The sequence below is a fragment of the Centroberyx gerrardi genome, chromosome 14, assembly GCF_048128805.1.
Source record: "Centroberyx gerrardi isolate f3 chromosome 14, fCenGer3.hap1.cur.20231027, whole genome shotgun sequence".
NCBI lineage: Eukaryota > Metazoa > Chordata > Actinopteri > Beryciformes > Berycidae > Centroberyx > Centroberyx gerrardi.
The window spans coordinates 24,733,705-24,837,767 of record NC_136010.1 but is presented as its reverse complement, the minus strand read 5'-3'; the positions used below and the strand labels follow the sequence as shown (position 1 = coordinate 24,837,767).

Genomic DNA, 104,063 nt, shown 5'->3' with positions numbered 1-104,063 from the left:
ATGGATGCTGGCTCAACTTCTGTTAAATGATCATACAAACCATAAACATGCTTCTCCGTGACTCCATGTCACAGAGAAGGTGTAGGAAAGGAGGAAGGTGATGTAGGAAAGATACCAATCTCTGTCTACATCAAGAGAGTGTTTTTGAATGGCCAAACTAGGTAGCAAGGCAAAATACAAACTGCTAGTCAAAGAAATCTCTTTGGTTGGAGAGTCGATCACCCACGTTGTTCTTGCTATGAAGGACATGTGACACCAACATTGAAAGACCATCTCTTCAGCTGGAATTGTGTTTAGAGTGAACTTAGGAGGTCAATGTAGTTTAGTTCAATTCACTGAACTGAAAAGAGAACTTGGAAATGGAAACTTCCACCTGTGTTCAGAGTAACTATGAAATATTACAGTAAGCTTTTATTTTCTCACATTCCATAGCTTATTGCAAAACTAACATACTTATCTACGTCTATATTCAGCAATATGTTCAGACATGTTTTAGAGCTACATTATATAAATAAGTTATTTTTGACTAAAATGTCAGATGGAACCTTATTATTCCAAGGTCATGATGTGACTCCAGGATGAGGTAAAGCAGTTCCACTTCCATTTCTGAGTTTGACAACAGCATTTAAACTGCAAAACCACACAAACAATTGATACCATAAAAACATAAAAACAACTATAGATCCAACAGAAGCTTTTATATTTTCTCTGCAACATTGCTTCTGTCCAGCTGTCTTAAATTCTCTGCATACAATGTTGACTGTAGTGCCACTTACAATTCTCTACAGAATTAAAACCATACAGGCGGTGCATTATTTTAGATATCATTGATATCTTTTATTGAGGTAAAGGGGGAGTGGGTTGGAAATGGGTGAGGGTGTGTGTGTGTGTGTGTGGGAGAGAGTGAGGAGAGAGGAGATAGAGTGAGCACAGGTGTTAGCGTGCTCAGGTTCTTGGGTTGAAGCAACTCAAGCGGACTCCATCTTCTCCTTTTTCTTCTCCTTTTTTTTCTCCTTCCTCTTATTTGAGGTAAAGAGCTTAGCAAATCTTCTGAACATGGAAGGCTTCTTGGTCTTTTTGGGGAGTTCTTCCTCTCCAGAGCCTCCCACCTCTGCCTCTCTGTTGTTGGATTTGCGGGCCTCCTTTTCCACCTCTTCCACCTTCAGCTGGGTGGCGTGCTCCTCCATCTTTTGGCGTAGAGCCTCCTTCTCCTTCTCTGCCTTGCGCTCGATGGAAAGGTTCTTTGTGGTGAAGGCCTCCTCTGCACAAAGCTTTTTGAGCCCTTCAGTTTTCAGCTCCAAGGCTTTGAGCTTGATGGTCTGCTCATCGTAGCTCAAGTTCCTCTCTTTCTCGAGCATTTCGGTAAGCTCCTCCACTTTTCGCTGGAGGGCTTTCTTCTCCTGATGGAGTGCCTCCTTATCCTCGTTCTGTTCCTTGAGCTTGGCCGCAAGGTTCACAGTACTCGAGGCGATCTTTTTCTGGAGCGCTGTCAGCTCCTCCACTTCTTTGCGATGTGCCTCCTCCATCTCTCTGACCTTGTTCTTCATGGCCAGTCCTTCAGGGGCACTGTGGAGCTTCTCCGTGAAGTCCTTCACTTCCTTGCGGAAGTCGTCGTTCTGTTTGCGCAGGACCGTGTTCTCTGCCTTACGCTTTATGGCCAGGTCCTTCAATTTCTGCAGCATCTCCTTTTGCCCCTCCGCTTCTCGGTGGAGGTCTGCAGCATTCTCCCTCTGTCTCTCCATGCCTATGGTGAGCTTTCTGATGACAATTGTCTGCTCCTCCATTTGCTTGTCATGTGCCGCTTTCAGCTCACAGACCATGTTTTTCATGGCCAGCTCATGGGCACTCTGGAGCATTTCTTTGCACTCCATTTCTTCGTTCTCACGAAGCAGGACCTCCTCCTCACCTTTCTTGCTGGGGGACTTATTGTCCGTCTCACAGGCCTTGAGTTTCATGGCCTGCTCCTTCAGCTGTTTGCGGAGTTCCTCATTCTGTTTGCGCAGGACCCGCTTCTCCTCCTGCTCTGCCTTCAGCTGAGCGGCAAACTCCTCCCTGTCTGTCCTAACCGTATTGCCATGCTCGCGTCTGCAGAGGGCCCTCTCTCTCTTGAGTCCCTGCATTTCTCGGTTCAGGGCCTTATTCGCCATTTCACAGTCCTGGAGGTCGGCGTGCAGGTTCTCCAGGTCTAGGCGGAGGACCATGTTCTCATCCTCACAATCCCTCAGTCTACTGACCAGATTGTTGGGACTCATGGACCTCTCCTGGAGCCTTCGTTTGCGCTCCATGTCTTCAGGAGAGTCTCTCTCTCTTTGAGGAGGCTTCCTACAATAGTCTTCTCTTCTCCTCTGTATCTTTCTTTTGTTCTCTGCTATGAATCGTGTGCTGCTGTCTTCTCTCTCTCTCTCTCTCAAGGTGAACGGTCGTTGTTTTTACGCAAAAAGGGCCTCTCTCACTCATGCATGGTCTTATATGCTATCAGCAGGCATTGTGATGTCATTGAAAGCAGAACCAATCAGATGAGAGAAGTTGGGAAGGGACATTACGTCATAGACTGTGGGATAACCATAGCGATATAACACTAGAGGGGACATTACGTCATAGACTGTGGGATAACCGTCCGTCATCTTACCTGGGTACAGTTTACCAGCAACTACAACAGCTGTCTATGAGAAGCAACCACTGTTGTCCTGATCTGGACCAAACTGCTGCACTAAAAGGACCAAAGAGACCAGAGAAGCTGCATCAACTTCCACACGTCAGTAGAGTAGAAGATAGAGGCGGTTTTATATGCTAAATTTAACTGACACAACTTAAAACACAACATGTCTGGCTAGTAGTAGCCAACAGACTGGAGTTGTATTTGAAACAGTTTGTAACGGTATGTGTTAGCTAGTTAGCTGTTAGATGTAATCTTTACATTTCAGCTGTATGTTAGTTGGCTAGCTCTCTGCTGCCATACAAACACGTTGTTTCTGAGAACAATCAGCACACATCATTCAGCATTCAGTCCAACCAGTGTTTATATTCTACTGTGGCAGGTCGCGACTTGCTAAAAATACGTTCTATAGTGTTTTCTATAGTATTTGTATAGTACTCAGTAGCGGCACCGCTGCTGAAAATGCGCCGATTTTTTTTAAAAATTAATTGCAGGCTATTTCTGCCAAGACGCACCTTAATGATGGAAGTGACACATAGTGGCGCGTGGTGGCAGACAGAGAGGACATTCATTTGCATATCTGTATAGGCTACTGTGGATTTTACGTTGATTCAAGTGTAGAGATGTTTGTTTTTACTGTAGTAGCCTACTTGTTTACATGATGGCATCTATATAAATTATTTCTTTATGGATTGCAATCTTAATTGCAGGCTAAGATGTCAATAAAGTTAAAAAAAATGTGAGGGCCTATGTCCATTATTACCTGCTTAAACTGGCTTAGAGCTGTCACACTAACCACTTAATGGCATTACATTTGCCTTTTATTGTATATTTTATCTGGGTGTATTGTTAGGTGTGTTTCAGTTATGGTGATATTTAATTGCTGCCAACATCTGTCTGTTGCTACAACAACAGATCATTTGGGGGTTTTACATTAAAAATAAGCAGATTTTCATATATACTCTTAATACGACAGTACCAAAGAGTACCAAAGAAATCTGAGAATTATAAAGTCTTCTTGAAAATAGGATTCATACTTTCTGTAAAGTAATGCACCATTGAAATACTTCCAGAAGATAATCTTTATGATTTAAAACATAATTACTTAACATAGTTTAGCTATTTTTATCTACAGACTACAAAAAATGCTCATGTTTGGTACCATTTTAGACAGTCACAGTTGTCTTGCATACAGTGAGCTAAATAAAAAGTAGTAGTGATGTCTCAATTCAAAAATATTAGCATTATAATGGCAGCATAAGCCACTTTCACCATTGATTCCAATGACAGTCAGCTGAGAAGTGTACCCAGGTAAGATGGCTGCCATATGGTCCCATTCCAGAATAGGAATTCTCTATGACATGTCCCCTCCAGTGTTATATCTCTATGGTGAATACAATCAGAAAACCATGAAAAAACCACCTTATTCTCCGTCTCGCAGGCCTTGAGTTTCGTGGCCTGCTCCTTCAGCTGTTGGCGGAGTTCCTCATTCTGTTTAGAATGAGGAGTCAGCCAACAAGAGAAGAGTAATCTGGCTTTATTGTGTGTTTTCTTTTCCAATTAATTATTTTTTACTCTGAATACAACAGGTTTTACCTCTACTTGAGTCAAATTTCAGCAAAGTAACAGCTTCTACTTGAGTGGGATCTTGTAGTACTTCTTCCCTACATCCATGCTTTTTCCACCTTGGGTGTATTTACTTCTTCAGTCCACCAGTTGGAGGCAGAGTGTTGCCTTTACCAACACAAAATGGATCTCATTTTCAATTTCATTAAACTCACACAAATAACAAAGTCTCTCTTCCTCAACAGTACCCACCCAACGACCTGTTTCAATATGGAGAGGGAGTATACCTGACCTAATCTGGGCACACAGAGATCGTTCTTTTTTGACAGGTTTTACAGCACATAGTTCTCTGTACCAAATTCATGTTTAATTTTGCAAAATGTCATACTGATGTCAAGTTGTATGGTGTTGGTATACAAATCCTCACAGCCTAATCTCACACACAAACTATGTAGCTCCCTTGCCCATACCCCATTTGTTTGGATGTCCCAAAAAAAAACATTCTTTTAGTTAGTCTGTTATCCCTCATCTCCAGTAACCTATAGACCTTTTTCACAGCAGCCATTTTGACGTGCCATAGCAGGGTAAACACAGGTGTAACTAACATTAATGATGGTTCCATTCCATTTAGGTGTTCCAGTGCCATTCCACTGAGCCAGCATGCACATACCAGGGCCTTTAACAGAGCTTATATGGACCAGGCCACACAAGACCACACATTTCCTAGACAAAGTGTCTCCTAGACAAGGCAGCATAAAGATGACATCACTATTACAGGAATGAACAGCAGCATCTCAGGATCACACCACTGTCTCGGGAATGCACGGCACCTGTCCTAATTCTGAACATAATTACACGTAGACCCATGAAGTAAGAAAGCAGTTATTCTAGCCTAAAACAGAGACATACAGTGCAACTTTTTCCCCACAGTAGAGAAACCCATGTCTCTCAGCATCTTTGTTTTGCCACCAACGCCACCAAGAACTCTGCTAGCTGACTCAGAGAGAAGTGTAGTACCTTTTACAAAACTCATATGTTCATCCAAGTATAAGGTATTTGTAGTATTTTGTGTCATTCAACTTTTTCCCCCCAAAATAAAATTGAAACGTACTAATACTTTTGCATGGGTTTCTGGAATGCATTATTTCTGTTTTCTTTTCGTTTATACTCATTCTCCATTTACTGCACCACACCTCAGCACATAACAGGTAGGTAAATTGTAAAGGGAACAGATTGCATAGTAAAATTTTCTGCTAATACCTGTTTTGATAGCGTATAAGCAAGGAGGTCTCAAATCAAAAGCTTTCTGAAAATCAATGTAACATGCAAATGTAGGTTTATTCTCCTGTAATCTATTTCTGACTATTGCGCATACAGTGTAAATATGACCAATGCAGGCTCTAGCCTTACGAAAACCATTCTGTTCTTCAACCAAAATGTTTTCTTTCTCCGGAAATGCTAGTTAAATACTGTTAGTCTCTCATTAAGCAAAGTGGAATATCATTTGTAGACTGTGATTTTGGAATAGGACATATGATGGATTTAAGCCAGAGTGATGGTGATCTGCTGGACTCAAAGCAGTGTTTAAATAAACCAAAGAGAATTTGTAAAAGCTGAGGTGATTTCAGAACTTCGTTGGGAAGGTCTTCAGCACCCAGTTTAGCTCTGTTGATCACACTCAAAACCTCTGACATGGAAATCTCAGCATTAAGATCTTCATTGCCCTGAAGCCCATCCTCCCACATTTCTGCCTCTACCCTGCTTTTCAATCAACATACATTCTCAAAGAATCCGTCATCAAAACCTATATTGTCATTTAAGAACAGACCTGAAAAATCTTTTTCCCATTTATTAAGGACCTGCACAACATCATTTACCAGATTTCCATCTTCCCCCCACACCTCCATTGGAATTTTCTTAACATGCTTAGGCCCTAGTTTATTAATCTCATTCCAGAAACTCAGGAATCTCTACTAGATGTAATTGGCATGACAATGATTAAAATGATTACAGTTACAGCATATTGGCACAAAATATTGGCTATTGGCAACATCAATCCACAAATATTTATGTATATAAAAGGATTTAAAACATCTGGGCTATTTGGGTGTGCATTTACATTTTAAATTGTAGGCAGTAGAATACACTTCAATTCCAAGATCACCATTACAAGCAGCCAATAGTAAGGAGGTCAAAGGTCAAAGCTGCAGTGTGTATTGTGTTTATTCTGGGCTTTTTGAAAGCCCTTTCCACCCCACTGACTTCTATAGAGGTGCACTCTTATCAGTTATCAGAGAGGAGGAGGTAATTCACTTCATACATGTTACAAGCACCATACCAATACAAAACAGACAATCAACAAATTGGGAAAAACATCTACTTCTGCATTATAACAACCTAAGTTAAGTTTAGTTCAACAGCATGACCATGAGTCAAGTCCTATTTTTACTGCTAGTTTGAATTATACACCGGCAGTCTATGTGACAAGGCAGACTTCAAAAGGCCACTTTTCACAGAAAGCAATATATTTGTCACATACATTTGGTTTACACAGCTAACAGCCACTTTAACAATTTCAGATTGTTTCATTGCACCAAGCTGCTCAAGGTTCCCTCTTAAGTTTAACTTTATTATCCATTTAAGACATTAATTTGCTCCATGAGACACCAACATACAGTATATACACAGTAACAATAAAACATCAACAAGAAGCAAACAACAGCAGTTCTAAGAAAACATTTAACAGGTCTAAAGTAGTTATAGTCTAAAGTAAAAAAATGGGTTGGTAGACAAAGGACTGCTTGATCCTGGTTGTCTGCCTCTCCCATTTTAAACTTCTGGTGTAAGGGAAAAATATTCTCTGCTGCAATTCTTTTTTCATTTGGCTGCTGCACAGTCGGTGAATTTGAGCTTGTTATCAATCTCTACCCCGAGATATTTGTATGTTGAGACTCTTTCTACTAATTCACCACCAATTTGGGTGAGAGGAACAACAGACTTATGTTTAAAATCAATAACCACGTCGTTGGTTTTCTGACGATAATTGCCAGTGCACCATTGAATAAAGCAACAACAACAAAACACAACACAATTGGATCTGTGATCAGTTTCAGACCAGTGAACACATGAGCATTAGATATGCTGGAGTGAGCCAGTCATGCTGATCAGCATCCAGCATCCTTCTGAATCCATTTCAATAGGCAAATATATTTTAGTATGTACAAACTACTTCTAAGAAGTGATAGTAGGCAAAACACAATTATCTTTTAGAATGCCATATATCCATGTAGACTCAAACATTATTTTTTTTGACACCATCCTTTTCACGGCCCATCATGTTGAATTTGGCCATAAGCCTATTGGTGAAGAACCTGTGGAATAAATCCAACAACAATTATCCTTAACATACAGAGCATTATCTGTAATCAATAATTCAACTGACTGAGTTCAAATATGCAACGCAAGCAGTCAGTGTTTCCACTAGACTTTCTCTTGTCTGTGATGAATCTGTAAACTTGCCTTTACATGGGTATATTCTGTGTACAATTACTACTCTATTAGAAGGCATTTTACTTATCTCTGTTCAATCTCAGATGACCACACCTTCACTTGTATAATTCTTCCTTATAAATAATACCTCCTAGGAAGTTGCTTTACAATGTTGTATTAATGAATAGAGATGGGAATGGGATATTTATCTTCAGTATACAATAGTTGGCTGTCTTCAGGAATCAATTGCCCAACTAATAATATATTATTATTAAACCAGTGATTTATGCCTGTAAGGTTGAGATGATTAGCAGTTTTCCTTCTTCAGAATAACAACAGAACAGATGATGATCTGTAGGTACACGGACTGATTTTTATTTTTATTTTTTTTTCTGGTTTTGTTTTGCTCTCCCTCGCCCTATTCGTCACGTGACAGGAAGTTGCTTCTTATTCGTCTACTGGGAGCCAATGAACGGCGACCAAATGAAGAAGACGTTCGCCACTGGCTGGTTTAAAAAGGAGTGAATTTAAACAGTAACATTGCGTCTCGCGTTGTAACTCTACAGACGGTTTCACAGTTTGTGCGCTGGTTCGGAGAGGACTGTTTGGGTAACATTAAGCTTATTTACCAATCTAGTTATGTTTTATGTTGTTGTTTCATTCATTTTAGTTTTACTTTTAAACGGGATAGCCGCATAATAAGCGAGCTGTAATCGTGAATGGATCTTCTTGTTCAAACTCACGTTACGTTAATTAACGTTAGCTAGAGCTAACAGTTTGGTTTGTATGCTACATTACGCTACCTGATAGAGCATGCCTCAACAGTGTTTTCTAAATCGTTAGGATCTGTAAGTTACTTAATTTCGGTATATTTTCAATTAATCAAGAAGCACTTACTTTATTTCGATGAAATATACAGGGTAATGCTGGATAATTTACAAAACAATCCAACAGTGACTTGAAATAGCTAAAGTGTTGCTTGATGGATTTTCTAACGTTAGCTAGCCTGCTAATTTATATGCATATTTTACCATTGGAGTAGCTAGTCGTGTTCTACAAAGCATGTCCTTTTACTGAAAAGCAAACTGACATTACACGCTGAACTTTTGGATAGCGTTTGGCGTAATGTTACGGGACTCCGAATCGGGACTAGTCTAACAACAAGTTTATCGTGTTTTGATGAGCTGCATTGTAACATGTCTGTTGTGTTGTCTAATGCCTAGTTTCATGGTTTCGTGTTTAGGGAGTTGTAGCATTAACACTGTCTGCTATCATGGCACACATCGACCCAAACGATGACTCCAGCTGTTACGAGTTCGACGCCCCATCTCACGTAATTGATTTTAAAGCCTTGGATCATGGAGACAACGCCGACAATTGGTTTGGTAAGTTTGCATAAATTGGTTTTTGGTTAATTCTGTGCTCTGCCTGCAGTGCAGCTGTAACTGCTACACACCGCCGTGTGTTCAGTAAGGGTGGCTAATCTTTAGCCCAACGGGGAAAAAAAGATGTCTTGGATCCTGGATGAATTCGTCTTGATGTATATAACCTTACAACTTGGCTTTTATCATTTGATGTCGTGTTTATAAATTTTCCAGGGGCACTTCTTCCGCCCATATCTCCCATTTGGATTGTAAAATGGCTGATGGCCTAACTCTGGCCAAACGGCCACGGGATGGCGCTGTGGTTCATTAGTGTAACCGTGTCCAATCCCTTCCATCCTCGATAGTTTAAAAAAATGTTAGATTTTATTGTCCCCATCACCGTGGTATGTCTCAGAAACAGATGGTACGTGTCACAGTGCTGCATTGAGATTTAAGATGAATGTAACTGGATTAAAATATCTTCACATTGCTGCTATGCATTTTCTTGCATCAAAGACTGACAGTTTCGTCTGAGCACTGATGTGATTTAGAATCACTTCATTGTCGTCCAAGCTTACTAATCTCAGCGAAAAGCCTTTCATGGCAAAGCATTAAGGCCGTGTATTGGCGTGGTTCCTAAAACACATCAACATTATTGCGGCTCTATCCATTTCTAATAAAATGGCACCTTAATTTTAAGGCAAATGCAGGACTTAGACATGATATCTCTGAGACATTTAACAACAAAATCAAACTTAACTGTTTGTGTGTTTCTGGTTGTACAATAACTTTGTGAAATGCCCAGTAATCATTTGTTCATCACTGACTCTCGTGTGCAGAAAAACAGACCAGCGGCACCGATGGTCACCTAGCCACTCCATTCAGAAATGACATGCCTTTTGGGGGACCTGACAAGCACAACCTGCCCAGAGCCATCGTATCTCCGTGTATCAACACTGACTTGGAATCTGGTTAGTTTCATCTCAGATGTGTAGCTGGCCACTAAGGATGCACTGATGCATGTGGTGATGCAAGACTACAGTAGGGTGTTGACACTGGACAATTTCCACAGTACTAAAATCCATGTGTCCAGGGTTTTCCTCACTAAAAAAGAGGCTTGGTTGGTGGCAGTTGCTACTCTTGATTATTCTGTTAGTATTTCCCTGTACTGCCTAAATACACCCACAAGTGCTGCTGTAAGCTGAACTCTCCTAACATGCAGTTCTGTAATTCAGAGTCGGTAATCTTCCTGGCTTGGTGAACATGAGTTCATGTGAGATGTGTCAATATTGTAGGTTCCAGCAGGCCCTCGTCACCACCTTTAAACATCGTCACCTCCTGGGGTGATGGAGCTCCTTCTCAGATGGCCGGCCAGCCAAAGAGGAAGACCTCTGCTCAACCCCCTGCCGAACCATGCAGGTGAAAGCTTTGTGATGGCTAATATTGACAAATAACGTCCTTGGACCAAACCTTATACTATCCTGTGACAACTACATTGGCAAGCAGTGCGTAAGATGAGTTTTTCTAGCTGAATTTGACAGGCACAGTAAAGACAACTCGTTGACGGTAATCCTTTGTGTGGTTTCTGATCTGAAGGGTGTTGAAGCGCAAGGAGGCAACTGGCGCTCCGGCTGCACCACCAGTTAAGAAACACAGAAGGTGAGTGACTTGACTGTCTTGTCATTAGCCACAGGAATATTTGTATGGAATGGATGGCTGACAATGAAATCCTCCTGATCATGTCAGTCAAAGCTGCTGTCCTACCGTTTACAGCAGCCAGCCCAAAGCTGTTGCAAGACAGTTTCCTCCACGTGGAAGGTGATTCTCCGCTCTTTCTACCTTTGTGTTACTCTATTGTCTTGGCAAGTCTGAGTCACTGGGTGCATTTCTAAAAACCTACTTTGGTTGGTTACTCTCTGTCCGCACAGGGCTGAATGTAAATGCTGTAAACCGGACAGAAGGCAACACAATTTTGTTGTTGTATATCAGTTTGCATTGTCTGGTTTGAATTTTAGATTGGGCAACATTGGCCTGGAAAATGGAAGTAAATGTAATGTGTATTGGATCCTTCTAACGGTGTTACCATTTGACATAATAGTGATGTGTGGTCTATATGTTCAATGTAAGGCTATTAACTGAAGATGTGTAAACCTAGATGGTGGTTGTACGTAGTCAAACAATTCTCACTTATAATGAGTTTATACCCCACACGTACGCAACATGTTACTGCAACCTCACGGTTGAGATTAAACACAGGCTGTATTTTATTATTATTTTTTTTGGTAAAGGTGCTCATGTCTAACATGCCAGCTGTGCAGTATTCCTCCTATTACTATGATAACTGTTGCAGCCACAGCCATGGCACACAACTATAACCTGGCATGTCACTTATGGGAGTTGCTTTTCACAAACCACTGACGGATAACCTAAGAGCTTGTGTAGAGAATGGCTAACAATGGCTGTTTTTCTAGGAGTACTCCAAGCCGACCAGCCCGACTATCCAGTGGCAACCCCCGCAGGAAGGGGCAGCCGAACAGGACTGCCCCCAAGACCCGGGCTGCAGCCTCTCATGCCAGTGCACAGTGAGTCGGCCTGAACACTGGGACATGTTTGTTGTTAACATTTTTAGACCGTATGGATCAGCCACTTGGCAGATGGGTGAGATCTAACCTGCAAACGTACAACCGCCATGTCGGCATGTGGAGAGAATCTCTGCATTGGTTTCATTATTGGGTTTTTAGAATGAACTGAAGCATGCAGAAAGGTAGTCTAAGTAATAAGTATATGTAATATAATATGTTTTGGATGATAAATGTGTTTATGTCCACATAGGCCAAACAGCTCTGAGGCACAGGAGCTGGAGCACATTAGGAATCTCCAGAGGGAAGTGGCTGAGCATCGAAAGAAGAACGAGGCCAGCTACAAAGCTGCTCTGGCTGGCAGTGAGTGGCAATTATTGACTCAAATTAACCCCTTAGTTAACTTTTGTTCTAAATGGAAATTCAAGCAGCTTTTGTGGCCCAATGTTCCCTCTAATATTTTTAGTACCCTGAGCAAACTTATACCTCTACATCAGCAGGTCTGCAGTAGGGCTGAAACAATTCCTCGAGAAACTCGAGTAACTCGATTACTAAAAATCATCGTTTCGTCATCGAAGCTTCGTTTAATCCATATAACTATATACACACTCAGTGATTCGCACGGATGATTATTACTGTTGCACAACGTGCTGGAGAGAAAATGGCGAGGGGCGAAGAGAAGAGACAGGCCAGAGAAAACAACAGAAAGTGTCCAAAGTTTCGGATCCAGTGTTGCCAACTTGGCGACTTTGTCGCTAGACTTAGCGACTTTTCAGACCCCCCTGGCGACTTTATTTCTCAAAAGCGACTAGCGACAAATCTGCCGACTTTTTCTGACCATGGGAAGCAATGTTAATGTGTTGAATCCCAAAGCATTTGGCAATAAATTGGTTCGGCTGATGCCGGTTTTCTCTACTTGCTTGTCTAATCCAGAGAGGTCTGACGGTCACAGCGCTTCCCACACACAGCGTAGCTCCTTCCCTCCGCTGAGAGCAGAGACTGTAGGATAGGGTCCACTTGTAATTGCTACCGGCGTACGCCGAAACTGGCCGGGTGTCAGCAGGTGTAGGGCAACCCTTCAACATAGTAAATAAATGTACATTAGCCAGTCTTATGAACTTGTATGATATTTAGGCCTAGTAATAAATATCAATAATAATTATTATTTCACCTCGTTTTCAGTAAATCACAGTGTCGTATGGACAGCTTCGTGCGGACAGCTTTTCTCTTTTGTATATTTACTATTGCTCTTTAATAAAGCAAAAGTATTTCTTATCCGATTAATCGATGGGATAATCGGTAGAATACTCGATTACTAAAATAATCGATAGCTGCAGCCCTAGTCTGCAGCCATATCATGCTTTTCAAATGTTCCCAGCTCACCATGATCTGCTGCTTGTCATTTGTGTACAATATGTATGTGAGCATCAAGACATTCATGCATCAGGGCTCCGTGCTGCCCTCGAGGTAGCGTGGCTTTGAAGGAATCAAGGGCTGTGACAAGCTGACGGATTATAATTTTTTTTTTTTTCTCCATCTTGAGCAATCTGCGAGTTCTGATTTATAGTTTTAGTGTACCTCCTAAAATGACCTAATGTGTCACTTCATTCCTCAGATCAGCCACCAAAGAAGTTGGCCCTTGCCACGACTGTGCCGAAAGAATTCCATTTCAGCACAGATACCCGTGCCAAGGTGGCCACTGGATCCAACACCGCTGACAAGGAAGTGGACTTCATTGCCCAGCTCCGGAAACATCCTTCCTCTCCAGTAAGTTCTTGGCTAAATACTATACCTCTGTCGGCATGTTGTCAGTATCAGTTTGTCGGCTTTACCAGTCATAATAGGTGCTCATAGGAAATTGTCTTTTGCCTCCTAAAGAGTAACTGCATCTTGTCCAGAATTCATGAATATGAATCCTTGCTTTCACAATCTGACTTTTTTTTTCTTTCTTGCTTTTGTAGGCAAAGGCTCTCAAAGGCGCCACCGTGCCGAAGCCCTTCAATCTATCAACGGGCAACAAAAGAAAGGTGGAGGACTCTGCTGCATATGTGCCCATGGCGCAGCAGATAGAGCAGTTCCAGAGAAGAACCCCCGACCGCTACCATTTGCGCAGCCGCCAGAGTCAACAGAGAGGTGTGCAATGTTTCTCTATGCAGTACTTGACTGTTTTTGATAAAGGCCTCTAGAAGCAGTATGGATAACAGACATGACTTCCTACAAGTAATGCTTGATCTAGACAAAATGTTTTATGTGTCAGGGCCGTCCCCAGTGAAAGGCGACCACCTAAGGATCACTCGGCCCCAAACCCCCCAGCTGATGACCCGCCAGCGGAGCCGGCCCACCACTGTCAAGAGCAGTGCTGAGCTGGAGGCCGAGGAGGTTGACAAACTCCAAAAGTAAGTCTACACCTCGATGCTGCACACTCGCCACTGTGCTCAGTGTTGGATGAGTTAACCAGGCTGAAATTGACCTTTACTTCAGTCATTGGATTTAGCATATTATTTATACTAACATCACATTTTAATGACAGGTTTAAATTCAAGGCCCTGGAGCTGAACAGGAAGATTCTGGAGAGCACAATCAACCCAAAGAAGCCAGTGGTGAAAGAATCCACCAAACCTGAAGGCTTTGAGCTGCAGATTGAGAAGAGGCTCCAGGAGAGGCAGGCCACCAAGAAACCCCAGGAGGCCGAAGAGAAGCCAAACGCTTTCCACTCCCGGCCGCTGCCAGCAAAGATACTGGAGGGGGTGGTGGTGAGTTTGAATCCTACAGTTTACCCTGCGATACAAGGCTTCACATCAAGGCTGGTCTGATTTTTCTGGCTGATGGTGCTTTTTTTTTTTTTGTTACGAGTGAATCTTAACGTCGGCTACATTTCACATCGGAGCAGAGGCAACACTGGGTCTCTATCCACGATATTCCTAACCCCCATCATGCCTTATAAGAATTATGGGAGACATTTCCGTTGTAGCCCATTGCTCCCATTCAGCTCTTGTCTCTTCAAAATGGCATCCTGCATAATGTTCCTCCATACTATTTCCAGTTTTCACACAGCATGTTTAACACTAAACATAATTAATTTGCGGCAATTAATTAAACTTATATTGTTTATGCCGTTGAGCATAATTTGTATATAGCATAGTATATTTTGTTAGTTTTTTCACCCATCATCAGCATACTTGATACATTGCAAACATCTAGACGCACAAATCAGTCTAATGATAATAAAATGCTTGTTTCTTACTCTATGAACCCATGTCAAAATTTTGGAAATGTAGGACATCGCCGAGACAGGTTATATAAACACCACTGGATTTTCACAAGGGAGAAGTGGGATTCTGGAAAATGGGCTTAACGCACACCATGGCCGGTGTGTTGTCTGCAGCCTTTTATTTAGTTGTTGCATACTGCGTTACAGTTCAGTTGTAACATCAGTTTACATTTGTTAATCTTCTGAGGATTTTATCTACTTACTATGGTTTAGGCAGTAAACCAGTGTTTCATCTAGGTAATACCTATTGTAGTTTTCTTGTACACCAATGTTCAACACCACAACTTGTAATAAACTCAAAAGTTACGCATACAAATTGAGGTAAAATACTCAAAACGTATTTTGAATGGAATCGAAGTGTCAGAATGCCTGAAAACGCCAAAATAAAGCTTTTGATTAGGAGCAACCAAAGTCCAGTTTTCATCATGGTGTTTGAGTTTGACCATGTGAACGCTATAAGGTTGTTGCTTCAACAATAATTCCCATGTGGTGTGAGTACAGCATAATGATCATGATGTCCTACTGTCAACAGGGAGTGCCTGAGAAGAAAGTCCTGCATCCCACCGTCCCAGAGTCCCCGGCTTTTGCCCTCAAGAAGAGGGTTCGCATGGACCGCAAGGTTGAGGAGGTAAGGACACAACTGGTTTTTGATTGTATTGTTATTTTTAGAGCTGACAGAATGATTCTCTAAGGATCACACTAAATTAATATTCTTTAGCTAACTTGGTTCACCTCTTTATACCTTCACTAATGTATTATAATTTGGCTAAATCTGACATTTGGTTTTAAATGTGTAAAAATGCCAAGAATTGTGTTTTACCTTGTGAGATGCTGAATAAAAACATTTTATGAAAAGTTTGGTCAGGTGGCCCAGTGGGGTATATTTGGATTGTTGTATATGTTTTAAAGGTTTTGGGTTCTATGTTCTTGTCTGGTTTCAGGTAAAACCACCATCACCAATCAAGGCCAACCCAGTGCCTCATTTCGGCCTCCCCTTCCAGCCCCAGCTGCCAGAGAAGAACCAGGTGGAGGTCTGTCCGTTCTCTTTTGAAGAGAGGGAGCGAGAGAGGAGGGCGCTGAAGGAGAAGAGGCTAGAGGAGAAGCGAAACGAAGAGGTAGAGGCACACCTCCATATCCCTAAGGATAAAGCCATAGCCTTTAGCCAGTCATGAGCCACTTTGACATTTTGCCTTTGAACCCTTTAGGTGCCAAAGTTCAAGGCGCAGCCGCTGCCAGACTTTGACACAGTGGTCCTGCCTGAGAAGAAGGTGGTGGAGCCCACCAAGCCCGAGCCGTTCAGACTGCTTGTTGACCAGAGGGGGGCTGTGAAGACCGACCGCTGGGAGCAGACGGTATGATGGGCCTTGCCACAAAAAGGCACCTTTTTCCTGATGGCACACTTTGCCTCACTGTCTCAAACTTTACCATTGTGCTTCCCTCCCTCCCAGGTTAAAGAAGAGCAGAAACGGCAGGAAGAGGCAGCCAAGTTCAAAGCCAGACCCAACACAGTCACCCACAAAGAGCCTTTCCAGCCCAGGAAGGAGAGCCGCACTGCACTGGGTAAGACACTGTTCACATGCATCAATCTCTTTAACTATTTCTCTTTTTATTTTTTATTTAAAAAATTTTTTTTAATCCCGTTGCACTCTAGTTTGCTGCAGGATAGGACAAACAGTCGAGTCAGTTGGAAAAATTGACAGCTGTGTTAGTGGATGAACAACGGATTGTGTCATGACTGGTTAAACTTTTGAAACTGCGTTATAGCTCGAATGGCTTGGCCTGGAAGTTTGACATCTGAAGGATTTAAATGCGAAACGGTGAACTTTAACTTGCTGTTAATGGTGAGTCTCCTTGTTGTCAGCCATCCCCTTTATGTCTGTCTGGACTTGTATTTTGGTCCGAAATACAGAGCTACTGTGCATTTGTAGAGTGGGCAGAGTAGCTGAATGTACTAAGATGCGCATGGCAGGGCTGTTGCGTAGCTAGGGTGAATACCATGTAAGCCTACTTGTATCATTGTGGGTTTGTCTTTTCTGCCCTGCTCGCCATTCTCTTTGCTCATTTGATGTTTCAATAGACATTGAGCATTGGGTCAAGTCAGTGAGAAACTGTATCACCAGACGGCTTCAATATGATTATCACAATACACAGGCCGCTACTCGATATTGCTATTACGTTTCTGCAATATCTCTTTGTAGTTTATCACTGGTTTTCTTGGATACAGTGCCAAGCGGTTATTTTCTTTAACATTAATAAAGATGGCAATACTTGGTGTCAGTGTATTAAAACAAATTGCATTCAATATTTTCCTCCCCCTTAGTGGCTTGGTCTAGGTAATGCTGATCTACAGTGCCTTTGGAATGTGTTCTATCCCTTCATTTTTCTGCATTTGGCACCATGAATTCAAAATGGATTAAATTGAAGATTCTTTTTTTTTTTTTGGTGTAACTACACAAAATGCCCTGTGTGTAATGTGTAATTTTTGCAAAATTATTGAAAATAAATGCAGAAAGTGTTGGATATGTCTGGATCAGTGTGGTACATTGGGATTTTGGCATTCTCTCCCATTCTAACTTGGAGACTGTCTCAAGCCCAAGTTAGATGGGGAGTGCCTGAGCAGCTATCTTCAAGTCATTCCACAGATAAAAATACTTCAACGTTACAGATGAATGCAAGTTGATCTGTGACACAAAGAAAAATTCCACTTTAATCCACTTTGAATTTGTGCTGCAACATCACAAAATGAAAGAACAATGTCAGTGGTAGAATCCTTTCTGAAGGCACTGCATGCGGCGATGCCATGCTGCTGTTTGTCACCAAGCATGTTCTTTTGCCTTTCACTCCACCTCACCTCTGTTCCTCTTGGCTTTCACTACCCATCTGTCATGGCACTCTATAGAAGGCATTAATTCCTCCACAGTTGTAGAGGCCTTTGAGCTGTCGACAGAGCGGCGGGCCAGGGAGTGGCAGGAGTACGAGCGGGTGGCCAGCGAGAAGGAGGCTCTCCGGGCCTGCATAGAGGAGGAGCAGCGACGCGAGGAGGAGCAGCGCGAGAAGGACGAGGTCGCCAGGATGCGCCAAGAACAGGTGACTGCAAAATGTCATATAGCCATGACTACAGGCTGTAAATGTTCAGAGATTAATGGGATATTCACAGGTACTTGGATTTAGAGAACACTTTTTCCAGCCCTTAGTCTTGAGCATTAAGGTATCATTTTTAAAAGGTCTTAAATTCAGCTTTCTGAAACAGATGCCCTGTTGCATGCAGTTACAGTTTGGCGACGTGAGGGTTAGGAAGAGTTTTGCTCATTTTGTTTTTGCCTTCCTCTACAGGTCCATAAGGCTCAGCCAATCAGACGTTATAAGCCGGTGGCTCTGAAGAAGAGTGACATTGCTCTCACAGTGCCCCAGTCGCCCAACTTCTGTGACCGCTTCCGCCTGTGACCAACCTGCGTGTCCATATTTTGAAACTTCAACTTCTGTCACTGTTTTCTTTTTCCTTTTTTTTTTTTTTTTTTTTTTTTTTTTTTTTTTTTACTTTTACTATTTATACTCTCATTTTACTGCTTACAACTAACTCAATCTTGCCATCTAGTTATATAGGGCAAAGGAAGACTGAGCCCCAAACTGTAAATAGACCACTTGAGTTCTGTTTCTTTAAGCCATCAATACAAGGATTTTCTATGTAAAATGAGGTTTGTTCACATTTGTGAGTGGGGGAGTGTGTAACCTCAACTGAGGTTAACATTTGTTTTAAGTGTATTTGGGGAGATATTCATTTAACTTTATGTAGAAATTAGCTTTTAGAGAAAATGATTGTTGTTTTAAATGAACAAAGCATACACTCAACATGTTTGATTAGGTTCTCCAACCGTTTCTGTTACCATGTTGTTGACATGTTTTAGCCTCCTTGATTGATATTGTCCTTTGTGAAGATGGTTCTTCCTCTATTCTTTTTAATAAAGTGTATATAAAATTCAGCAATGATTATATGCGTTGTAATTTAAGTATCTCTTTAAATGAGGATGAGTACAGAATGAACGGACGGCCAATATGTAAGAAGTCTATGGGTTAAAGCTTGGTTTTTTTTTTTTTTTTTTTTTTTTTTTTGGGTGTGCTCTCCTGACCTGAGAGGGCCATTCAATATACCATTCAATATACCAGTCATGCATACAGTCTCTGGAATATGCAATGTCTGCTTGTTGTACTGTCCCAACATACAGTTTAACCAGCTATATACTATAGGACTGAAGGGCTTCAGCAGAGCAGAATCCAGCAGTTGGTTTGACCATATTAGAAACATTACATGAAAACAACACTGACAGGTACAACAAATGCCTTTATTTTTTGAGTTTCATAAAATCGATCACTAGCATTGCCATCATTACAACCGTTCATGTGGCCTTTCTCCTTCCTCTACCAACAGTAGGAGAAAGAATCCTAACTGAAGCAATGGCCAGAGGGTCATACCAGAGCATAACATACAAGCAAGCTGCCGGATGTGTATTAACTGTACTGCTATCCTACTTAACCGCTCTCAATTATCTTTTACAGCAAACAAAACATTGCAGTGTCAACCACAAACTAAAAATAAGTGAGCCCTGCCATTGCCTATTAGTGTGCTTGTTGTAGGTGAGCACACTATTGTTCCTCCACTTATTCTGCTCAGTTTGTCTGCCTACTTTAAACTAGAAACTCCAAACTTTGAACTGCAGAATTTGGGGATTTTGTTTTGGCCCCTTTTCTCAAAAACAGTTTGGTAACAGTCAAGACAAAGGGGTGTATCTCACTCAGTATTTGGAGTGCAAAGGTAACATTGGTATCACCAGAAAGCTTAAATTCTCTTTCCAACAGTGTTTTAAACTCAATGTTTCTGGGGGTCACTTGGTGTCAGGCTGCCCATGCCAACACTTCTGTGACTTGTTCATCATGCTGTGCCCTATCCTGCCCGTGTATGAGATTATCATCTGCATAACAGATCACCCCAATACTCCATCCAACAGCATTTCTATCTAGAAATGACCCCAGCTCCTCCTTCACTCTTCCCCTAAGAGTGTCCTTCAGTGACTTTGTGATACGGCATTTATTTCCTAACTAGTGCCTGTTTTTGCATCAGTGCCACTGTGCAGCATCACCTATTCCTGCTTTACTGTTTTACACTGCCTGACTTGATCTATGGATTTGGCTAATGTTAAAGCTGGGTCCAACTGTAACCTCCAAATGTCTCTAATTCCTGCAACAACCTAATCATGGATCAGTTCTTAGAGAACCAAACTGACAGTGTTTAGCAAGTTTATACTGTCAGCCATTTCCCATGGCTCTTTGGTGCACATAAAACCTTGATTTCTTGTGTTCCTGCAAAGTGTTGGTCAAAACAGTCCATAACATTCTAATAATCAACTTTCTCATCCTCTATCATTCCCTTGGGTTGGGATTGGTCTAGATAAAATACAATGTTTCCCAAGGCTTATACTAAAAATAGACTGAACATCTCCAAAATGTTACACTAAGTCTGATAAAAATGATTGCTGGAATGAAAATGAATATCACTATATAACAATATATTAATCTTCCAAAATGAATGTATTGTTTATGGATCAAATCATTGAATTGCTCTGATGTGTTTTCTGCATGAAATGGCTGTGGGTCTGTCCAGCCTGCTTGGCATACCTTGCTTATCTGGTGCTACTCTCTAGCCATCCCAGCCCCTGTTGTTTCCCCTTAACTCACGCCCGGCTATTTCTGGACCTGGGGCAAGAAAGGAAACAGATCGACCGGTGGACTGGACCCTCTCTGTTCTCTTGCAGCAGAACCAACCGTACTGGCTTTCCACCTTCCTATGGACTTTGCAGATTTCTCCTAGTCTACTTTCATGGACAGCTCCTGACTCAGCAGGTATGGAAACCAAGGAGCTGAAAATGTGTGACGCTGGTGTGTTTATGGTTTTGTGTCTCTAGTTTGTTGAGAGTTCATATGGCTGAATCTCTCATTGGCATTTCCAGTGTGCAGCTTCTGGAGGCTTCTTTAGCACTTTAGGACTTTAGGACAATATGGGTTCGGAGCGGGGCCAGGTGCCAACCCCCTCGACAGGCTCGGCTACGTTAGAGGCCAAGATAGACAGCCTGGCTTACAAACTGGAGTTGCTCCTGGGCACGGGACATGGTGGCTGTCCCGTGTGCCTGACCTGCAGCGTGCACCTTCACCAGCATGAGGCAACGCAGAGACAACTGGCAGCTCAGTCCAGGCTGCTGGACAAGCTGGAGAGGAAAATCGGGGAGATCCAGAAGAGCCTCGATGGGGTGGTGAAAGGTTGGTGCAGTGTCTTTTGAACTGGATCTTGAAACGTATGTAGTCTAGGAAAAGAATACCACAGGACACAGACTAAATTTAGGATCTTGATCCCTGAGGTTTAGTACTCACTATTGCTCCAAAGCCCCTTTACCCACTAGACATGGACCAGGTGTGGTCTGGATTGTTGGACTGGATTGCGATCAGATTCTGTAGACTTTCAGTAAAATTATCCATCTCCAAATCAAGGCTGAACGATCTGATAGCAGTGTGAGCAAACGCTGACTTTGTGCATCTTTACCTGATTTTTAATGTGTCCTGGCATGATGATTTGAATGACTGATTTGCATGCAACTGTATAGTACAAATGTCTTTTTCTCTAGGTACTGGGGCAGGGCAGAGAGATCGGGAAAGGGTTGTGACAGGCCCAAAGCCCACTGGAGGAGGGACTAAAGTGGATCAGCCTCAGCCTCAGCCAGTGGTAAAGTCAGCAGTCGAACCAAAAGCTGCCCCATCAGTACCTGTCAGTCAATACAGCAAGAGCACACTGGCTACTGAAAAGGTTTTCTATTTTCTGGCTTTTAATATGTCCCCTTGATGGAAAAAGTATGATCCATAGCCTGAAACATCCTACCTTTCTCTGCCTGTATGCAGAAATGTATGAAATGCTTTTTTTCAGAGCCACACTCACAGTGAAGCATTGGATCCCAAACAAGCCACTGTCCACACTAAATCCAAGAGACAGGAGGGAACAGCAAAAGGAGCTCATGTGATTAGTGGAAACCCCGAAAAGGTCAAAGGTCAACCCATGCAAGCGAAGCTGGAAGTATTCGAGAGAGCGGAGGCTGCCGCAGCCGTCCAATCGGCAGCCGTCGACCCAAAGAGCCAGAGCGTGATTGGACGTAAAGCAGCGGAACCTCAAAAGCCCTGCAGACTGGCTGTTCCCATGGTGACGATGGAGAGCCCCTCCCTCAGACACGTTTCCAGCTGTCCAGAGTCTCTTCAGAGGTCACTACACACACACACACACACACACACACACACACACACTCACAGTAAGTAATCTTTCCAAATGGTGAATATCTTATAACTGTTGATATGGACTGTGGTTGCAGGCTGCAGGGCTCGGGGCCGGCGGATCCAGGCTGCGCCGCTGTGAGGGGTTCAACCCTTGGTCCTGGTCCAGAATGCGGGATCCAGATCCGAGTGGTCTCCGCTACGTCCGACACAACCAGAAGCACCTCATTGCCACAAATCTGCCACAAAGTCATCGGTAAGAGGACATGGACAGAGAGAGAGCGTGTGTGTGTGTGTGTGTTCTACTTGTATCCTTGTGACAACCAGTTGAGAGTTTTAGACCTTCAGAATGAGGAGATTTTTGTAAATTTAGTTCATTTTGGACCTCACTTCTACAAGAGGCGAATTGAAAATACACATAAAAAAAAAATTGACCCCCTAGACTTCCAAATTACCCAAAACCAAACTATCCCTTTAAAAGTTAAGATCAAAATCACTTATATTTGTAAATAGTTTTGCCTCCACCCATATTCAGCATCAGTCAAGAAAATACTCAACTTTTTAGGCTGTTTTATACCTTTAATTAATACTGAATTATGCCCCCCCCCCCGCCAGATGATGTTCCTCCCCAGCCAGCTCCATTCCTCCATCGGAGTGTTTCTCTTTGTTACTCCTCGGCCTCCGACACCTTCATCATCCACCAGGACGTCCTGGGAGGGTGAGGCCCGTGATCCCAGTCCCCCCCCCCAATCCATTCATCCATCCATTCATTCATTTAGTGAATGCATGAGCAGGAGAGCAGCGGTGTGTGTGGATCAAGTGTTTTCTGTGTGTTTCCTCCAGTGGGCGCTTTGGGAAGGTGCATGGCTGCACAGAGAGATCATCTGGACTGAGGCTGGCGGCCAAGATCATCAACACTCGCAACGGCAAGGAAAAAGTGAGAGAGAGAGAGAGAGAGAGAGCACAAATTTACTGGGAATAAGAAAAAATTAAAATAAGCAGGAGATTTAAAGGCACTCTGTGTGTGTGTGTGTGTGTGTGTCAGGAGATGGCGTTGAATGAGGTGCAGGTGATGAACCAGCTGAGTCATGCTAACATCCTGCAGCTGTACGACGCCTTCGAGACCAGGACCCAAGTGGTGCTGATCCTGGAATAGTATGAACTCTACTCTGTTCTACTCTACTGTGTTTTACTAAACTCTACTGTTCTACTCTACTCTGTTTTACTAAACTCTACTCTGTTCTACTCTACTCTGTTTTACTAAACTCTACTCTTCTACTCTACTCTGTTTTACTAAACTCTACTGTTCTACTCTACTCTGTTTTACTAAACTCTACTCTGTTCTACTGTACTCTGTTTTACTAAACTCTACTGTTCTACTCTACTCTGTTTTACTAAACTCTACTCTGTTCTACTGTACTCTGTTTTACTAAACTCTACTGTTCTACTCTACTCTGTTTTACTAAACTCTACTCTTCTACTCTACTCTGTTTTACTAAACTCTACTGTTCTACTCTACTGTTTTACTAAACTCTACTCTTCTACTCTACTCTGTTTTACTAAACTCTACTGTTCTACTCTACTCTGTTTTACTAAACTCTACTCTTCTACTCTACTCTGTTTTACTAAACTCTACTCTTCTACTCTACTCTGTTTTACTAAACTCTACTCTTCTACTCTACTCTGTTTTACTAAACTCTACTGTTCTACTCTACTCTGTTTTACTAAACTCTACTCTTCTACTCTACTCTGTTTTACTAAACTCTACTGTTCTACTCTACTTTGTTTTACTAAACTCTACTCTTCTACTCTACTCTGTTTTACTAAACTCTACTGTTCTACTCTACTCTGTTTTACTAAACTCTACTCTGTTCTACTGTACTCTGTTTTACTAAACTCTACTGTTCTACTCTACTCTGTTTTACTAAACTCTACTCTTCTACTCTACTCTGTTTTACTAAACTCTACTGTTCTACTCTACTTTGTTTTACTAAACTCTACTCTTCTACTCTACTCTGTTTTACTAAACTCTACTCTTCTACTCTACTTTGTTTTACTAAACTCTACTCTTCTACTCTACTCTGTTTTACTAAACTCTACTCTTCTACTCTACTCTGTTTTACTAAACTCTACTCTGTTCTACTGTACTCTGTTTTACTAAACTCTACTCTGTTCTACTGTACTCTACTGTATTCTACTCCGTTCTGTTATCCTCTGATCTGTTCAACTGTATTTCATTCTACTCTACTCTGTTCTGCTGTACTCTAGTCTGATATACTCAACTCTACTCTGTTCTACTGTACTCTATTCTGTTCTTTTCTACTCCATTCTGCTCTGTTCTACTGTACTATGGTCTATTCTACTCTATTCTGTTTTGCTCTACTCTACTCTGTTCTACTCTAATCTGTTCCTTTCTACTCTGCTCTACTGTACTATTCTCTATTCTCTTCTACTGCACTGTTACACTGTACTGCACTGTACTCTACTCTGTTCTACTTTACTCTGCTCAGCTCTACTGCTCTATTGCTCTCTCTTCTACTTTGAATAGGATTTCACATAGACTGGATGTGACGCACATACAAGTAAATTTAAAATAGAGAGGAGTGAGGAGCGTTGACACATAGATTTGAATAAATACAACCACAGGAGATGCATAAAGCCTTCTCCTGGATGCCGTACAAGCGTGTGTGTGTGTGTGTGTGTGTGTGTGTGTGTGTGTGTCAGCGTGGAGGGAGGCGAGCTGTTCGACAGGATTGTGGATGAGAGCGCTCCGCTGACGGAGGTGGACGCCATGGTGTTTGTGAAGCAGATCTGCGAAGGCCTCCACTACATGCACCAGATGTACGTGCTGCACCTGGACCTGAAGGTCAGACAGCACCACACACACACACACGGTACGGAGCTACACTTCACTCTAAAGTACTGTAACTGTACTCAGACGTATTGTAACTGACAGAAAACAACCTGGTGTTTACATGAGCATACAACTTACACACACTTGTTGAGACGAAAATAAAAGGAATTCAAATCTGCCAATAATGTATGCAAACACTCACAGCCTGTTCTCTTTCATTTAAAATACATGTAAATACAGTTACGATCATTGTCTCTCAGTTACAATACTTCTGAGTATACTTAGAATACTTTAGAGTGAAATTTAGTTCCATAGAGATGCAGCCAACCCACTTTATCACTGACATACTGATTGCAACTACTAAACTCTCAGTATCGGTCAACAATCCATTGCAGTTGTTTAACATGTTGGACCATTAGTTTGGGAACATTAGACAAATATGAGTGAGATATAATCCTTGCATAATATCCTTGTATGTATGAAAAAAGCAGAAAACCACTTAATTATGGCTTTTGGTATTTGGTCTTGTTATTGCGGAATTTTGATTTTGTAAACCTTTCTATATACATATTCTCTCCCTCAGACTGTCTCTTACTTCGTCTCTCTCACACACTTCATGACAGTGATTTTCCTTATTAGAAATAGTGTACTACATTTTGGTCCGATACACAATATTAAGACTGTTTTCAATTTGGTTTGCATTCTTCCCTGATGTCTAGCCAGAGAATATCCTTTGTGTGAATCGCACCAGTCACCAGGTGAAGATTATTGATTTTGGACTGGCCAGAAGGTAAGATACTTCTCTATCATCTGTCATTCTAGACTCACAGGAATATTTGTTCCATGTATTGTTTGGGTGCAGTGACATCTGACCCTTCACCTCCTTACTACTGGTTGCTTGTAATGTTGGCAATTTAGCAACCGAAGCCTATTCTACTGTTGACCTCATCACAAGTTGCTCTAGATGAGATCTGGCTAGACGTCTAACATGTAAAATGTGTGAATCTCAGGTCATTTTGATGTTGTGTTGCTGAACAGATACAGACCGCGGGAGAAGCTGCAGGTGAACTTCGGGACTCCGGAGTTTCTGGCTCCTGAGGTGGTGAACTTTGACTCCGTCTCCTTCCCCACAGACATGTGGACTCTTGGTGTCGTCACTTACATGCTGTAAGTCCATAAGAAGTGACAGTCTTTCCCAAACTAAAGACGCAGGAGTTTAAAGGGTTTTACCGCATCATTTTCCGTGTTAGTTGATATTCACTACCATCCAAAGTAGCCATAAAGTAGAGGAAACCGGTTGTCACGCCTTAGAGAATGTTAAGGGTTAAAAAAATAAGCTTGAATGAGTGTGTGTGTGTGTTGGTACGGTGCAGCGTGAGCGGAATGTCGCCCTTCCTGGGTGACGACGACAGCCAGACGCTCAATAACGTGCTGGCCGTCAACTGGTACTTCGACGAGGAAGCCTTCGAGCATGTTTCAGCTGAAGCAAGAGACTTCATCGCCAACCTGCTGATCAGAGAGAGGGGGTAAGAGACAAGGAACTTTCATCCCCTATTTGAGAATGACCAGGATTCCAAAATAACCATACCTTTAGATGATACAGGCATAGGCAAGTGTGAGAATAGGAATCGTTCATTGCCTATTCCACTTTGTTTTTCTGTCTTTCATCCCCCCTCTCCCCGCTGTGTCCAGAGGCCGGCTGAGCGCTGCCCAGTGCCTCAGACACCCGTGGCTCAACAACATTTCAGAGAAGGCGAAGCATAACAACATAGTGCTCAAGTCCCAGGTGTTGCTGAAGAAATACATGGCCAAGAGGCTATGGAAGGTCAGTTTGCACCCTTTAAGCCTATTAAAATTCACTAGTACTAAGGGCTTTGAGTAACATGAGCTGAACAGCATGGTTGTTCAGTCTTGATGTGAGCATGGGGATAAAGCACTGTTTAGTTCCATCTTCTTTAAGCAGAGACTTGGAAGCTGCAGCCTAGAAAGATGTCTCATATTTGCCCATTGACCTTAAAGACGAGATGAAATGAAAAATGCCCTTTTAACCCTTTTAGATCACATCCCCGGTCATACTGTGCACCTATTTAACAATATATGCCAAAAAAAATACCAAAAATCAATTTCATTGTATTCTTATATCAAAATTCAATCATGTTTTCTTCCTGTAAAACAAAATATGCCGTGTGCTTACGTAAGCATGCCCGTAACTAATTTCAACCAATAATATCATGACATCCACCCATCAATCAATCTTCAACTTTTAGCGCACAGAGCTAAGAGGCTAAGATTCATTAGTTAGCTAGCTAGCAACAGCACGGCACTTCGGTGTGTCTTCGGGTGTTATGACACACCCACTTTTCAACGTTCAAATCAAATTCCTCCCAACGTTATGTCCCGCCTGTCTTTCCTGTTTCACTCGGAAATACGTCACGATACGGAAGTTAGATACTCTCGAAATGCCGTTTCATCTCGACTTTAAGCACTTGGTGTAACTGTATATTGTTCAGAAAAAGCAATGGATTTGAATCAGATTTGGTGGTCCGGCAGTGCATCACTAACAGATACACACAATTAACACAATTAACATCTCTATTGACATCCTGTACCAAGATAAATGTTAAATACTGTAAATACTTGAGATGTTAACATAGCTACATGCTGTGAGGATCTTATTTGGTTTGTTTGTTTTTGCCAGAAAAACTACATTGCAATAACAGCAGCCAACAGACTGAAGAAGATCGGCAGCTCTGGATCTTTGACCTCTCTGGGAGTCTGACTGCACAAAGCTGAGGTATAAACACTTCAAGAAAACCTAGTAACAAGTCTGTAAGCTGGATCTGAAGCCACAATGGTGTGAGGAGACTTAATGGACTTTAGCACATTGACCCATCTGAGACAGCTATAATGCACTATGGTATTAGATAATGTTTCAATGAAACTATTCACAGCTTACAGCAGTTTGAGGCTATACATGCTTTCATTATTTATACATGATGTCTTCATATGCCTCGTCATATCTGGTCATACTTGGACCTGTGCTCATGCATCTTCTCCCCTGAACAGTGCATTTCTTTATTCTGTTTGACCAGAGCACATTGCCTTTAAAGGGAAGGAAAAGAGGTGATTTGATTGGTCATGACTGAAGCTAGGCTAGGTTGTGCACCATTGATTCACGAAAATAGAGCAAAATTAAAATAGAGAAAAAATGACTGGATATATTTTGTTTAGGTTCACTGTTTTATTAACAACTGGGGAAAAGTACAACTATGTTATGTAACAGCAAGAAATTACAATTTGAGAATACTTGTACTTTGTTAAATTCAGTGGAACTTTAAAAGGTGAGCTCTGATTTCAACATGAAATCTTACAGAGGGAGTCTGATATTGCACGTTCATGAAAACAACATGGATCTTTGGGATTTATTCAAATAAAACATACAAATAAATAGGACAGACTGAACATTAATTAGGCTTTGTAGTTTTGGAGTGTCTGAATTCAAGAAGCTGTAACACTTGAGTTAGAAAATAATTGGTTGTAATACTGAAAAAAGGCACGTTGGTCTTTAAAAAACTGTTTTCTCGCTCATTTTCAAGCTAAAATTCCAAAATCTAAAAAACTGAAAGAAATTCTTAGAAACTGCCATTTTTTTATTCTTTAAAAAAAAGTCTAAGCTGAACTCCTGGAGTTTTCCTGAGAGAAGTCCAGCTCAAGGCACAATAGGAAACTGGATTTCTACTGGATTTCAACTACAGCTAGACTTTCCCCTCCACAAACAATGTTCACTCCCAGAACTGAAAAACACAGAGCTGATCCAGACTTTACCACATAGTCCAAGCCAAATCTACACGAATCCTTCAGACTTATGCAAAAATCTGCACCAAAATTGTTATATATGTACAGTTTGATGCCTAGAACCTGCCTAGAAGTGGAGCCACTGCAAAAATGGTAGTGATCAGCTGTGGCAGCCATTTGCTTTCCTCCATTACCAGCATATTTACCTTGCCAGTAAAAAGAACCTCAGGTAAAACTCGTCCTGGGAGCGTCCTGGTGGCTTAGTGGTTTAGGGCACAATGTCCTGGGTTTGAACCTGGACCAGGACCTTTGTCGCATGTCATCCGCCTCTCTCTCTCTCCCAGTCTTTCCCATCTCTCTTCACTTTCAACTATGTAATAAAGGCAAAAAAAAACTTGTCCTGTTCGAATTGACATCCCTGAGATTGTTGGTGAATATTGTGTGATTTTGTTTGGGAAAGGACTCTTACTGTATGATTGTGGACCATCTGCTCAAACTGCACTTCAAAAGTGGCATTCACCTCAAACTCAGATCAAACCTAAAGTCTCAACTCAAACTAATCCCATCCAAACAGGGCTTGTGACATCATGTCCTCCACGGCCGATCAGTGCCATTTTAGCGACGGCTCCAATTCTGAACATTTTCAGGGCATCAAATGTGTACATGTAGGTGCTTTTGCGCAAATCTGAAGGATCCGGCCTGCCTCGGTCCCATTTGGCCTGGACTAGCCGCTGCAGCGTGCTAGCGGCGGGAGTTCAGGGATCCACGAATGAAACTGCGATGTATCTGACGCCGGCGGTGGTGGGCAGGCCCTCGTGGTAGTGGGTGAGGCGGCCGGGGTGCATGAGGGCCCAGCCTTTACGAGGAGCCTCAACGGAGCAGTTGTAGCGAAGGAACCTGCATCCGCCGCCCTGCAGTCACAACACAACTGTCAGACGTCATGATGACACAAAATCAAGCTGAAATACCAGAGATCATGTTCGTTATAACCGTTTTCATTTTTTTTTTGTGCATCTGATATTCAAATACATCTGAATATTAGCTTTAATAGTCGGAAATCCTTGTAACACAATGTACTTTCTATATACGATAATGTATTACAGCTTTAGAAATTATAAATATTGGTAACAATGTTCAGCAGTTGTTCGCAGTTATCACAATTCAGATAATATAGACCAATACTGAGAAATAACAGCTATTCTTTTGTCCATGTATTGAGGATGCAGGGCAATGACATGGATGCAGCTACAAAAACAAGGCTCCTAGCATTAAGTTTCTAAAGCATGCAAAGAAGATAGAATCAGAAACATGGAAATGACTCCAATGCAAAGTTATGCTAACAAACATTCAAGATGTATTGAAAACACCAGGGATGTAGATGTGCATGCCAAGAATATGAAGGCATTCCACGCTGAAATAATGTGATTATGATTTCAATATCATGCCTTCTCAGACTGCTGTATATCTGAGGAATACTTATGTCAGTTTTGATCCCAAAAATACCTAAGGGGTGTGCTCAATTCGGTCTGCCTGGAACATTGTGTGGGTGGAGTCAACCTCCTATGACGTATTTATATCTTCATGTATTTTGCGGATGTATTTTTGAAAATATATTATGGCAAATGCATTTGAATAAGTGTCTTGTTATATTTAATGGACTATTGAATTATTAGTTTTGTAATATGACATTTGAAGTATATACTGCACTACTGAATTGTTAAAATGCTTTGCAAGAGTTATATTTAGATCTTATATTGCATTTTAACTTAAACATTGGACTAATTGACTAATAGCGTTTTCATTACCCATTGGTTTGCTACCCACTGGACACCGATTGATTGATTGGTTGATTATTCACAGGTATATGTATTCTGTGTCCTTACTCTGAACCTATTTAAATTAAGAGCTTGGGCCTGAAAATTCAAAGCTTGGTCTGATCTGAACCCTAAAATTTCTGTCCAAGCCTTAATCAACCCTGAGGGGTAAAAGTCTTCTCAGCCCAAACCCAAATTAAGCCCAACATTTTGTGAACAATGGTTTCCTTCAACTATATTAGGCCTGAATGACCCATCGGCTTCAGGCATTAACGTCAAGCTCTGGTGAAATTGGATTCCTATAGTGACTTAGGCTGCACTCCAGGGATGTCGGAAAGTCGGAAATACTGACTTCCTACTAGGACAAATGCAGTGGAAAGGCCCTTCAAGTTGGAATTAAACTATGGAAAGATTTCTCAACCCTGACATGCACTTATCTGATGTCACATCAACATGGTGACGTAGACTGGAAATGCTACACAGCATTACTTTTAACACACTTGAGTTCCATTCTCAACATCACATGACCTTAAATCTATCAAAACACCTGTGTGGTAAATGGTAAAACTTACAAATTTGAAATGTGAAGTTGCTCTTACAGTTGCTAATGTCCTATGCTAACTAGTGAGCTAACATTAGCTGTTGCTGGGCAACAGGATTTTACTTTGGGCTTAGGAAATCTGCATCCTTGTTTCTCCCCTGCTTTTTACAAGCTGGACCAGTGGAACGCAGGAGGTTGTAGTTATGAAATGCAACCTGGGAGTTTGTGACTTCCGACTTTGAATGGAACGCAGCATTAATACCAACTCTCAAACACACTCACCTGGTAATCAAGGCCGCCTTCATTGAGTGCAATGTTTATAGTGAATGTGGAGGCGTCATGGTGTGGCCTTAAAAAAGGCTGCTCATCAGGCTTATACCTAACTACAAAGGCCAATTCAAACTGAGCCTGCAAACAGACAGACAGAAATGAGTCATGCAAGCTTTCGCATAGAAACTGCCAGTCTGGCCAGAGAGAGAGAGAGAGAGAGTGTACACAGATGCCCCCTGGAACTCCTGCTCAATAAAGAAAAGCATTAGCTCTGCCTCCTGGTTCAGCATTCACTCCCACAGACGGAGCAGAGAAGCAGAGACAGAAGGACGGGTCACCTGCATCATGTCCCCCTAGCCTCTAGTACCTGCCAGGTCACCATCATTTACCTGGTAGTCAACGTCTTTGCTGTTGAGAGCTACGTTAATAGTGAATGTGGAGGCATCGTGGTGAGGGGCGAGCAGGGGCTGCTCGTCAGGCTTGTACCTTACCACGAAGTTCAGGGGAGAGGAACACTGATGAGAAAAGGCATGGGGGGTCAGCAGGGCACATGGGGAGAGGCAGAGGAGCCAAGGAAAGGTAGACGGACTTAAAGTAGTAATCCGTGACATTTATATAAGCAGCTGTCTGTTTTGCTTCTCTTTATCGCCAATTGATATTACACAATAGTGATTCAATCTATAGCCAGTTCATGAAAGCTTTCACATTTGCTCTTCTGAACACCTGGTGTCACAGCTGTTTCCAGGTGTTGTGTCAAAATTTGTTTCCACTAAAATATGTTTCCCCTTGTGGTGTGTCTTTGCCTCTTTCTTGCTAGGGAAGAAAATTACACGGATTACCACTTTAACATGATATTTCACTTGGGCAGAGGGCGGTCATTTTGTAGTGCACATTCATCTGTAGGAGTTTATGAATGATCAGTCTCCAACAAATCACAAACAGGGAAAACTAGATCCAAGTAATAAAATTTAATTCCGTGTCCTGGATCATACTTTTCAGGAGGAAAAATTTCCTTCTTATTCTACTAGTATTCAACCAAAGTGATATATTACATTAATCAACTTATTTGTTATTTAGATGTTAGTATGAGACATGGAAATCACAACGAGAATCATTTAAGTTTCATCTCATCTCATACTTGGGTCAAGAATGTGCCACAAATACTCAATGTTGTGCCATTCTCTCAAAATGGATATGAAGAAGCATTAAATTACAGTACAGATTTTACATTTTCAACAAAGACAGTTATTTTTTGTGATTAATGACATTCACATAGTATATTAAGCGACAAAAACAAATTGATGACAAACCGTATGTGTGTATTACTGTTCTGTAGTGATATGATTAGAGCCACTTCTTGATAAAAGCAAAAATATGCCAGAAAAATGCCCCTTACTAATATGTGACTACACAGTCCTGGAATACATATATTTTTCTCCACACTTCCATTTTCTTCCATATTTTTTGGTGCATCTGTGAGTCCCACTGTCAGAACAATCTACCAAGTTGAGAAACACTCAACACTGTGGAACAAGTGGAATCTCATGGATTCAGACTTTCACCACTTTCACCAGGGCAATAATTTTTAACTAGGCCATAACGAAACACACTTCCAAAGTTATATGGTGGTTTTGGCAGAGTTAACAGGCTGAAAACAAAACTCATCTGAACGTTAATGACAGGGTACCAGTTTTGCAGCCAATCTGTTCTCAGCAGTGAACATTATAATGGTACTAGTAGTAACTTGTACTTTAAACATATTCCTTTTCCCTGTATTACAGAAGGGATACGACACCTTGACACTATAAATCTATGTCAATGAAAAATGCAAGAAATCCCCCACTCGCCCAGAGAAGTCATAGATCTTACCTTAGTGTAGTAACCAGGATACATTTTCTCTGTTATTGGCGCTATGTAATCCAGTAAGAGTTTGTGCCATTCTTTCTCATAGCCGACTTGATTCATGTGGATGTCGATGGTGGGGACATTCTCATAGCCACCTTGGATTCTTTTGTCCTGAGAGAAACGATTCAAGATATCATATGATCAATATAATTAGATTGTTTACTGACAAAACTGACTCAAAAGCCATTTTTCACTTCATGGGGATCTTTATGGGAAACAAACACAAGCAAACACAGCAATCAGTTTTGCTGAAAGAGAATGAAAACGTACCACATTACCGCCACCGGACCACTTTCCAAAGTGTTCCATTTCTTCGACAATATGGTTACAAGCAACATCGCTGAAGATTGGGAACCAGTACACATCGGGACAAGGCTGGGAGACACAAAACACACACCAGGACTTTCACCATATGACAAAAAGGTATATCAAACATTCATTAGCATCCAATGTTATGCTTTAAAAATATATAATATTACAAATATATACCCTTTAACTACTTTTCAAGTCTGTCATATGATTTTTGTGAATGGGCTTTTCTTTCTAAAACATCAGTGTGATGCATCAACAAATGAGCAAGGAACCTGTCTGGCAAATCCAAACACCTAACTACATATGGACCCAGAGCACAGTAACAGTCGACTTCAAGTTTAGTGTTGCGACTCACAGTTTCCATCAGCTTGCCTTTCAATATGTGGGAGTAATTCTCATGGATGTAGCGCTCCTCCCAGTCCTGAAGGAAACAAACACCATGTAGTTACAGAGCATGTCTAAAAAGTATTCTGGGCAAACTTTTTAAACCAGTTACTGAATACAAGAGGTTTGTACTGTGATGAACAATACTACTGCTACTGCTACTACTTCTACTAATAATAATTTTAAAAGAGAGTTACAAAGTGCTTTACAAGATAAAATGCATGTTGGTTCTCACCACTGGGTTTTCAAAGATCTGCCAGAGGTCGTTATGAAGATGGCTGGTCTGGTAGTTTTCTGTTGACAGGATGCGACCAAAGGTGTGCATGTTGGTCACATACATGAAGACGCCCTGAGAGAGAGTTCACCACAGATAAAATATTAAAGCTGACATTTGCTGAAATTTTACATTCCCAGCTGTACATACTAAAGCTCCACTGATACACTAGTGGGCCAATATTTTAGCTATCAGCCTTTCACAGATTACTAAATGTCAGCATATGCATTGGTAAGTTATTGGCACATATAACAGAAAATCAGTATTTTTCTTCCCCATTTATCAGTATCACATTCAAAAGTCTGTGGTTGGGCCTTAGTATACATTGTAAATATGATTGTCGATCCATATTTCCTGAGCAATGACAATGTTGCTACTGTTTGAGAAGAATGGACACAGTGTAACCAAACAACAGTGACACTGGGAAACACAGAATAATTCCTGATAACAGATCTACAACAGCATGACCGACTGATCATTAGCTTGGTCATGTGATGTGCTGTTTGAATATACTGCAATCTGAACAGTCTGCTGGCAATAGCATACTGAATCATCACTTGAGTATGTAGCATGTAGCAGGTTAGTGTCCAACTTTCAACAAAGGCCTGGTTCTACTAATGGTTTATGCGAGCCAAAAGTCAGAACAGCTTGTATCCAAGGCCAGTGCACAGAACCTGGAGCCCTGAGCAATGGAAAAAAACTGGTCTGATGAGTTTTCTTTCAGCCTTTTTACTCCATCCAGATGGATTTAAAAATGCCCTCTAGCTACATGTTCTGTTGCCACCTGTTGCACATAGTGGTGGATCTGTAATGGCATGGCGCCATCTACTGGGAGTCATTCAGTCTGATGATTGCTCTGCATGCTTTTATAACGGACAAAGAATATAGCGCTCCCTGCAAACTGAAGTACGTAGCTCTATGAAGTAATTGATGAAATTTTGATCAGAACTGTTTGGCACAATGGCAAAAACTAGGAAAATAAGGCCCAGGTTTAGAATAACCAGAATCATCCTTTAAGTGTTTCACTTATTTTGTCCACCCCCTATATGTATGTATATGTACAATATGTCTACTGTATTGTACATCAAATGGGGTGTTTCAAACGTCGAATTGATGAAGTCCTTGACACAAAACCAATCTTTCCTTGTTCTTGATCAGTCACTGACCTTGTTGCGAACATTGTGGCAGAAAGCCATGTCAGGGTCCAGGATGTGTGAGTTGAAAAGCTCGTAGTCTAACAGCTCCGATCGAAGGAGGCTGGCCTTCACCAAGAACACACTGGACACATATGGGACGTTCCACACACCCCTGCAAACAAGACAGAGAGTCTTTGGTGGACACAGCCTCTTAGACGCTTCACATCCCAGTACCAACACTAGCATCAGATATCAGGCAGATACTGTGCTAAAATAGGGTATCGGTGTTAAAATTAATTGTCTACATCTATATTGTTTTGTAACAGTAACATCAACCTCCTAGTGGTCAGGTAAAAAGGTATTGGTGTATTCCTATTGCCTTTAATACACATGTAATGTGTATTAGTATTCTACATGGTGATATATTACCTCTTCACTAGACGTCTCTGTTGGGACTCTGCTCTAATTAGCTAGCTTACTTCTCTGTTGTTGCAATTCCTTGGTCACCGACACAGGCTGATAAAAGTCATAGATCACTTAATGCCCCTTTACAGTCTTGGAGAACAATGTTTTGTCAACTTACAGCCTGCGTCCTTGAACTATATCCACATAGTCCTCAGACCGGGCATAGTAGCCCTCTGCACTGAGGGCTCCCCAGAAGTTGCTCCATAGCCGGCCAGCCCGAGTTATCATAGGTGCAATGATAGGCCTGAGGGAGAGATTTAGGGAAGTGTTACTATTATTTATCTACATATGGCCAACTACTGTTTTATAACACCTTAACTTGTTTAAACAAAACATGTTATAGAGAAAATTAACAGATCCATCCAGTATGTGTGGTGTACTGCAGCAGCCCAAAGCAATGAACTAACAAAACATTATTAGTGATACTACTATACTTACAGATTTTGCTCAATGGCAATTTTGAGTGTGTCCTCATTCTTTAGGACCACTTGAATGTCCAAGCTGAAGAAATATTCACAATCCTTGTCCTGCCGACACATATCGCTGAAAAGAAGAAAAAGAAGCATTAAAAAAAATCAACATGTTTTATGAAATGAAAGAGCGATATTGAGATCATACATATCTTGCATATCAATGTCAACATTGATATCGTGCGCCTCGCCACTTGACGTGATGAGGTCTATTTATGTGTTCACACTGTCGACTGATGTTGTCATGATTGTTTCCTTTGTCAGTGGGGTAAAGTAGAACACAGCATAGCAATATTGCCATGCCATATACCAATACCATTGGAGCAACAGTTAGCAAGTCAGCTAGCTCAAACTGTCCAGTGGACGGTAGCTTGGTAATTTGGCCGCCAGTGGTCTGGACATGAAGTAAAGCTCCTGGTCAACTCACAGGCCGTGATTGCGTGAGGCAGCGCCGTCCATCTCCTCCTCAGGCCCGATGACTTTCACATCCTGATACAGACTTCCATGACCCTGCAGGAAAGAGCTGACGTGCTGCTCATGATGAGGCTCCTGAAGGAAGAGATGTAGTAGTAGTATTACTAGTAGTGTTAGTTTGCATTGCACCTTTCAAAACACAGTTACAAGAGCTTCAGAGACAATAAAATAGCAAGTGGGCCAGTGGTTTTTAGGTGCTCAGGAGGTCTGCATTAGAGTGGCATAGAGCAGCAGTAAATATACACATGCTCTCATGTCCAACAACAACACCATCTAGCGTCTCATTGGGGCTAATCCTGTGATACATCCTCATGGACACACCCACAGACTCCACCAGCACTGACCAACAAACAGAGCACAGCTCTTAATAAAAGGCAAAAAATTAACAATAAAAGTGTCAAACAAAGAATTAAAATGGGGTTAAGCAAAAATAAAACAGGCCATCGTGTATTTTGAGTGATTCATTTTAATTTAATTTTTATGGGGCTTAAAAGTTGGAGTGAAATGGGACTCTGTACAAATAGTGTTGATCACATCTGGTCATTTTTATCATAAGTGGTCATTTAGCTCGCTGCCACATTCTCTTTTGTAGCATGACACAATGCATGTTTTTACACGCTCCCTAACAGCTAGTCTATGGGCTCCTGGTCTCCTGCCAAGAGCTGTCACATTCCTGGTCATTTGTAACTAGAAACAGCGACAAGTAAGCACATGTGGAGGGAAAAATAGAGGGGAACCATTCTGGAGGTTAAAGATTGCACCAGCAACTTGTCTATTCACACATTACCATAAAGTATTTGGCCCACAATAGATCTCCAAGTGACAGTTCTTTGGCAAATCTAATTTCATAAATGGCAAAAAACTGCAAGTGTTACCACATCTCTGAATAAATAAAACCCAGTTTTTGTCTAGGTCCCATGCCATTCTTAGTGAACTGGTGACATACAATCAACCATTATATTACAATACAGAGAGTTACTGCAAATTGTTAGTGTTTCAGTTGCTGGACATATAAAAATAATGCCTGGCATACATTACAGGAGTTTTAGAAAACGTAAAGCCTAGTCTACACCAGAAGTCGTCCATCTCTCGGACCAGAGAAGCTTTTGTTTTAATGAATGCTGCTGTCTACACCGGCTCAGTAGAGGCACACACCTCGGCTGCTTTGTCTTTTTATGCTAGCTATCGCTAACAAGCTGACATTATCTAAACACAATCTATCAGATGTATCAATGGGGAAATTATCAATTCCCAGTCCAAAACAGCACAGAAATGAACAATGTCTATTCAATTCTGCTGAGACGGCCAAGTCGTACGTTTAGAAATGTAATCAAGTGTTCAGCCACTGTTTGCCCAAGAGCTGAAAGTCTATACTTATGCGTTTTCATGTTGCCATTTTAACAGTTTTCTGTGGTACTTCAACAGAGGGGTAACAATAAAGGTATTAAACATGCTCCTATTACCTGGTTGTAAATTAAGAGTTTGAGCCTATTCTTGGGGTACTGGAGTTTCAGCAGGCGATCGAAGAACACCGTGACAAAGGGGGTTGGCTGCTGAATGAAGATGCCAATCACCACCAGCGGATATTTGCTCTCCTGTAGGGGAAAAAAAACAGACAAATGCTCAAGTCCAGGAAGGAAGTGGTTATTGCTATTTGACAATTAGTAGTCCTGGGGTCTTTAACTAAGTCATAACACACCTAACCAGTTAATGTCCTATTTTAGCAGTTTCACATACTGTACATAATGATTTAGAAAATTGTGTGGTTGGGACCCATTCATATCAAAGGAGTAGGGAACACATGTTTTCCATTTCCCTAATCATTCCCTTGCACTTTTGTTTACAATAGATTGGCAGTGATGTTTGAATCAAGATAGGAGTGTTCACTCAACTTTCCAAAAATTGCCTACACTGAGTTGGAATTAAAATAAGACAATATAAAACTAATACCTAATCAAACACCACAAAAAAGTGCAAAAAGAGAATTCAAGAAGATGATAGAATATGGGATAAAAGACCGCTTGAATTGTTATAATAATCTTAAATTTGAATAATGTTTGGTTTTGGGGATTCTGTAACACCTCCCCCAGGGCAGCTTATCAAACTGATTATAAAGAAGATGTAGTGGATCACCCAGACAGATTGTGAACAGACCTTGAGAGCTGTGAGGGGCCGTAGATCCTCATGACACACCGTGCAGCCGGTTTCAAACGTCCACACTTTGGGGATATAGTTACCCAGATAGTTGATCTGGAGCTGGAAAACATACAGAGTGTTTTTATTTTCTAGTAGCTTATTACATTTAAATACTGTATATATTACATACAGAAATAGGGGAATATGTAAGCAGTATGAGTATGGCTTAGAATCAGCATTGAAATTGGCTAGTGTGACGTAAGCTTAAGTGAAATGTCAGGTTACAGGAATAGCACATGGAAATCCTTAAATTAAGGGGTATCTTCCTTTAATGTTTTCATAGACTGTTTGGTTTCATCAGGCAGCTGTTTAGCATTTGATTGGTCAGTGTGACAGGTTAACAGCTACCTTGGTTGGTCCATTCCCATGGATGATGACAGGAAGGGTATCATACAGCACATTTCTGGCTCGCACCCGCCCATTCTCAAACTTGAGCACCACCTCATCTGGAAACACACACACACACCATTAGAGCTGCAGATTAATCATATTTGTTATGACGTGATATGTGGTCAGTGTTGCATTTAAACCACTGTAAAAAGCAGTAAATAACTGATTTAACTTGAATATTTCAGGTGACATCACTTTAAGTCCATAGTTATATACAGAAAGCCCATTTGTGTGAGAAGTACTGATAGAGAGTTCAAAATAAGTGCAGTCAGAATTATATCTGTATCATGTATGACATTTGTACATGCTGAACTTTTTGACGTATTTACAAGAGGTTTTCTTCCACCATGCTTGGCATTTGCACTGCTTCCACACTGTCAAAACAAGACATACATCTAGCTGAGAAACCAGACGTCTGGTAACTGGTCTTCACAAATACTAACAGGGTGGAAAGGTCAGTACTCAAAGAGACCAGAGACTCCGTCTGTGCGGGCTTTTCATAGACGAAACTCCTGGCATTAAAGCTGCTCTAAGCAACTTTACACTTTGGTGGCTGCAAATGGGAGTGTGATTTCAATATCCAGAAATCCTGTAACGTGTCATCAGTAATTTAGGGTGCGTTCACACCAAGCATGCTTGGAGCGGTTTATTTGAAATCTGGAGCGTTTTCTCTTTTAGTTTGGTTCGTTTGGCCAGATGAGAACAATGCCATTAAAACTCGGGTGGCACCAAATTACCACACTGAGATGTATGAAAATGCGAGTCTCTGTCCTCTTCCAAGAGAACTGCGGTGCGGTTTGTTAGGAGTGAGAACAGAATCTGAATCATCTACAGGAAACGACCCCAAAACGCAAGGGTTATTAGGAGACAGATGCTGACCTCAAATAACCAGCAGTTACTCATGCTTGGAAAGCCTAGCATAACAAATGAAGTGAGGGCAAACCAGAGTGCAGACAAGTCCACCATTCTTTGCTAGAGTTACAGCGACTGGAATCTGATTTCTTTTGTCCAACCCTCTGCCACCAAACTCTTTAACGCACAAGGCCGGTGTTTTTTAATGCATTGCTTACTGTCAACAAATCCTATGAAAATAACAAAATCAACAATGCATTTGCTCTACTCCCGTTACTTTCTGACTTCCCACGTACCGTTTTTAGCCGTCAACCCAGAAGTCATTGGCTCCAATTGTAAGCTAAAAACCTTTAAATACAGCTCACAAAGACATAGTTTCAATTTTAAAAATCGCTAACTGTTACCACGAAAAGTCAGGCTGTTGTAGTTATTACCAAATCAAATTCAAATGGGAACAAATTCTTCATTACGCCGGGGACTATTTTCGGTGCTACGGAACTACTTTCCTGAGATTGCAAACGTGTTTACGGGCGGCTTGTTGAAGTTGTTTGAGGAAAAAGTCGGCTGGCCCGGTGCATCGTGATGATGAAATATGCTGCCCAGAGCAACGGCATGGCTCTTTGACGTGTTTTTAATTGTTTTTTTTAATACAATGGAGTTCTATGGCTGCTGGGACATGGCTTCATTGGGCACCGGCTACATGGACGAGATTTGCTGGCAAAACAAAATCATTGCTGATTTTATTATTTTCATAGGATTTGTTGACGGTAAGCAATGCATTAAAAAACACCGGCCTTATCCTTTAACCTGGCGGGATGACAGGTTACCAAAATTTTGTCCAATTAATGAGCTACTTGTGAGTCATTTGACTTTTGTTTACAAGTCCTGGTTTGCTTATAATTGGGCAGTGTGAACCTAAATGCACCAAGTACAAAAATGCAACCACGTCAACTTTTCCACTCTGGTTCAGACCAAAGAAAACCAACTGGAGGTGTGATCGCACCCTAAATGTCTTCTTAGTGTCTAGTGGGGGTGGAGCTGGTGGAGAGGTTCAGTCATTCTTGGTGAGCTTTCACGGAGCCTTTGCTCACTGCTGTTTGGGAGACGCTTTTGGATTCCACTCTAAAGTTCTGATTCATCACTTCCTGCGTGGGGAAGATCTCCCACCAAAGACCATACTGACACCAGACGTTCATTTGGGCAAATAGTCTGAATCTACAGCGTCTCCATTAGTGGGGATCAGACTCTCTTCTCTGTTGAAGCCCCACTTTGTGATTTAGGCTGATAAAAAGGCTGGATTTTTACATTAAAATATTGCCTTGTGCAGATTTAAACACCTGAACTCAAACTCTGGTTGTGTCATTTCTTTCAGAAAAGATCTCTAAGAAATCTACATACAGAGAGATTTTCGTGGCTGAACAGTAGATCCTACCCGAGGGAACACAGCTGTGTTTCACTTTAAACTGTCGTGTCCTCAGTGTTTGGGAAAAGCTTCCCTCCCTCCCTCCCTCCCTCCCTCCTCCCCGGCTGAGCTACGTGAGCTCAGACACATCCCTCTCACAGCTAACTCAGAAATTCCTTCCACAGCCAGAGGAAAGAAATGTTACAACAGACGGACAGAAACTGCTCGGAGTTTGGCTCAAACGTGCAGCAACTTTCAACGTTAATCCTTCACACCGCTGAAAACCTTTCTGTTTTCCTCAATTGGTAACACTTTACTAGAAGGTTACCAGCAGATTATAATCCCATTAGAAGCAGAGATAAATTTATATAATCAGACAAACATCAGTGCTTATGATACCTTATAATGCCTTATGAGCACCACTTCAAGTAAAGTGTTCCCTCTCTTACCATTAGCAGCCCTATAAACGAGTGAAAGCAGGGGGTGGTCTCTCCGCTTTCATCTTTACACTCAAGATGCAGACTCGACTGTAGCAAGCAGGAAGGCAATAAACTGAAACAACTTTGATTTTTCCAGATGCAAAAGGAGGTGGAGAAGAAGCTGATGTCAGCAAGCAGTAAAGCCCTAGTTGCCTTAGATGTTGCAAAATACACAACGCAACTTCAAATGGCTCAGTTACTGGGGAAGGAAACTTTCCTGCTGAGCGAGCAAACTTTATACCATTGAATGTAATATGTATACTTTAGTTGTTACAGTGTCTTTTCATTTAAATTGGCTGGGCCAAAAAAGCAGAATTCAAAGCACTCACCGAGTGCTCCGTGAAGATTCTGGAACAATCTGCATTTGTTGTCCAATGTGATATTTATGGATTTCTGAAAGGGGAAAATACACTGTTTTCACTGTACAAGTTGCAGTCATATCTAATACATATTAAGATACATTACTTAAATGCAAAACTGACATGAAATTAATAAAAAAAATACCAAATATGTGCATAATTGTGTGACAGAGAGCCATAAATTTAACACTGCAGTGATAGTATTCCTACTCTTTTTTCTGGGTTGATATAAGTCTTGGTGAAGAAGAGCTGATCACTGTCATTGTTTTCTCCTGTCCAGTCGGCAACCATCTCTTTGATGTTGGGGAGGTAGCCAATGAAACCTGAGGACAGAAATAAACCCAGAAAAAAAGGCAGGAAGTGAGAAAATGGCAGGAGGCTTATACAATAGGCCACTTCATGAAATTTCCATATTCATGTATGGCTGTCTGCACCGCTGTGTGCCACGCTCTGTCCACATTCAAACACTAACTGCATTGAGTAAGACTGAAAGCTTCACAATAAAACAACTGCTGACACTGCCAGGTGAAGTCATGCCCAGCTTTTATGGCTTCAGCCCAGCGCTGCCTGCCTTCACTAAAGGCCTGTTATTTCCCTGCTATAAGGAGACTCTGTGAAACTCCTTCCAACAAACATGAAGCATATCATTAAAAAACGCAAAGCTATGTTTCTGGCAGCATTTACACATACATACGTCGCTTCCATTCATGCAAATAAAACATAAAAATGTAGATATTTCGATATTTGGTTAGAATGTGTGTAAAAGCATGCACAATTCCAAAAAACGATGACGCTTTCTTTTCACTACTGCCATCTGGCTTGCAACAGCTGCCTGACTGACAGGCATGGTGCACCTACCCCCCGAGCCCAGGAACCTGTTGCCCTCCCTGACATGGGGGTGCTTGTCCTCCAGGTGCCTGTCAGGCCAGATCAGGCTCTCGGAGGAGAACACCACCTTGTGCCTGGCCTGCTGGAACTTCTTCAGCAGCTCTTTGGGGCCCGAGGCAAAAACCACATCATAGCTGCGTATAACAAGGAGAGAAAATAGAAAACTTTATTGAGCCGTGTTGCTCAGCAGTGTGAAGCCAGTTGCACGTTTGAAAGGAATGACGGGGTTTCCCTTATAGGATGCCTGTGTTCTTTGTGTGAGAAGTGAAGTTGCCTGTGGTGTGGTGTGTTTACTTGATTAAAAGAAACAGCTTGAATGCCAAATGCATTACACGCTCTCCTGCATGCATCCAGTATCTGTATATGTTTCAGTATGTTAACAACCAGGGTTCTGACCAATAAACATCATGTGTGACAGGTTTGACCCTCTCTCTTCAGGCTGCATGTAGATTAGCTGGTACTGAAGGGATGTGACCTGAGCTCTGTTAATTTGGGCCTTTAGAAAAGCTGTGTGGCAGCAGTAGACCATATGGGCATGTATGAAGGTGGGTGAGGGAGTGTATGGGTGTATGATGTGCAGCTTACATAAAAAGGCATGAACTGAAAACCCACAATTAAATAGCGTGGTGCCTCTACCTAATAAACTAAACCTCATTAAAGGGTTCTGAAGGGCTTATTAGGAAACTATAAAATATAAACTTGGACCATGGGAATATCTTTAACTCCAAATGGTGAATTTTTGAAAATTGTGGAATTGTGGAAAAGGGTTATAACATAAATGTTTCAATCCGTGTTCAATCAGAATATTTGATTCTGTGACGGAGGCACTCTACCTGTCGATGAAGAGGATGATCTTCTCCTCATCCTTCATCGCCTCCAGAGCCGCTTTGAGGAGCCGTACTTTCTGGCCTCCTCCTGGAGCCGTCATGTAGTCGCCTCCGCTCCATTTCTGCCCTCGACCGAGCACCTTCACACCGCACAACACACACAGCGCACACACTCTTTCACTTCAGAGCAACAATAGGTGTGTGCTTTCTGTCTGCTAGCACCAGACGCAGACAGAGAGGCTGTCATGGCTTCAGGAAAGGAACTTTGACCAAGATGTCGACCTTGTTGCCGTTTTTCCTACCTTGACAGTGTAGTTGAAGTGCTTCGCCGACCTCAAGAAACGCCTGAAGCCATCAGTCTCTTCAGTTGCAACAGTCACAACTAGAAGCTTTTCTGGAAGACACAACATTTGCAGAGGAATGCAGGGAGACAGTAGTGGTTTTGTTTTGTACCGTCTTGTACTTATCTTTAATCCACCTAAGGGATAGACGATTTCATCAGCCACATGCAAGGTAGTGAGAACTGTAGCAGTACAGTCATTTTGCAGGGAAACAGGCTAACACAGCTGCCACAACTGACACTTTCAGTGATATTTAGGATTCTGTAACAATAGGACATCAGTAGGATTCTTATCATACACTACTGTAACATTACCAAGCACAACTAAGATTAAAAAGCAGGGCTATCGACTGACCAAACCCTAAACTATGACAAAGTCCCTGCATCTAATGTCATTTACCACCAAGACTTAGAAACCTGCTGATATTTACTACATTTCTGACTGATGACAGACAAGTTATTATTTGGTCAATGTGATAAATGATCAATCGTAGGTCACCAAACTATCAGTTTAGAGGGAACATTGGTCCTGAATGCTCCCTGGTGGTATTTTTTTTAGATAGGTTTTCCAAATAGATTTGTGATGATTTTTTCTTCCCTTCTTTACTTTCCATTATAATGACAAAACTACAAGACTAAATTTGGACTCACCTAGGTTAAGTTATGGCCAGTACCACACCTTGTCAATTGATGGCCATGTGGAAAAACCTCATCTCAGTCCAACCATCAGTGTAAGTAGTACACCAATATCATAGTTACATTGCTTGTCTTGCTAAAATTAAGTATTCCTGAGGTCTATACAGCATGGTCTAAGCCTGCTGCTTGTAGTGTGCCATACATGACTCATAAAAGGTTAGGTTAGTCCATCCAAATTAAGTGCATGATGAATGTGGCAAATAGGTAACATAAAATTACAAACTTCATTGCAACAAAGCAAAAAAGGTCTACCTTGATAAATTAAATGTCATTTTGATTAAAGTGTATTTCAGGGATGCAAGGAAGTTTGCATCAGATGGCTATGGAGTGATACTTTCCCAACTTTGTGAAAAGTTGTGTTTCAGTAGACTTCATTCAACAGCATCTTGGTTACTTCTATTGCTGCATGTAATTATACCATTCTTTTAGGCTAAATATGTTAAAATTAATACAATATAGGTAAGGGCAGCGGTGAAAAGCCCACCAACTGCAGGGATACTAGTCACGTCCACGTCAGCGGCATGGAAGCCTTCAGCCCCGACGTGCCGTTCTCTCGTATGGAGAGACAGTTACACCAAACTCCATTCAATAGTCTGGAAATGTAATACTGCCTTGTTTATCGGCAAAGTTAAATACACGTTACAAGGTAACTTAAGATCTTTTATGAATTGTGAGGAACCACTTTTCAATTCGGCATACCTCCAATGCAGATAGCAGCACTTACTCAATGAAATTTCAGCCTTTACAACTGGTTGGCCTGTTATTCCCACACAAAATAACGTTACACAGTGGAGGGTGGGAGCGAGCAGTGTGAGCGACTAATAAAAACTGAGATTTTATTGGAATTTAGTGCTGCTTGGTGGATAATCTATATGCCGACTTTACCACTGAATCCTCTCGATTCAGAAAAGGTCTTTAGTCATGTTCTACCAGGTATTTACGTTTGTGGGAAAGCAAGGCCACATTAGAGTTTGGCGTGAAGTTATCCATACAAGAGAGAACAGCGCTATCGGAGCTAGGAAGCCTCTACAGCAGCCGATAACAAGTTTTGGGTTTCCTAAACTTCAGTGTGTGAGTTTATCCAACGCCATTACAGAACTACAAGGTGTGTGTCTGGGATGCAGACATGGTCTGTTCGGTCAGCATGCCTACCTTTGGGAGTTTGCTGCTCCTTAGAGCTTGTCAGAGGGAGAAGTACATGGAAGAAAATCCCAAAACACAGCAGCAGGGACGAAGCTCTCATTTTTGCCTGGTTGTAAAATCCCTCCACCAGTCTTCAATGCGTTTGGTCTGATGTAGACCGGTATGTGCACTTTTACAGCAGATTCCGATAGACAACTTTGCCCGACTTTGTTGATTCTTCCAGACCAGTACCATCTGCGTCTCTCTCTCTCTCTCCCCCTCTCTCTCGCCCCCTCTCCTGCTCTCTCTCTCCCCCCCCCCGCTCTCTCCCTCCCTCCCTCCCTCCCTCCCTCTCTCTGCCCCCCTCTCTCTGCCCCCCCCCAAAATGAGTTGCCAAAATGCAGTCTGTTCCAGGTAGACTACAGACTCGAATAATGATCTGTCTGTTCATATGTAATGGATTTGATTTTTTTCCATGCGGTATGAACTGTCTGTATGCAATTTACATAACGCCCCCTTCCAAGAAAGGAAAAGAAAAACTGGGTGTTACAGAATGATCTAGATCTATTATGGGTAGTTTACCTGACCACTGGCACGGACTATCTACATATCGTAATGCATTTTAAGAATACAACCACCAGCATAGAGAGGCTGTTATGATTCTATCCGTATGAATAAAGTACATTGATTAATATTAGATGTGTCTCACATCGTGTCGTGGCTATATCAAACTAAATATGTCATATTAACACATATCATATGCTTCAAACGAACTACTACGCAACGCAAAGTGTGATTTATGTTAGAAGACACACTATAATCATCTTTCTTATTTATAATCTGAAAATGAATCCAACGTTACATTTACTGGGTCGTAACAACTCAATTGTCATCACGACATTTCCGGTCACTGCATTTCCGCACTACTTTACGACAGTTGTGGCAAACCAGAAGTGTCAGCGGCTGCCGAGTTGTTTGGAAACAAGTGATTTTCCCACAAGGCAAAAACCTGAAAATACCTGAGATGTGACAGTCGATGGAAGCAAGCGAATGGTGACGGGCATGTACGTGCAATGAAAAGTGTGACAGCAGCCATGATGTGAGAAACAAGAGCAAATTTTCGAGCGATATCGTTCACGGCGCTAGCTAACGTTAGCTAACCTAATTTAGCCAGTAGCGAAGCCAGTTTGTCAGCTTTCATCCAACACAGCTTACTGGCGAACATGATTAGCAACTTTTCCATTATGTTGTTTTGATAGCGATGCGCCTGACTTGTTAAATTTTCAACTTAAAACATCTCAGTAAAGTCTTTGGATACCGATTCCAAGCTGAGCTTCCTTCATTTTAAATACAAAATGTGGCTGCAGCAAAGACTAAAGGGTCTACCAGGCTTGTTGTCAAGCAGTTGGGCGAGGAGACTCCTCATAGGACTGTTGCTTTTCCTCATCTTCTACTGGTACCTGGGTGCAGACCGCAGGCTGAGGTTTTTCAGCGGCTCGGTCATGTCTGGGGGAGTGGCTGGACAGTGTCTACAGGCTGAAATCTACAGGTGGAAGTCTCTGGTAGACAGAGGAGAGGGTGTCTACAGCACACCTCAGGAGAAGGTAGACACACCTTTTGTTTCAGGTAATGGCCATATCCTGGTTGACATTGACTCTAACAAACTGTGGGTAGCTTCATCTTCCCAGCCTGGCTCAGCTCCGGTCCACCAGACCGAATACTCCCCGATAGTGGGTGTCCATCTTCCAGGGAAGCGAGTGGAGGCTCAGGCCACCATGCTGTGGTTCCGCAAAGGGTCCGTGCTCTCGGTCCGCTGTGTTTTACCAGCCGCCTCGCAGTCGGCCCGGGACTGCGTCACCATCAGGGAGGAGTTCATCGCCCACCGCAGCCGGCCTAACGTCTACCTGCAGCGAATCCACATCAACAACCCGTCTGACAGAATTGCCATGCTGGAAGTTTCCTCTGAAACTCCCTCGTTCGGGAGTAAGTTCTCCGCCAGTGTGGAGAAAGTGGAGGACAGAGAGTTCGTGCTCTCCTCTGGCCGAGTGCTCGTGGAGAACAATCGTATTGTGTTGGTGGTGGTGGCCACCAAGAAACTGAACAGTAGGATCCAGGTCCTGGCCAAGTCGGATTACACGGACAACGTTCTGTCGGTGGTGTGGACCTCGGAGCCCATCGACCCCTCCAAGCTGGAGGAAACCTTCGCCACCCTGCGGGACGGAGCCAAGAAGGAGCTTGGGGAGTTGCTGAGGGCGAGCGTGGACGAACTGGTTCTGGATCACCAGAAGGCTTGGATGGATCTCTTTATTTCTGGTGAGTTGTCAAAGCTCAGATCACCTTCATTTGACAAGCGTTACGCTCTTCTTTGCAATAAAGCGATGTGTGATATTTAACTGGCAGGTGATGGTTATTCAGTAACTCTGCCCTCCAAATGAAAACATCAGCAACTACTTTTTGTTTGTTTTAAAGGTCAAAGGTCATAATTAAGGTTTAGATTTCATACCAACTAAAATTATACCCATAAATTATATTCTGCTTCTGTAACAGCAGTACATTTGTCAGGACAGGTGATTTACACTTTGAAGTCATTTTTTCACTATCACTACTCACACAGTTAGTGCTCTTTGTTTTTCTTTCAGAACAGACAGTAAATCTTTAGTGCTGTCTTAGTTGTTGCTTTAGCCTATCCTTGGTTAATATGAGCCGTGGCCTGTCCAGGGTCTCCCTGCCTCCCTGTGCATGCTGGGATAGGCTCCAGCCCCCTGCCACACTAAAAAGGATTAAGTGGGTAGAGAAAATGAGTGAAAGAATGGTTAATATGAGAAGCTGTTAATGAGAGCTGTTCTAGAGGCTCCTAGAAATCTGTTTTCACCATGGCTTTTCTCTTTATTCTTCTAGGTGTGGAGATGAGGAAGATCACCGACTCCCACACCCCATCAAGCTACACAGTGAACACCACCCTCTACTACATCCTCTCCTCCTCCACAGCTCCCCTGCTGGACCGGAGGCTGAGCAGTGAGGAGCACGCCCACCTGGAGTCCAGCCTCAACTATGCCGACCATTGCTTCAGCGGCCACGCCACCATGCACGCGGAGAACCTGTGGCCCGAGCGGGTCAGCAGCGCCGCGCAGATCCTCCAGCTCGTCACGCTGTGGACTCTGACTCTCCAGAAGAGAGGCTGCAAGGTCCTGGTGGCGGCCGGAGCCCACGGCGTCATGCAGGGCATGGTGCTGAGCTTCGGCGGCCTTCAGTTCACCGAGAATCACCTTCAGTTCCAGGCCGATCCGGACGTGCTGCACAACAGCTACGCGCTGAGAGGAATCCACTACAATCAGGACCTCATTAACTTGGCGGTGCTGCTGGATGTGGAGGGAAAGCCTTTCCTTCATGTGTCGGTGAAGCCGCAGGAGAAGCCGGTGCAGCTGTACGCCTGCGAGGCCGGCTGCCTCAACGAGCCGGTGGAGCTGACGTCCGAGGTCAAAGGGCACACCTTCCCCGTGATGGTGACACAACCCATCACGCCACTGCTTTACATCTCCACGGACCTGCGCCACCTGCAGGACCTGCGCCACACGCTGCACCTCAAGGCCATCCTGGCCCACGAGGAGCACATGGCGAACAGGTACCCGGGTCTGCCCTTCCTCTTCTGGTTCAGCGTGGCCTCGCTGATCACCCTGTTCCACCTTTTCCTCTTCAAGCTCATCTACAATGAGTACTGCGGCCCCGGTGCTAAACCCCTCTTCAGGAGCAAGGTATAAACTCACAAATAAAACGCTTTGAACTGGAAAGAAAAAACTGCAAAATGACCTTCTCTGCTCTGTTTTTGACTTTTGTGTGTGGTGGCAAAGATTTCCTCTTTCTCTACCAATCCTCTCTTTGTGGGTTGATTTCTCAGTTTTCACTTTGTCTGCTTTCCCTGTGAGTGGACTTCCCCCCCCCCCCCATTACATGTGGGTCATGTTCGGAGTGGGTTGGTATAATAGACGCACCTTGCCCTTTTCCCTCTTAAACAAGATGACTCTGCAGTTTTCTTCTATGTGTGTAAGGAATTGATAAGAACGGCAGTTTGATGAAAACAAATTCACAGTTAGCTATGTAAGTAAGGCACAAGCTTTTTAACTGCAATTGTTTTCTTCTATGGTACTTTGAAGAATAAAGAATTTGATTTCCATTGAAAACAGTAGAAGAGTAGCTCGTATTCATGATCGTAGACCATGAAATCTTTACTCCAATCGTCCTCTTAAAATTCACTGATGCAGCTATGATGTGTAGGGAGACATTTTAGCAAACCACCTGCTTTCACTGCACTTCATGTGTATTCTCGAATGTATAGCATTTGTTGATCTTGACTAAATAAGAATAGCTCAGATTTATTTCTTCAGTAAGCCTGTCCTGTAAAATAGGAAGGCTTTGTTCTGTTTTGTCAAATGTTAGTTGACACTCAATTCAGTATTTCCTGGTGCCTTCAAGTACGACACTCAGTTATAAGAGGTTTTTGTCCCGCAATATTTCTCTTGTTTGCCTACCTGGAAGTTAATGCCATCTTATAAAAGCATTTATTGGTCTGTTTTTTTTTAAACCATGGCTAGGCATTCTTCATACTGATATATCAGTGGGATGAAGAATTTGACGGATTGATACGCAGCAAAAATTTAATTCAACATTAAATGAGGAGCCTAAATTTGACATTAACCTACAGCAGTAAGGTGGCACTAACGAGTCCAGAATGTACAAAATGTCTTTGCGTCCTGTCTGTTGTCATGTAAAACGGCTACTTGTCTTCAGGTTTCCTTACAGTATGAGGTGATGGTGAGACGCTGGACACTTGGGAGAAGCATCTGCTGTAGGCTAAATGGTTGTTTCCGATCAGCTTGGACTGTGTGCTAACTTTGCCTGGAATCTTTTTCTGCTATTCCCTTGTTTGTGTTTTTGATGATGTTTTATATTGAATCACTCTTGATTAAATTAACAAGAACTCCTTGCCTCTTTACTGTTGACCTATCAAATCTTGCTGCGCCTCATTCACAAATATTCCATGCTTACAGTAGCGTAACTCTGTGACATTTTTCCTTTGCTTGTGGAAGCCGTTCTGGATGGGTTGGGGAGCGGTAGTCTGTATTCTAGCAGCTCTAACCTTCCCCTCTGACTTTACCAGGTCGCCAGCAAAAGTGAGGAAGGCTGCCATGACGCCAGGGACGCTGCATGAATATTACGTCTGTGCGATTCACACGCTCATTATTTGGTAGTGGTTCTCTTTGAGCTTTGACAGCACGGGACAGTTTAACATTAGCGCGTTGGTGCTGAACCCAAGTGACCCCCGCTTGTCTGCCCTCTGGCCAATGATCTGCCACTGCTCACGCTGATTCTATTCATTTTTTACAGGATGACTCTGCTCTTTGAAGGAATGTCATCCATTATGGATAGAGAGATACCTTTGCACTGCTAGAGTCAACATGGAAACACTTTCCAGGTTGAAGTATGGACATGAATGAAAGGAGTCATCTGCTTGCTAATTCAGTCGCTGGGCAATATGGACGTGCTTGATTTTTAAAATTTCCAACAGGTGAATTAAATGGCTGAATGACACATGTTTTAGTTGATTTTCCAAGTAATCATCATAACCACAGATTGAACCCATATATTTTGGGTACCACCCCACTGTTGGCCATTTAGTTCCATAACATCTCTATTAGTCCTGATTAAGACTAGTGAACATAATTACAGTGTACAACAAAGCAGATTTCAGTGATGTTTGGACACAGAAAGGCAGTGTTCCCTCCTTTTTAGCATGTTACCCTGTATTCCATGAGAAAGTCATCATGTTAGAGGAATGGTTGTCAAGGCAAATCGATTTTTTCACTTTAGCAGGGCCACCTTCCTCTAAAATGCTAAACTGAGCATGATTGGCCAAGAGAGGTCAGTATAGCTCACTGCATTGCTACACATCTTCCATCTAAACGCTGTCTGTGCTTAACCAAAATGCTTTTTAATAAGCTCTCTGACATGATTCAAGTTGCATGTATTTCATCTGCATATTGACTAACTCTGTCCACTATGAACAGTCATTTAAATTTAAATCTAAAGAAATTAGGCTAAGTCTACAGTATGGCCACATACTCTGTACAATCATTGGCCATTCCGCTCCTCTTGGCTCTGATATATATTTTTTTGATTCTATACATTTTTACTCCCACAGATGAAGTGAGTTTTTGATGTAACATTCTACTCAATAAGCTGCAAATAGTTTAAAAATCCATTTTCTGTCAGTGGAGCCTGATTATTGTTGATTTTCCAGGTCATGTAGATGTGTTTTGCAGCTCTTGTGTGAAGTGTGCTTTACATGTGCTTACTGATTCACCACTTTTGTATACAGTTCAGTTTTCATATTACGTTAAGGGCTTTATCAGATCAATTCCTTTGGTGTTTGTCAACTACTGAGTGTGCCTTAATTAAGAAGTTAATTTATTCTGATCATAACTACAGTCTGATTGGATTGTACTTGAATAGTTCATGATAATGTGAACTTGAAGCAAGGAATATCTTTTCAACTTGTCTTAAGTTGGGGACAATAAGTCACTGAATTGTTATGTCAAAATGTTTAAGTATGCTGTCTGACAATTTGTTCAATGTATTTTTGTGGGTTTGAAGCAGAAATATGAAAAAGAAAACTGAAACTGGAGTTGCAACAGGAACGTGTTTGATTTTATTTTGATTCTGTTGTTTCTGTTGTTATTCCTGGTCTGGGACAGTCCAACCAATATCTGGAAGCTGTGCCTTAATGAGCTTGAGGCTAATCTCATCTTCATCGTAGGCATTTTAGCTACTTTAAACATCTCTAGGTCCAGTCTGGTTCACTGTCCATTTACAATTGTCGTTGTACTACACACAATAGTAAGAATGACAGCTGTGGTTGTGAATAAATGAATAAGGACATCGGTCTAAAATAAATTCAAGACTCAGTGGTTGTTTCTCTGACAGATGTCCATACATTTACTGACCGTGCCAGACGATAATATTAGAGAAGGGAGTAAACTTTTTGCACATTGCCTGTCCATTCACTCCCAATCCAATCTTATTCAAATATTTACAACACTTACATTTACCTGTGATCTTACAGCACACATCCCAATGAAAATACACATGAATGCATAGAGTAGAGATAAGGGTTTCTAACACTTTCTAACACCTGAGGAGCTATAAGCTAAAAGAGGCGTACAACCAGTCTGAAGGATATTTATAGTGCAGTTAGTATTTCCACTATATGCAGGCTGCTCACACCTGTTCCCCATTCAGCAAGGTTCTCACTAACCACACCAATAAATCTTAAAACACAACACTTCAGCCATAATACTCTAGCCCAGTCAAAGCATTGCAGTCTACATCAGCAAATCTATGTAATGTGTGTAGTGTCTTCAGGCTAGAAGGCTGAAGGTAATGAGAAGTAATTTATTGGCTCACTTTTTCCTGAGAGAAAATGCAGGTCTTGGACATGCATTCCTGAAACGTTCTATTGTCATTTTGTAGCTAAGCTTCCTAACAAAGTTCATGTAGACCTGTATACTTAACCTAACACTGCCTTCAGCTCCATACATTACAATGTAAAACATTAAACAATAGACTCATATTGTACTTGCAATACTAACATACTAACAATTACAGAATGTAAAATAGAAAATATGATTCTTTTGTAGCTAGGCAATGAGGGTCTAGCTAGCAAGTAGGCTATATTTTTTAAGACTAAAACATGGTTCAGAGCATTTGTTGTAGCCTATACTAAAACTAAGTGCTTACTTTCATCACATTAAATTCACGAAATGTCTCCACTCACGATTTCAGATGACTCAGCCTGAAACTCTCCCTTCCATAACACCTAGTAGTGAACTTAGCCTGTTCAATAGTAATGTCTCCTTTTTCAAGAAATCTGTAGAAAACGCGGGAAAATTGCCATGTATGCTTTAAAATTGATAGACTCTATTAACATAGTATCTAACATAGTAGCCTAACAACTATGAAACATAAAATACCAAAGAATACACTTATTTCCTAACTCCTCATTTTGGGCCTAGCCATCTATCTAAGAATTCATATTTTTCAAAAGTAAAACATGATATGGAGCATGTTTCATGCTAAAGGTGAATAATCAGTTCACCGGTTTCCTTAATCAAATGAAGTTCACAAAATGTCCCTACTCCATTTCCAGATTATGGCAAAACAGTCAGAATTCGCATTGTAAACTCCATTCGGTTATACAATACAGGACCTCCACACAGTCAAACACATTGGGATTACACAGCTTTTTGAATACTCGATTCTGATTGGCCAATGAAGGCATTCTGAGGCCCGTTATCTCTGAACTACAGACCGCTGTTTCAGTCAACATGTCCGGTCCATTTTGTTGATTTCTAATCAAATCAACTAGCGACACCTGGTGCCGAAAAGACGTTACTGCTTGGTTACTGAAGACAGTCCTGCTTGAGGTTTGTAAATTGCTTTATCTTGTACTAAAATCAGTTTAAATTATTAGTTCGTATTAAATGATTATAATAACTAATAACTAAAACTGCTTTCAAATTAAAGTATTAATGGTTACTTAACACACATTAGCCTTAAAGGAAATTAAATTGCTACAGTATGGCCAGGAAAAATCTAACAAGAAGGGAAATATTATAGCCTAAAAATTGAAAACAGTCAAATCTCTGTGTGGGCTGCCTTTATGAAAATCATTTAAAATCCTTCAAAAAAGCCATAAAAGACAAACAACAAGCAATTGAAAGACCTATCCTTGACTAACCCTAACCATATTTTTTATGTTCAAGGGAGTTTTCAATTCTAGCTATGCACATGGGTTTTTAAGATGATAACTTGAAGATCTGACATTGTTTTATGCAGACCATGTGACTTGTGGCCAACACTTAAGACTTCTCACAAGTCCCACAAGTTAAACGCAATCGTCACACAATCAGATTTACGTCCACAGTGTCATAAATTGGCAAGACATTATTAGCCATGGACATCTGGGTGGAGCCAAGGTCGCAGGATGGGAGCAAACAGCATATCTGACTAACAGCCTGTACTGGCAGATTCTCTACCAGACACATGACCGCTTCCTTGCTTCTGTCTTAACTGTCTGCATGTGTGCTGTCCTCGGAGTTTCAGGTTTCACCGCGTGACTGCATTTGGAGGTGGGAGGGGTCGGAGGTGTCCTGAAGTCTGCTGCTGGACCGGGCCCGTCTCTTGGCACCAAAGGTTGTGAGATATTAATGCATGACTTGAGTTAGTGAAGCTGCCTTGACCTTAAAAACTCCACCTGTTAACACCAAATTGCTGTGGTAGAACAGTGTTGTTGGTACTAAGAGAATCACTAAACAAATAATTTCATTCAGAATTGAATGAATGCGTTGACTTGGCCACTACAGTTAGAAAATCACTGTATTCTAAACACAACTCTTCTGGTAATCAGTGAATTCTTCATCAAAATGTACAAACTCTCTTTCCTGGTAATGAAGTCACATCTTACAAGTAGCCTACACTGCTGAATTCCTTGTAACTAACACATTCCATCACACATTACAAAACACAAAATATTTAATACTGAAATTCTCTCTTTATTGAAAATATACGTTTTCTTAAAATGCATGACACTTTCATTTAGCCATCATTATCAGAGATAAAGAAATTTGCAGTCCAGCGAACCTCTGAGTGTCTCATGGAGGTTTCTTGAGTATATAAGTGACGGGACAAGTTGAGGACAGATCTGTTTGTGTGCAGAGTTCCAACCGTACAGGAGGTGGGGGCGTGTGATCGGGAATGACATCAGATGGTGTTGCAGCTAGGAGGAAGCGTTAAGATGCTGCTGTACGACCCGAATCCTTTATTCAACACCCTTCATGAACTCCAGGAACTCTGTCGGAGAGAAGGTACAAAGTGAGACACATTTCTCTGCCATGAAAGTCTGTGACGATATATATCGGAATTCAATACAAAAATGTGACAATATGTATCGCGGGGCAGAAAAATGAATCGCGATATTCGGTACATTTTCGTGAACCCCATATCGCGTATCAAATCGTATTGTGAGATAAGCAGATCATCCCATCCCTACTGTTTTATGCTTACTACTCCATATGTATGATTCTTAACCGATCAGGAGTGCTAACCTACATCGTACCACAGGATTTCGTGAACCGTCTGATTCCAAATGTTCAGCTGCCCTACTTGGGAATACTCTATATGTGGATTACTGAAGTGTGTCACTACTGGGCCCACTTCCGCACCGTCATAGTCGATTTTGCCATCGTTGTTTTTGTCTCCGTCCTTCATCAGCTCCTCGATGTCGTCTTCGGTGATCGCCTCTCCGGTGGACTCCAGCATGGCCTTAAGCTCTTCTAAGTCGATGTAGCCGTCTCCGTTCCTCAACACAACATGAAAAGAATCAGTCATACCTTAGCACATCTGGAACGTCTGCTTAGTTGAACCCTTTTCACACTGAACTGCCATTCTGAGCTGCGCTGTGCTGAACCAGAGCATTTCTTTCTGATGTGGGCCATTCTAGTGAAGTTCTGGGTAATGATCCAAGGTACTAAGACAGCTCAGTTTGGCTTCAGTGATATCAAAAGGACAGTCTGTCAGTCTACCGGCATTATTCAGTACTATTTTCTCTCATCATATGAAGTTAGTAGATGTCCCTTTGTGTTCTGAAGTGACTCTATGTAGCGTGATGGGGAAATTCAGTAAGAAAATTACTTGTCAAACATGCGGAAGAGTTCGGCTAACTCCTCCTCCGATTTTCCTTTGCTCTCCTCCTTCATGCAGCGGACCATCATAACTAGGAACTCATCGAAGTCTACCGTTCCGCTGCCTGCAAACACACACCATGAAATCTTAGAGGAACAATTCACTATTGTGGTTCGTACAGTATGTGACATCATTTAAAGCTGCACTAAGCACTATTTCTATGTAAAAATCCATCCGTCTTAGCCTAAAGTTGGGGCTGCAACATCCCCACTAATAGAGACGCTGTAGATTCATCCTATTTGCCCAAATTAAATTCTGGTGTCAGTGTGATCAATGGTGGGAAATTTTCAAATTCAAAGTGACACATCAAAATGAAACAGAGTGAAATCCAAAAGTGTCAACAAGCAACGAGTGAGCGCTCTGTCCAGAGAAAGCTGGACTCACCAACTTTAGATCTTGTCCTAACGTTGTCACTTTGGTATCATCACCTTACATGATTTCTGGGTTTTGAAGTTCACATTTTTCAAACAGTTACCTCTCGCTGCTATTTGGAGCCGCCAATGTGCGAAGTTGCCTAGTGCAGCTTTGATTCTAAAAGTCTCATATTGATGTCTTAGACGTGATCATGGCCAAAAGTAACTGCATAGTGATGGAAACAAATATATGATGAGTCACTCTGAGGCATGCAGTGCAGCGATGCGACAAGCTTACCATCCTCATCCACCTCATCTATCATCTCCTGTAACTCCTCTGGGGTGGGGTTCTGCCCCAGCATCCTCATCACCTTCCCCAACTCTTTGGTGCTGATGCAGCCGTCCTCTGCATCCTGGATGAAGATGTCAAATGCAGCCTTGAACTCTGAGGGGGGAACAACCATCGGCAAATATTAACTTCTGAGAGGGACATAAGTGTTGAAGTTCCTCATAACTAAATCCAAATTAAGACGTTCTTTCCAAAATTAGATATCCATGTCAAAAATGTAACGCCGACTCTCACAAAACGATTGCTGACATGATGGTAAAACTCATTATGGAATGCTATTCAAGCTACCAACTATCTCAAAACATTTATTTAAAAACAGTAACATTATTGAGGATTTATTATTATTATTATTATTGTTGAAGATTAGTATTTTTGAAATAGTAATGGAAAATAGAAATATGGCCGCTAGCAGGAACAGGTTACCACAGCGTGACAAGGAATACACTGAGTTTCCTGATTGCCTCACAAGGCATTGTGGGTATTAGAGTCTTTGTTAGTATCACAACACAACAGAAGTTCAAATAGCTGTATTTTCTTCATATCTCAACATATCAACAAGTGGCTTGGATCTCTATAAAATGATGTTTCTGACCAACCTGTAGAAATTCAAGTGGATTGATTACTACTATCATGATTTTACAGTCAGTTGCATTTGACTGGGAATGGACCGATCCCTTAGCTTTTCGCAAAAGAAGTAAAGGCCTAAATAGAAATAGTACCGAAATGCAGTAGAAGTAATAGTGGTAGTAAATAATAGTAAATGTAGTAATAGTAATAGCAGGAGTACTCATTATAGTAGTAGTAGTAGTAGTAGTAGTAGTAGTAGTTGTAGTAGTAGTAGTAGCATTACATGTCACCAGAGATCATATTGATTCCTGATTCTCACCATTTTTCTGCTCCTCTGTTAAGTTCTCAACCTGAAGGAAAGGGAGAAGAAATTAGGTAAAGCATTACTGTATTTTTTCAATCGCCCATTTATTTTTACCACATTATATTTGCACTTATATTTAATTCCAGCAAGTGTAATGATTGATTAAACTGGCTTATTTTTTTCAGTATCTTGCTTCATGATTGTGTTTTCTCACATCTCATAGTGTGTCTGTCTGTCAGTCAGTCATTTAGTCATTCAGTCAGTCAGTCAGTCAGATAGTCAGTCAGTCAGTCAGTCAGTCAGTCATTTAGTCATTCATTCAGTCAGCCAGTCAGTCATTCAGTCAGTCAGTCAGTCAGTCAGTCAGTCATTTAGTCATTCATTCAGTCAGCCAGTCAGTCAGTCAGTCAGTCACTCAGTCAGTCAGTCAGTCAGTCATTCATTCAGTCAGTCAGTCAGTCAGTCAGTCAGTCAGTCATTCAGTCAGTCAGTCAGTCAGTCAGTCAGTCAGTCATTCAGTCAGTCAGTCAGTCAGTCAGTCAGTCAGTCAGTCATTCAGTCAGTCAGTCAGTCAGTCAGGCCACATCCACACTAATACGTTTTCGTTTTAAAACGGCGTTTTAAAGCGAAAACGATCTCCGTCCACACGAGCGTTTCAGAAATAATCTCCGTCCATACTAACACGCCTGAAAACGCATATCACATGACCATTCACGTACACTAGGCATGCGCATGCCGGTGTAAACGGGAAGCAGATTGTCTACTCTGCGGTTGGTTGCTTAGTTGCAGAAAATACTACGGAGGAAGAACAGCAATGGCGAAAAGTACGACCAGAGATTCCTTTGCTTGGACCGACGACGAGGTGGAACTGTTACTGAAAGTAACACACGAGTATAAGGCAGTCAAGGCGGACGTCGTGACTGATAAGACCCATCAGGAAGCGAACGTAGGTGTCTGCGTCATCGTTTTCAAAAGTCTCTGTTTCCGCCCGTCCAGACTAAAACGCAATCCTGGAGTTTTCGAACTAAAACGGGGTCAGCAGCGTTTTCAAAAGTCTCCGTTTTAGGGGTCCGAAAATGCCGGAGTAGTGTGGATGCTAGGCGTAAACGTAGCAAAAGTTATGCGTTTTAAAACGAAAACGTATTAGTGTGGATGTGGCCTCAGTCAGTCATTTAGTCAGTCAGTCAGCCTTCCGTCAGTCAGTCAGCCAGTCAGCCAGTCAGCCAGTCAGTCAGTCAGTCAGTCAGTCAGTCAGTCAGTCAGTCAGTCAGCCAGCCAGCCAGCCAGTCAGTCAGTCAGCCAGTCAGCCAGTCAGTCAGTCAGTCAGTCAGTCAGTCAGTCAGTCAGTCAGTCAGTCAGTCAGCCAGCCAGCCAGCCAGTCAGTCAGTCAGTCAGTCAGCCAGCCAGTCAGTCAGTCAGTCAGTCAGTCAGTCAGCCAGTCAGTCAGTCAGTCAGTCAGTCAGTCAGTCAGTCAGTCAGTCAGCCAGTCAGTCAGTCAGTCAGTCAGTCAGTCAGTCAGTCAGTCAGTCAGTCAGTCAGCCAGTCAGTCAGTCAGTCAGTCAGTCAGCCAGTCAGTCAGTCAGTCAGTCAGTCAGTCAGTCAGCCAGTCAGTCAGTCAGTCAGTCAGTCAGTCAGTCAGTCTCTGTCCTTGAACTCCTCTGCCCAGAAGCTGTTGCATCCAGCACCTCAACCACTTCCAGCCCTTGCAGCCCTCGCCGCAGTATGACTAAAATGTCATGCTGCTTTCTTCACCTACTATTCTTGTCGTGTAGCAGAGTAGATTGGGAGGGTTGGGGTGGGGTGGGGTGGGTGGGGGGTGGGGGGGTATTTCTGACACCATTGCTGCTGTTGGCCATTTGTTTGAGCTGTCAGCTGTCCCTCCTCTTCTTCCTCCTTAACTGTCCAACTGTCCTTTGTTCTATTGTTGTCAGGCAGAGAGATGCCAGAAAGCTGAACTAACCTCAGCAGACGTCACTCTCCGCTGTTCAGAAACCCCCACTGTCACTATGTGCATTGTCTTGAGTTGTCAGAGGAATATCACATTAGTAGAGGGAACACGGAGAGACTGAACTTGCCTTTGAACTGTGCTGTTGTGTGTTGTGTGCAAATAATGATTTGAGAAGTAGGGCTAATTAAAAGCAGGGCAAACTGTGACCTCCAGTGATCATCAAAAGGCAAGACACCATCAATAGAAATAAAAATCAATTATATTTTCAGAAAAGCATAAACTTAATTTTCCCATTGAAGGACCCGATCTTCATATAACCTACAACAGTTTGATATTACACTATGAATTTACATCATAAAGATGTCAGCCTAAAAACATGGTAAATCTATTCTGTTATAGTTATAGTTATTTATAGTTTATAGTTATAGTTATAGTTATAGGTTATAGTTCTTAAACTTTCAAATTCTCTTTGCTTTTCTTGAATAATTACATTTGAAAATAATTCAGCCATTTTTAACAATGTTGTATTATACATTGTATATTATTTATTATAAACATTTATGAGCATGAATCACATCTCAAGCAAAAAAAAAAAAATAGTCTACTAAAGTACTATATTGTCTACTATGTACTGCAACAGCAAAGCTATTATCTTAGGGACTGCAAGGAACCATAGGAGAACTATAATCTCATTGGTGTTCAATGACACATGAACTCAGTGTAGGACCATGTTTAGTGGACTCTTCACACACTCAATGTTTTTTTGACCTGTCAAAGTTAAGTTGAGGTCATGTCCATGTGCATGGAAAAAAACCTTCCCTTTACAAGCTATATGGAGATGCTTTGTCATTTTTACAATGGCTACGTTCTTCCTGAAGCATCATCCTCACATCATCTATGACCGTCTACCTGTGGCCAGTATAAATGATTTTACTCTGGTTATCAGTGAACCTGTGCTGACCTCTGGCTTGTGCCCAACAAATGTACGGCCTGTCTGTATGATGGGCATTATAGGAGCAGTGTTAAAGTTAACACGTCTGTCCTGATGCCTTGTTATTTTCACATATTCCAGACTGTATCAGATACCTGTGTAGCCAACAGAAACCACCTATGTCATTTGGTTATATGCTGCTGTCTTCCTTATACAAGCCCAGGCCACATAGGTCATCAGTCCAAATACACCCACTTGTTCCCAGCCTCTCTGATCACTGCATGCAAGTTTATGCCGTCACTTCAAAGCCAATTATCACCTGGCAGAGAAATTAAAACAACACATCAAACTTGGGACTTTGGACAACGCCTTGTCTGTACTCACCGCTGCTTTATATACATCATCCATGGCTGCTGGTCCGTCTCAGAAACACACACACACACACACACTGCTGCTACTGCACTCAGATACAGGACAAAGACTTGAAGCAATACCTGCCTCTGTCTTTATTGCTGGAGGAGTGTGGCACTAAAAAAAACCCTTGACACACCCCGCATAATCCCACTGTGATGGAGGGGGGGGAGAGGGAGAGAGAAAGAGAGAGAGATATCTATAAATAGAGGAAGAACAGAGATCGTCCAACAATAGCGGAGCATTGACAGCAGCACCTAAATTGGCGACATTGTCTCTTTGCTCCAGCCTCTAGAGTGAATAGGAAACCCGGCAGGAGTCGAGTTGAAGCCGATCTCTCTGTTCAGCGAAGGAAGATATGACCGGATACCCCTTTTTCTGATAATACTCCTGTCATACTTTTTTTGAATGGAATTTAATTGTTCTCGGAAATTGGCCTATATTGCAAAAACAGGTCCTTTATCCTCAATAATGGTGTGATATTAGTTGTATTTGTCCTGCATCTTCATTTCTGCATTGTAATATGAAGATGTCAAGCAAACACTGATCTAACATGGTCTCTACAGCACAAAGTGAGGGATGTGTGTGTGTCAGTGGAAACCCTGTCAACAGTTCGGATGGCATCACAGGGAATGCTTGTTAGGTCACCGGTATCGATTTCACCATAAACACATAAGCTTTCCATATTGGACCAATTTGAAGGACAGACGCCATAGTGAGATCGCACTATAGGCTCTTGCATGTTTAGTTTCCTTATGTATGCATAATTTCCCCTTATTTAACGATTTAATGTGGCCCGGGTACGGAGTAAGAGCCAAATGTCTTTATGACAATACGTACACAGATAGGGCTATTTTGAATGCGTTGCGTCCTTGACTGGAAATAGTAGGCCTCTACCAACATGGTGGTGGGTGGGGGGGTAGAGGTGGGACGGGGTTGGGGGGGGGGGGGGGGGGGGGTATGGTGATAAATCTTTGTTCTAAAGCTAACACTAACACTATGTGGGACAGACAGACAGCACCTGCCATTGTGTGAGCAGCTGTAGTGCAGTTCAGAGGTCAAAGGTCAGACTTCTGATTTTGGACCCGGCCAGTACGGGCGAACAGTGAGAAATGTTGCTAATCTATCGGCAAAAGCGACAGCAAACTGCACCTCGACAAGCTCTCAGATGGCTTCAAGGCTGACTTGGAACCCTACAGGCAAATGGGAGTCTGTCAGCACGGATCTTTTCAAATAATGTCACTACTATCAATAATAGATAAATCAACTTACTTCTGCACAATGATTTAGGTAATCATCTGTCTCTAGAAATCCAGGATGGACATTGTTCTATTTTTTATGACTTCGGCAAAAAGTGATATGACAGTTGTGCGCATATTAAAACGTCATATTTCACTATGGCCATACCTCCATAAGCAGAAAAAAAGCTGTGAGGTTTGGATGGAAATGCTCTGAGCTGTATTTGGTTAATGTTGTTTTGAGGCACTGGATTAGGTGTGTGGGTAGGGATCTAGAGAAATACCTTTTAGGATTTTGAATGATTTCAAGTTTGGAATTTTTAGTTATCACACATTGTTCACTTTTTGCAATCCAAGACTCATTCATTCATTCGTTCATTCAATCATTTGTTTGTTCATTCATTCATTCATTCATTCATTCATTCATTCATTCATTCAGTTTCTTATTCTTATTCAGGGTCATGGGGTCTGGAGCCTATCCCAGCATGCACTGGGTGGAAAGCTGAACAGTTTAAACTGGTAAATCCAAAAGAGTAGCAGTGACCAGCGGTGAATTAGATAGGGTAAGTAACTATGTGGAAGCCCCAACATTTTGTTTAAATGCCAGGGGTCAATTGAGGTCAACCTCTTGCATAATCTACGGCATCTACAGGAACATAACATTGTAGTAGTTCACGTCAAAATGACCCGCAGACAGCTGGACCACAGCTGTCTGTCCAAAGCAGGAAGGCTGAAGGAGTTGTTAATATTTGCTCCTGAGCAGTTTATGTTCTTTTAGACCTCACAAACAGGATGCAGAGACCACAGTGGCAACGAGTGGGACGGTTTGTTGGTGGCATGGTTTGAAAGCGGTGTGTGAAAAATAAATTGTACAATTAGTATCCCGGACATGGCATATAAGGAAATTCGGAAACTGATATACTGTAGGTTCGATCAATATTGGCTTTTTGGAGGTGAATACCTGTACTCATATTTTTGGATTGAAGGAGCTCACCATTTTTATGCCAAACAATTCCAAAAAATACAAGTATTCAGTGTTTCTGAATACTACTCTGCATTGAAAGCCAGAATATGAAAAAGAAAAATAACAGCAATAATAATAAAACCACATTCATGCACACTTGTGTTGAATCTGATCAAGATTAGATCACATTAGAATCAGTGCAAGTTAAGGGCTTCCCATAGACAACCAGTGGAGTATTGATTAATTCTACACTAAATACGTAATCAATGGAACTGTATCATATCCATCATATCAGAGGTGGACAACACTGACTAGATTTGTAATTAAAGGCTAATTCTGTATATTTCTAAACCCATATACTGGTCTACTCCTCCATCCCACCTCCAGAATAAAACTTCATGTAAGGTAAACTTTCCTATAAGTGGGTGGACTACATGACCGGATACGAAAACATTAGCCACAAGTGTAGATGATGACACACACACATATATAGATGCGTGCTGTGTTAACACAGGAGAGGAAGGGTCAACAATGACAGTAAACAGGGAAAACGTATGCGGTCAAGCAGAGTCTCAAAACACTTGAAGAATTTCTCAGGAGTGTGGCTGCTGAGTCCCAATCATGAGGCTTGGCCACAAAGCGGCCTTTCATGCGAGCAGAGTTTCTATTGGAGCGCTCGGCCTCAGTTACAGTTACAGTTCACTACTGCTGGCAGATGAGCTGTCTGTCTGAGGCAGAAAGTGGGAGGGACAGAAGGAGGGGTCATATAGTGGTTTGACGTCACAGGGTTGGACACAGTACTAAAACATGCTGTTACTGTACTGAAATTTTACTTTAGAAGAAGTAAAATTACTGGTGTATTGATTGATTTTATTTGACAGATTTTAAAATATACATAAGGTTGATAGCCCTTACGCCACAACCACACACATATAGTAAAATTGTCGAGGAATTTAACACACAATGAAATCAAAAAGACTTATTTCCACTGTGGTCCTCATAGCTTATTCAAGCTTATTCAGCTTATTCGATATGTACTAAAAAACTAAAAGTTGGTGAGCTACTTTTTTTACGAAAGAGAACATTATTACTGTATGTTCTGATATTTTCCATGCAGTGCTAAAGGGATGAGAGGACAGACAAGCTAAATTCTTTTAATTACAAAGAAATCCCAAAATAAGTGCATAAACAAAGCAAAATCTACATGTCTATCTATACATGCCTATATATCCTATAGGAATGCTAGTTTTTGATGCAATGCTTGTGGAGAACCTACAGTATGTACTCTGTAATGTGTGTGAAGTACAATATTTAAGTGAAAACATACTTAAGTAAAAGTAATATTAGAGTCAAAAATCCTCAATACTTACAACAGCTACTCATTTTAGTAACAAGAGGAAATGTGAGTAATAGTTATTATTTAGCCTGCAATATGTATTTGAGGACTCAACCTCCTTTTTGGGGTCGGTTTGTTTGGACCCAGGGATGGTGGAGTAGAGTGTGGGATGTGTGTGTGTGTGTGTATGTGTGTGTATGTAGAGACCTTTACTGTTTCACAATATTCCACTAAATTTTGTCGTTGATCTCACTCAAAATCAAATATGTCATACCTCGATTAGTAGGGATTTTTGCATATGACCAATTTAAAAACTGACTGTGTGTGTGTGTGTGTGTGTAGGGGGTGTAGAGCTGTAGGTGGTTACCCTAAGATGCATGAATGAGGGCCTTTGTCCCCATTGCCTCAAAAAATGTTTTCCTTTTTCTTGGTTCCCCTCCTGCCAGCCTCCTCCCTGCTTCCTCTCTCAAGGCCTTCCTCCTCCTCCTCTCTCCTTCTTTTCACCTTTGGCTTTTTTTTTTCAGTCCAAGAGGCTTTGCGGCTATAAGAGAGCCCTTCACTGAGTCTGGATTCCTCACACTTGCCTGAAAGAAGCCTAGCTGACGATGAGCAGACTGGGGCTCGTGTGCCTGTGTATCAGCGCTGTGGCCTGGCTCGGCGACGGCAGGGCCAGCAGGAGAGGAGGGAAGGTTGCGGGACCTAAGGTGAAGCTCTCTGCAGGACCGTCCCAGCACAGTAACCCTCTGCTCCCTGGTGAGTTCACACCACGGATAGGGACACATCCGAATTCCCTGCTCACTTCATTCACATTCATACCTTTCATTCAAGCAGTTCCACTTAAAATCTATTTGACATGATGGGATTGTCAGTCCATTCATCTTCATATTGATTCATTTATATCCATTATTTATTTACAGGCCTTCTGTAGACGTGGTAATGCAAATGTGACACAAATTTTGCACATGTACATAGGCTGTAAATTCACATTCATATTCTCATATTTTTCTCATTTGTTATACAGTACATTGCATACATTTTGATATTTTTTTTTAAATAATTTTACAGAGAATTAGAATTACATCTTTTTTCATTAATTTCTTTGTCTCAGCTGTTGTTTTGCACACCGAGTATGTATGCTGTAATTGATATATTCCAGACTTTTCATTCTGGCATTTCTACCTAATGCGTATCATCATGTTATAATTGTAAGTGTCATCATGTTTAATGCATTTGTATTTATATTCTGTTTTTCTTTGCTGTGTTCTGCTATTATTTTGCTGCTGCTATGACCGAATTTCTCCACAGGAATCATTAAAGTTTTGTTTTATCTTGTCTTTATGTTATATAGATCCCCTCTGGGGTCTCTTTCTTTTAGCACAAGGCTGACCATCCTTGAGAGTCAAGTGCTGTTTTCTTCATTTTTTGGAGCCAGTTCTCAAAATCATTTCGTTTGCCTGTGTGTGTCTCCAGGTCAGTGCCAGGTGAATGGCATCTCTCTGTTTGACGGAGCGATGTGGTCTCCTCAGCCCTGCTCAGCCTGCCAGTGCTCCAGAGGAAATGTCAAATGTCAACCCATCCCCTGTGCTGGTAGGACACTTCTAATCCCCCCCCATCCCTCTAACCACAATGCTTATCCTTACATATTTACCACCTTGTGCAAACATACATCTTCCTTTACATGCTTATCCTCAGACAATTACCACTTTCAAAGCACTTATCCTCAAACACTTCCACACTGAAGCACTCATCCTCAGACACTCGATCCCTCCGGCTCACTCATCCTCAAAGTCATTTTCTCACGCACTTCCAACATGCTATATTCTAATCTTCATACGTCAACAACCTTCTACACTTAAGACCTTCGCCACAATTACTCTCACTTCTCACCTTCACACTTGTCCTTTGGAGGATTCGAACAAACCTTTATATACTGTAACTCTTGCACGTGCCTCTACGCATCTATCCTCATGTTTACCAGATTCTCCATATTCCCACTCGCATTACCTGATATTTATCTAGTCACTAATACATTCACACCAATGTCTCACTACCTCATCAAAGGCACAAACCTCAGTATTCAAATGATGATATATAAGGTTGCTTCTTATGTATAAGCTATTTATTTTTGAGCCGGTGGTATCTGTGATGATGCATAATCAACTCAATTCATGAGGAATGCATGCTTCTTATGGGATATTTACACCCAGAAATAACAAAATCTCTGTCTTGTTCCTCAAGAGTATAAATTAACAGAGTGGTTACCCTCACCTAACCCCAGATCCCTAACCATGCCATAAGACAGATGGCTATGGCCATGGCTACCAGCTGAATAATGTTGGCTTTATTCACACACTACTGTGTCTGTATTGACTACCCTACTTTGAACTAGAATTTTAGATGCTACCAAACATTCTCCATTCATTTTATGTACCTCTGATAAATCCTTTGCTAGTCATTACTTATTTCTTCCTCAGGTCCAAATAACCAACAGGCTGTGACCCCAAAAAGCAAGAGACTGGATGATAAAGACAGTAAAGACAGAGTCCCTGAGTGGAGGAATATTAACCAGATGAGAGGTGGAAGCAGAGGAGTGCCAGAAGTAAAAAAGAAGGAGGTGAAAACTGTAAGTGGATCAGATCTGGGTTAATTTCAATACAACTACTACTACCACTACCACTACTGTTATCACTACTACTACTTCTACTGCTACTACTAATCATAATCATGTTGCTGTCTTAATCGTATTTATCTATCTGACTGTCTACCCTATTAAATAGTTAATCGTGAAGAATGGCATGAAAAATGGAAGAGAGGGAGGGTATATAAAATGCAACAAAGGTCATCAGCCAGGTTTAAACTGACAATGCATCAAATATGTGATTTGTGCCGTGGCCCACTGAACCAGCAGGACACCCTGCTGTGTCAGTCTTCAACTGAAACATATCAGTTGCCTTTAGCATGTGCTGGATCCTGCCAAGAATGTGAGATGGGTGGAGTTTTTTTGTTTTGGAGCAATCCAATTGGTTCCACTGTGCCAGGCAAGATCAGTCAATCCAAAAAAAGGAACTGAATCCAATTCAAAACGTAATTATATCCAAGTCAGATGAGGACACACAAGAACACTGCTGTACTTTGACCCTGTAAAAAGAAATGGCATGCTCCTGACTATGAGCACAGTGTCATATAGCCACATTGTACTTACCTGCAAAAAAGACAACAGACAACTTTTTTAGCTTGTCTCTGTCTTTGTTGCTCAGCGCTCGTTACTGTGGTGTTCCTGCATTGCACTTCCCAGAGATCACCTGTCAATCAAACAGTGTGGGCGGAGCTTGGATTTTCTGTTGATGCAGTTTGAGTTTCTGTAGGTGGCGCTCTTCTCTTTGTCTGTTCAGCCATGGTGGCTATCACTGCTCATGCTAACTACCCAGTTCTTCTTCTTATGTTTATTCCAAGCAAACTAGAAATGTAAAACGCATCACTTCCTGTGAGCCAGAGGATTTTTCCCAGGAAAGAGCTACCAGACAGAGTGTTTAGAACAGCAGATGGAAAAGCTTTCATGAACTGGATATAGGCTGAATCACTGTTGTATATTATCAGTTGGAAATAGAGAGGAGCAATACAAACATTTACTTATATGAAAATGTTGCAGATTATTATTTCAAATGGAATGGAGAAACACAATTTATCCTTGTCCCAAATTGCACATGAAGTGATTGTTTCCTCTTGATCAATTGTGCTCTGTATGTTTCACAGCTGACACCTGCTGTCACAGTCAAACCTGTACCAGCCAAGAAAAAGAAACCGGAGGTACTGGTCCAGATTCCCACCAGGAGGGTTGAGGTGCATGTACCCATAGTGCCAGCGAGGCCACCCATACCCGCAGTGAAGTCACACAAAGACAGCTTTCACTCCGACGAGGACGACTATGACGATGATCCTGACAGCGATGACGACGATGACTTCGTGGGGCCGCCACTGGTGGAAGCCATCGCCCGGCCTGCTCCGAGAGCCACGCTGCGACCTGCGCTGGCCAGGAGGCCGGTGCCTGTACCCGCCGCCCCGGGCCGTCCAGTGGTCACCTTCCCCCAGAAGCCCAGCTTTATGGAATCGTTGCTGCCCGGGTGTCTTCTGTCAGACTCACTGATAGCCTGTGGCAGCACTGGCCTGGCGCACATGCCCATCATCACTGACCAGGGGGTGAAAACCCTCTACCTGGCAGGTGAGGACACAAACTGACAGAAAGACAAACTAACTGACAATCAGGTAACAAGGTAGGCAGACAGGGCAGATAGGAGGACATTTGGACCTTTCATTTCAGAGTTCCAGTGGGATGAGGCGATATGACTGACGTGACCTCCTCGCTTCTCCTCTCCTTGTCTTGTCAGACAACAAGATCAGTAAGATCCCTGCGAGGGCGCTGGCAGGCCTGCCCAACCTGGAGTGGCTGGACCTGAGCAAGAACAAGCTGGATGACTCCTCCATCAGCCCGCTGCTGTTTCAGGTCAGTCTGACTAACATCTGGCTTTACCACATGAAACCAATAGCTTTTTACGGTACTTTGACATGATTCCTGCCACAATATTCCAAAACCTTGAAGCACAGGTCTTATTTGATCATCTAAATCCCTCCCTAATCGTCACTACCAGCGACTGAGACGATCACCACCCATGTAGGACTGAAACCGCTCGGTACAGCTGTTGTTAAAATGTGGAACTGCTGAAGTAAAAGTGTGTGGTCTGTTGTGTTAACATCTTGTTTTGCTTGGCTGTGTCCAGCCGAAGCTGTCAGGTGCTGCCAAACCCACTCCTAAATATACAGTACACCTCCACATAGCAACTCCATGTTACAGCAGTTTATTGACCATTCTCACACACAACTTTTATTACTCTGTTATGATACTACACCATGTATCAGAATGAAGCAGAAAACACATAACAGACCTTCACTGAAGTAACAGACATTCATTGAGGTGTCTGCTGTCTGCTGTTGAATCAAGCCCACTGGTACAATGTGGCACCCTCACAATGAATTTCACTCAGCGTTGCAGTGCATGAGAGAAGATTGTTGCAGTAAACAGAAGAACCCATTACTAAAATGAGGACAATTGTTTTGACTACTGCCATCTCACCACTCCCACTGCCCTCCTACCTTTTCTCACCGGGGTGTAATGACGTCTCAAGCCAAGAATCTGCAGCAGCTCAGTGACACACTCATTCACTCACTCCCACTCACACAGACAGACACGACCAATATGAATGAACAGGCGCACACAGACTGGGAAAACAGGGCAAGGAAAACTAAATCAGCAGGAACCTGAGCTAGTGCTAGCTAAGTGGTCTAACCTTACTCTAAGAAGAGACTGAGGCTCTATGTTTGTTATGGTGCATGACAGATGACGGGGCTTTGTGCCAGCAAGTGGCATTTTTGTTGGGCACACAGGTTTTTTTCTTGCCTGCGCCCATTTAGTATTTTGGTGACTCGCCTTGACTGCGCCTAAGTGGGAGGAGAGGCGCGGTAGAGGGTGTGTCAGTAATGATCAAGCAGTGCAGTGCAATTTTGGTGTCCAGGATTATGGGGGTTTATGCTTCCGCCTGCTCAAACCACGTGAAAAGCGCGTGGCACAAGATTTTTGAAAGCAGCACTCTGGGAAATAACAGAATTATCAAGATTTAGAGTAGTGCTCTCAAACAGATACCTTTGTCTAGCTGGTCCAATAACCAACATCTCCTTTTTGTTGGCATTGAGGAGCAGGAAGTTTCATTCAAATGTATGATGTGGCAAAACGTTTGTGTTGGCATTGTATCTCAGAGGTCAAATATAGAAAAATGCTGACTTGAAAGAAAGAGAGAAAAAGAGAGTTGGAGAGAGAGAGACTTCTTACCTAAGAAGCAGGACTCTAATGTTCAAACTGTTGGACTCTTGGCTTGTTTGTTGCAGAATCTAACTAGACTGAGGAGGCTGATTTTGGACGGCAACAACCTCACCAAGGTCCCAACGTTTCTCCCGCCTTCTCTTGTGGAGCTGAAGATTAATGACAACAAGCTGAGCGGCCTTACACCCAGTAGTTTTAAAGGTCAGACACCTCCTTCATTTAACCAACGGGAGTCTCTTTGGGAACGTGCTTTACAAGAGAAGCTTTGTCCGAACATAAGGAATGTGTGTTTGAGGATTGAGAGATGGCGCATTCGAGTTCAGTTGAACTTTTGATTTAGCGTGGTTAATAATGTTTGTCTTTTCTTACAAGCTAATAGAACCTCCTTGTGCTAACCCACATTAAGGAGCCATGTTTTAGTAAGACATGCTGAGGCTACCATGTATGTATAAGAGACTTGGAACATGGGACAGTTCTTGATGTAGGAAACCAAATGTGTGCGTTTTACTTTACTGTTAGGTCTGTCAGGTCTCATGAAGGCTCCACTGGCAAATAATTATTTACTTGGTCATTCACAGTGTTTAATGACATGTAAGAGACTTTTTGAATTGCCTGTCCTCAGGTTTGTCCAAACTTCTGACCCTGGAACTGGAAGACAACTACTTTCACGATGGAAACGTGTCGCCACTGACGTTTCGTCCTCTGAGGAAGCTCATTTACCTTCGCCTGGAGGACAATAAGTTCCGTGCCATCCCATCTGGCCTGCCGACCTCCATTCAGGTACATGGTAGAAGGGAAATACACCATCATGGTTAAACGTTGCATTCATGTCATATGATGGGTACGAACTCTCTACTTCAAAATACCATTCACCTCAGCTTTCAGATGGTAAATACAACTAGAAAATACCATTCACCTTAGATTTCAACTGGTAAATACTACTTGAGAACTTGGAAACTGACACCCATGAAAACCTTTTGCTATCCCGGCGCCCTTGTCAATGATTTTATTTGCCTGACCATTTTAGACTCTAAACCTAAGTAGCACAGTTCTAGTGGAGTTGGCTCAGGACTGCTTATTTCTTCTTAGTATAGTGTAATTTATAGGTCTTGGTCTGCTTAGTATAGCTCCATCTTTTGGAGTCTGGAGTCTTTTTGCTGTGTGTTTGTAGGAACTCCACCTATCAGACAACAAAATCGAGGTGGTGCACGCTGGTATCCTCAACAAGACAGTCAACCTGAGGCTGCTGGACCTCAGCCACAACCGCATCCGAGAGGACCGCATCGCTCCACAAGCCTGGATACACCTGCTGTGAGTCTTTAACCTTTCTAGTTGTGCTTATCTCAGAGCCTTTTGTCTTATCTATTGTATTTATTTGTATTACCTTTATTTAAACAGGTAGTCTCATTGAGATTAAGAGCAAAATTCATTACATAAAAGCTCAGAAGACAATAGTCCAATAGCAGACTAGCAGTAACAGGAGTCAAGCTATATACATTTTGACTAGACAAAGCATAGGCAACTCTTAAAATACTTCCTAATCAGTTTATATAGTTTATACCGAGAAAGACCAGCTCTTGCAGTTTTAAATCATTTAGCAGTGAGTTCCATAAAGGAGTCATATTAACTTTTTTTTTGTTGGCCTAATTCAGTCCTGACCTTAGAGACAGAAAACAGAAAACAATGTATGAGGCCTTAAACAAGTAATTTCCACCAGGTTTTAGAGCTATAACAGTACAGATAATAAGGAAGCAGACCCAGAATGGCTTCATAGATCAAAATGTGAATGAATAAGTCACAGCAGGCCAGTCAGCCCAAGCATACAAGCTTCAATGATGAGTGAGTCTGTATATTTTACAGTCTGTTATAAACCTCAGCGCTCCATGAGACACAGTGTCCATGACAGAAAGATGTTGGGAGGAAGCATGTCAATATAAAATATTGCCATAATAAAGTACTGGCATAAAAGTAGAGGTGCCCAGTTTCTTTTTAGCCTCAAAAGTAAAACACAACTTGGGTCTTAAGTTTTAGCGTCAGTTTCTTAACAAGATGGCGTCTATCCTGAAGGAAAAACTGTCACCTATTATTATTAAGCACTCAACTGATTAAACTGTCTCAATCACTTTGTTTCAATGTAACAATAATTGATTTTGTTTCCTGTTTTGAGTTACAAACCTCATAAGTTTTGTTTTGTCAGCATTCAGAACATGTTTCAGCTGACACAAGGCAGACTGCACAGTGTTAAAAGCAGTTGTGAGGCTCAGAAGGGCTTTAACAAGATTAGTAGCACAAGGTTAGCAACAGAAAATGATCATATGATCTGCATAGAGACCAAGATTAACATTTGACGCACTTTGGCCCAGATGATTAAATAAGATGAGGCTAAATACACAGCAGTGGGGCGCTCCTTTACATTTGTGGATCAAATCATCCACATTGACTTGACTGACGAAACTGACACACTAACACTGACACTGACCATCACCCTAGTATTGCTCCAGTAATGATGAGATGATTAACTGTAGTTTGTTTGGATTACAGGCAATAAGAGCAATATGTGGCATCTAAATTTTACTATTAGTGGCTAAAATATTGCTTTCTTTCTAGGGAAATGAGACTGCAAATAAACCACCAGGAAGCAAAACTTGTGTACTATTTTCTGGGTAACAATTACAGCACTCTACTGCCACCCTGTGGGGATTTATGGAACAGCTTTTATTTCCATGCAGAAGAGTTTCACTTTTTCAGAGACACGTACACTATAAGGCAGAGTGCTTGCTTTAAAACATATATGGTCCCTTATGCTACTAGATTTTAGTTGATTTCTTCACAGAGTATTGCTGTCATTTCAGAATAACTTGAACTATCAAGACTACCATTTTTGTGCAGTGAATCACAGAAAAGCCATCACATGTCAATAATTGTCTCCCCTGCCAAAAAATCAACAGCTAACAGTTTGTCCATGAACATAACATTGTCCACACTGCCATGGGTTGTTTATGATTTATTTCACACAGCATTCAGCCCATCCAGCTGAACTCTGTTTGACCAGCACACCTGAAAACAAAGACTCAATAAATGCTGCCGCACATGGGAAATGGTCTATATCAGTAGTGCACAGTTACAACTGCATCCTAGATTAAACTAAAGAAAAGTTAGAGTGAGAATAGCTTGGTGTGGCGTGCTGATGTGGCTGCAGAGTGGATACAGGCCAACCTTCTGCAGGGCAGAGGAGAAAAAGAGAGACAGATTGACAGAGAGAAAGGAGGGCAACCCTAAAGGCCAGGGCCTCTGTGCTGAAACAAAACGAGCTGCTGCTAATGCTGTAAAATCTATTTAAATTTTTAGGCCAATATATTAGTTTGACCATATGGGCCTTTCAATAGAAATTGGATTTTAGCCAGTCAGTGTCGTCCCCTGCTGATAGTAAATCTAAAGTTAATCTTTATTTATGTAGCACTTTTCAAACAGAAGTTACAAAGTGCTTCACAGAACCATAATAAAATAAAATGTGCTACAAACATATACAGAATAAAATTTAAAACAGGGCAATATTAAAGTGTCCCGTGATGTTTAAATGCTGTTTAGACATCATGGGACACTTCTAGGGAAAATTCTAGGGGAAACACTGAATACTTGTAATTTTTTGGGGGAATTTATTGGTATGAAAATGGACAAATTCAAATATATCAACATGATATTGGCTCAAAATATATGCAGCTTCAATCTAAACATATTGGTATCCCATATAAAATCCATATCAGTCAAACCCATTCATTGAAACTTATAAAAATCACTTTTGAATTCCTCCTGGCATCTCCAGGAAGCTGGAGTCACTGGACCTGTCCCACAACAAGCTGGTGCACGTGCCGTCCTTCCTGCCGGTCGGCCTTCGCCAGCTCACCCTGCACCACAACCAGATCGAGCTCATCCCCGGCTACGTGTTCGGCCACATGCGGCCGGGCCTGGACTCCCTCCACCTATCCCACAACAGGCTGCGGGACGACGGCATCGACGGCGTGTCCTTCCTGGGCCTGTCCGCCTCCCTGTCCGAGCTGCTGCTGGACCACAACCTGCTGCAGTCCGTCCCGCCGGGCCTGCTCCAGCTCAAGAACCTGCAGCTGCTCCGCCTCAACCACAACCTCATTAGGTACCGCAGTACTGTCTCACTTTCTCTCCTCCTTCAAGCTTTAGTCAGAAGGTTGTGGGTTCGATTCCCGCTCCTTTCTGTGTGGAGTTTGCAGCTTCTCCCCCTGTTCTCCTGGTTTCCTCCACAGTCAGGTGGATTGGAGACTCTGAAGCCCCTTAGGTATGAATGTGAGTGTGTGTCTATCTGTGTTCACCCTGTGATGGACTCACCTCTCTCCCTGCCTTCCACTCAATGCATGCTGGGATATGCTCCAGCCCCCCCAACACCCTGAAAAGGAATAAGCAGGTTGAGAAAATGAATGAATACGTACACAAGTAAAAGCAAGTTCATACATGCATACGATATTTACAGATATACTTTACCAGAACAAAATGAGTCAGAATAAATCTACAACAGTCTGGTTTTCCTCACCTAATACAGTTTTCATCCTTTCTTTATCTGATGACATCTCTGACAGATAGATGCAGCACTTAGCAGTTCGTCCTCAGCCTCATTTTGGTAGCAGTGTGAACAGAGACACTGAAGTTTTATGACAAGCTTTTTTGGTTGCCAACTTGTGGTCTGTGATTCACCACTTTGTTCAGTATTTTAGTTGAAGTCTTTTACTGAGACAAGCTGTTCTGCGTTATTAGAATTTATTTCCTGAGGTTTGTAGTAGCAAAGCTCAAGGTTTATTTTGAGTTCTGTCTCTCTTTCTGTCTCTGTTTCTTTTACGGGAACATGTTTTTATTCATTTTCTGAAGTAGGAGAAACAAGACAGAACATATTTAAACAGAGTATTTATGGAGAAAATGACATCATGAACATCACATCATTTTGATATGGTCAGCATATACAAACTCACATACCTTTCAACTCACTCAGGATTACTTTGGTATCCCACTTCATGTACACAGCTGCTTCAACACATTACATATAAATGCTACGCATGATGAAGCATAAAGCATCTCTGCCTCTGTTTCTGTCACCCTTTTGCTTTTAATGAGCCCGCTTCAATTATTGTAAATGCATTTGAATATGTGTGCAAGCATGCATGTCAATGTGTGTGTCAGTATGTAAATATAAGTTCCCTTACAACAGAGAAGTGGGTGGCTGTGCATCTCAGAGAAAAATACAATACAAAACAGGACAACATTAAAACAACTTTATTGTCTGTCCATGGCCAGACAATTGTCTGTGGTCTCATCTCAAGTGCAATAACTCACATATAGCATCACATTCATACAATTACATAAAACAATCACACAGACAACAACTTCACGTAGTTTTGTTGAGGAGGCTGATTGCACTTGGGACAAAAGACAAACCTAAACTACTGAGAGGCAAAGCCTGTAGAGCTGGGCTCTGTGCTCTGTCAGGGAGATATTCATCTTCGATATAGCCTAACTAACAATCATGGGGCATCTAAATCTGAAATTGCTACCTCATCAAACATGTAATTATTGTTGCTCTCTCTATCGTTACCTCTGGGACTCAGGCACATGTGGGATGGGTAGAGTTTAACTGCACTTCTGAAAAAAGGCTGCTTTTTCATATGCTCAAACATCTTTTGCAAAAGAAATGTTTTCAGAGCATATTTAAAGGTGCCATAAGATTTGTACTGTCCCATATCACAAAAATGACTCAACCAATGACTCAATGATTACTTGACCAACTATGAAGGCTAAAAATCCTTGTTTTCAAACCAAAAAGCAAATAATAAAGCAGTATTATTACAGTATTCTGTATGGTGATATATTACCTCTTCACTAGACGTTTCTGTTGGATCTCTGTCCTAATTATCTAGCTTACTTCTCTCTATTGTGAAAATGTGACGTTATTATTTATTTCCATTACAGGCCACCATAAGCTGTGTCAGAGAAATATCCAAGTTGTTGTAATTCCTAGGTCACTGATAGAGGGCGATAACTGTCATAGATTACTTAATGCCCCTTTAAATTTGTTTAAAGGACTCTGCTTTATTTGATGGAGTAAAGGGGAGAGTGGGTGGAAATACAGGGGAAAGAGAGGGGATGAGATGCAGATGAAGTAGTTGTAGTTAGAAAATGGTGCATATCATGGTACTTTTCAATATTATTATGTTATCAAACATTAATCTGGGCTCTCTCTTATTCGGTTTGATGATTGATGTTAGGCTTGATAAGCTTTCACATTTTTATTTTGAAGGTTAAACATCCAAACCGGAAGTCTTAGCACCCCCTCAACACCCAGTGTCAATACTTAACTCATCTACACTATCTTGTATACACTTAGGTTTATACCTACCTCACATCATTACACACAATAATTCCTAATTCCGCTATTGATCTCAACAGTAGGATGTGCTGGCCCTTCTGGCTTGAAACAGCCTGCAGCTTTTGAGAAACTGAACTGTACCAACAGGTTAAAGGGAAGGCTCTCCCTTCTGGCTTGAAGTGGCCCACTCAGCAGTTCAGAAACTGAGCTCCAGATTCACTTCGATTGCATGCAACGGCAGTCTGCACATTTTTTTGTGCTTCAGTTAACTAAAGCTAAAAGAGTTTTCATCTTATTCATTAAGAAATGTATGCAAACAAGCTGTCAGAAAGAGCACTGTGCAAGCAAACAGCCAAGTGCAAATTGCATGTAACATCTATAACACAAGGTGGGCACTGTTGGGCTATTGGTATTTTAATTTTAATTGACAAAACTAAGCAACATAATACAAAAAAGTATAAAAAAAGATTAAATTAACAAAACAATATCTAAATCTCTGATCTAATCTGAGATTCTGGGATGAAAACGGTCTCTCTTTCTTTCTGACTTGCTGCTGATGTTGCTGTGTTTTGCAGCAGCAGCCATTCTGAATGGACAAACCCTTTGGGCAAAGTTTGTCCTCCACCTTTCAAAGGATCTTGTGTTTCAGTAATTTGGGGCAGCTGGTGTTGTGAAGTGTTAGTGAATTAGGCACAATCTCGATTTGCATGGCCTCACCTACAAATAACCATTATGTGGTCAAAATAATATAATTTCAGTATAATTTTCATATGCATGGGCATGACGGGCACACAGAGGCTTTATTTTTGACCAGCGCTAGGCAGCGTTCCACCCATTGTGTTATATATAGTTAAGCAGCGAATTGCGTGGCTTTCTGGTTTGGTCATTTTGGTGATATAGCACGCTTTTCCCTGCGCAAACCTTAAGTGAATCTGGCCCTGAAAGATGTTGTGCTCTTTTCATGAATGTGCTTTGCAAACTTCCATTAAAGTCCAGTCATCTTCTAAATGTGCAGCTAGAGCAGAGGCTCCACATGAGGAGATGCCTTTGTTCCACTGGTCATCAAGGCAAATAAATGTCTGGGTTATTACTGGCATTTTAACTGCTACTTTTCCTTTAAACAAAGTCTGTCCTTCCTTTCCACAGCTATGTCCCGATGAACGCCCTGTGCGACACGCGAGCCAGCGAGGACTCGCCTCTGATCTCCGTTCACCTGCAGTACAACCTGATCCAGCGGCGCCTCATCCCCCCCACCGCCTTCTCCTGCATCAGGCACTACCACAGTGTCCTGCTGCGACCCCAGAGGCAGGAGGACTACGAATAGTCTGCTCTCCTCCCATCTTCCTCCAGCTCCCCAGCGATCCTGTTGTTTCCGTGACAGTATTAATAACAGCATTGTAACGCTCAGTGGTGCCTCCCTCCCTGAAGCCGTGTCCCATTCACTGTCCATTCATCTCACTTTATCCCGTTGTGTGTATGAAAACGAGCAGCCAGCCGTGCAGCACTCAAGCTGCATGTGAGACTGTGAAGGTTTGAATTCAGCGGCTTGAAGACAGTTGAGATTTCTTTGTTGCCTGGAGCAGTTTGAAGTTACATGGCATGCTCAAAAGTCAGCTCAAATAAAAACTCCAATTACCAAATTACCCATTTATTTTTTTAAATTGTGGTTCTGCACACCATTATTGTATTTTACCATCCTATGATAGCCGTAGGAATAAACAGATGAGAGAGGATGAAATGGAAAGAAACAGTGAGGTGGGACTTTTTTCTTATGACTTATTTTGAGAATTGTATGAACATATGTGTTATTTGTTCTCAGTCAGGCTGCTTGTGCGGTCTGATGTGTCACAGAGTGTCTTTACATGTGCACAGTAATATGGATAAGTGCTCAAATCCCAGATAAGCTCTTTACATCTTCATATCCTAGATCAGTGGTTCTCAAACTTTTTCATATCAAGGCTCCTTCATTTATTACACATTAGGGCCTCGGACCTCCATTTGATGAGATTTTTTCTCTCTGACCCAAATCTGAGAATATTTTTATTGTTAGATATGATTTTGTCCAGAATTCTATGACTCTCTGTATTGTAGGTACAGAGATAACAGTGAAACTATGGTCAAAATAGTCCCTCTTCTACATTCTATAATTGTTCTTGTAAATGAAATAATGAAGTTTAACAATTGATCAATTTGTTGGGGACCCCCTGGAATGCCCCCAAGGACCCCTGGTGGTCCCCAGACCCCATGTTGAGAACCACTGTCCTAGATTCTAGACCTCAGACAGGCAGAACATTTTGTATATTATCATGGAAACTGAGCTTGCAAAGTCTGCAGAAACCAACTGTAAACAGGCTAAGGTGTATATTTGCCAATGGATTCTGATCAATATTGCTGTATCCCATGTCTCTCATAATTGACATTCCGTAAGAGCGCTTGGGTTAATGTCAATGGAATATGCTAATATCCCATTAATATATAAATATTTGTGTGGATATAAACTCACTTATTTCCTTGAATCTGGTGTTTGTTTGGGCCATGTCTGAATGAAAGGGAATTATTCCAGTCTATGTTTATTGTTGTGTACTTAAACTTAATCTTGCTCAGATTATTTTTTTTTGCAAGACATATTTCTGTATGTGTGTTTTCTTTGTCCCTATTCTATTGCAACATAATGATCCTAAACCTACACACACAAGCTTCTATTTTCCTATTGGTTGGTGAAGATTATGGAGTGATTCAATCCTGAAAATGACTCCTGTGATATGAAGACAAGCAATAAAAAAGTCAAGTAAAGTAGTTAGCACGGTGATATATACTCTCTCTCTCTCTCTCTCTCTCTCTCTCTCTCTCTGTAGCACAACCCATCAGAGACAAAGCGACTTGGCCAACTTTTGGTCACGATTTAAAATAGTTCTGCTCTCTCTCTCTCCCTCTCTCTCTCCCTCTCCCTCTCTCTCTCTCTCTCTCTCTCTCTCTCTCTCTCCCTCTCTCTCTCTCTCTCCCTCTCTCTCTCTCTCTCTCTCTCTCTCTCTCTCTCTCTCTCTGTGGGTCAGTCTTTGCAGCACATACTGTGCAGAGCTCTTCTCTCTCTCTGCTGGAAGACAGCGTTCACCTCAGCCAATAAGATGAAAAAGTAAAGCGGGTGTTTTCCAGTACAACCTGTCCATTAGTGAGTAATCTTTTGGATTTAGGAGGACTTGCCTCATTTGTCTAAAGCTGAATCGGTATGTATATTTCAAAGCCTTTTCACTTCCATGCTTAAACTACTATTTAGTTGTTTGCATTATTGATGAGTGATAGTTCAAAGAGACAAATTTGATCCAGTGATGTAGGTTTTTTAGGTCTTTGACATCGATACTTCAACCTATCATGACAAACAGCTATTTGGCACAACCAGCGTTTAAAACAAAACTTTATGTGTTTAATGATACTACATGCTGTTTGTCACCCTGCTTAAATTCCGGATTGAATGTGAAGTGAAAATTTAACACATTGGCATCACATATACTGACTGCAAAGTTAATGAACTAACTTTTGTGTTATTTTGTGTTATTGTTGTGTGTGTGTGTGTGTGTGTGTGTGTGTGTGTGTGTGTGTATGTGTGTTGGGAGTGGGAGGGTAGGGGGAGGCTTCATTAGGTTCAGTGATGCTCAGAGATAAAAAAAAAAAAAAAAGAAAGAAAAAGACTGCAGACAGTTGAAAAGCAACATGTGAACAGTATAGAGTTAATTTCACCAACCTAAGCCACTTGTTTAAGTTTTTGAAGAAATCAAGGCTGACACTTGTCCTGCAAATAAAGGATTTGTTTTGGCTCCCAGATCCTAATAAATATGACATTGGAGGGCCGTGATCCTCCGTGAATCTCTGACTTCCAGAGACTTAATGCATATGAGCCTTGACCCTGTGCTGACTGCTTTGGAAAGGAGTGACCAAGATGGCTTTGGAGTTGTTCTATATAAAACTCCTCTATGAGAGAGGCCAGTTTTGTGGCTTCCTATGGGCCTTGCTGTGGTAAAGGGTGTGGGCGTTTCTCCCTGGCGACGGAGAACAGAAGGAGGGCAAGCCATTCACAACACGTGGCACACACAGGGATCCTCAGCTCAACAGAGAAGAATATGCTCTCATTTGCTCTCATGTCATCACAGTTTTAGTTGATTTTTCACCAGTTAACTAGAAACAAGTGTTCTGCATGAACTGACAAATAGACTAAAAATAAGGCACAATCCATGTCTTCAAACACAATTTCCTACTTCTGGATCTATTCTAATCTGTTCCCTAATGTAAGATGTTCAAATTGAAATAAGTAAAGGGTGAAATGTGTCTCTGAACTGAGGGAACAAAGTTACGAGAACAGATGTCATGGTGTTCAGACCGCATCGTCTTCCCACTCCATCATTTCACAGCATTTCAATTCAAACCACTTAATTGACGGGGGGAAGGAGACGGGCTTTTAGAGTGAGAAAAGGCAGTGCCATGAAGATAGATCATGTCCCAAATTTTGAGCCTGCGTTATGCAAATAACCATATACAAGGCAGGGATACATATCACTGAAATGAAGGAGGACTTTGCCAATGGCTGCAAATAGGTTTTTTGGACTGCATTTTGCTTTTGTGTACAGTGCAGATGAAGTGAAATTATATCTGGAGCAATGATTGGCTGCGTTGCTGTATACTTCTAGATGCAGCAGATTGTCTTTAGGAATACACTGAATGCATGAACCTAGGAGAAGGGAGTTGATGAAATATGTATGAACTTAAAAACACTTTTTTTTTTGCCATTCTTGTATTACGCCTCATCCACAGCAACAGAGTCAAATCCAGACAAGAGGTCCAGCCATGCATCCCATCTCCATCCTCCTCCTCCTGGTGTGTGTAGCACCATTGCCCGCCCCCTCCATCGCCCTGCCCTTCAAACAGAGGGGTCTCCCACACCTGGGCAAGAGCGTTGATGTCGAAAGCCTGATGATGATGATGATGAACGATGAGGAAGGTTCAGCCTTCGAGGAAGTTCACCCGTTAGAACACCCAACTTGTCCATTTGGATGTCAGTGCCACCTCAAGGTAGTGCAGTGCTCTGACCTGGGTGAGTGAACAGATGGTGTCTATAATTACATGATATCTACTGGATGATTTTGGAATGGTGTGATCGGGTTTGTATGATGCCTTAGATTAAACAAAATATAAGTGAATGGAAAATTACACACAATTTATGTTTTGCTTCACCCACCATTACGGGAACAACATTGTCTATACTGTAGTTGTTTGTATACATGTATCAGCGGTAGTTTCTACCCAGCTACATCACCACTGTCTCCCTTACCCTTGCTCCAATGCAACGTGGAGACTTGGTTTTCTTTTTTGCAGCAAATTATATAGTCACAACAACAAAGTGCAGCACGCTCACACAAACCATAGCCACACAGCATTACCCTAGTGTTTACTAAATTACAGTCCGATTATAAAAGTAGCCTTTCAACTTAAAAAGCATTCAGTCTGTGCAGAACTCTCTTTAAGAGGTTAAATATTGCCTTTTTCAATGGCAGATCTGTCAGAAAATATCAGTTTCGATGAGTAGTTGTAACTGTACCTATCCTACTGGGTGCTGCTGTGGTTGAAAATGTGTATAATGTGTCATTGCATGTGGTTATCCCCTTGGTGTGGCTCATCTTCTGTGTGTTTCCCTGAAGGTTTACATTACGTGCCACATGATATCCCCCCTGATACCAGACTGCTGGACCTGCAAGGCAACCATATCACAGAGATCAGAGAGAATGACTTTAAGGGATTGAGCAACCTCTATGTAAGAACCAAACTGAGCTGGATACGTCTTTTTTGGCTAAAGGCCAATGGTGATTTTACTATAACTTTATATCATTGTTTTAGTGACATTTTACATTATCTATCCAAAAAATGTATGTTTCGCAAGTTTGAGAATAAAAATGTCACCAGTTGCCTTAAATATACTGGCTGAGGCTTGTTGACCATGCCAACAGAGAGCACAGCATCAATACTAGGGGTTTGATTTCCTTTGGACTTTAGCAGATTAAGCTGATGAATGTGTCTGGCTAACTTCACAATATTCATCACTATCACTTAGACTCCATTGACCTTCTTCTGTCTGTTTTCCCTCCTGGTGGCAGGCTCTGGTGCTGGTGAACAATCTGATCTCCAAGGTCCACCCACGTGCCTTCCTGCCCCTCAGCCGCATGCAGAAGCTCTACTTCTCCCACAACAGGCTGACTGCTATTCCCAAGAACCTCCCCTACTCTTTGGTGGAGCTCCGAATCCATGACAATCACATTAAGAAAGTAGCATCTGGGGCATTCTCTGGTCTGTTCAGCATGAATGTTATTGGTGAGACTTTCTTCCTGTGTTAGGAACGGCAGCTTGTTGGTTGATAATGGTGCCTCTAAAAGTTATGTATTTCAAAACATCAGTATCTTTAGTCCCAGTTGAGCAAGCAACAAGTTTCTATGAGGTTCTCTTGGTGGCCAGCCACTGAGTTGTTGCAAATGTTGAAGTTCTTTTGTTTGATGTTTTTTTTAAACACAGAGATGGGTCGTAATCCTATCAAGAACAGTGGTTTGGAGCCAGGTGCATTTGACGGACTCAATCTGAAGTTCCTGCGCATTTCAGAGGCTAAACTCACAGGCATTCCAAAAGGTAAAAGTTCACTAAACCAGTATATTTACATTACATTGTAAGTATTTAGCTGACACTCTTATCCAGAGAGATTTACAATGAGTGAAACAGCAAAATAAGCTTCAATTCCCAGATCACAAAATTCAATACATAACTGTCACCCATTCACAAATGTAGTAATTAGTTATCATGCTACATCTAAAAAAGAGATGAATATGTATAGAGGAGATCTTTGGTGATTATTGTAAATGGCTCCCTCCCTACCTGCTCCTTCACACTTAACTGCTATGTATGAGGGCAACCATTCCATTTCTACCAGTTCCACTGTCTCAGTGGTCAACTGGTTTATTTAGATGTGATGTAATGTAATGCATCCCATGTCCTTATGTGCCATGTCCATGCCCTAGAATTAATCAGGGCAAATTCTCGATGCAGTAGCTTCAAAGTGGAATGTGAGATGTTGCATCAGAACCAAGTGTCAAAATGATAAGCAGCTGAATATTAAGCCTTGTGGGTTCACCACCCGTAAGGTGAAGGTAGGGGTTGGGTGCAATGCTTATGGGGCAAAGGGCAGTGGTGGAGCAGACCTAGGCACCATGGACCTTGGCAATGGAAACTGGCTCTTGGCATGTGGACTGCAACCTCTCTAGATGCAGCCCAAGTTCATCAGTTCAACAGTTGTAGTTTGTGGACGAGAGGGTCACCTCAATGCAACTATGAGCTGTGGAGAGGAACTCTGACTGTTGTTTCTGTGTGTGCGCCCAGCAACAGTTTGGAGTGCTGGAGAGGGCTCCATGTACCCATTCCATTGTCCTACAGGAATTGCTAAACCTGACAGACATGCCCTATGTTCTGAGGCAGCACTGGAAGATTCAGGAGGGTCTAAGCCTATCTTAGTGGCAGGAGTCACTAGGGTAATTAGAAATCTCCTCATTGGCAAGGCGCCAAGTGTGGATGAGATCTGTCCTGAAATGCTGAAGGCTCTGGATATTGTTGGGGTGTCATGGTTGACATGTCTCTTCAGTGTCACATGGATTTCAGGAATAGTGTCTTTGGATTGGCAGACAGGGTGGTGATCTTCATCTTCAAAAAAGGGGACCGGAGGGTGCGTTCCAACTATCGAAGAATCATACTGCTAAGCCTCCCTGGGAAAGCCTATGCCAAGGTGCTGTAAGGAGACTCAGACGATTGTTCATTGTTGGATTCAGGAGGAACGATGTGGTTTCTGTTGTGGTCACAGAACAGTGGACCAGCTTTTTACTCTCTAACAGATAATCAAGCGGTCATGGGAGTTTGCTAATCCTGTCTGCATGTGCTTTGTGGATTTGGAAAAGGCCTACAACCATGTTCTGTGAGGTACCTTGTGGGATGCAGAGTGTGCTGCGGGAGTATGAAGTGCTAGGGTTGCTGTAGCGAGCCATTCTGTCCCTTTACACACGGACTGTGTGGCATTAAGTCAAGCTTCAAAGTGGACATCAGAGTCCAAGAAGGGTTCACCTTGTCCCTCCTCCTGTTTGTGGTATTCATGGACAGGATAGCAAGACGCATACATGCGATATACATGGCCCACGGGTCCCACTTGGGGCAGTGATGGTTTCTGAAGAAAAAATAGGCTAAATGTATGTTTACTATGTTACATATAACCTTGGTGATTCAACTATTTGAGTGTAATGCTGAAGCACTCTGATTGGCAATGTAAGCCATTTTCAATAATCACCAAAGATCTCTTCCACACATATTCATTCTTTTTTAGATATAGCATCATAGTTAATCACAAAATGTGTGAATGGGTGACAGTTGCGTATTGAAGTTTGACTATTATTACATTATCAGTTCATATACATTTTTGAAAACTTTTTTTACCTTCCTGTTAATGTAATTAACCTATTAATGTAATAATTATTATGTTAACAGGAAAAAGTTATTATATCATACATTACAAATATAAATTAATTAATATACATTAATGGGAATATTATTATTCCGTTAACAGGATACAATATACAATATTACAATATTATTATTCTTTTTTTTTTTATTACATTAAGGGAAGTTCACAGTTGTAGCGTGGTCTTGTCAATAGTGATGGAGAGGTCTTGGAGAGGGGAGGATTTTCCAGGGGAAAAGAGCAGCTCAGTCTTGAGATTGAATTTGAGGTGGTGGGCAGACATCCAGCTGGAGATGTCAGCGAGGCAAGCAGAGCTGCGTCGCTCATCCTGAGTGTCAGAGGATGGAAAATAAAAGTAGAGTTGGTGGAAGTCAGCATAGCAATGATAGAAGTTATCGTGTGTGATGACAGGGCCAAATGATCTAGTGTAGAGAAAGAGAAGAGCAGGGGGCCCAGGACTGAGCCCTGGGGAACCCCAGTGGAGAGGAGAGTATCTCTCCATTATACATGATATACTTGCAGTCCGACAGGTAGGAGGAAAACCGAGTGCAGATTTGGAAATCTCCAGGTCAGCAAAAGGTGGTGAGGAGCATTTGATGGTTGACAGTGTCCCAGGCAGGATTAGGGTTAGGGTTATGATAGATAACTTATGGAGCAAGTAATATCAGCATAAATAACAGCCCACACCTGCTTTTCTCTCACATATCAGACCTCCCTTATAGTCTCCATGAGTTGCATCTGGATCAAAATCAAATTCAGGCCATTGAGTTGGAAGACCTGATACAACATTCAGAACTGTACAGGTAGGTCAAGCTCAGAGAAAATGAAATTCTAAGTAAAATATATGTATGGTAGACTTATGTTTCAATTTGCACAACATTGATTTGTCACTGAAAGAAGTCAAAAGGCTTACAAAGTGTTCAGTCAGCATAACACTAATTTTACAACTAGTTGCAATTGTCTGTGTGTGAGTGTCTGCATGGGTCCACACTTATTGTGTGTGTTTATATAATTGTATATGTGTGTGCACTTGCTTCCTGGTACTAGGCTGGGCCTCGGCTACAACCAGATCCGCCATATTGATCGTGGCAGCTTGTATTATGTGCCGAATCTACGTGAGCTTCACTTGAACAATAACCTGCTCTCTCATGTGCCTGCTGGTCTACCAGAGATGAAGCACCTGCAGGTAAGGTGGAAATGATGGTCAGGAGGAGGGGGGATAAAAAATCTACACTAACTCAAAGTAGTGATTATTAGCGCAGGGCTGACAAGGTGGAGAAAGCCAAAATTGTGTCTGTTTACAAAGCTAGAGCTCTTTGTTGTGTTACAGCAGTATTCATCAGTGCTTATACCTGCTTCGGTTGTTTCTTCCACAAGGTGGTCTACCTGCACTCCAACAACATCAGCAGTGTGGATGTGAATGACTTCTGCCCTACGAGCTTCAGCATGAAGAGGACTTTCTATAATGGCATCAGTCTGTTCAGCAACCCCATCCAGTACTGGGAGGTGCAGCCCGCCACTTTCCGCTGTGTCAGTGGAGGAATGGCCATACAGTTTGGCAACTATAAGTAATAATGACCTATATGAGCGGAATGCAAGTCACCCTGGTGGAAATGCATTATGGGAGTGCTACCACACTTGAAAAATGATGAAATAAAAAAATTTAGGAATTAAGATTTATTTGACCAGACCAGAGCAAGCTGTGGCAGCTATTATTAAGTAGAGACAAACAAGGCTGTTAAAAGGTCCCATTATGATTGGTTAAAATTATATTAGTAATTAAAGCTTCCCATGCATGGAAAGGATGACCTATTAAAAAGTCCTTTTGAGGGGAATGATTTGTATGATTGTGGTTATTTACTAAGGTATGATTGACATGAACTGATGCAGTTTATCTTTTTTTTCCTTTTTTTTTTTTTTACATTTTCAATGAAGAGCAAAACAGTTATGACCAAATGCAAATGTTAAATATTAATAGTATTCACAATTCTTCATAAACTTTGCTAAACTTTGTTAATGTGTTAATGTGTGTCATGCTTGTATGAAGAAACATTTTGAATTTAGTGTGTGAGCTCAGGCAGGTGTCTTGCTTTCACCTCAAGTTATTTACAAACCACTGTCAGTCCAAACCAGATTTTCACGCAACACGCCCTGCAGGGTGGACTACCTTATGAGCAATAGTTTTCAGAACACAGACACCAACTGCCAGTTCACTATGGATTACCAGGAGCAGGTAAGAATCGTGAATAGAAAGACCGATGCTGAATTTTGCTTTGAATTGCACAGAAATAATAATGTTGAGATTTGTCTGAAAGTGAAAAATGATTTTGTGTATGATTAACCTATAATTTTATAACGTAAGAGAGCTGCTGTAGATAGTAATGTGCTTGCAATGTAATAAGTCAACTTTTGGACCTGTAGGAAAGTGTAAGGAAAGTAGACCGCTAAATGCAGCATGGTTAAAAAGCATTTTATGCTTTGTTCATAAGTTAGATAAGTTATGTGCTAATGCAGCCGTGTCAGTTCAGCCAACAGCAATGTGAGATTGCCAACTAAATGTTGTATTTGCTTTTTCTAAAATATTATATGATGTCTATTAAACTAAAACTGCATTATGACAACAACAGTGATCACTTTTCTTTGCCATGAATAGTAATTATCATTACTGAATAATGTGTGGGAGAAAATAATGTAAAAACCTTTCACTTCACTGAGCCTGAATGTAATGTAGCTAAACCTGCTTTGAAACTGGATTGGTGAAGTAACAGGGTGGAGGCATGGGCTATCTGCAGCAGATTCTTTTGTTGTTGTTTACTATGATGCATGTGTTATAATGACCACAGATTGAAGAAATTGTATCCACTGCCAAGTTTGGAGACTTGATAGAATTTTCCTACCCCATTGGATATTCACACTGGGGAGTGTATGACGAAGATGGACATGTAATCCATTTTGCTGTAGCAGGTGAGGCATACATACAGCGCATCAGATGCATATTATTAGGATTTCTGTACTGTTAGATTTAATTTGTTGTCATTTGACATGAAATGAAAAGGGTCATACACAGTATAAAAAGACATAGACTAGCTCAGTGGTTCTCTAACAGTTTCATGTCTTGGATCTCCAAACAGACCCACATTAAACCATAGACCTCCAATTGATCAGATTTAGTCCCATCCATATGGGAAGATTTTAGTCATTGATTTTATTAGAACTGTCTACACTACATGGGGAGATACTGTAATAGTGTTGAGAAAATGTGTTAATAGAATTGTCATTGTCATTTGCTAATTGGGATCATTTCTAGTGGATTAATTATAATGAAATTAAACTATTCCTGGTTTTGGTGGGGACCCTCTGGAGCCCCCTCAAGGACCCACTTTGAGAACCACTGGACTAGCTATCAGCCTGGGGTATCAGGGCATCATTTTAACAGTCATATATAGATGAAAGCCCAAAGGATAGGTATTTCTTTATGGAGACTGAAAATTGAAAGACAAATTGTTCAGGGTTTTGTCAAATGGTTGCTCACTCTTAAAGTAATCTGTCCTACTCCTATCAGATGAGGGGCGTATGATGAACAACGTACGCACTTACGTGCAAACAGTTCTCCCCGTATGTGGGGACCTTCTTATTGGGGAAACCAAGATCCGCAGGATGCCTATTGGTGAGGTGACTGTCCCAAAAGGAGCCCATGTCACAGTCAGTAACAACCGCCATGCCTACCGACCCTCAGGACCGGAGGATATGAAGCAACGGCGTGACGCCCTCCTTGATGAGGAGTTCCCATATCGACTCTTCACCTTCAACTGCGAGCACTTTGCCACGTTTGTACGATATGGAAAGGCTGTGTGCAACCAGGTAGAAGTTTAACTCAACATTCAGTTTGGCATTGAGAATAAGAAGGCCTAAATTACCCTTTACTGTGTTTTTGATGACATTTAGCCTCTAAAATTAAGAGCATGAATGCCCAGTGGTACTCACTGGCCAAATTTATCCCACATTATTTTCTCCCTTCAAAGGATGTCCAAGTGATTAGGATATTACATATTAGGTCTGTTTTAATGATTAAATATGAATTGTGATTTTGTGATAACTTCAGAATTAAATGTTTAGAATAAGTATTAACATGCATTTTGGTCACACAAGACCAACAGCTATCATTTAGTTGTCACATTTCTAAATATGCCTAATAGATTTTTAGCCCTCTATAAGCATATGAATCATAGTAAGTAATATCAAATTGGTATAAATTATATGAAGATATGTTCTTTTACGGGGGAAAAGCAAAAACTAACTCATTTCTGAAAATGTAATTGATTGTTATATAGGTGGTTATGATGACCACTGACTGGAGGTCATGCTTACCCTCCTTTCATTTACCATTACATCACTGACTATGACCCCATGTCAAAAAGCTTAGCACCCCTAATTCAGAGGTCGGTTGCTCTAAAAATATATATAGTTCAACATAGAACCAGTAGCAACATAAACATTGGAGTGTGAAGTTTGAAGCCTATCCTGAAAAATATTTGACATTTTTAGGACCTTGATGATCAATGGCAACAGTGGAGAAAAAAATATATCATATCTTGTGACGCTTATGTATGTTATGTTATTTCTCCTAGATTCCTGGCAGACCTAAGAATAAAGAGTGTGAAGAGGCAACAGGAATCTTTGAAGACATTGTTACCTCCAAAGGAATCACTCAAGACCTATTCAAATGAGCCCCCCCACTCACTTATAATTTCCAATGAAAGATATGCTTTCAGGCTAAACAATTACTGTTATGAAATTAAATGAATTTGTGCCTGGTAACCTTTTGAGAATAGCTTTACAAAATGTTTAAGCTGCCTACTATGGAAAAAAAACACAAAACATTGATTCTGAGCTTCATTATGGACTGAGTGAAGTGAACCTCAGGATTCCCTCATTCATCTGTAGCTGTGAAGTTTTAGAGTTCTCAGGCCCCCATCCTCACTGACGGACTGGGAAGTTATGTACCCCAAATCATTTTACAATGAGAAGGTTTTATTTATATTAAAGCATAGATAGCTTACACATTAACAGCAATGCATTTTTGTCTAGAGGGAAGAGAGAAGAGGTATTTGTAATAAAGTTGTCGTTTAATATGATGAATACAGCTTTATCAGAGCATAATAAAAGCTAGGATATACAGTATGTGTGGACTTTTATTTTTGCAGTTGGTACAGAGTGCGTTGTGTGCCTAGTCTCCGACAGGCTGGAGGAGCTTCATATGATGGTATAATAGTTATATGCTGCATGCTGCCCTCTGTAGGCGTTAAAGCACCCGGAAGTGAACTGTACTGTGAACTGGATGTTCTTTCATTTTAGCTGAAGAACGAAAATGGGCATGTTAATTTACTCCCAGTGTCTATCTAAGGACCAAAATAATTAAACAAAACCTGATTTTTTGGCCTTGAAGAAGCTGTACCGCACAACAAGAGACTGGAAGCGTAACTAGCGAACGCTGGCTGTGTATGAATCGTTGGAAATACCAAAAGGAGCAAAGGTAACGTAGTCAAGGAAACATCCCTTGTTTTTGATAGTCAACTTGGCTTGACTTGGCTTAGCTTAGCTTAGCTAACGGCTAACATTGGCTAGCGTTGAGCAGAGTCACAACAAACCAAATCGCAAATAATGGGAATGGGTGCATTTTGCCCAACGATAGCTGTTTAGTCACACATCATGTATAAAATGAAGCAATTGGCAATTCGCTATGTGGTTATATAGCAACCTAATATAAAGAACGTTTTGTCTCTCGTTATTTTAGCAGTCTGTTTAACGTTAGCTTACTAGCTAACACCCGTTTTAACGTTAGCATTAAATTATTGCGCTGTTAGCTCATAATAGCTAGCTCGCTAACCAGCTAGCTGGGACTAGTATATGTCTAAGCTGATTTGGCTAACATTGGTTAACGTTAACTACAATTGAAAACGTTAGTCATCCATAACTTGCTGGATATAGCTGCAGCCTGGCTAACTCGCGTATACATGTCTCGTGTCAGCAACATTCGGCTCCATTGCTGTAACAGTGTACCGTTAGTTTAGTTAAGATAAACGCTTCTAGTTTAACTATCTACTTAGCTAAACATAACGTTTATATAGATAGTAGCCCAGCGGCCTCAAGATGTCGCTGTGATTCATTTGCATTTACTTGCATGCTGAGTTCAGCCAGGGGGCAAATTTTCCCACTGGGGGTGAATCATGGATGTATTAAGAAATCGAGATAAGGTATGTCAAAATGGCTGCTTACTCATTTCAAAGTAAGTTGTTTATCCATCCCTTGTATGTATTTCTGTCAGTATGAGTGCGTTTTATTCCCTCTGGCATGGATGTATTGAAAGCTTCCAGGTGACTTGACACATCCTCGGCGGCCATATTGGAGGTCCTCAGCTCTTGGGCAACAGTGGCTATAAACAGCTGATTGCATTTAAATGTACAGCTTGGCCTTCTCAACAGAATGGAATAGACATGGTTAATTTCTGACCCCATGATACATCTGGTTGTTTTTGTGTTTAGATATTATCAGCTTGCAAGTTAGCTAACCATGGTCAGTGAACCATCGCTGTCTTGTTGTAAAAAGATCTGATTTTCACACAAGCTAACATATCAACTACAAGCTAGTGTTGGTAGTGGCTAGTAGTTGCATATGAACATTAACATTGGTTACATTGCAAAATTAACCTGCTGGCTAGTTAGCTATTCATCAAAGCCAAAAACCAACTGTTTTTTCAGGTTTATTGAGCTGACTATTCTCAAGCTACAACTCAGAGTGTTTTGGAGTAGAGACTAGGGCTAAAGACGTGTTGTTTTATGTTTAGGTATTATTTGCATGCAGCTAATTGTCCATTGGACCTTCATAATGGAGCCAGTTGTGGATGCTGGGAAATCTATGATGCAACTGCAAAACCCATATTGGGCCTAGAAGTCACAAAAAAATAGGCTTGATGAGTTTCAGAGTGATTTGTTTTTATTGGCTTTCACAATTAATACATTCATAATTCAGAGATTATTTTTTTGGACTTGTGCCAGAGAAGTATCTTTTCTATGTGCCGTCTATGGGGCAGTACCACTGTCTGCCACCATGCTCAATGGCAGCAAAGCTGAGTCCCATCTCTGAGCGGCTGGTGGCAAAGCTTCCTGCTGAGGGTGAATCCTGGTAGAAGCCGTCATATATTGGCTAAAGTGTGTCTTCTCTACAAGTAGGGGATGGGTAGTGTGATCATCAACTGCTGCCATTTCCAACCTTTTCTCTCTTTCTCTGCGAGGATACTGAGCTACGCAGCTAGCTCTCTCACTTCCGCACACAGACACAGGCCACTAGGCACACACACCACACCACCGTTCCCTTGAATCCTGAAGCAATATTCCACTTAGTTTTAACATGGGGGTTATTCGGCACTTGACCGCCATGAAAACCATAATATAACTACTCACCAAGATCGGATGCAGTGCGGCTGAGTTTGTAGCGTTCAGACTACTTCCCATTTATTTGAATGAGGACACGAAAATAGCCTGAAAACTGAAACACGTTCATGAACATATTCAACAACAGATCCCACTACTGTGATTTTCAATGGGCCAAATAGCATTTTTAGTGATAGAAGAGAACATAGCGGAGTGATACTTTAGGAGAGATAGTTCCTGTTTGGGAGACCGGATCTACTTTTATTTTTAAATACTAATTTTAGTGTAACCAAGAATAGAATTACAAAATGAAGACGGACCAGTTACTGCTTTATTGTCTTAAAAGCGGGATCTGTTGTTGAATCTGTTTACAAACGTGTTAAATATACGTTTTCAGGCTATTTTTGTGACCTCATTCAAATGCTACAAATTCGTCCAGCTGCATCCGATCTTGGTGATTAGTTTATATTATGGTTTTCATGGTGGTCAAGTGCCGAATAACCCCCATGTTAAAACTAAGTGGTATATTGCTTTAAAGGCACAGTGTTTATTTATTTATTATTATTGGCTGGTATAATATTGTTTTAAAATTTTGGAGATCAGACAACATTTTAGGACCAATTCATGCAAAAATCCAGGTAATTACAAAGTTTTTCAGGTCTGTCCCAAGGCAGACTAACTTGATAACTTGATTTTGGTTAAAAACAAATGAGAATTCACTTGAGTAAAGAGGATGTGAATGGAGCTGCCTAATATAGTGTGCTTCATTACCTTTTGTAGCACATTATTTAAATTTTCCCTGCACAAAGACAAATTAATTTCCTGTGACATGTTAATTACTGCATATGAAGCAGTCTCTGGATGAAAATATTGGTGCCACCAAATTATCTGCTGCTATAAACTACTAATGTTAGTGGCACCAATTCGAGTAGTGGAAAAAGTTATGGTGCAATCACACCTACAATGGTTTATCTTTGGTCCGAACCAAAGTTGAAGTTTACTTTTCACGTTTACTACTTGTTGCAATTTTTTATTTGGTTAGTTCAGGTTCGCACTGCCCAATTACAAGCAAACCAGGGCTGGTAAAGAAAAGTCACATGGACTCACAAGTAGCTTGTTTATTGTACAGACTTTTGGTAACTTCTCATCCCGCAGTATTGGAGATTTTTTTTGTGTGAACGTACCTATAGTCTGGAGTTGCATTATAAAAGAAGAATAAAGCTTATTATTGTGGCCACTCATTGCAGTTTTGTCCTAAAATGGCTGCAGACTTGTTATGTGTGAACATTAAGTTTGCCCCTCCCACCCACCCCCACCCCTTTTGTTCATAGGCCTAGTTAATCTGTTGGAGTAGTGGAAGACTCCAGAAGTTGCAGGGATTCCAGCATCCCTTATTTCCATCTGGCCCTGAGATGACATCACAGCAGCCTTCCCTCCCCAATGCCAACGTCAGTCCTCCGCAGCTTGCCCAGAACTCCTCTGCTCAGCATGCCCGGCCTCACATTCAAGCTAACCAGCTGGACTCTAGTCAGAGCAATGCGGCCGCTCAGCCTCTCCACCACAGAGCTCTGACGGACGGGCCAGGATCATCCGGCGTGGCGGTGTCCGGTGGAGAGGTGGCCAACAGGAACGCCTCTGCCTCTTGCCCCAACTCCAGCTCGTCCAGGAGACCTTCGCGCGGAGCCTTTGAACCCTGGCCGGAGGAGGCGGTGGACAACTCCCATGGGCTGTATTCACTCCACCGCATGTTTGACATAGTCGGAGCCCAGCTAACACACCGGGACGTCCGGGTGCTGTCTTTCCTGTTTGTGGACGTAATTGATGAGTATGAGCGTGGCGGCATCAGGAGCGGCAGAGACTTCCTGCTGGCCCTAGAGCGCCAGGGTCGCTGTGATGAGACCAACTTCAGACATGTGCTTCAGCTGCTGAGGATCATCACTCGCCATGACCTGCTGCCCTACGTCACACTCAGGAAACGACAGGCCGGTGAGTACAGCAGCATGTTCACATCGGACCTGGATCAAAATACTGAAGCAGTTTGGTTTAAATGCCTTTCTGTTATGTTATGTTCCAGTCTGGATTTTTGGGGCCCATACTGGTCTGAGATCTCAAGTAAGGAGATCAACCGATGCCAATCTATGCAGCAATATGGATTCACAAACATTTTAGACTGCAACAACTTTTAGTAGGTTACTGGGTTAAGTGTAGCCATGGAAACTCTGAATTTTTATGAATGTTTATCGGCCCATTATGATCGGTGCCTGATTGATCGGTTTACCCCTAGTAATGTGTAAAGTCACTTCAGTGACATTTTGACGTGGGTCATCTGAAGTTCACCAACAGCCTGGAGTTTAAATAAATTCTGGTTTTATCAATTTTTCACACAACTCTGTCATAACTGATATGTGCAATTCAAAGTCCCATTATCACTCACTGCGCATACAATCTCATTCAGTTCTAGATCATCAAATATTCAGTTGATAGACATGCTCACCTGTCCAAAGCCATGTTCTACCACTGCAAATGAGATACTTAGCTTCATTGTTTTTTCTAGGCAATAACTTTGATAACTGGTGCCAAGTAACATTTGAATCAATGTACTCAGCAGAAACCATGTTGTTTGCATAGGAATTGATAGCTGCTATCACATATAAATATTGCTTGTTGTTGGTACCTAGTCCTTGCTGGTATATCATGGGTTTTGACTGATGGCATGAAAGCCATGGGACAGAGGCCTGTGTTTGTGCAAAAGATGATGCTGATGAAGGATTTGACTCAGAAGCACCAAATTTTTTGCCATGACACAGCTGTATTTTCTCTCAGTGTGTCCAGACCCTGTTGACAAGTACCTGGAAGAGACGTCGGTGCGCTACGTTTCCCCAAGAGGAGCAGCCCAGAGCAGGGAGGCTGCACCTCACAGAAGGACAGGTGTGTGTGTTTGTGTGTGTGTGTGTGTGTTGTGTTTTACTTTCAGTTTTACTTTCAGATCTTCAGAGTGAGGACATTTTTATGAAGTGAGGGCAAGTTTAGTATTAGTAAATAAATGCAGTCAATGGAAGCTCCTCATAAGTACAGTAAAACAAGTGTGTGTGTGTGCATACGTCGAATACATCACCGTGATGAAAAAAAAAATAGCCTCATTAACATCACAGCAAATGTCACTCTCTACCCCCCCACACATCATCAGGCCCTCAGCCAGTGATTTGCTGTTCCCCGTCGGGACCCCAGGTCGGCCCTCCCCGAACAAAGCCAGTCCCTCCTGTACCAAGCCGGAAAAGGAAGAGGAGTCACTCCTCGGCAGACTGTAGAGAGAAGCAAACCTGTGGTAAGAAGAATCACAACCTAGAGTAGGGGTCTCAAACCAGGTGCCATGGAGGGCTGAGAGTATGCAGGTTTTTGTTCAAACCAAAGACTACATCAGGTGATTTCACTGATTAGTTCCTCCTCTCTGGCTGAAGGTGTTTTGGCCCTCCATGGCACATGGTTTGAGACCACTGATCTAGAGGTAGAAAAAAATAAATCAAAAGCATTACAGGATATTACCTGTTATTTGTGTGATATTCAAGTAGGTTTTGGTGTTGTAGTGGTTGGAGGTAAAACTGAAATAAGTGGTTTGGTTCTCTGGTAATAGCAGACCTACCAACCTGTACGCAATTTGAGTAATGGCTCCACATTTTGACGTCAAACTACACTGGTACAAGTTACTACTCTAAAATATGATAAAGGAGACTTTTTCTTTTTTTAACCAATTTAAAAATTGTAGCTGAGGAATGAAGCTTGAACCAAGGAATCATTGGCAATTGTGTAATGACATTTTTCCAGCCAGGCAGCACTTTTGACGCTGGTATGATCCTCCCTCTTCACATTCAATCCCTCTCTTTAATTCCTTCTGTCCCTTGCTGGTTCTTCTTTAGCACATGGCACTGATTTTAAAGTCCTTGGTGTGAGACTGCTAAAGTAATGCACAACAATCCCTATTTATTCTTACAGCCAGCTAGTAGAGTACAAATGAAAGTATCCGATCGTGTCAGACTCTAATAACAATGAAAACAGACCTCTCCTGCAGAAAAAAAATGTTATAGCTTTATAGCAGCACTTTGCTTACAACTGTTACCTGAACTCTATTTGGCCCTGGGCACAGTAAAAGGATAATCAGGCCGTTTAACACCATATCCACCACACCGATCATATCCAGCATGTATGATTTTTACGACCCGACATCTGACGTGTGGTGGGATCACAGATTTAATCCAAGAGTGGAGTCTGCCAATGTCCAATGAGAGCCAAGTTTACAGTAAGATGAGGTGGAAGAGTTATATTAAAAAGTTTAATTACTTATAGTGATGCAGGGATAATAATTTGGGAATTCGTGTCCTACAATTCATGCAAGTTACTAGCCTACCATTACCTTTATTCTGATGAAGCCTACTGACTTCCAGCTCTACTGAAAAGTGTACAGCCCAAGTTGACCAGGTCTCTCCAGCCACGACCTTGTGTAATCCTTTTTGTTTCTTTAGAGCACATTGGATGGCGTGAGTTCCCATTCATGACATCAGGAATCAGCAGCATAGCCTGTTATAATATTAGACACCATGAAACGGCATCTTTGCTTCCTTGATTTGATGTATTTCCTGTTGAAACAGGATGTTGGGTGGGACATAACGCAGTGAAGGATTATTCAAAAGTGTAAACCAATGGAATATCAGTGAGGGAAAGAAAGGCAATTTTATTTGATAGGAGGAGCGGAGGGACCGGATTGTTCAAAAATCTGTGATGGTTTTATTGGTTGGAATTTTATTTACGTCTACTGGTGCAGCATGAGGTCGCCATTAAAGATGCACTGATCTCCAGGAAGTAAAGGTAATGGGAGTTCATTTCATAGGGACTTGAAGTCTGTGTTTTTCCATCCTCACGTAATCAAGAGGGCAAAAGTCTAAGGCCGACAAAAGTCTTATTGCCAATCCTTGTTTTAACCACTACTCTCTCCATTTTCATTCTGGTTGTTGGTGGTAGTAAACTGTCAGCTGCCTACGTAGTGTGAAACCATGCCTCCTCTTTATTGTGGTTAGTCAGCTCACAGAAAAAGCATTCCATGTCATGTGGTATGCCTAAAAAAAACAACAATGCACAATGTTTTTTGCCACTTTCTGTCTGCCTGTCTGTCATGTAAAAAAGATGGTGGGAGTTTGAAAAAAGTGGCCTCCCTTTGCTCTGTAGGGTATCCACTCCAGTCTTGATCTTTCTGACTCCTACCCTGTGCTCCCCCTCCTCCAGATATCCGCCTCCGAGTTCGTGCTGAATACTGCCAGCATGAGTCAGCGCTCCAGGGCAACGTCTTCTCCAACAAGCAGGAGGCGGTGGAGCGGCAGTTTGAGCGCTTCAACCAGGCCAACACGATCCTCAAATCCCGAGACTTGGGCTCCATCATCTGCGACATCAAGTTCTCCGAGCTCACCTACCTGGATGCCTTCTGGAGGGACTACATCAACGGCTCATTGCTAGAGGCCCTGAAGGGGGTCTTCATCACGGACTCCCTCAAACAGGCTGTGGGCCACGAGGCCATCAAACTGCTGGTCAATGTGGACGAGGAGGACTACCAGGCCGGACGACGCAAGCTGCTCCGCAATCTGGTGACAAGCGGAGGGAGCTCACCCGGAGGCAGCAAAGAGACTGTATCTTAGACACTCATTCCAGACGGTAGCATAGAGGGAGAACACTGCTGTCCCTCCCTCACCAGGAATAGAAGTGAGACGTGGTTGTGTCTGTTGAGGAGCCTGGAGGGTATTCCTGCGAAGGGAACTAGAGTACTTCCAGGCCCCCACTGATTCCTTGAGAACGAAGGTCAGAGGGCATCTCCGTGGCAACCCCAAGCGTAACATCCGAAGGGAATGGGAATTATGTCAGCAAGAGGAGGCAGGCGATGCATACAGGTTAACATTATTTTGAATGTTGAGCTTTTTGAGGACAATGCTGATATTAAAACTTGTGCGTTGAATTAAAAAAAAAATACTTAATTGTTCTTTGGTATGACACAGCTCATTGACACACATTCATCGACTCCCCTAGGTTGAACTTGAACATCACATCACAAAAACGTGATGTTAAGTGGTTGTCCCTCACAGTTAAGGAGTGGAATTATTTTAATTACAGTAAACATATGCGTACACAGACAAGTTAATGCCAGAGGTAGTGGTACCTTCTTGTCAAACTGATACATCTTTTGTGGATAATTTTCAGTGCATTAGGTACAGTAAGGAGTGATTGGACTAACCCAATTGAAATTTTACTGTATGTTGTAGAAAGGCGCAGGCCATAGTTGACTCACAATTTGTTTTTCTATTCCTGCCAATTTAGTAAACTACTTGCCCAAGAATTTGTAAGTAGAGTTTCCTTGTCTGTGTAGAATCCATTACCCTTTCACAGCTTTTTATGATTAACTCATATTTAGTCATTCTAGACATTATTGAAACTAACTTCCTTGGTTATTGCCCAACAAATGTGCTCACAAGTGGCACGCTACCAACCGTTGTGATTCTGGTATAATTTGAAACTTCAGAAGTGCGCTCATTGTCAAGATATTTAATACTTTTTAGATCATTTTAATGTGTTGAATTGTATTCAATGAAACATTGAGGAGTGTCATTCACTGACGTCATGGATTTGAAAATCTGTTGCAGCTTCATTGTGAATCTATACTTCCTGGACCTCTTTGCTCACTCACCTCTCATAAATGATTGAACAGCCGAACATTTATTTAAATTGGAAATAACATGTAATCACTTGCGTAACATATTAACGAGACATCAAAATCACAGCCAATACATTTAGAAAGATTTTGTCTTGAAATTGAAGAAAAATGTATGAATGGCATCTTTTGGACCAACTTAAGAGTGAGGACATGTCTACAAGTTTGATCCTCTTACATGTTAGTGCGCAGACCTCAAATAATATCATACTCTTCAACATTGGCTAATAGCTTTCAGTTGATTACTGAACTTCAGGAGGCAGAAGACCACTTTTTTTTTTTTTTTAATTTACCAGTTTAGCCTCAAATGCTGATTAACCAAAATGTTGAATATACCTATTTCTTTTTGATATTCACATAATGAGGGGGACGGATAGGCAGCATTAGGTTTGGCGGGTGCTCATGACAAGAATGTGTTGACAATGTTGCTGATAATCACTTCATTATTTTACATAGTCGGAAGATATGCATGCATAGCAGGGAGTGTTACCGTGTGTAGCCTATGCTGCTACTTGGAATTATGTTGGTACCATCTTCTTTGCCATGTAGAGTTCCCTTAACATCATAGGCATTATGGGAGAACAGTATGCATCCATATTTTTACTCTGTTAAGTTTTTGTGTTTATTTTAAAATTAAATTGGCATTTTAATGTCATTGTTGGTGCATCGATACCTGCGCTGAGTTTTCACTCAGTGCCAAGCTGAAGTACCTGTACTTGGAATTGTTTAATGTCACTGCTATCAAGGACCAAGTATTAGCATAATGCTATGCAGTGATGCTGAAATCATTTTGATCTATAAATAAAACAAAAGTAGATGGGAGAATGCATGTCATTTCAGCAACAATTGGCCTTTAAAATGCCACTCTGTAGAAAGATTTGTCTTTTTTCTCAATCGTAGCATAGCCCAAATTATCAATATCAACAAGCCTAGTCAGTACTCAGGCTTATACTCAGTATTGGCAAACGTGTACTTGGTTAGCGAATGGTATCGATGTTCCTCTTCACTTCCTTTGTCAAATAATTCTATTTTTACTTGCTGCAAATTGTGAAACACTCATCTGTCCTTATGGTTTTTGCCAAATTTTTGCAATCAGATTTTGCCTCTGATGTTGAAATTAATATAATGATACTCTTGTCTAGCTTTTCAACAATTAGGTAAATGGTGGGTTGAAATTTAGCATTTACGCTTGATGTATCTTATTAAAATTTTAGTATATGTTTTTATTAAATATACTCTTCCTGCTAAAGAACCCCTATCCTTATCTCTGGTGTCATACAATCCATGGGTACATGCCAGAACAGACAAGTCATGATTGAAAGGCCACTGTTACTGTGAATTATAAAGATTAGGCCTAGATTTATACTTTTCCCTAGTGGAATTTCATATAAAGGTTGCAAGCTAGTATCTATTATATAGGTTGTTGTATGTTATGTTGATTGTATGTTATGTTGGTCGTTTTACGCAACTGTCTTTATACTAAATTGCATGTAACCTGTTATGATCCCCAAAATGTAAGAGAAACTCACAGGTCTGTAACATTTTGTAGATAACTTCATTGGTTGGCAAATTTTCTTATCTTTTCAAATCTGCATTTCTTGCAGAAAACAGACATGTAGGACTGTTAATAAATTAAGTGGATGGGTTTTGTTGAAGTCCCAATCCTAATTCTTTTTTTATTATGTCACGTACGTATATACCCAGAGATTTTTGAAGAATAAGACACGGAAGACAATAAGACATGGAAAACAATCTCTACAATTTTCAGATCCCATAAAATACAGGTCTATGTTGCTGCAATGATAAAGCATACACATTTAAACAAACCATTTACAGTTTCAAAATGCATCTAATACCCATGATAAAGGACTACTAAGACTTTGGAGAATTTGCTGAATTGGTCACCTTACCCAATATCTGATGAGAGGAATGTCACCAAACTCATCTCTTTGTCTCCAGTAGATGGCTCAGTCTGGTGCGCATGCTAACGCTTTAGCACAGTATGTTGTAACCGTAGGCGATTAGCATTATGTTTAGCAAGTATGAAGATAGACCTTTTAGTCAACTTTTTATCCAAAGTTGGTTTATATTCTATTGCCTGTAGATTCATAACTTCTGAAAACAAAATCTCAGTCTTCATCATTAGTGAAGTCCTTTACAAATTAACAGCACAAAACTTGAGCTGTCTGACTTCGCTCACTTGTAACAGGAAAACAACTTCCACTCAGTCTCACAGGAAGAGAGATCTGCATTTGAAAGTGCATTTTTTTGTTGTTTAATTTTTAGGTCAAATTTAGGTCAAAAGTTCTCATTTTCTCAATTTTTACGATAATCCTAATCACCTACGATTACTTAAAGGATAATTCCGGTTATTTTCAACATGGGCCTTATTTCCCTTTTGCCATCATGACAATTGATTGTGTTAAAAAAAAATGTATGTAAGCTCTATGTATCTCCAGTCGGCCAGGAGTGCTACTTTCCAATACACACCCAGTGGGCCAACACAATCTCAAACAGTCCAACCCCATCAACTGTACTTACAAAAAGCGAAAAATGCTGTAGTTCAGTTATGATTGATTTCAGATTCATTAATACAAATGATTTTGGATGTGGTCATTCCAATGAGTAAAACGCAAAGAACGCTCTCAAGCTGATGCAACGAGATCCCGTTCATCTGCTTCCTCTGGTAGTGTGTGAGCAACGCTAGAAAAGTATCAAATGGACTATTATAACTGAAATGTCGTGGTAATTGTTCAATCAGAGCTATTTAAATAAGTGTACCTACAGTGTCAGTGTTATTGTGTTGAAAGGACGTGTTTTAATCACTTTTTGGGTTTGACTGTTGGAGATTGTGTTGACCTGCTGTGTGTGTACTGGAGAGCAGTGCCTAGAGTGAAAATAAGTGAAATAATAAAATTTTGAACACAATCAATTATCATGATGACAAAAACTAGGAAAATAAGGCTCAGGTTGAAAATAACCGGAATTATCCTTTAACATACTGCACTGTGGTACTAGACCCACAGAAATGATTTTGCTGCCAATCCTCTCGTCACATTTGGTGATGACCAACGGGCCAAAGGCTCAGAAAGTAAGTGTAGTCCTTTAAGCTGTCACTGTCAGGACATGTACCAAAATATCAGTCGGTGAAAGTGAAAATTGTCAAATTAAATGAACATAATCAAAGCCAGGAGTGGAGTTTGAAGCCACCGTCGGCGGCGAAATCTCATTCCCATTTGAGACTTTAAATGCCATACTGCGTTTGTGAAGGCAGGGAGCATGTGGATTAGACCTGTTGAGTCACCTGTAGCAAAGTCATATCGCTACCATTAATAAACCAAGGACAGAAAGCAGGACAGAAAGCAGGACATGCAGCGGAGTTCGCCCATATTCGCCTTATGTTTTGTCAAACTTTTTCAATTATTTTATTT

The 104,063-nt window shown here is 41.6% G+C and overlaps 8 protein-coding genes across 14 annotated transcripts; 6 read left to right on the top strand and 2 right to left on the bottom strand.

The window, feature by feature from the left end:
• The first annotated feature begins 8,959 nt into the window (after positions 1-8,959).
• tpx2 (TPX2 microtubule nucleation factor) lies at positions 8,960-18,441 on the top strand. Of its 2 annotated transcripts, none has more exons than XM_071900770.2 (16): positions 8,960-9,096; positions 9,915-10,046; positions 10,371-10,494; positions 10,672-10,734; positions 11,547-11,657; positions 11,908-12,017; positions 13,270-13,421; positions 13,616-13,787; positions 13,912-14,050; positions 14,185-14,407; positions 15,458-15,553; positions 15,867-16,040; positions 16,131-16,277; positions 16,374-16,485; positions 17,846-18,012; positions 18,259-18,441. In XM_071900770.2, the coding sequence occupies exons 1-16, from the start codon at positions 8,985-8,987 to the stop codon at positions 18,367-18,369; spliced, it is 2,145 nt and encodes a 714-aa protein (XP_071756871.2). In that variant the 5' UTR covers positions 8,960-8,984; the 3' UTR covers positions 18,370-18,441. The 2 variants fall into 2 exon arrangements, with proteins under 2 accessions (XP_071756871.2, XP_071756863.2); XM_071900762.2 differs by having other exon boundaries at positions 17,825-18,012.
• A 2,534-nt stretch (positions 18,442-20,975) lies between these two features.
• On the top strand, positions 20,976-27,863 carry mylk2 (myosin light chain kinase 2). The gene is made up of 13 exons (XM_071900701.2): positions 20,976-21,234; positions 21,597-21,694; positions 21,893-22,221; positions 22,329-22,486; positions 22,846-22,948; positions 23,074-23,167; positions 23,276-23,385; positions 24,955-25,096; positions 25,804-25,874; positions 26,123-26,251; positions 26,458-26,610; positions 26,777-26,909; positions 27,783-27,863. The coding sequence occupies exons 1-13, from the start codon at positions 20,976-20,978 to the stop codon at positions 27,861-27,863; spliced, it is 1,860 nt and encodes a 619-aa protein (XP_071756802.2).
• A 457-nt stretch (positions 27,864-28,320) lies between these two features.
• On the bottom strand, positions 28,321-46,757 carry plod1a (procollagen-lysine, 2-oxoglutarate 5-dioxygenase 1a). 2 transcript variants are annotated; one of them, XM_078288027.1, is made up of 19 exons: positions 46,506-46,757; positions 44,620-44,711; positions 44,324-44,457; positions 43,461-43,624; positions 42,813-42,925; positions 42,573-42,636; positions 39,469-39,566; positions 39,079-39,180; positions 38,388-38,519; positions 36,878-36,999; positions 36,419-36,523; positions 36,099-36,224; positions 35,546-35,687; positions 34,341-34,454; positions 34,077-34,142; positions 33,680-33,784; positions 33,374-33,520; positions 31,894-32,019; positions 28,321-29,790 (listed from the first exon to the last, which is right to left on the bottom strand). In XM_078288027.1, exons 1-19 carry the CDS (start codon positions 46,594-46,596, stop codon positions 29,635-29,637), a joined length of 2,199 nt encoding a protein of 732 aa, XP_078144153.1. In that variant the 5' UTR covers positions 46,597-46,757; the 3' UTR covers positions 28,321-29,634. The 2 variants fall into 2 exon arrangements, with proteins under 2 accessions (XP_078144153.1, XP_078144152.1); XM_078288026.1 differs by lacking the exon at positions 31,894-32,019 and adding an exon at positions 31,517-31,642.
• Positions 46,758-47,422: 665 nt separating this feature from the next.
• Positions 47,423-53,412, top strand: kiaa2013 (KIAA2013 ortholog). 3 transcript variants are annotated; one of them, XM_078288028.1, is made up of 4 exons: positions 47,423-48,788; positions 49,374-50,227; positions 51,631-51,688; positions 51,858-53,412. In XM_078288028.1, exons 1-3 carry the CDS (start codon positions 47,831-47,833, stop codon positions 51,679-51,681), a joined length of 1,863 nt encoding a protein of 620 aa, XP_078144154.1. In that variant the 5' UTR covers positions 47,423-47,830; the 3' UTR covers positions 51,682-51,688; positions 51,858-53,412. The 3 variants fall into 3 exon arrangements, with proteins under 3 accessions (XP_078144154.1, XP_071782283.1, XP_071782282.1); XM_071926182.2 differs by lacking the exon at positions 51,631-51,688; XM_071926181.2 differs by having other exon boundaries at positions 51,631-53,412.
• Positions 53,413-56,059: 2,647 nt separating this feature from the next.
• On the bottom strand, positions 56,060-62,239 carry tnnc1b (troponin C type 1b (slow)). Its single transcript, XM_071926183.2, has 6 exons — positions 62,106-62,239; positions 58,858-58,888; positions 57,921-58,067; positions 57,219-57,333; positions 56,750-56,886; positions 56,060-56,378 (listed from the first exon to the last, which is right to left on the bottom strand). The coding sequence occupies exons 1-6, from the start codon at positions 62,127-62,129 to the stop codon at positions 56,347-56,349; spliced, it is 486 nt and encodes a 161-aa protein (XP_071782284.1). The 5' UTR covers positions 62,130-62,239; the 3' UTR covers positions 56,060-56,346.
• Positions 62,240-67,142: 4,903 nt separating this feature from the next.
• On the top strand, positions 67,143-80,691 carry LOC139932418 (extracellular matrix protein 2). Its single transcript, XM_071926188.2, has 9 exons — positions 67,143-67,257; positions 68,145-68,293; positions 69,424-69,889; positions 70,056-70,171; positions 71,608-71,743; positions 72,165-72,322; positions 72,714-72,853; positions 75,366-75,692; positions 79,074-80,691. Exons 1-9 carry the CDS (start codon positions 67,182-67,184, stop codon positions 79,249-79,251), a joined length of 1,746 nt encoding a protein of 581 aa, XP_071782289.2. The 5' UTR covers positions 67,143-67,181; the 3' UTR covers positions 79,252-80,691.
• Positions 80,692-80,998: 307 nt separating this feature from the next.
• bgna (biglycan a) lies at positions 80,999-89,421 on the top strand. 2 transcript variants are annotated; one of them, XR_011785546.2, is made up of 9 exons: positions 80,999-81,151; positions 82,731-83,010; positions 83,615-83,727; positions 84,068-84,281; positions 84,480-84,590; positions 87,167-87,260; positions 87,505-87,643; positions 87,835-88,690; positions 89,301-89,421. XR_011785546.2 is itself a non-coding variant. In XM_071926189.2 (8 exons), exons 2-8 carry the CDS (start codon positions 82,764-82,766, stop codon positions 88,027-88,029), a joined length of 1,113 nt encoding a protein of 370 aa, XP_071782290.2. In that variant the 5' UTR covers positions 80,999-81,151; positions 82,731-82,763; the 3' UTR covers positions 88,030-89,081. The 2 variants fall into 2 exon arrangements, 1 of the variants encoding a protein (XP_071782290.2); XM_071926189.2 differs by lacking the exon at positions 89,301-89,421 and having other exon boundaries at positions 87,835-89,081.
• Positions 89,422-91,825: 2,404 nt separating this feature from the next.
• dedd (death effector domain containing) lies at positions 91,826-102,736 on the top strand. Of its 2 annotated transcripts, XM_071926185.1 has the most exons (5): positions 91,826-91,990; positions 95,219-95,873; positions 96,711-96,815; positions 97,075-97,212; positions 99,162-102,736. In XM_071926185.1, the coding sequence occupies exons 2-5, from the start codon at positions 95,300-95,302 to the stop codon at positions 99,566-99,568; spliced, it is 1,224 nt and encodes a 407-aa protein (XP_071782286.1). In that variant the 5' UTR covers positions 91,826-91,990; positions 95,219-95,299; the 3' UTR covers positions 99,569-102,736. The 2 variants fall into 2 exon arrangements, with proteins under 2 accessions (XP_071782286.1, XP_071782287.1); XM_071926186.1 differs by lacking the exon at positions 97,075-97,212.
• The last annotated feature ends 1,327 nt before the right edge of the window (positions 102,737-104,063 follow it).

Coding starts and splice junctions, on each gene's coding strand:
- mylk2 (XM_071900701.2), top strand. CDS start 20,976: ATGGGTTCGGAGCGGGGCCAGGTGCCAACCCCCTCGACAGGCTCGGCT. Junction 21,695..21,892: donor AGCCTCAGCCTCAGCCAGTG/GTAAAGTCAGCA, acceptor GCTTTTTTTCAG/AGCCACACTCACAGTGAAGC. Junction 22,487..22,845: donor AATCTGCCACAAAGTCATCG/GTAAGAGGACAT, acceptor CCCCCCCGCCAG/ATGATGTTCCTCCCCAGCCA.
- bgna (XM_071926189.2), top strand. CDS start 82,764: ATGCATCCCATCTCCATCCTCCTCCTCCTGGTGTGTGTAGCACCATTG. Junction 84,591..87,166: donor ACTCACAGGCATTCCAAAAG/GTAAAAGTTCAC, acceptor CTCACATATCAG/ACCTCCCTTATAGTCTCCAT. Junction 87,261..87,504: donor CAACATTCAGAACTGTACAG/GTAGGTCAAGCT, acceptor TCCTGGTACTAG/GCTGGGCCTCGGCTACAACC.
- tpx2 (XM_071900762.2), top strand. CDS start 8,985: ATGGCACACATCGACCCAAACGATGACTCCAGCTGTTACGAGTTCGAC. Junction 13,788..13,911: donor CCGCCAGAGTCAACAGAGAG/GTGTGCAATGTT, acceptor TTTATGTGTCAG/GGCCGTCCCCAGTGAAAGGC. Junction 14,051..14,184: donor GAGGTTGACAAACTCCAAAA/GTAAGTCTACAC, acceptor TTTTAATGACAG/GTTTAAATTCAAGGCCCTGG.
- kiaa2013 (XM_078288028.1), top strand. CDS start 47,831: ATGTGGCTGCAGCAAAGACTAAAGGGTCTACCAGGCTTGTTGTCAAGC. Junction 48,789..49,373: donor GATGGATCTCTTTATTTCTG/GTGAGTTGTCAA, acceptor TTATTCTTCTAG/GTGTGGAGATGAGGAAGATC. Junction 50,228..51,630: donor AACCCCTCTTCAGGAGCAAG/GTATAAACTCAC, acceptor TGACTTTACCAG/GTCGCCAGCAAAAGTGAGGA.
- LOC139932418 (XM_071926188.2), top strand. CDS start 67,182: ATGTGGTCTCCTCAGCCCTGCTCAGCCTGCCAGTGCTCCAGAGGAAAT. Junction 67,258..68,144: donor TCAACCCATCCCCTGTGCTG/GTAGGACACTTC, acceptor TTTCTTCCTCAG/GTCCAAATAACCAACAGGCT. Junction 70,172..71,607: donor TCAGCCCGCTGCTGTTTCAG/GTCAGTCTGACT, acceptor TGTTTGTTGCAG/AATCTAACTAGACTGAGGAG.
- plod1a (XM_078288027.1), bottom strand. CDS start 46,596: ATGAGAGCTTCGTCCCTGCTGCTGTGTTTTGGGATTTTCTTCCATGTA. Junction 39,567..42,572: donor GAATCTTCACGGAGCACTCG/GTGAGTGCTTTG, acceptor GTGTGTTTCCAG/ATGAGGTGGTGCTCAAGTTT. Junction 33,521..33,679: donor GGTCCGGTGGCGGTAATGTG/GTACGTTTTCAT, acceptor CGTTTCTCTCAG/GACAAAAGAATCCAAGGTGG.
- dedd (XM_071926185.1), top strand. CDS start 95,300: ATGACATCACAGCAGCCTTCCCTCCCCAATGCCAACGTCAGTCCTCCG. Junction 95,874..96,710: donor ACTCAGGAAACGACAGGCCG/GTGAGTACAGCA, acceptor ATTTTCTCTCAG/TGTGTCCAGACCCTGTTGAC. Junction 97,213..99,161: donor TAGAGAGAAGCAAACCTGTG/GTAAGAAGAATC, acceptor CCCCTCCTCCAG/ATATCCGCCTCCGAGTTCGT.
- tnnc1b (XM_071926183.2), bottom strand. CDS start 62,129: ATGGATGATGTATATAAAGCAGCG. Junction 58,889..62,105: donor ATGATGTATATAAAGCAGCG/GTGAGTACAGAC, acceptor CCTTTCCTTCAG/GTTGAGAACTTAACAGAGGA. Junction 56,379..56,749: donor TGGCAAAATCGACTATGACG/GTGCGGAAGTGG, acceptor TCTCTCCGACAG/AGTTCCTGGAGTTCATGAAG.